A 144,179-nucleotide genomic window follows, 5' to 3' on the forward strand; every position below is an offset into this window, starting at 1 on the left:
AGAAGCGTACTTGACATTTCAATAGTGTGCTGATTTTTTATTTGAGGGGAGACCTATTAAAATTCCATCTGGGAAGGTGTTGATACCACACTGTGATCTGGCACTCATTTTCTCATTGGGACGGGTCATCTGTTCCCAATATAAGAGAGCTCACGATACACTCGGTCCCAAGCAACAGTCTGGCATCCAGATTTTGTCGAATCATGATTCAACCTCTGCATTCTCTTAAAGACTGCTCTGCAACCAAGCTCAGTGCTTATGGGAGAGAGGGTGGGACAGGGGGCGGAGAGCTGGAGCATCATTGATAACAAGGGCAGCCCATGTGACTCTCTTAGCTGGCAAAAAAGCCTGAAATAATTTCACACAACGAAGATGAAACATCATCCCAAAAGGACACAGCATACTTCAGGATGGCTCTTAGGTTATTAATTAATGCCTGACTGCAGAAAATGCCAAGAGGCTGTTTAATGCATTGGGATTTGGATGATATGAGATGTCAAGGCATTAGGTAATGAACACAATCCTTTTTTGTTAATCTACTTAGTCCATTGTAATGCATTTAAGATGTCAATCGCAGTGGGACTGAGAGAGTAACCCCCTCCATGGAATAAAGATAGCCATCAGCTGAAACTCTGGACTCAATGAACTCTCCCTGGGGCTCCTCAATGCCAAGAAAGTAGTGGTCTCCTCCCATCCGCAGTGTGTTCAGAACCGGGCATTGAATCTATTTTACTGCCGGACTGTGAAGAACACGGCCAATTCCCGCTTTATGGTGGAGGGGGTGGGTAGGGGGGTGCATTCCATATTACAATTTCCCTCAATGTGAAGCTGCATCAACAGAGCCTCAGGATTGTGCAAATTGAAAAAAAAATCTATTTTGTGTTTACTTATTTATCTCGTTTTTTTTGTGTACATTGTGTAAGGATGAATTTTATTCAGTATTTAAAATTTTTGGGCCGTGGTTTGTGAATCTATAAGGGTGAATTTCCGTTACCCAATCAGCCATAATTGGCATGAAAAGGCTGAGTTACTCTTTATCTAACCGAAACCTTCCATAGGTGATATGATTGTTGTAGCCATGCTTCCCTGGCAACTAAACCAGACCAGTTGGACCTGGGGATGAGATTTGGGCCCCGCTCTGATTAGCACTACCTAGTTCCATCGCTAAAGGAGTTTCTGCCTTCACATCCTCACCTTACCTCCAACCGCTCTTCCTGCCAAAAGCCTCCTCCATTGTGTCCTTGACGTCCATTCTTAAGGGCCTGTCCCACCACATGCAGCATGCGATTGCAGTGGTTGCGTCTAGTGCGACTAAAACCTGGAAGTGGAGTTCGCGCTGACTCCGTTCGTGCTAAGTTCGCGGTAAGTAATAACTACACGCGCAAAAAAAATTAGTTCTCAAAATAACATCTGAAACGTAAACTACATATGTTACGAAAATCCTAAAAAATAAAAATCAAACCTCCTCAGTCGTGTTCAATTGCCCCCCGATCAAATTGCCCCCCTGGGGGGCACGTTGGGAGGCTAGTGGGAAGCGAGTTCGAATATGGACGTTCGCGGTACGCACGCGCAAAGTCGGCGCGTGCGGTGACGTCATCGCGCACGTCGCACGGCGTCGGGCGGTGACGTCATCGCGCAACGGAACTCCGGGTGGTGATGTCATCGCGCCACGCCACGCGCTAGGCATACGCCGTCAAGATGCTGCATACGACATCAAGACGCTTCGTACGGCGTCGAGACGCTGCGTACAACGTTGAGACGTGGCGTACAACCTCAATGCGGCTGCGGGCCGACAGGCCATTGACGCGCGGAATTTTCTAACAGTGCGAGATTTTTGGAGTCCGATGTCGGGACCAGCCCCGCACAAGTCCATACGCCTCTGCCGATCGAAGTGGGACTGGCCCCACGAGGATGGACGCCACAAGCGTCCATGTTTGTTCACGCTAGATGCATGCAATCGCATGCTGGTGGGACAGGTCCTTTATGTTTGTTGTTTGCAACAACAACTGGCATTCATATGGTGCCTTTAACATAATGGAGCAAACCAAGGAACTTCACAGGAGCAATAGCAAACATCACAGGTACCAATCTACAGAAGGGGTCACAATACCATAAACCACAGCAATGCCACATTGACCATCATGCAATCATTTACACTAATCCTGCATTCCCATCACCTCCTTCCCAATATGGAGTAATTTACAGAGCCGATTAACCTACCAACTAGCACTTCTTTGGGATGTGAAAGGAAACCAGGGCACCTGGAGGAAACCTAGATGGTGACAGGGAGAATATGCAAACTCTATTCAGTGAGCACCCGAGATCAGGATTAAACTTGGGGTACTGGATATGTGAGGAAGCAGCGTGTAAAACATTGCTATTCAAGCCCTTTGTTCAGCTCTGTACTCACTGTCCATACTGGCTCCTGGTAAATTAGACTTAAACATTCTCAGCATTCCCTGCATGACATTTTGGTAACTCCGGCAATTCTGACCATCCTGTAGTTAACTGATGGCCATGACTTCAGCTGCGGCCCCTAAGCTCCATGATTCCTGCCCTAAGCCTCTCTGCCTCCCTTTAAAGTATTTCTTAGAAACAGGCTTTTTGGTCATCAGTTCTCACACCTTCCTCTGCAGCTCAGTGCTAGCTGTTGTTTGGTAATGCTCCTGTGAGGTAAATAGGGCCACTCAAGGCACATATTAAATCAAATTATTATTGTAATCTGTGACACAAGAAGATAAAGCAGGAGTCAGCCCATTGACTCAAAGTTGTTGGCAAATTTGAGAAATTGACAGAACAAAGATTGTTTATGGGGATTGAAGGATTATCATTCGGCTTGCTAAATAGCTGCCTTGGTCAGACAGATAATTCTGGATCCAATCTCTAGTCATGATTCAGACACTTTGTTTAGTCTGATCTGGGGAATAGATGGACATGTTAAACTTATTGAACAGGCCTCGTATCAACTGATCCGCTGCTTTTTGGAAGGATTACTGGAGAGATGAAGCAAGAAAAAGCAAGACATTGGCGGAGGGAGGGGTTTGGATGTGAGTGAGAGTGGGCTGGGTTGGGGAGAGGGTAGGATGTCACATGGGGAAGGACATCAAGTGTGGGACATCAAGGGAGAGAGGAATGGGAAAGAAGGGGTAGTATATGGAGGGAGGAGGATGGAGCTGAAATATTGGGGAATTACACAGGAACTGGGGAAAAACATGGGATATCAGGAGAGGGACACATTAGGGAAGATGGGAGGTGGGATATCAAGAAAGGGAGAGAATGGTGAAGAAAGGAGATGGGGAATAATGAGAATGGAACCTGAGAAGGGATGGGGAAGAGAGGGAGAAGTATGAGAAAGGATTGGTAGCAGAGGGGTGATACATGGGGTGCAGTGGAAGGGGAAGGTAAGATCTGAGCCATCAGGGGAAAGAAGGGTGGATAATGCAGGAGATGGAAAGTGGACAGAGATGGGATAGCAAAGAAAAAGACTAGAATGTTGTGGGAGAGGACAGAAGTACTTTTGTTGTGTAGTCACTGAACCAGTATACAGTAAGATGCCACAAACTGCAATGTGATAATGACAGATAACCTATTGTGTGTTGATTGCGGGATGGACAGTGCTCAGAACATAGGGTGGAGCTCACATGAATAGACTTAAGTGACATCTTTTCCCAAATATAGCTTCCCTCTTAGTGCAGCACTGCTTCATTGCTGCAGTAAGCTTTCAGCCTCTTGTATTATCTGCAAAGGTAGTGGGGATCACTGTCAATGCCTGATCTCATTGCTCATCCCTATTTCCATTGAAGCAAGTCTCACACCCATAATCTAATTAAGGGGTCTTGATTCATATATGGAGACTGGTGGGGTCAGGATAGCAGATACATCTCCATACAAGAAATAATGAACCAGTTGTTTTTGCAACTATCCAGTAGCCTCTTGGTCTCTGATGCTGATGTCAGGTTTCTCATTCAGATTTATTTAGGCAATTGGATTTAAATTACCAGCCGCCACAGAGGAATTTGAACACAGTCACTGGGGAATAGATGTGCAGGCTTTTCCAGATTACCAGTCCAGTTACATAATCACATTCACATATTACATTCACCATCCCACTTCTGCTCTGATCTCTGTCTGTGGACTGCTACACTGTTAAGGCAGCTTAAGCAACAGCACCTCATCTTCCGTTCGACCACTTTACAAGCTGCAGGACCCAACATTGAATTCTTCTTCAGATGCACTGTGGAAAGTATCCTGACTTGTTGCATCATGTCCTGGTACAGCAGTTCAAATGCACAGGAACACAAGGCATTGCGGAAAGTTGTAGACTCACCCCAGAATATCATGACACAGCCTTCCCCACTATCAAAAGCATCTACATGAGGTGTTGCCTCAACAAGACGGCATCTATCTTCAACGATCCTTACCATCTAGGTCATGCCCTCTTCCCGCTGCTACCAGTGAGGCGGAGGTAGAAAACTCCTAAGTTCCACAACTCCAGGTTCAGGAACAACTACATGCTGACAACCAACATGTTCTTGAACATAGATCACAGAAAAGTACAGCACAGTTTTAGTTGTTTAGTTTCAGTTTTGGAGATACAGCATGGAAATAGGCATTTCGGCCCACCGAGTCCGCACCGACCAGCGATCCTGCACATTAACACTATCCTACAAATACTAAGGATAATTTTACACTTATACCAAGCCAATTAACCTACAAACCTGTACATCTTTGGAGTGTGGGAGGAAACCGAAGATCTCGGAGAAAACCCACGCAGTCACGGGGAGAACATACAAATTCCATACAGCCAGCATCCCATAGTCAGGATCAAACCCGGGTCTCTGGCGCTGCAAGAGCTGTAAGGCAGCAACTCTACCACTGCACCAACGTGCCACCCACGAACATTTCCTACAATGTGCCAAATATGATGGCAATCTTCTCGGCCTAAATGTGATCCATATTCCTCCATTCCCCTTAAATGGCTCTATCATATCTGTTTCTAACACTACTGTGGGGCGGCACAGTGGCGCAGCGGTGGAATCGCTGCCTTGCACTGCCAGAGACCTGGGTTTGAACCTGACTAAGGGCGCTTATCAAAACGGAGTTGATACATTCTCCCTGTGACAGCGAAGGTTTCCTTCAATATTGGTGAATTCTTTCAATAGATGGCAGTTCTATGAAGAGGTATTCCAAGTCAGTCAAGCTAAGAATATCACATCAATGCACCACAAAGCAATGGCCAAAAAGAAGACCCACTGTCTTTCACTGTCACAGAATCTTGCCTTTTGGATTCTTTGCAGTCCATATAACAAATGGAGGGATTGTACAGCAGGGACAACTGGTTTAGGGGTGAACCATGTTTCAGTGCCACAAAGAATGCAGCAGGCATTTTGAAACAGCAGCTTTGCTCTCAGCTCTTCAAGTTTGTTCCTGAGTGATTGAAAGTTAGCTGGAGGCTTGCTGGGGAAGTTGGGAGGGAGGGATAGTTTCAGCTGTACCTGAGCCCCTCCTGAAGGCCACACTTCCATGTTTTGCATGCAGGTTTAATAAAGAATAGTTCATTCTGAGAATTCCCTCCTTAAACCGTTTTACCTCACTATTGTTTTTTCTTCCCTGAGTCCTACCACTTTGACACACTTGTCTATTTCACCTCCCCTCTAATTCTCCTGTCACCAACCAATGGCCATTTAATCTAACATTCACATAACCAGAGCACCCGTGAGTGCTCAAGGGCCAGTATACCATGTGGTTACAGAAGGAACGTGCAAACTTCACAAAGACAATATTTGAGGCCAGGATTGAACCTGGGTTTGCTGGCCCTATGTGTCGGTGACACAGATTGTTGCACCACGATGTCACTCATTTGCCCGGATATCTCCTTGTGTCCATTGTTGATGAAGAGTATTTTGGGATATCTTCCTAGATTAAAGATTTTACACAAGTGTAAGTTACTGTTTGGGCTTGGTAAAAATGCTAGCATTGGTGAGTTTAAAGTATTTAGACTTTAAAAAAAAATCAACTGTCAAATTCCTTAACTTATTCATCAGAGCAAGCAGTAATATTTTGCACGATTGCAGCATTTTTGCCTTAATCCCACATTCTGGCGGATTATTGCAAATATTTGCATTCTTTGATGAAAGGGATGCTTCCTGATATCTGTTTTAAGTTTCCTTCTCATTGATTTCCAATCACATCGCCCTGGTCTGACTGTCAGCTGACTTGTTGATTTAGGCTCAGTGGGCTGAGGCAGATTGACGGATGGAGAAAGCAGCCTTTGATCACCAGTACTAAACACATGCACAGCCATCGGCCACTGCTTGCTCTTGCCTTCCAACATGCACTTCCATTGAAGTCAGTGCCCAATACTCACACTGCTCTGGTGTTTTAAAAGATGAATTTCTCCTATGGGAGTACAAACCTCACACATGAGTTTAAGCACATAATCTAGATCAAAACTACAGCGCAGTCCTGAGGGAGTGTAGCATCGTCGGACAGACATTGTTCAGATGAGATGAGAAACAGATCCCCTTTAAGATTCATAGCAAAGTTTAATGAGTGCAGAAATCTCCAAGAATCCCGCCTAATGGACTTTCCTCAAATACCTTTTTTCCCTGGTGTTAAGGAGACTGAAGAATGTGCCGCATATAGAAGGATTTATAAAATCATGAAAGGTATGAATAAGGTGGATATTCACAGCGTTTTTCCCCACAGTAGGAAGTCAAAAATGAGTCGGCATAGGGTTAAAGCGGGAGGGGAAAGATTTAAAGGAAATTTAAGGGCAACTATTTCACACTTGTCCCTAGTGTGTTGGATAGAACTAGTGTAAGGGTGGTTGCATTTCGGCATGGACTCGGTGGGCTGAAGGGTCTGTATCTCTCTAAACACCCGGGAGAAAACGATGCGATCACAAGGAGATGGGTGTACGAAACAAGTTGCCAGAGGAAGTGGGAGAGGCGAGTGAAATTACACTGTTTAAAAGTCATTTGGACCTTTTCAGTATTTGGACAAGATTTAGAGGGATCTGTATCAAATGCAGACAAATAGGACTAGTTCAGGAAGGCATCGTGGTTGGGATGGACGGGTTGGATTGAAGGCCATGCTATATATATATATATATAACTCTGTATAACTCTATGAATCTATGGCAATGGTCAGTATTCACACCTCACTGTTGGCACAATACTCCAAGCAGTTTGGCTTCACATACTGCTTATGTAAGGGATGGATTAAAATTGCTCCTGGGGAATAATAAACTGCCTGATTTTGTGGTGATAAAATATAAACTATTATTGTACTTTTGCGCTCCAGAAACAAAAGAGAATATTATCCCATATGGTCACATCTCCAAAGCAATTCACCGAATGGTAAGTTACCAAGAGGTTAGCATTAGTTCATATGTTAAAGGAGCAGAATTTGACCATTTAGTCTATCTCGTCCCCTCCGCCATGCAGCTGTCTTTTACCTTCCTGTTCATCGCGGGGGTGAGTTTCAGACAGTGCTCCCCCGCTTTCCCTTTGCGATGTTGTGTGTGTGTGTGTGTGTGTGTGCGGTCGGTCGATCCAGCTCGCGTTTCATCGCTGATGATCGATCCAGCTCGAGGTTTTTCAGGCGAGTGCCCTCGAGCTTGAAGGTCGAAGCCTGTTGTTGAAAAGTCGTGTTAGTGGGACAGGCCCTTTAGCCGCCACAGCCTTCTGTGGCGATGAATACCACAGATTCACCACCCTCTGACTAAAGAAATTCTTCCTCACCTCCTTTCTAAAGGTTCATCCTATTATTCTGAGCCTATGGCCTCTGTTCCCAGACTCTTCCACTAGTGGAAACATCCTCTCCACATCCATTTTATCCAGGCCGGGCAGGTATCCTGGAAATAGTGATGGAAAATAGTTTTCAAGAGAGTGTTAGATCTAGTTCTTAGGGCTAAAGGAATCAAGGGATTATGGGGAAAAAGCAGGAGCGGGGTACTGATTTTAGATGATAAGCCATGATCATATTGAATGGTGGTGCTGGCTCGAAGGGCCGAATGGCCTACTCCTGCATCTATTTTTCTATGTTGCTATGTTTCTAAAAGTGAGAGAGGGATAGCACAGTGGCCCCTGGTGACTCAAGTACAGTCCTGACATACAGCTAAATTTCTAGCAACTGTGTAAGGGCTGCAAAGCAGTGCCGCGGATACAGTAGATATAGCTTCAGTGACCCAGATTCAATCTTGACCTATGGTTCTGTCTGTGTGGATTTTGCACAATCTCCTTGTGATCGCATGGGTTTTCCCTGGGAGTTTAGAGATATACAGCGTGGAAACGGACACTTCGGCCCACCAAGTCCACGCCGGCCAGTACTCACCTGCACACCAATTCTATCCTACACTCTATGAACAATTTACAGAAGCCAATTAACCTAAAAACCTGCATGTCCCCGGCACTGTAAGGCAGCAACTCTACTGCTGCACCACCATGCTGCCACCAGTGGATTGGTTTTCTTCCAAAGACAAATGGGTTGGCTGGTTAGTTGGCATCTATACATTGCCTCTAGTGTGTAGGTAAATGGTGGGATCAGTGGGAATTGATGAGAACATGCAGAAAATGAGATCAATAGTCAATAGTCTATTTAATTGTCATTTGGACCCCTGGAGGTCCAAATGAAATGCCGTTTCTGCAGCCATACATTACACACAATTAGACCCCAGACACAACATAATTACATTTTACATAAACATCCATCACATAGCTATGATGGAAGGCCAAAAAAAACTTATCTCTCCACTGCACTCTCTCCCCCCCGATGTCAGAGTCAAAGTCAAAGCCCCCGGCTGGCGATGGCGATTGTCCCGCGGCCATCAAAGCCACGCCGGGTGGTGCGAGGTCGCACACCGGGTCTTGGTGTTAAAGACCCCGGTGTGCGCTCGCAGAGTCCCGCGGCCGTTCCAAGCCGCGCGGGGCAGTGGTGCTAGGCCCCGCTCCAGGAGCTCTTCGACCCCGCAACTCGGGCGGGAGAAGTCGCCGTTGCAGGAGCCCCGAAAAGCGGTCTCCCTCCAGGGATCCGCGGGCTCCCGGTGCCGCCGTCCACAGACCCGCAGCAGCAGCCTCCGACTCAGCAGCAGCAGCAGCAGCAGCAGCGGCAGCGCTCCTCCACCGCTCCACCCGCTCCGGTCTCGGCCAGCTCCGCGACGGTGAGGTGAGTCGGCACCTGAGTCCCCGGCTTCTTCCTGTTGGAGGCCGCTCCTCGTTGCGGCCCCAACGACAACTGAGACCCGACGAGGAAAAGGTCGGGTCTCCAGTGCAGGGAGAAATTCAAAAGTTTACCCCCCACCCCACCCCACCCCCCCACACACACACCCCAACATAAAATAACAAAAACTACATAAAAACACAGACAAAAAATAATAAAAACGCGGACAGGCTGCAGAGGCCGCTGCTGACCAGAGTCGCGCCGCCTACCGAATGAGATTACTGTGGAATGTTTATAAATAGGTGCTTGTTTGTTGGTGTAGACGCAGTGTGCAAAAGATTAGATTAGATTAGATTCCTTTATTGTCATTCAGACCTTTCAGTCTGAACGAAATTATGTTGCCTGCAGTCATACACAGAACAAATAAAAACAAAACATACAATAAACACAAATTAAACATCCACCACAGTGAGTTCACCAAGCACATCCTCACTGTGATGGAGGCAAAGTCTTTAGTTTCCGTCTCTTCCCTCCTTGTTCTCCCTCTGCGCTGAGGCGATCGATCCAGGCCGGAGATGCCGCCCTCCAGTCCAGTGGACCTCCGTGGTGATATCGCCGCCGCCGAAAGCCGGAACGCCGTCTCTGCTCCGAGACGGCCCACCACAGCATCAGCTCCGGGCTGCCGCCCCAGCTCCAGGTCCCGCCGCCCCAGCTCCAGGTCCCGCAGTCTCCGCACCGGGCCGCTGCCCCAGCTCCAGGCCGATGCCCCAGCTCCAGGTCGATGCCCCAGCTCCAGGCCGATGCCCCAGCTCCAGGCCGATGCCCCAGCTCCAGGTCGCCGCCCCAGCTCCAGGTCGCCGCCCCAGCTCCGGGTCCTGCAGTCTCCGCTCTGGGCTGCTGCCCCAGCTCCAGGTCCCGCAGTCTCCGCTCCGGGCCGCCGTCCCAGCTCCAGGCTGCTGCTGCTGCTGCTGCCCCAGCCCCGCAGTCTCCGCTCCGAGCCCCGCTGCATCAGCTCCAGGCCACCGCCGAAAGCCAGAACGCCACACCAGCAAGTCGGGCCACCGTTGCCTTAGCCCCGAAGACGGCCAGCCTCTCGTTGGTGAGTCCTGGCTGGCTCTGCCTCCGGAGCCTCGGGGTCAGTCGCAGGCTGGAGGCCGCCAGCTCTGCCAGCTCCGCCAGCCCGCCATTAGGCCTCAGCACAGACGGAGGCAGAGAAGGGGGATACGACACGAAAAAATCGCATTCCCCTGAAGGAAGAGACAGAGAACATGTTTCACCCCCCCCCTCTAACACAACCCAACAAACTAAAACTTATTCAAAACAAGACAAAACAAACAACAGAAAAAAGTGAAGACAGACGGATTGCAGGTGAGCCGCAGCTGTTAACAGCGCCGCCACTTCCGGAATGAAAAGGGCCTGTTTCTGTGCTGTGTGGCCATGAGGGATTTGTAAACGAGAGTGAAACTATTAAAATGTTGATGGTTCTCAACCTGAAACGTCACCTATCCATGCTCTCCCAAGATGCTGCTTGACCTAATTAGTTACTCCCGCACTTTGTGTTCTTGGAAAACTGAGATGTCCTTTAAACAGGAGTCAATGAAGGTCAGCAAAAGCAATGCAGGTAATGCAAGCAACCCCCCTCTACCCTCATGCTCTGTGCTGAACAATTGGCACCGGTCTACAGAGATATTTTCAATCAGTCCCTGCAAACCTGCACCATCCCTGCCTGCTTCAAAGTCTCCACTATTGCCCCCGTACCCAAAAAGCCAATGATTACTGGTCTTAATGACAGCAGGCCTGTCGCACTGACCTGCGTAGTCATGAAGACCCTTGAAAGACTTGTGCTGGCCCTCCTGAAAAATATCCCAACCTCCTGCTGGACCCTCTACAGTTTGCATACCGAGCAAGTAGATCAGTGGATGACGCAGTCAACCTAGGCCTGCACTTCATCCTCCAGCACCTAGACCGCCAGGGGACCTATGCAAGGATTTTGATTGTGGATTTTAGCTCTGCATTCAACACTATTGTGCCAGAGCTACTACACCCCAAACTCTCCCAGTTGACAGTGCCTGAACCCCTCTGTCAGTGGATCACCAACTTCCTGACAGACAGGAAGCAGCATGTGAGGCTGGTAAAGCTCATCTCGGACCCGCAAACCCCCAGCATAGGGGCACAACAAGGGTGTGTATTCTCCCCTCCTTTACTCACTCTACACCAACGACTGCACCTCCACAGACTCCTCTGTCAAGCTTCTCAAGTTTGCGGATGACACAACCCTGATTGGACTGATCCAGGATGGGGAGTGTAATGTCTGCTGTATGATCCTGTTGTGACTAGCACAATGAATACACGTCCGACACCCCTGACATCGTGTAAGAAGAGAGTTTATTTTCAACAATTAACTGAAACTTCTAGAAGGTCATTTGACCTCAGTCACGAGGCACGGACATTTGCCAGCTTCTGCTCTTGACCTCAAGGGGCCTTGGCCCTGGCATTTACATTACATCTCCCCCTTCAACGTTGGGGTCACAAAGTTTTCAACACTAATTGTTGTGTATGAAATATGATTAGCATATTTAATGTCTTGCGTAATGGTACGCATGCGCAGGGGAGACTCAGGTGGCGTTCAGAATACAAGAAGCTTGTTAAATTACTCTTGTGTCCGAATCTTATTTAAAGTCTGTTCCAAGCGCGAAAACACAACAATTGGCGATGAGGTTGGGATTCCATTAGCAGGAAAAGAACAGAAAAAAAAGAGCAGGTCTTTCCAAGAAAAATAAAAAAAATTAAAAAAGAGTTTGTATTTGGCACAACAAATTGGAACGACACCAAGCAAAACGGCTAGAAAAGTCGGAACGGGAATGCAAGATCACAAGGCAACAAGTGGGGCAGCACGTTTCATCGAATAGCGCAGCTGGAAGCTGGAAGCCTAACCAGCAGAACAGCGTAGGTGTCTTCTTACCTGAAACGCTGTGCAGTGCCGTTGAGCCCACAGCCCGGTCCAGCAACCACCACCGACAATGAAGGAGAGTCTCCAAGAGCCAGCACCGGTGAAAACAAAAGGACACTTCTGTCCTGCAGTCTTTGCCATCACCCTGAGTCGTACAGCCAGCCTCCGGAACACAGGCAGCCCCCGGCCGTGAAGCCACAAACCTGCAAGCCCAATGGCCTCTGCTCAAGTAGCAAGATGGCATATTATACTGTCTGCCTACAGTTATACGATTGTCCATCAGGAAGGCAAGAAACACCAGAATGCTGATGCGTTGTCGCGTTTGCCAACCCACGAAGAGGACTCTTCATGGAATCACCCTGAGCTCGCAGAGCTCGATGAAGCACCAAAGGCACGCATCAACTTGCTCTCCGATCTGGACACATGCCCTGTTGATGCACAGGAAGTGAATAGAGCTACCAAGAAGGACAGAGTTCTCTCATAGGTGAAGAACCACATTATGGAAGGATGGCCAAGTGCAAGGAATCTTCCAGAGGAAGTGAAGCCCTTTGTCAGCAAGAAAGAAGAGCTGTCAGTGGAGGATGGCATAATCCTGTGGGGACCACGAGTGGTCATACCAGATAATATGGAGATGAGGACTAGAATCCTTAAAGAACTTCATAGCACGCACTCTGGCATTGTGAAAATGAAGGCATTGGCCAGGTCATTCATCTGGTGGCCAAGAATCAACAACAAAGAGTTGTAACAACAAGTGAGAAGTTGTCCAAGCTGTCAGCAGTCAACATAGTCCTGTTAAAGCCCAAATCCACCCGTGGGAGTTTCCTGAGAGACCGTGGAGTAGGATTCACTGTGACTATGCCAGCCTCGACAATGATAATTTGCTGATTGTGGTCGATGCTCACAGCAAATGGATTGAAGCCATTCAGGTGAGACACACAACAGCAGCAGCAACAGTGAGGGCCCTGAGGCGGTTGTATGCAACTCATGGGTTACCAGAAACGGTGGTAACAGACAACGGTACGCAGTTTGTGTCGGAGCAATTTGCCACGTTCCTCAGCAGCAACAACATCTGCCACATTCAAACATCACCCAAACACCCGTCCAGCAAATACACAACATTAATAATTTTAATCTTTAATCAATTTAATGTCGATACCAAACTATTTTCAATACTAATATTGATGACAAATACAAACTTTACATCTCCCTCTTCAACTTTGGGGTTTCATTTACATGCATGTCCACAGCATATAAATGAAAATACAGTATTATTAAAGCCATTTAGATTTGCCTTCATTTAATTCAGCACAACGTTTGTACATTTCCCATATAGTTTCCTACAATACTCTTTTGCAGTCGATTTAAATTCTGCTTATGAACTTTAATATCCACATAAAGATTTACAATAGAATCAATTAAGATTGCTGCTGTTTTCCACTTTAACCTCAAAACCTACAAACTCTAGGGTTCAGTCTCGTTGCCTCTCGCTGCGTCTGGGAGACGGGCTACTGTGCCTCACTGAGTCTCGGCGCATCGTGTCGTCTCGGGGACTGGCTCTTACTGGGAGACTATTTCTTGCTTCCGTGAAACTGACTCCTCCATCTAAGTTTCTCACATCTGGGAGACTGGCTCCTCTGTCTAGTTTTCTCGCCGCGTCTGGGCTTATGGCTGCAGGTAGCCTATCCCTGGCTACAGGAGTCTATTCCCAGCTACAGGTCTCTATCCTGGGCTACAGGTCTCTATCCTGGGCTCCATGTCTTTACCTGGACTTACTCTCCGCCTCGTCTCGGAGACTTGCTCCATCTGGGAGGCGGACTCCCCCTTCAAAAAAAAACTTTTTCGCTCTTTCGATTTCTGTTGCTGGCATGTACTTCAACTTCACTTTCAAAGCAATGTTTTTACTCTTTTGTTTCCTGCATAATAACTCAGCTCCTGGAGAAATTTCGGCAAATTAACCATACTTCTTGGCTTCTTAACTTTTACTTCTTTGCATTTGTCACTTAGTGTCTTTAAACAATTGCTCAGGTCGTGCTGTGTGCTCCGCAGGGCTCCTTTAATTTCTCGAACATGGCAGCAGCAGCGGCTGTTTTTGCCTCGCGGACGCGGGCTCTGCTCTTTGATCTTTGGGCGCGGGTGAGGGTTCAGGGCAGCGCGGTGGTGGCCATTACTCCCTCTGGGAGAGGCCGTCTATGAAGACTTGCAATTCCTCCGTCAATCCATCTCCCCCGCGTGACCGTCTGTCATGCGGGTGGATGGGCTTCTCCTCACGGAAGCCACGATCGGCCGGCCCTCTAAATGGGGCTTTTAGACCTGTTGGGTGAGTGTGAGGAGCTGTGGAATGTGGTGGAGGCTCGTGAGGCTGATCGGCTTTGGGCCCTCCTCTGCCTGCAAGGCGAGTCGAGGCCGTGTGCTTAAGACCCTGTCCCACTTAGGAGACCTAAACAGCAACCTCTGGTGACCTTGCCCGCCACCCAAAAAAAAATTAAGGTTGAGATGACCTGTAACCTCCTACCACTTCCCACGCATATGTTGAAAACCTTCCTTGACTATGAAGAAAACCGGCTTCGACTAGACCTGTGACTAAAAAATTATCAAATTTTAAAACGGCAACCTATTTTTAAATCGAGGCCGGTTTTAATCATGATGAAAAAATAGCAGCAACCTAGATGAAGCCTCGACCCGGAAACCACTTTCGACCATTAGGGAGAGTGACCAAAAGCTCCGATGATCTCATGGAAACCGTGGGCGGCGGGCAAGGTCACCAGAGGTTGCTGTTTAGGTCCCCTAAGTGGGACAGGGGCTTTACTCTTTGGGCTGCGAAGGAGATTGCCTACGGCTGCCCTCGACTGCCTGTAACTACATAGCGACCCCATTCCACTGAACTACGGTTTCAAAAGAACCATGCCGACCATTTTTTACTCGCGGAAAATTTTTAAACAAACTGAGCCCGCGAGTATGCGGGAACTTCCCTCGAGCATGAAGGAGAATTCCAGTGACCTCATAGGACCTCTTCGGACCACGTGTCAACCATGCTGCGAGTTTGAGTCGAGGGCATACTCTTCTAAACTCGCAGATTAGGTCGCCGCAGTGGGAGAGCCCCTTAACCATCAAATCCCCACACACTGATCCAAAGGGCTTGTCCCTCTGCGGGGACCTAATTGGCGATTTTAGAAGAGTCTGTCCTCGACGCGTCCTCGCAGCATGGTCAACACGAGGTCCTATGAGGTTGCTGGAACTCTCCTTCATGCTGGAGGGAAGTTCCCGAATACTCGTGGCCTCAGCTAGGTCGCGGAAAATCTTTCAGCATGTTGAAAAAGTTTCTGCAAATAAAACTTGGTCGGCATGGTTCTTTTGAACTCGTAGTGCAGTGGAGTGGGATCGCTATTTATTTACAGGCAGTCGAGGGCAGCAATAGGCAATCTCCTTCGCTGACAGGGCATTTTTATTTGCTCATTGGAGTTTTCAGGGCCAAGAAAAACCTGGTAGGTAAAATGCCCGCTAAGCTTTATTATACTTCTTAAAATTGTCTCCACTCCCCTCTCCCCCCCTTCTACCCCACCCCCCCTCTCTCCCCCTCTCTCTCTCCCCCTCTCTCCCCCCTCTCCCCCTCTCTCTCTCCCCCTCTCTCTCTCCCCCCCCCCCCCACCCCTCCGCACTCTCTAAAGGACTTACCGTTACTGTGCAGCCGTTTTACCTTCCTCTTCATCGCCGGTGTAAATTTCAGGCTCCCCTGCTTTCCCTGGCCCCCGCCTTTGCGATGTATTTGTGTGTGTGTGCAGTCGGTCGATCCAGCTCGCGGTTTCAACGCGGACGGTCGATCCTGCTCGAGGCTTTCCAGGTGAGTGCCCTCGAGCTTGAAGGTCGAAGACACTCTTCTTAACCCACGGATTAAGTCGCCCAAGTGGGACAGCCCCTTAACTCTCCTACATGCTCGAGAGAAGTCCCTGCGTACTCGAGGCCTCAGTTAAGGGGCTGTCCCAACTCGGCGACCTAATTGGCGAGTTTAGAAGAGTTTTTAGGGGCTGTCCCACTTGGGCGACCTGATCTGTGAGTTTAGAAGAGTGTCTTCGACATTCAAACTCGCAGCATGGTCAATATGTGATCCTATAAGGTCCTATGAGGTTGTTGGAATTCTCCTTCATGCTCGAGAGAAGTTCCCAAATACTCGTGGCCTCAGCTAGGTCGCAGAAACATTTTCAGCATGTTGAAAAATTTTCCGCGAGTAAAATTTGGTGGGCATGGTTCTTTTGAGTGGGGTCGCTATTGAGTTACAGGCAGTTGAGGGCAGCCGTAGACAATCTCCTTCGCTGACCGGTCATTTTGATTGTCTCATTGGAGTTTTCAGGACCAAGGAAAATCTACCAGTAGGTAAAATGCCAGCTAAACTTTATTATATTTCTTAAACTTTACTTCTCCCCCCCCTTCTCCCCCCCCCTTCCTTCTCTCCTTCTCTTCCTTCTCTCTCCCCCTCTCTCTCCCCCCCCCCCTCTCTCCCCCCCCCCCCCCCCCCCCCCCCCCCGCGCTCTCTAAAGGACTTACCATCACTTTGAGCCGTTTTACCTTCCTCTTCATCGCGGGTGTGAATTTCAGACAGCGCTACCCTGCTTTCCCTGGCCCCCGACTTTGCGATGTGTTTGTGTGTGTGTTTGTGTGCAGTCGGTCGATCCAGCTCGCGGTTTCAACGTGGACGGTCGATCCAGCTCGACTTTCCAGGCTACTGCCCTTTGAGCTTGAAGGTCGAAGAACCTCTTCTTAACTCGCAGATTAGGTCGCCCAAGTGGAACAGCCCCTTTTACCCTCGACTCATACTTGCAGCATAGTCGACATGAGGTCCTAGGAGGTCTTTGTAACTCTCCTTAATGCTTGAGAGTAGTCCCCGCGTGCTCGAGGCCTCAACTAGGTCGCGGCGTATTTTTCAACATGCTGAAAAATGCCTGCGAGTAAAAAAAGGTCGCCATGGAAAAAATCAATATTTTTTTTACTCGTAGGTTTAGGCGAAGTAGGTGGTCGTAGGTCGTAGGTAATCAAAGGTAGTCAAAGGTAATTGAAGGTAGTCGAAGGTAGTCGTCGATAGACTTCAACATAGTCGAAGGGAGGTCGAAGGAGATCAAAGGAGGTTGTCTTCACTCTCCACTATTCCGTGTCCAATTTTCCCGAAGCTAGTCGAAGCTGGTCTTCTACATAAACGAAGGAGGTCCTTAACATGACACTTTTTCAAACTCTCATAAACTCTTCTAAACTCATCAATCAGGTCGCCACAGTGGGACAGACCCTTAAGGTTGCGGTATTTTTTCAGCATGCTGAAAAATGCCCGCGAGTAAAAAAAGGTCGCCATGGATCTTTATATTATTTAAATCTATATGTTTTTTATTTGTAGGTTTAGTCAAAGTAGGTCGTAGTAGGTCGGCATGTTATTCATAGGTAAACAAAGGCAATCGAGGGTAATCGAAGGTAGTCGTAGATATTCTTCAACATAGTCGAAGGAGGTCGAAGGAGAGCGAAGAAGGTCATCTTCACTCTCCACTATTTGGTGTCCAATTTTCCCAAAGCTAGTCGAAGCTAGTCTTATACATAGTTGAAGGAAGTCGAAGGAGGTCTTCTACATAGTCGAAGGAGGTCTTCAACATGACACTTTTTCATGCTCTCCTAAATTCTTCTACACTCGCAAATTAGGTCCCCGCAGTGGGACAGGCCCTTTATTTTAATCCCATTTCCTATTCTTTCCACATTCCCATCAATGCTCTTGGAATCTACCACCCACCCGCACACTAGGGGGAACTTACAACAGCCAATGAACCTACCAAACTGTACAATTTGGAAGTGTGAATAGAAACCAGAGCACTTGGAGGAAACCCACGCAGTCATAGGTAGAACACGCAAACTCCCCACAAATCGAATGCAGGTCACTGATGCTGTGAGGCAGTAGTTTGATCTGCCGTGCCAATACTGTCTTAAATCTTAAACTATTTCACAAGAGGCAGGATAATTGAACCCTAGCCAGGTCACCATAGCTCTCAGCTTCAGTTAGAACCTTTCACCTCTGGCTCAGCAATGCAGTCATTTTTAATGGGAACATTTTGGTTTTATAGTGCATGAGTTTTCCAGTAACTGTGCCCGTGTGACAAGCTGGAGATGCCGAACAGCTCTGCTGCTTGTTAAGTTGACTCTCAACAAATAAAATCCCTGGTTCCCTTCCAAATTTCTCAACAAACCATAACTATACTAATCCAACGGGTTATTGCTTGTTAGGAGTGCTGAGTAAATGGGGCTCCCACAATAAGTAAGTAATGTCTCACGGATAATTATGGAATCTGTGTACGTGGCACCATCCATATCACAGGAAAAATTATCATTGATTTTTATGTCATTAAAGTTACTTCTTTTAGGAAAGCAATGTATTTTTGATTATATATGAAACTTTTGTGAGGTTGTGATTGGAATTCCCAAACCATAAAATTGAAGAACAGTTAGTTTCTCTCACTGGATAGCATACAACAAAAGCTTTTCACTGTACCTCGGTACACGTGACAATAAACTAAACTGAACTAACACTTACCAATCAGGTTCTGCATTCTACAGATATGATGACATTTTTGCTATATTCGCTAACTTCTGATAAAGGAAGGGCTACCAATAGCCATATGAGGCTGGGGCTCAAGGTAAAAATTGGCTCGTTTAAGGCAAGGATGGGGAGGAATTTTTTTCAGGTGAAATGTTTGTAATTCTCTACATCCGGAAAGCTCAGTTGTTTAGCTGGAGGGAATCAGGAAATATGTGTCAGGCAGGAAAGTACAGATGTAGAAAGGAATGGTGGACAGGTATGAAGAACACAAGGGTTTTCTCCGGCTCCTATTTCCAATGCTACTATAGCCATGAGCACAATGCAGAAGCAGGGATTTGCAAAACATTGTTGGCTGAGTTTGATCTGCATTGTGCAGGCTCAACTAGGAGCCAATTGAACATTTTGATGTACTGTCTGAAATCTAATTAGAGGGCCACAGGTCAGTAAGATGACTGGTACAATAAAATTGAACTCGTTAACAGGAAATGGAAACAGAATTAATCTTTGATGTTTGGGGAAATGATTTAACTTCTGAAACTGACTGCAGTTCAGTGAAGTTCTAATTCACTGCTTCCTACACTTTGTTCTTTGTTCTTTGTTCTTTTCCCAGTTCCTGACATCACATTTTCTTCCAAGGCTTATCTCCCAGGAGCAGCTCCCCGACAGTTTAAACTAGGCAATCCTTCTCAAATGCGAATCCCAGAGCAGTCTGTTTCACCAACTGACTTAAGTGATAACATTTCAAGGCAAATTGGCAACTATTTTGGGAAACCTTTTGAGAAGTCAACCCAGGGTAGGACTTTCAGAGTGAATGGCAGGGTCCTGGTGTGTGCTGTCAAACAAAGGAATCTAGGATCACAAGTACATGAAAGGGGCGTCACAGGTAGGCAGAATGGTGAAAAAGGCTTTAGGATAGATATATACTGTAGATAGGAGGGGTTTTGAGGGTAATGGGCCAAGTGAAGGCAAATGGGATCAGCCCAGTATGCCACCATGGTTGTTTTGGACAAGGTGGGCCGAGGGCCTGTTTCCATGAAATGCGACGGGAAGATATTTATCCGGTCGGTGGAAATATGTGAGTAGCATGTGCGAAAATGGGAAGGCTGTGGCCTAGCATTTGGAAGAAAATACAAATTAAGGAGATTAAAAGAAAGTCAACACAACCCTGGTACACACAGATATGAGAGCAAAGGGAAGAGTTTAAGTATATGCACCACTTTTAGCCATGGGTGAGATGACAGATAACTGGGTGGTGGCTAATGCTGTGCCTTAATATAAGAAAGGTTGCAATGTAAAGCCTGGGAACCAGAGACAGGTAGGCCCAACATCGAAAGTACAAGGAACGGTTCATTAGTTTGCAGATGATTCCAAAATATTGTCGACATTGAAGAACGTCAAGAATTACAGCAGAATCTTTATCAGCTGGGTAAGTGGGCCTAGGAATGGCAAATGGAGTTCAGTTCAGATAAGTGCAAAGTGGGTGTTCTGGGCTAAATGGCCTTCTCTTGTGCTAACCGTAAAATCCTGAGTTATTGGTGCTCTTGCACCTGTAAGTTGGAACAGTTGGCAAGGCCGAGGGCACACTGTAAATGCAAGTTAATGTTGTGAAGTTCAACGTATGAACCTGCACTGTTGTGGATTGAAGGCCAAAGCAGTACAACCAAAAAAGCAAAAGAGAAATAATGTCTTGCCTTTTTTAATTGTTAAGAAAAGCTGCTTTCAACGTGCAGAAGTATAAGTGCACTTCAATCGATCTCAAGGTTTAGGGGCAATTAACTGTAGATAAAAAGGCTGGAGAAACTCAGAGACTGAAGAAGGGTCTCGACCCGAAACATCAACCATTCCTTCGCTCCATAGATGCTGCCTCACCCGCTGAGTTTCTCCAGCTTTTTGTCTACCTTTGACTTTTCCAGCATCTGCAGTTCTTTCTTAAACAGGAGCAATTAACTCATCTTTAATCAAGCTCCAACAGTAATTCAGACTGCTAAAGCAGGCAGGCAAGGCTAGACATGTCCTATCAGCATATAGAGCGCACATCCACTGTTGCAATACTTAAGTGGAGAGATGAATGATGGTTCAGGAGCTCTGGCAATACTGTGTCCACTTGTGTATCTGACCTTTAGATACTGAATCCAGCCTTAAATTGAACAAACTTGTTGATGCAACTGAAACTAGAAGTTTAATTTTGCAGCCACACCTATTGTACGAACAACTCTAGCCAAGAAGTGAAGTGTACCCCAGAAAAGGCAAAAGTCAAGTTCGTGGGCAAAAGTCCAGCACTTACACACAAGCTGTCTTTGAAGTTCTACTTGATCAGTAACAGGTGGATGAATACTGATTTAATACTGATATTTTTGTGAACCAGCATCTGCAGTTCCTTGAATTTCTTAAATTAGTGACCCATTATTTCTGAGTCGAGGGTACAAGGCTCACAGTAGGGGTTGAAGATAGAATGTAGCTTAATATTTCAGAGGATACTAAAGGAACCCTATATTGTTTGAGGATGTCGTCTTTCAGCTGTCGCTCTGTTTTGGGTACAAGGTCACATCGCTCTAGTTGCGAAATGTAAGCAATATTTATATCAACATCACCAAGTTTTTGTTTAAATTCATTATTTCATGGAATGTAGGGGCTGGCAAATCCAGCATTTATTGACCACCCCCTTGGGGGACTAGGTCACTTCAGAGAGCAGTGGCGGGTCTACTATGTTACCATTGGACTAGAGCCACATAAAAGGTAGGGTACAGCTGGCATTCTCTGTCACCTTTCAATGAAGCAGCTGGGGTTATATCAGTCTAGTAGTTTTAATGTTACCTTTAAATATGCTAGTTTTTTTTAAATTCTAGATTTATTTAAATAGTTAAACTTAAATGTCTATGGTGGGCTGTGAACTTGTATTGCTAGATCACTAGACCAGGCTATTGGGTCACTAGTCCAGAAAATTAGCCATGACATTACCATGCCAATATATTCAGATGGAACTTGCCATGAAACTATTCATGCATAATATCAATATAAAATACAAATAGTACCACAATAACAATGAGCATATTGCATGGGAGTCATTAAGGATATTGAAACAAAGGTTCATTATATAAATTAGATATCTGCTAATCTGCTTCTACCACCACAGCTGGCAGTGCATACCAGGCACTCACCACTCTCTGTGTAAAAAACCTGTCCTGCACATTTTCTTTATACTTTGCCCCTGTGATCTGAAAACTATGCCCATTAGTCTTTGACACCTTCACCCAGGGAAAAAGGTTCTGACTGTCTACCCTATCTATGCATCTCATAATTGTATATACTTTTATCAGGTCGACCCTCTCCCTCCAATGCCTCAGAGAAACTAATCCAAGTTTGTCCAACATCTCCTTATAGCTAAAACCCTCTAATCCACGCAGTATTCTGGTAAACCTCATGCATTAACTGCACAACGTGCATTAATTGATTCAATTTATTAAATACTTTTTGTCAATTTGTGTTAATTGAATAGTGTCAGGTGAAATCAATATTTACTGACACTGGGCAATAAAAACAAAGTCTGTCAACCCTACTTAAAACAATGTGTTGAATAGAAATCTCTTTTGTCTGCTTTCCATTTTGTTTTACCGTAAAGAAACAAGATTGTCCACTTTTTAAAAATAGTCCTCACTTTTTTTTCCACAGTTGAAATTCTGGCACAGGACCTTTGAAGGAGGAGAATAAATCTTTCAGGAAAAGAATGTTTTCTAGTCCGAGGCATCCTTCTAGAGCCCCCTCGGGTACAGTTAATCGTTTCTGAAATAGATTTGTGGAGATTTAGTAGTGATGGATCAGTGACCAAATCCCAAATAATTCACTGAACAAGGCAGGAGACCCCCACAGTGCACCACGGGATGTATGCTATTGAAGAAGCAGTCACTTTTTCCATTGAGGTTCATTGACTATAAACAGCCACACGTATCTGCACAAACAAGTCAAGGTTGCCATCAAATACACTCCATGAATGTTATATGTACTGAATTTCCACTCAAAATGGAGGCGTGGAAGGAAATGCATTGAAACTACAGAGGGAGTCTACTCGCAAGAGTGAGAAGAGGAAGCTGGCATAGGTTGTTGTTGGCGATGATGTTCTCCGGGTCTCTGCCTTGAAGAGCGGACTCTCTGAAGGCACTGGAGCTGTTGGTAGACCAGTGGAGACAATTGGAAGGGTCAACCGTGTTCACTGGCACCACACATGGAGCCATAAATGCATACAGCATAGAAACAGGCCTTATAGCCCACTGGGTCCATCCAACCATTATGAAACCATCTTTACATTAATAACCCAACCCATTTTATTCTCCTCACATTTCCATCAACTCCTCATAGACTCTACCACTCATTTACCCACTCATGCAATTTACATACACCGTTTACCCTACCAAACTGCACATTTTTGGAATGTGAGGGGAAACTGGCACAACAGGAGGAAACCCACACTGTTACAGTGAGAACGTGTAAACTCCATCCCGACAGCACCTTACGTCAGGATCAAACCTGGTTTGTTGAACCTTTGAGCACTACTAACTTGCAATTGTGCATAGTTGCAAGAGATTTGGGGTACTCCAAACCTGATTATCATCAAGGAACCAAAACTCAAGGGAAGCACAATGTCAGTTGATGTTCCCTGATCTACAGTGTCTTTGGTTGCAGGGCTTATAACTAGTCAAACCTCCACCCCAAAGTCTTCGGAAAGGAAGGGGAAAATTTGGATGATCACATTTACCAGTGGGTTTGGAGAATAATCACCATGGCAGGCCCAATGACTGATCTTCACTCCATCTTGCTGCTGTGCTCTTTCATCTAATGTATTGGAAGAACGCTACAACCTTTAAAAGACATTTGAACAGGTATTGAACAGAATAGGATAGATTTTAGAAGGATATAGCCCAAACATAGATAAGCGGCGGTAGGTTTCCTTGGAATAGAGAGGGCTGAGGAGAAATGTAATTGAGGTTATACAATGATAAGTGAGCAAAATAAAGAGCAAACCATTACCCTTAGCAGAAGATCCCTAGTGTGAAGGCTGACGGGTGATCTGATAACGATTTATAAAATCTCATGGGGCACAGTGAAGGTGGATGGTCACACGCTTTTTTCCCCAAGGAAGAAGGGTGTAAAACCTTAGTGCATAGGTTTAAGTGAGAGGGGAAAGATTTAAAGAGGTAGGTATTTCACACAGTGGGTGGTGGGTATATGGAAAGTGGTCGAGGCAAGTTTAATTACATCATTTAAAAGGCTTTTGGATAGGTTTAGACAGATAGGGGCCAAATGCAGGAAAATGGGTCTAACTCAGGAAAGTACCTTGGTTGGCATGGAGGAGCTTGGCCCCAAGGGCCTACTGTATTTCTGTGCTGTATGATTCCATTACTCTACAGACCTTGACTGTGCATTCCAGATCCTAGCCACTCATTGAGCAATTGTGCAGTGGTTTGGAAGTATGTGCGCTGGAAAGATGCAAAAGAGACTTAAAAATATATAACTTTACAACTGAGCTTATGCCAAATCTAGAAATATTAAGCTGACTGCAGCTCTTTTTTTAGTTAAGTTTAGTTTAGAAATACAGTGCGGAATTTTGGCCCACCGGATGAGATTAGTGGTGGTGTTATGGTAACGATGTTTGGAAGAGCATCACTACTAAATCTAGGGTGAAATTATTTACCCCTAGAGGGATTAAAATCATCAAAGAATCATAGAAAATGTACAACGCAGAATGAAGTCATTCAGCCCATCAAACTTTGTTGGTCTCAAAATTGGCATCACTCCTGAACACACACCTAGCATGAAGTCCCCGGTGCTACATGTCATGGATCAAGTAAACATCTGAGTATTACTTAAATGTAATGAGGGTTCCTACTTCTTTCACTCTACCTTTTCATGCAGTAAAACCTGACCGTCCCACCTTCCTGTGTGTAGATAATGCTATTCTCCACAGCTGTACTTTAAATAAAAGCCCCCTGTTTGTTTGACCACTCTGCTAAAGAAAGCATCCTCCTTGTACCAAGGACCCTCATTAACTTATAACAAAATAACATCACACAGCACAGAAAGCGGTCTTCCGGCCCAAATCGTCCACGCCAACCAAGATGTCTCATTTACACGAGTCACGTTTCCCCATATTTGGCCCATTTCCCTTTAGACCTTTGGTATCCCTGTAACAGTCTAAATGTCCTTTAAATGTTGTCATTGTACCTGTCGCAACTACTTCTTCTGGCTGCTCATTCCTTATAAATACCATCCTCTGAGTGAAAAAGTTGCCAAGGAATAATGTTCAAGCCTGCCCATCCTCCCCCAATAGCTCAGGCACTTGGTCTAGGCAACATCCTCGTAAATCTTCTCTGCAGTCTTCCGAGTTTAATGGCATCTTTCCTGCAACAGGGTGACCAAAACTGAACACTGTGTGTGGCCTCACCAAAATCTTGTACAACTGTAACATAATGTCCAAACCTGACTGATGAAGACCAGATTGCCAAAAGTTTTGTTCACCACCATATCTATCTGTGACGCCACTTTCAGGGAACTTTGTACCTGTACTCCTTGATCCCTCTGCTCTACCAAGAGCCCTACCATTCACCGTTAAATTTCTTACCTGGTTCAACTTTCCAAAAGGCAATACCTCATATTTACCCAAATTAAACACTACTTGTTATTCCTTGGCCTGCATGCCCAGCTTAGTTTAGCTTAGAGATATAGCGAGAGAACAGGCCCTTTGGCCTACCGAATTCGGGTGACCAGCAATCACCCTGTAAACTAGCACTATCCTACACACTAGGGTCAATTTACTTTTTTTTGAACCAAAGCCAATTAACCTACAAACCTGCAAGTCGTTGGAGTGTGGGAGGAAATCAGCGCACCTGGAGAAAACCCACGCGGTCACGGGGAGAATGTATAAATTCCGTTCAGATAGCACCCGTGGTCAGGATCTAATGCAGGCCTCTGGTGCTATAAGGCAGCAAATCCGCCGCCCTCATCTTCACTTTCTACGATACCATCCATTTTAGTGTCATCTGTAAGCTTACCAGTGGTTTTATCCAAGTTGTTGATATAGAGTCCAGCCTACCATGAAGCCAAGTCTGTATCTAGTTACCTAGCTCTCCCTGGATCCCTGTGATCTAACCTTCCAGAACAGCCTAGCATGCGGAACCTTATCCAAGACCTTGCCGGTCTATAGAGACTATATCTATGGCACAGCCTTCATCAACGTTCTTGGTCACATTTTATAAAACTCATGAGACATGATTTCCCACACACAAATCACACTGACTATCCCTAATCGACTCTAGTCTTTCCAAATACATGTAAATCTAAGATCAGACATGCTAGTCTGTAGGCTTTTCTTAAGTAGAGGTATTACATTGGCCACCCTCCAGTCTGCTAGCACCTCATCCGTGGCTAACTATAATTCAGATGTCTCAGCCAGGATTCTTGCAATTTCTTCTTTTTTTTCCCAGTGTTCATAGAAAAACCTGATAAGGCCCTGGAGATGTATCTACTGTCATTCATTTTAGGACATCTAGTATGTGTCCTCAAGATATTACAATTAACTTTCCAAAGTTTTCTAATCTTCATATTTTTCTCCATGATAAAAGCAGAGGAACCATTTTCATTGAAGACCTCTCCCATTATCTGCGGCTGCACTTTGGTTTCTGACGGGTTCTATTCTCACTTAACTTTTCTTTTACTTTTAATATGCATAAAATCTCCTTGGATTTTCCTTAATGTTACCTGCCAGGGCTACCTCATGCCCTCTTTTTGCTCTCCTGATTTTCTTCTTAAATATGCTCCTCAATCCCTCCAGAGATACTCTTCATCCCAACTGCCTATTCCTGGCCCATACCATCCTTTTTCCAGACCAGAATCTCAATTTCTTTCACCATCCAGGGTTCCTTATTAATACCTGCCTTGCCATTTACTCTTCTCGAACAAGCATACCTCGAGCTCTCAATATCACAGTTTCAAAAGGCTTCCACTTTCTGGATATCCGTTTGCCCGCAAACAGCCTGCTCTAATCAAATTTTTGCAAGTTCCTGTCTAATACCATCAAATTTGACCTTGCCCAAATTTAAACATCATAGCTCTTTTAAAACTAATAGAACTATGGCCACTGGTTCCAAAGTGCTAACCTACTGACACCTCAGTCACTTGCCCTGTCTTATTTCCTAAGAGTAGGTAAAGCTCTCAAGTATATCAGAGAGTACTCTCTTAAACTTCTACAGGTGCACCACAGAGAGCATATTACATCACGGCCTGGTTCTGCAAATTGAATGCCCAGGAACCCCTGTCCATCATGGATACTGACCTCTCCACCATCGAAGGGATGCACAGGAGTTGCTGCATCAAGAGGGCAGCCAGCATCATCACTTCACCTCTGCCATCGGGAAGAAGACAAAGGAGCCGCAAAACATTAATGTCCAGGTTCAGGAATAGCTTCTTCCCTTTAGCCATCAGGCTATTAAAAACTACAACCTCCAAATAAGCTCTGAACTACATAGACTGAGGGGGATTGGTTTTGTCTTTTTGCACTAGTATTTTTTGTTTGATTGTTTTTATGTGCATGTATGTATGTAAGGATGCATGGAATGAATGTGTGTGTGTAAATAAAAAATATATATACACACACACATACATATAAATACACACACACACACACACACACACACACATATATATACATATACACACACACACACATACATATTGATATAGATATATAGAGATAGATATATGCTGAACTTTTTTTCGCTTATGATATTCTTTACAGAGTACTATATTTACATATTCTGTTAAGGCCCTGTCCCACTTATGTGTCCTTGGCGCGCAAATTATGCGACCTCGCCGTCGCGTTGAGGTGCACGGGCATCGTGTGGCCGTGTGGGGCTGGTCCCACTGAGAAGTGCGGAGGGGTATGGAGTTGTGCGCGGTATCGCGCGGCGCTCCGGGATTTTGTAGCGAACAAAAACTTTGTGCGCCACCGGCCTGCCCAATAACTGACGCAACGTCTCACCTCCAACAGCAGCAGAAGCAGGCAAGCAATCGGCGAACTCGGCCTGGGGCTCACCGCAGTTGCGGATCCGCCCCCACTTCTTTCAGACTGAAGAAGCGTCTCGACCCGAAACATCACCCATTACTTCTCTCCAGAGACGCTGCCGGTCCCGCTGAGTTACTCCTGCATTTTGTGTCCATCTTCAAATGACGTCACGTGCTCCAGAAGTAGCGTGCGCCCTTCACGGGACCGTCGCGCCTCAACGCGACCACGAGGTCGTGTAATTAGCGTGCCAAGGACACGTAAGTGGGACAGGGGCTTTAGTTTGTTGCAAGTAAGAATTTCAATTTTCTGTTTGGGACATATGACAATAAAATATTCTTGACTCTTGAGCTTTTCCCTCACCTTCTAAGAACTGCTTTATCAATCAATCAATCAATCAATCAATCAATCAATCAATCAATCAATCAATCAATCAATCAATCAATCAATCAATCAATCAATCAATCAATCAATCAATCAGTTTTATTGGATTGATAAAGTGCAAGTGAAATGAATTTGCCAGCAGCGGTACAATAAAAAGAACACACAAAAACACACCAAAAATTCAACACAAACATCCACCACAGCATTCATCATTGTGTTGGAAGGCACAAAACTTGGCCAGTCCTCCTCCATCTTCCCCCGTGGTCAGGACCTCAACCCTCCACAACCATCACTGGCATCCAGATGTGCAGACAAAAAGTCCAGGTAAATCCTGAATCGGTGCCTCCCGACCAGAGACCGCGGCTTCAGGTTTGTGTAGGCCGCAGACTGGCGGTCGGGGATCTAAAGTTCCTGTTGCGCCGCAGCCAGAAGCACCACAGACTGCAGGGCCGGCGGTTGAAGCTCCCCTCCAGGGATCTCCGGCGAGGGACCCCGCTCCTGATGGCAAGTCCACGCCGCGCCCGTGCTAGAAGTTGGCCGCGGGCCGGCAGTCGGAGCTTCTTCTCCTCCCGGGTCCCCCACGAGGAATCCCAGGCTGCAGATGCTGCACCTGCCGCGGGCCAGCGAATGGAGTGCTCCCCTCCGACGAGCCCCGGCGAGGGCTCGCCCGCTCCACACCGAGAGTCCACGCTGCCCCCCGCCACTGAAGCCCCGGGCACGTCCCCGGAAAAGGCCGCACTGATCCTTGCTGTTAGGCCACGGGGGAGGCAACATGAAAAAAGTCGCCTTTCTGTGGAGGAGACAACCAAAGCGGTTTCCCCCTTACCCCCCACACACACCACCCACCCCACACACACCACCCCCCACACAAGACACACAGAGGAACATTAAAAACCCACAATATGACAGACTAAAAAAACAAAAAAAGAATAAAGAACTGACACGCTGCTGGCAGGGCTGCCGGCTTGCAGCGCCCCCACCGACCACACACATTTGACAAATTCCACCCCATCTATGGGCTCCATGGAGTGCCTGCCTATATTCAGAAAGTTAAAATCCCCTATTAGAACAACGCTTTTATTCTTGTAGCAGTCTGCAATCTCCTGACATGCTTGTTCCTCTGATTCCCATTGACTCTTTGGTGGTCTGTCGTTCACTTCCAACAAGGTGACCACTCTCTTTTTATTTCTCAGCTCCACCATATAGTTTCACTGGACAATCCCTCGGGAATGCCATCTTGGACTACTGCCATGATGTTCTCCTTCATCACCAAAGCATGTACACCTCATGTTGCTTCGGCAAGGCCACCAGCATAATCAAGGACCAGTCGAATTCGGGCCACTACCTCTTCACCCCTCTCCCATCGCGCAAAAAGTGTAGAAGTGTGAAAACGCACACCTCCAAATTCAGGGACAGTTTCTTCCTAGCTATCATCAGGCAATTGAACCATCCTACCAACACCTAGAGAGCAGTCCTGAACTACTATCTACCTCATTGGAGACCCTCAGAATACCTTTGATCGGACTTTACAGGCTTTATCTTGCACTGAACACATTAACTTTATCTGTACACTATGGATGGCTCGATTGTAATCATGTTTTGTCTTTCCATTGACTGGTTAGCATGCAACAAAAGCTGTGCCTCGGTACACATGACTATAAACTAAACTCAAACTCAACGTATCTCTGCACCCTTCCCCAGTCTACCACCCACTCTGGCTATTGATGGACCTCTCACTTCTTTTGCCCTGCCCATGGTACCCGTGACAGCTGCCCCCCATGTCATAGAATACCCTTATGCCCCTGTCCCACTTAGGAAACCTGAACAGAAACCTCTGTAGACTTTGCGCCCCACCCAAGGTTTCCATGCGGTTCCCGCAGGTGGTTGCCGGATGTTGCAGGTAGTGGAAGCAGGTAGGGAGACTGACAAAAACCTCCGGGAACTGCATGGAAGACAAAGTCTCCAGAGGTTTCCGTTCAAGTTTCCTAAGTGGGACAGGGGCATAACTAAACCTCACCTTCTTGTGAAACCTTCAGTAAGTGAAAACCACTGCTTGCATCTTCCCCAACCAGTAGTTATCGATAGATTTCTGATGCCCTCCTGTATAGTGGATTGGTGATATCCCTGTTTCAATGTGATGTGGCCACATATGGAAGGGGATGTTCTTCAAAAATTGGAAAGTACTTGCAGGGTTCAACACACTAGATGTTTCATCCGACTGAGGAGTGCAGGACCAAGGGTCTTGGAATCTAAATAAGGAGGAGGCCAGTTGACATTGAGATGCAGAGAATATTTTTTTCATTCAGAGGATGGTTAATCTTTCGAATACTCAATCCCAGAAGGTTGTGGAGGCTTAGCCACTGAGATACAAATCACAGATTCCTGGATATTATGGGAATCAAGGGATATGGGAACAGTTCAAAAACTAGAGCAGAGGTAAAGGATCAGCCATGATAATGATGGTGGGACAGCTCTAGGCTTTGCATGTCCTACTCCGGCTCCTAATTGTGTACCTATTCCGGGCACCCCCAATAGCCATGTAACCAAATTAATGTACCATTGCTTTCCCCTCTTTGTCCAACAACTCAAGAAGAAATGCAAGAACACATGTTTTCTGGAGCAGGGTATTTTTTCCTCTTGCCATAAAAAGTGACTACAGGGTACAAAATTAAAATCATAAAAATGCTGAAAAACTGGAAAGGTGAAATAAAAGCTTAAAATGTGGACCAGAAATATTAGCTCTTGTTCTCTCTCCACAGATGCTGCCCCAAGTTCCAAGTCTTTATCTGCTTTTATATCAGGCTGAATGACAATAGACAATAGTGGCAGGAGTAGGCCATTCGGCCCTTCGAGCCAGCACCGCCATTCAATGTGATCATGGCTGATCATCCCCAATCAGTACCCCGTTCCTGCCTTCTCCCCATATCCCCTGACTCTGCTATTTTTAAGAGCCCTTTTAAGGACACCACAGCTTCAGGTTACCCACAAAATGCTGCAGGGTGCATTAGACATGTAAAGTTGTATTTCAAACAGGTAAAGGAGGTATCAATATATTAACTTGCACTGGGTCTAAGTGCGTCAACGGGTTCCCAATTACAGTATGTTCAAAAAGCTTGTCAGAAGAGTCTCAATCTAAAATCTAACAAGGTTCAAAAGCCTCAATCTAAACTTGTTTGGGACAGGACATGCAATCTTTTGGGGATGGGGTGGGCAAGAAAATATCATGGTAACAGGAGTCTCAAGCTCCCAAGTGAAGGGGAGATATTTGCTTTCCGAGTTGTGTGCTATTCAGTGAAATTTATACTTTATTATCATAGGCACAATTAAATGAAAAGTAGGATTGTTAGGCTAATTCAGTCTAATTCAGCAGTACGAACTGGTGGCATTCCTCCTCAACCTCTACAAGTGCAATCTCTACTAATGCCAGGTCCTGGGGCAGCTACAGGCTGTTTTTTTCTTTGCCCTATGATGGAGTTACTGCCGACCTTACCCAATGCCGAATGTTCCTTTCATTCTGCATCTTCTGATCAGAATCAGCACGGCCACTCTGAGTTCAGATCCAAGGAGGAATTTCCCCACTTTGATTGAGACTGTCTGAAATTAGTCCTTGGACTTTGCATGTGGTGGTTTTTTGAATACCCTCTCTTTCAAACCAACTTAAATTTTCGTAAATGCACAAATATTGCCTTCCTTTCGCCATTGTAGAAATGCTCCCTCTGAGTTTCCTTCCAGGGACTTTATACTGTAGGATTAATTTTGTAGAATCATTAAATCAGCCCATTTTGCCCACCTTTTCTGTGATGGCTCTTTGGAAGAATTAGCGAATTAGTCGCAATCTCTCCGCTCTCTTGCGCCAGCCATGAAATATTTGTTTTCCAACTACTTATCCCATTGTTTCCATCATATTTGTTTCCACCGCTCTTCCACATCACAACTATTTGGTGTATTAACAAAACATTCTCAGTTCCCCCTATTGAATGTGTTGCCTACAGAATGTGACTCAATTTCATAGCACAGCATGCACTTTTTATGCATTTAGATACTGGTATCTCCCACAGGATGTAATTATTTTACATGGGTTTCAAAATTCCTGCCCATGGTGAATTTTCTGAAGTAAAGCAATTATTGCAATCGACTATTAATATGGTCATTCACTGTGCATTTGTGATGGTTGATATTATTAATAGGATGTATGGCTCAGAAAGGGTTTTCTCCCGACCCCTCTTCATTCAATACAATCAGGAGTCAAGTAATCAGAGAATAAGACACTGAATAAGGACTCTACACATTGCAGCGGAAGCTTTATTTCTTTAAAAGCAGCAAGATTGTGGAGAGAATTAGCACAGAAGTGGACATGATTTCAAGAAACAACAGGAGATGGATTACTGGATAGAGAAAGGATTAAGGGAGAGTGTGAGTTTGTTCTCTGAAGAAAATGCCTTTTGAGCTTCAAAGTCAAATCTTTTTCCAATTAAAAAAGTTTAGAGTTAGAATCAGTTTTGTTATTGTCATGTGTACTGAGGTGGAGTGAAAAGTTTTGTTTTGCATGCTATTCAACCAGATCAGATAATACTACACATACTGTGAATACAATCAAGTCAAATTCAAGTACAATAGATAGAGCAAAGGAGAAGATACAAAGTGCAGAATATAGTTCTCAGCATTGTAACACATAGACCAAGTCCAATGTCCGCAATGGGGTAGAAGAGAATCGGACAGAACTCCAGCTTATGGAAATTCTGAAGCCTGATAACAAAGGGGTAGAAGCTGTTCCTGAGTCTGGTGGTGCGCACTTTCAAGCTTCTGTACCTTCTGCCCAATTGGAGCAGGGAGAAGAAGGAATGTCCAGTGTGGAACAATAAGTAACCAAGGATAGAAGACATTGCACTCAGCAGTTTTTCTTTGTCTTTTACTTGTGTAGAAGCATCTTGTGTCTTCTTATTGTGCCTTTCACAGCCTCAGGACATAGATTAATACAGCACAGGAAAAGATCTACCATGTCCGTGCTGATGTACTGTACCTATCTGTACTAATTCCTTTCACCAGCACTTGGTCTGTACCCTCCTATGCCATGTCCAAATGGTTCTTGTGAGAATACCTGCCTCCGGCACCTCCTCAGTCAGTGCGTTCCATATTGCAACCACCTAAAATAACTCAAGGCATGTTACAAACTATGAATTGGCTGGCATGTAGTTGTCCTTGTAACGTGGCAAATAATTCTGTCCACTGTGGTGATGGAAGAGTGTTGATTAGGATACCAGAAAGAAGTCACTTAAGATACATCCAGGGAATCTATAACTGACTTGCTAGAGAGTGGGTAGAGCATTGGTTTAATGTTTCCTTGAAAAGACCGTGCCTTTGGTTACAGAGCTCTCTGCAACAGGACTTGAATACACAAGTCGTGGGCTCAAGAGCAAGGCATAGCGAGCACACTGAGTCACGACAAGGACAACATTTAAACGAAATGAGCACGTTGCTGGCTTTGCTGGAAAGGAATGTCATGCTCAACAGAAATGGAAAACAAATAAAGCCGCAGATGCTGGAATCTGAAACAAAAATAGAAAGGCTGGAAGAATTCAGCAGTCAGTCATCGAAAGAGAAACCAGTTAATGTTTTGGGTTAAGGAGTCTTTCCTCAGAACTGGTTCTGAGGAAGTGTCCTTGATCTGAAAACTTTGCTGGCTTCTCTTTTCACTAATGCTTCTTGACTAGCTGAATTCTTTCAGCATTTCCATGTTTGCTTTCACGCCACACTCAGTCATGCCACAGTAAGAGAAGGAGGCAACATCATTGAAGGGATCTGCTGCAACTCAGAGGGAAAGCTTGTAGTTCTGAGTCAGCTGACTTTGAGGTTAAGTGCTTCTCATGTTGAACACTCAAATGCAATACTCAGAAATTGGAACATCCACTTAAGTCATAAGATTTTAGGGTGCTGGAATAATGGGATGTGAGGTTATCCATTTTGGTGGCAAAAACAGGAAAGTAGACTATTATCTGAATGGTGGCCGATTAGGAAAAGGGGAGATGCAACGAGACCTGGGTGTCATGGTACACCAGTCATTGAAAGTAGGAATGCAGGTGCAGCAGGCAGTGAAGAAAGCATAAATTCATAGCAAAAGGATTTGAATATAAGAGCAGGGAGGTTCTACTGCAGTTGTACAGGGTCTTGGTGAGACCACACCTGGAGTATTGCGTACAGTTTTGGTCTCCTAATCTGAGGAAATACATTCTTGCCATAGAGGGAGTACAGAGAAGGTTCACCAGACTGATTCCTGGGAAGGCAGGACTTTCATATGAAGAAAGACTGGATAGACTCGGCTTGTACATGCTAGAATTTAGAAGATTGAGGGGGGATCTTATAGAAACTTACAAAATTCTTAAGGGGTTGGACAGGCTAGGTGCAGGAAGATTATTCCCGATGTTGGGGAAGTCCAGAAATAGGGAGTCACAGTTTAAGGATAAGAGGGATGTCTTTTAGGACCGAGATAAGAAAATCATTTTTTACACTGAGAGTGGTGAATGTGTGGAATTCTCTGCCACATAAGGTAGTTGAGGCCAGTTCATTGGCTATATTTAAGAGGTAGTTAGATGTGGCCCTTGTGGCTAAAGGGATCAGGGGGTATGGAGAGAAGACAGGGATGGGATACTGAGTTGGATGATCAGCCATGATCATATCGAATGGCGGTGCAGGCTCAAAGGGCCGAATGGCCCACTCCTGCACCTATTTTCTATGTTTCTACTGATATCCTGCTAATCAACCTCGCCAATGGATCTGTTTGTTGTTATCACATTGCCGGCCGTGGGATTATTCTGTGAATGAGCCGATTACCAACATTTGAGAAGCCCTGTACTATACTCCCAATGGCTGCCATGAGGTTATTGGGAATGCAAGCTCATTCTTTACTCTTAGCATCACTACTGGCCACTGGTGGCTCAGAGTGGTCCACAGATCTTTGCACACTGTATCCTTGAACAGAGTAACAGTGCGTATGCAAAGGTGTTGGTCAGAAGAAGAGAACAATGTCAAATGGTCACTTATCAAAAGCACTACTACATAGCAGAAGGCCTTGGAAAATCATTTCTGGTAGACGGGAGCTCCAACTCCAATACAAGAATACTTTATTATATGCTTCGTTACAATCTGCACCCTTTGGCTATATACAGTTAATAACTTTATGAGCGCGATATATATCAAAGAGAAACCAAAAACTTGACAAGTTTTAATAACCTGATGCAAGGAACCAAATTATCCTGGAACAATACAAAGTGAATACATGCACTGATATAAGCAGAATGCCAAGAGAGAGAGGCAATGGAAAACATGAGAGTTGGCGGTCAGTGGCAGGGATTTGGTGGGATAGTGGGTTGTCGAGGGGAACGTTCTCCAAACCACAACCTCCAGATTGCAGGCTGCCAGGGAAAGTTATCTGATCTAATTAAGTTCCTTCTAGTTACTGGCTGAAGCCAAAAGAGACTGCAGATGCTGGAATCCGGGATATAAAAACAGAAGCAAGAAACAAACTGCCAGAGGAACTCAAACTGAAGAAGGTCCAGACGCAAAATGTCATCTGCCCAATTTCCTCCACAAATACTACATGACCTGTTGAGTTTCTCCAGCAGTTTGTTTTTCACTCAAGATTCCAGCATTTGTAGACATATGTGTCTCCATATAAAGACAGAACACTGGAAGATCCAGGCAGGTCAATTGGAATCTGCAGACGCAAAAGATGTTTCAGGTCAAGATTATGCCTCAGGAGTCTTAATGCAGGCTCCTAACCCGAAATGTTGACTTGCGTTTTTTGCGTCCTCAGATTGTGATTAACCTGCAGAGTTCTACCATTGTTCTGCTTTTATTTACAGGCTAATTTGTTTAGCAAAGGGGATAGGGAGCTGCTTCTAAGACTGGATAAGATTTGTTCTGATATTGAATCGGAGATGCCAAAACTCTAGTGTCAACCTCTTGAGCAGATTAATGGGGATGTCAATAAACTGCTAGATGTGGCTTGCGCAACCTCCATAAAAGGGTCACCTAACCAACAAATAGAAGTTTGCTTTACACTACACCACTGCTATTTACAGCCTACAGCAAACAAAATTCGGCAAATGTATTTACCTAAGGAAGATGAACACAGATTGGTTGAACTCACAGAACACTGTTTGAGCCTTTTTGATAGTTTATTTGCCTAACATTAAACAAAAAAATAAAGACTAGGGTTTGTTCGGCCAAGTTTCGCATTCAAATTTCGATATTACTTCAGTGTAAACAAATAAATAAATTATTTACAGTCTTTGGCAAAATTCACTGCTTCCCACAAACATTTTTTAAAGAGAGAGAGAGAGAGAGAGAGAGAGAGAGAGAGAGAGAGAGAGAGAGAGAGAGAGAGAGAGAGAGAGAGAGAGAGAGAGAGAGAGAGAGAGAGAGAGAGAGAGAGATAGAGAGAGAGAGAGAGACACAGAGAGAGAGGGAGAGAGAGAGGGAGAGAGAGAGAGACAGAAAGAGAGGCAGAGAGAGAGAAAGAGGTAAAACCATAAATAAATTAAATAGGAAAATATGTTACAATCTAAATATTCACATCTTTTCCCCTCCCCAACTGCAAATGCCATTTATTTTATCCTCGAACAACATTCGCTCTAAGTTGACCTGTTGAACTGTTGGGACTATCTTCATCCAGAATTAGGTGGTGGGGGAAAGGAATGTATCAGGAGAGAGGGAGAGGGGCAGATGACAGGAATTAATCAGTTGATTCTTGTCTGACAGTTACTCAACAGACATTGGTAAATACTGACAGAGCCCGCAATGTGTGCAATATCCAGAACAGTAATTTTCAAAAATGATATGCAATATGTAGAATATATCTCTCTGTGTGCATATATTCAGAATAAGCAGATACATTATTAGTTGTTGCTTGCTTTGCCCCTATCCCCTTAATACCAGTCATACCTTTTACTCAGTTAGTGCTGGCCACATGAAGAAGCAACTAACATGCCAGTGAAGGATTAAATGGTAAAGAGAGAGCACCTGCTGAATACCATCACTTGCAATAGTTGTAATGCCAAAATACCTGGAAGCTTCTATGTACAGACAGTGAAATGTGATAGAAAAAGTTATAAACAAAGTGGTTTTAAAACTTTTTTTTTGTAATTCATTCTTGTTTCCCAAAGAAAATGTCATTTTAAACATCGTTCAATCAGATTCTTTTCTTTAAAATAGAAACAGTCTGCTAATTGATTTCAATGACATCAGAAAACAAATGGGGCAGACTCATATCTTAGCAGTATAAGTTTGTTAAATGTTCACTAATCCCGCTATCTAGGTATAGTGATGGTGTGAGATTCATTGAGATCCAGTCAGCTTCCAGCCGGTGTGGTCTCAGTTGCTGCATTTGGTGGGGCCATCCATAGAGGCAATGTGCACGGAGCGAGGTGGTGTCACCACAGTCAACTGAAGGGGTGGTGGAGTGGAGGTGAGGGGCCATCAGGGAGAGAGAGAGCAGTGAAAGAGTGGGCGGGAGTCGAGACGGCAGTCTTATTCGGGTGACGAGGCTGTGCAGCATGTTCGAGGATCCATGATGTGTGTTGCAGGCACTTCTCAGTTATCTGTGGACACAGAACATCACATCACTTACACACTGCACTTCCTGCAACAGAAGAGGCCATTCAGCCTCATTAAGTATTGAACATTCCCACCTGTCCCATTCTTCCACTTGCTTCCTAATAACATTTTCTTTCACTAGACCATTACCTTCCTACACCCCCTCTCCCCCTACATTCTCATACCACCCACCAACACTAGGGGCAATTTAAGATGGCCGATTAGCCTACCATCTGTAATGTCTTTGGAATGTGGGATAGACTGGAGCACGCAGAGGATCCTTAAATTCTACACACACAGCACCGGAGGTCAGGATGCACCTGGTTTGCTGGAGCTGTGAGATTGCAGCACTACCTGCTGCACTCTGAAATATTACCCTGTCCGCAGACATTATCTGACCTGTTGAATATTTCCAGTGTTCCCTGCTTGGTGACAAGGAACACATTTGGCCTTGGTCACTAATGCCAGAAGCATGAAGCATAAGAGGGCTTTCTTAAATTTAGCTGCTTGACTTCAGTGGAATCAAGTTGAAAAGCAGGGAACAATGTCTGATCTCTACCTAATGCAAGAAACCTGGACAGAACTCCTAACACGCTTGCTTTCGTTTCTCAGGGGGCATCAGCCCATTTTAGTTTAGTTTAGTTTACAGATACAGAATGGAAGCAGTCTCTTCGGCCCACCAAGTCCGCATCGATCAGCGGACATTAACACTACCCTACACACTCTAGGGACAAATTACACTTATACCAAGCCAATTAACCTACAAACCAGTACATCTTGGGAGTGTGGGAGGAAACTGAAGATAGAAACATAGAAACATAGAAAATAGGTGCATGAGTAGGCCATTCGGCCCTTCGAGCCTGCACTGCCATTCGATATGATCATGGCTGATCATCCAACTCAGTATCCCAATCCCTGCCTTCTCTGCATACCCCTGATCCCTTTAGCCACAAGGGCCACATCTAATTCCCTCTTAAATATAGCCAATGAACTGGCTTCAACTACCTTCTGTGGCAGAGAATTCCACAGATTCACCACTCTCTGTGTAAAAAATGATTTTCTCATCTCGGTCCTAAAAGACTTCCCTCTGATCCTTAAACTGTGACCCCTAATTCTGGACTTCCACAACATCGGGAATAATCTTCCTGTATCCAGCCTGTCCAACCCCTTAAGACTTTTGTAAGTTTCTATAAGATCCCCCCTCAATCTTCTGAATTCCAGCGTGTACAAGCTGAGTCTATCCAGTCTTTCTTCATATGAAAGTCCTGCCATCCCAGGAATCAGTCTGGTGAACCTTCTCTGTACTCCCTCTATGGCAAGAATGTGTTTCCTCAGATTAGGAGACCAAAACTGTATGCAATACTCCAGGTGTGGTCTCACCAAGACCCTGTACAACTGCAGTAGCACCTCCCTGCTCTTATACTCAAATCCTTTTGCTATGAATCTCCGGTGAAGCCTGCAAACAATTGGACATGTTTCCAGAGAGCAGAAGTGGAAATGGGACTGAAAAATATTACAGCTCCTGCATTTGTTCAAGGCTAATGGGCTCCTAGGACTTTCCCATCTTATAGAATATATACAGTATAATGACAGCCCAGAGGGCATTCAACTCAAGGTACCCATGCTGTCAACATTATTGTAGTACCCTAGTTCCACTTTGTCGGGTTTTGTTGTGGTAATTAATGTGATGAGGGTTTCTGCTTCACCTACTCTTTCAAACACTTGAGTTCTGGACCCTTGGCATCCTCTGAGTGAATATATTTACCAACTTTAGAATAATAATAAGGTGGGTTTAACTGCTGGGATGAATAATGGAAGTGAGAGAGAGTCAGGTATGGAACCTAAAGTGAACGCTAAGAGAGTTGCAGTGATTTGTGAACCACGGAATCACTGGGACCATAAAGCTTGTGTTCATACAAGGTCTGTCTAGGGTAGACTTACCTCTACACTCATATTTGAGATCAGAGAAGTAAAGGGCCTCTTGGGAGAAGACAAAAAGACCTAGTCGTCCACCAGCCAATGTCTTATCATAGATGGGACCAGAGTCGGACATGAGTTGTTTCCCTTCATGGACCACCACCCTGTGGAAGCAGAGACATCTTTATATGGCAAATGACAGAGGTATAATTACTGATAAAACATTATATACAGTTACTCTCAACTCGCAGCAGTGACTGGTACAGCAATGTTTTAAAGGTCACAGCTTATAGCACATTCAATTCTTAACAATACATTTACACCCTTAAATCAGATCCCTCTTAATATATCCGCACTGACCTTACTTAAAGTATTCACAAGGCGGATATCAGATATTAACTCCAGATATTGACAGTATTAGAACAGACATAGGTCAGAACTTCTTTCGTGTAGAACTGTGCGACACGGAACTGTTATGTGAAATTCAATATTGATTTTAAAGAACTCAACGAATAACTCAAAGAATACATAGAATAATATAAAAAATGTGCTGTGTGTGTGTTTATTTCCCAAAATATACAGGCGGAATACATGCACATCTAACTTTTTGTATAAATATAACGTGCACAAATTTAATGTGTGTGTATTTGTGTGTCTGTGTGAGTGAGTGAACAGTCAGGGGAGTTTGGTGTGATTGGTTCACCTCATTATATCTTGTTAATAATCATCATGTTCAATTAATTTTTCCTCTTGCACACGGTTGATCTGTGTGTTCTGAATTGATTTGTTGGGCTCATTTGCAATGGTAGTAGAACCACAGCACAGCAGGAGGCTATTTGGCCCACAAAGCCTGTTCCAATGCTCTGAAAATGCTGTTGGCGAATCCCATTCCCCACACTTTTGTCCACTATGCATTTCTGTACATAATGCCTGGTCTTATTTCTTTTTCATGTGTTCTGTTCGAAATATTAATCCTGACTAAGGGGATTTTTGGACCATTGTGACTCATCGGATCAGTCATAGAAGGAGGCCCTTCGGCCCAACTCATCCATGCTGACCAACATGCCCATCTAAGCTAGTCCCATTTGCATGTGTTTGACCCATATCCCTTTAAATCTTTCCTATCCATATCCCAGTTGAAGTGTCTTGTAAATGTTATTATTGCACCTGCCTCAACCATGTCCTCTGGCACCTTGTCCGCTGTCTGAGTGGATCCTGTTCCCTTTTGTTCTAATGAGAGAGAACAAGATCGGACTGTTCTTTGCTATTCCCAGGCCAGAATAGCATAACTTTACAATCTGGAATTCTCACCCTTCACTGCTGAGTGATTCCCTCAAAGAACAACATCATCAGATTGTGGATGGACATTAGTCTTAACTGCTGGCTGCGGTGAGCAGCTTCTCCCCTGCACCCAGGCCCAGTTACCTGATGAAGCCTGTTTTGGGTCGATGGATCAGGTGCCACCTGTAGGCGGTGTAATCTTTCCAGCCGATATTCTTGGGGTCGTGCCATAAAGTTCGCACCTAAAACAGATGCAGATCCACATTCACCTTTGGGGATTCTATGAGGTATACACTAGCAGCAAACAATGTGAGAGTGTTAGGTAGATACAGGAACCCATTCAGCCCTTCGAACCTAATCCACCCTTCAATTACACCATGGCTAAGGTCTGGACCTTCATTTACACATGTTTTTTTCATATCCCAAATGCTCTCCAAACTGATCTCCAGCCTCCAGCCTTATTTAAGTTATTAAGTTATTTGTAAGACTTGATTACCCGGTAATTGAACTGTTAGGAAACCAAACTTCATTTGTACTTGGCTGTAGCCACAGAGCAGGCCAAGGGGTAGGCCATTTAGGACTGAGATGAGGAATAATCTTTTCACTCAGAGAGTTGTGAATCAGTGGAATTCGCTGCCACAGAAGAGAGTGGAGGCCAATTCACTGAATGTTTTCAAGGTGTGTTAGATTTAGCTCTTAGGGCTCACGGAATCAAGGGATATGGGGAAAAAGCAGGAACGGGGTACTGATTTTGGATGATCAGCCATGATTGGATTGAATGGCGGTGCTGATTCGAAAGGCCGAATAGCCTACTCCTGCACCTATTGTCTATGTTTCTCAACAAATTATGTCAGAGGGATTTCTCGGTTAGTTCCATGAAGAGAATGAATTGCAGACTAAAGGCAATGGACTAAACCTGTATAAATCTATGCCCAGCCCTTAGAATTGCATCCAGATCTAGGTATCCCCCTTTAGGTACAAGACCAAACTCTTGATATGGTTGTAGGGCAGAGGCTGTGGGTGACGGACAGTAAATATCCGGGACTGTGTAGAGAGCAGAGGTAGGATTTGACAGAGATGCTCTAAATGATGATAGTGTGCTCTGACAGGTAGAACGTGGTTTTAGTGGCAGACGGGATGGGAAGCAGAGGTCCCAGCTCTGTTCTCTTCCCCCAACAAGTTATTTCCAGTGTAGGAAGGAAATGCAGATGCTGGTTTACACCGAAGATAGACACAAAATGCTGGAGTAACTCAGGAGGACAGGCAGCAACTCTGCATAGAAGGAATGGGTGACGTTTCGGGTCAAGACCTTTCTTCAGACTGAGTCAGGGGAGAGAGAAACTAGAGATATAGAAGAGTACAAAGTGAATTTAACGTGAAAATTTACCTTACCCTCAGCCAACAATGAGCCATTCTACATTTCCTGATCAGCACCAACTTTGATCTGGCCTTCCCACACATTAAATTCACTTAGTATTTATTTTTTATTTATTTAAGTTAAAGTTACTTTTAAGACTTGAGTCATTGAACTGTTTGGAAACCAAACTTTGCTTGTACTTAGCTGTAACCACTGAGCAGGCCAAGGATCTTTCCTCATGAAAAACATATGGCTGACGACCTCCATGCAGCTGCAGATAGTTAGATGGAGAAAATAGGCCTCTACCTCTGAGGAAGTTAAGTATGAGAGCTACATCGAATACAAAGTGGTCAGGAGAATATTCTAGCCAGGGAGAAAACATGGTTTAGTTGGGGTGATCTACAGGTATGGATTACGGGGGATGGGAATCGAAAGGAACGGCAATGGAGACAAATGAACCCATGTGTGAGCAAAATTGTGTGCAGTTTGAACACAGCGATGTTAATTTTGCCCGAGGGTGGAATTAATGCCATGAGACGTTTGGACTGAATAGAACATAAGGATTTACATCCTCTGGTAGAGGAGGTTAAAGAGGCAAAGTCAAGGTAATCGGTGGAAAGATCAGAGAGGAACTTCTTTTCACATGAAGAGCAGTAGAGCTGGAACTCAGTTTGACATGGTGGCGCAAGAGGAAACAGCTCAAGTCCTTAAAGAGCACCTAGATGAACACTGGGAGCTGAAATCTTTAAGACCATGGACCAAGAGTAGGGAAGTGGGATTACCCTAAGTTTTTGGTTATCATTCATAGGATGCGTGAACTGCTGACAAACCCAGGTGCATAGTAATTTATTCCCACAGAGTATAATGAACCTCTGGAGTTCTTTACTCTGAAGCATTGTGGATGCTGGATCAATAGAAGTATTTAAAGAGGTAGTGAGTACATTTTTGAGAGAAGGGGAATTGGAGGCTATATGAAACTGGTGGAGAAAGGAGACGAGGTTTTGGGCAAATCAGCCATAATTATGCTCAATAACAGGGCAGGCTTTAGGAGTTGAATGGCCTTCTCCTGTTCTTGATTTCTTGTGTTCTTGTGGCAATGGCAGCATGTATTTTCCCTCTTGAACTATGGCTTGCTGAACCCTTTCAGATACATCATCCACACCGGTCTGCTCAGTCACATATACGCAGACATTTCCTGAAGGACAACACCTTTCTTTGTGGCCAATGCAGACACAATGGGCTAACTGGCCTTCTTCCCTCCACCGATTTCTATAGTGTCTCAACCAGTTGGGCCGAGAGGTCTATTTCCTTCGTGGTCATCCATTTGTACAGCAGACTAGGTTGGGGTGATGGGGGGTTAGGTGACAGATAGGGTTCGGGGTTGTACCTGATTACCATAGCTCAGTCCTACCTGTCCGGGGGTGTTGCCAGTGTGCCAGAGAGCGTTACGCAGGTGCTCCCCCCGGCCCGTGGTTGAGTTCACCACCTTGAGCGAGACGCCGGCATATCCATGGGCTTTGGACGGCTTCTCCTCCCAGTAGGTTTGGGTGACCTGCTTCCACATCACCACGTAGAAGCGGCTGCTGGACTGGAAGCCAAAAACAAAGCCGGCATAGTCGTCATCGCGGTCTGTGTTGACGTAGAAGGTGCCACTGAAGTCGATGGCGTTGAACTCATCGAAACCTGTGGATTAACAACACAATACTTTTCCTCTCAGGGAAGTCTCACCATATCGTGATGTCAATTTCAGGAAAGGTGAAGCATCGTTATCGATGAAGATAATGCCCACCTTTGATGCCTAGGCAATTTCAGAGCAGACCATGTAGCCAAACATTCTAGACCAGGTAAGGATGTCAGATCTCCCTTTCCACCACAGAACACAAACAATACAGATGGGCTTTTACAATTCAGCACATTTTTGTGCCTCCATCTCTCTGAATTAAATACATCAAATTTCCCAATTGCTATGTGGGATTTGGGCCAAAAGCTCCAGATCAATAGGCCAAACCTTTTGATTGCTAGAGCAGTGACATACCCATTATGCTACTCCATCCAGTGATCTATCTCCATCAACTATATGGTGAAGATGCTCATCACAGTGTAGTGATGTGAGATTGGTAATGGTGTACAGGCAAGGGGATGTTGGTGGGACTTCATCCTATCCATAAAGAACTGGCACTATGACTAACAATCCGGTGTCCAGTAGGCCAGGTGCCCACTAACACGGGGAAAGGGCCTCTCACATACCCTATTGTGTCCCCGTTATTACCTACCGACAGCAAGGCCAGGGTCAGAGTTGGCGGTCTGCAGCAACTCCCTGCCCTGGTTGCGCACTACCCAGTTAGGATCGATTTGCGTCGTCCCCTGTGGATCCAGGTGGACCATTTGGAACTTCCTCAGGTCGGTCTCGCTGATGGCACTGTTCTCGGGACACACGTCATAGATGTCTGGGATGCTGTCATTGTCAAAGTCGTCCTTGCAGATGTCTCCTCTGCCGTCACCTGCATGGCAAAATCCAACATGGTTAAATCCCCCCACATCCTCAGCGTCAGGCGTTGGGGTGGAAGATTCAACACAGGAACAACAATTGTAATACAATATAACATATCACTGATAATCCAGTCATTTCAGAATAAAAATACACATGCCAGGGGTTTATCACACCATCAATATTCATATTGTTGGTTATGAATGTAGGAGGTAAATTAATAAGTCTGCAGAGGACAGGAAAGTTAGCAGGTCAGGTAGTATCTGTGGAGGAAATGGGTAGGCGATGTTTTGGGCTGAGCCACTTCTGATTGTGTTAGGGGGGAGAGAGTAGGAAAAGATGTGGGGGAGAGACAACGTGGCAAGTGATAGGTAGCTAGAAGTGGGGGTTCCATTGACAGATGGGTGGACCAAGGCTAGAGATAAAAAGGAGAAAAAAGGCTGTCAGATAAGATTGATCGTAGTAGAGTGGGGAGAAGGGGAAGGAGAGTCCAGACTATTTTTCGCAAACAACTTGATCATTTTGCAAACTCTCAATATTCAGCAATAAACGATTATCTTTAAACACAAAGTATTTAGCAGGTGAGTGCAGGCCTAATGCTTGGATTCATCTCCAGGGCTTTTCTGAAACTGCAGCAGGATCCTGGTGAATTGTTCACCAAATGTTGCTCACCATCGGCATCGATCTGGTCAGGGTTGGGGACAAGACGGCAATTGTCCTTCTCATCAGGAACGCCATCATTGTCATCATCGGGGTCGCAAGCATCTCCCCTCCCATCCTTGTCGTGGTCAGCCTGGTTGGAGTTGGCAATGTAAGGGCAGTTGTCCAGGTTGTTCTGGTGGCCATCCTCATCAATGTCCTGATTGTCATCACACTGATCACCCACCAGGTCTGAGTCATTGTCTTCCTGCAGGATGAGAGAACACCATGAGCTGAATCTTTATTGCCCAAAGACATGTTGCAATATGCGGCAAAACAATGCGCTTTCATTTTCATTGAATAATTTTGCATTTGGTCACTGTTAGAAACTGGAAGTTGATTGGCAATTCCCTCAAACCGCATGTGATAAAAAAGCAGATTACTCTTTCTTTAGTGATGCCACCAGAGGAATGGATACTGGCCAAGACTTTGGGAAAAACTCACCCTGATACAGTGTCACACAGTCTTTCTCTTTCACATCCATCTGAACAGTACAACGGAGAGAGCTGCCGCCTGACATGTCCAGGGACCCAGTTCAATCCTGACTTCAGGTGCCGTGCGTGTGCAGATTGTTTTCTCCCTGTGATTGCGTGCGTTTCCCCTGGATGTTTGGGCCTCAAATCCCAAAGACATGCATACTGGCCACTGTAAATCACCCTTAACTTAACCGGGATGTATTATCTGGCAGAAGCTGTGAGAACGCAGGATTCATGTAGCATTACTGTAAATAGGCAGTTGATGGGTGATGTGCACTCAATGGACTGAAGAGCCTGTGTCTGTATCTATTACTTTGACTCTGAAAGGAAGGTAGGCTTTTTTGACCTTTCATCTGTGATCGACCCCATCAAAAGAGCAGCACTCCTTTAAGGTGTCGGGCAACCAGTGCTGGTTTGATGAAGTCCACTGCACTAGTTGGAACTTCTCTTCAGGAAAACACAAACTGCAGGAGGAACTCAGGGGGCCAGTTATCATCTGTGGAGGCATACAGACATATGTGGGAAGTATGGACCAATCTGACTAATCAGAGTTGGAAATACACCTGAGATGAGAGGAACTGCCAATGTGATACAGGAAGTCATTTTGGGTAAAGACCTTACATTCAGTCCTGAGTTCCTCCGACAAATTTTTTTTTGCTCAAATTTACAACATCTGCAATCTCTTCAGTCTATAGAACCTTCCACGAGCTCAACTCACAGCCAGGCAGAGTGTTTAAGGAAATGGAGTTCCTGTTGTAATCTAGGGAAATACAGGCAACTGTTTCAACACAGCAATGTCTGAACCTGGACATATATCTCCATGGAGAAAAGCAGAACCTGGAATGGTGAGGAGAGACAGGTTTTTGGGCCTTGCGCACAACTTTGGCAGTTTTTGGTTCATTCGTTTGTGTATTAGGGGCAATTATGGGAAAGGTCAACATTTATTGCTTGGGCCCAACTGACCCTTGAGAAGGTGGTGTTGTGCTGCCTTGTTGAAGTGCTGCATCTTTCTTGCCGTGCACCAGTAAAGCAGCAGAAAAGCATTTCCAATGTTGGGATGGTTTGTGTTTGGGTGGTCCCATCAGACTGGTTGAACCATTCTTGGTCGAGTAGCAGCAGATGTTGTCCTTACCTGGTCAGGGTTATGCATAAGTGGACAGTTATCACACATGTCTCCAACTCCATCTTGGTCAGTGTCCCTCTGGTCAGTGTTATACACATAAGGACAGTTGTCAGCCTCATTCAGGATGTCTATTTGACATGGGAATAAGATTGTTACAATAACATTGGTATTAAGATTAAACCAAGAAGCTTTATTTTAACTTTAGACCAGATCAAGAAACCATATCAACATCTCTACTTCCTCATAAAACTAAGGAAATGCAACATGTCTCCATTATAGCAATGTCCACAGATACACCATAGAAAGCATCCTATTGAGATGCATCACAGCTTGATGTGGCAACTGCCCAAGACCACATGAATTTGTAGAGGGTTGCAGACGCAGCCCTGTCCATCATACAAACTCCATCTATACTTCACATTACCTCAAGAAAGAAGCCAATATAATGAAGGACCACTCACACCCTGGTCATTCTCTCTTCTCCCCACTCCCATCAGGCAGAAGTTACAAAAGTGTGAAAGCACGAGTTAAGAACAGTTTCTTCCCTCCTGTTATCAGACTACAGGACTTCTCATCTGCTGAGTATGGATTCCCATTCTTGTAAACGACTTTGTTGCCACATTTACACTTTTTAAAATCTGCACTCTCTATAGCTGCAGCACTATACTGCAACACTCTGATTCCTTTCTTTTTTTGCACTACGTTGTACTCGTGTATGTTATCATTTTCGTGGAAGGCATGCAAAACAAAAAAAATCATGGTGGAGTCTGAAGTAGGGTCTCGACCCAAAACGTCACCCATTCTTCCTTCTTTCCAAAGACGCTGCCTGACCCACTGAGTTACTCCAGTAGTTTGTGTCTACCAAAGATTTTCATGGTACACGTGACAATAATAACTGAATACCAATATGATTGAGGAGAGATGAGACCATGGCCCTTGCTGCCACATCCATTCCCACCACACCCTCCTATGCTATGCAAATGTACATGAAAGAAGTTGCCACCTGCTCTACTCCCTCTGGCTGTCCAGTCCAGTGGGGATTGCTCCCAACAAGGTGAGGAATTAGTCTAGTAGTGATGCAGATGGAGGAACTTTACACAGTAGGGAACGCAGAACACTAATGGAGGTGGTGAGAACATTTGTACGCATGCCGTCTCAGAGCCAGACACCAGTGAACTGAACCAGACACCAGTGGCAATGTGCCCCATTCCCTATCCTTTCTTGTATGGAGCACCACATATAGATACAGTGTTCAACTGCTCCTGACCTTATCCAATCACTGTGTCCTATCCTTCCCATACGCCAGCCATGCTTCCCCTGAAGTGCTCTTCACTCCGACAGCTCTTTGTCTCCACTTTCTAACCTTTGTCGGAATGTCAAACTCTCTTGAATTTTTTGTTGGATGAAAATTATTTTGTGGCTTAAAATGAAAAAGAATAGGAAATGCAGGACATGCTCAGCACTTTTTGAAGAGAAACATAATTAAAGCTTCAGGTCAACCTTCCATCAGAATGCAGGGTTGAGGACTGAACCCTTAACTCTGCAGCCTACTGGATCTCCCGGCTGCCATCCTCCCCCTCCCATTCCCATGCTGACCTTTCTGTTTTTGGGCCACCTCCATTGCCGGAGTGAGGCCACATGCCCTCTAGAGGAACAGCACCTCATATTCCACTTGGGTAGCTTAAAACCTATGGTATGTACATCAGGTTTTATTTTAGGTAACACCTCACCCCATTATATTTCTCCTTCCCCCCCATTTCTATCCTGACCCCAGTGTGCACGCATTCTCCCACTGTCTCACTACCATCCAGGCAAAGGCTGCAGACCACCTGGGCTTGAGCTTAAGGGGGGGGGGGGGGGGGGGTCCCTGTCATGCTCACCATCCCCATCAATGTCAACTGAGCAGTCGTCGCCTTCACCGTTCCCGTCCGTGTCAATCTGCGCAGGATTGTGGTCATATGGGCAGTTGTCGCATCGGTCGCCCACGCCGTCCTTGTCATAGTCAAACTGCTGGGGATTGTAGAGCAGAGGGCAGTTGTCCTGGAAGAGAAAGACATGCCCTGTATTACTCCTGTCCATGGGGTGCATTGGGTGCAACATGCAGCAAAGCTTCTGGAATCCTGATGGTTCAGCATCTGGTTCTCCAGGCCTCATTTCCCACACCTCTTTCAAAGCCACCGGTACTCCGCTTCCCATTCGCCCTTTAAACTCACTAGAACGCCATTTCCCACACTCTTTAAACTTGCTGGGGACCCATTCCCACTCTCCCTTAAATTCACTGGGTTCCCACCTCACTCTCCCTTGGATCTCACTGGAGCCCCATTCCCAACTCTCTAGGATCCCATTCCTAAACTAATTTTAAACTCATTAGGGGCCCAAACCTTTAACGTTACTGGGGCCCCATTTCCCACATTCTCATTAAATTAATTCTCCAAATTCTCTGCAAACTCACCAGGGTTCTATTTCTTGCAGTCTCTTTCAACTCCTAGTCCCCATTTCCTGCATTCTCTTGAATTTCACTAGTCCCCTGTACTATCTTCAATATCAACCAGATCCTAGTTCCCCACACTCCCTTCAAACCCACTGTGTTTACAGGAACTCATAACAAGTGAATTTGGGTGTGTGAGGGTAATAGTTAGAAAATCTACTAGTCCAGCACCACTAAAGGGTTGCAGAATATCGAGTTTCACCGTGCTTTTTATTGTCTGAGGGAAAAATCCCAGAGGAAGGTTCCAGAACTCACTTGGTCGTCATTCCTCCCATCGTTGTCATCGTCCTTGTCGCAGGCGTCTCCCACTCCATCCCGGTCAAAGTCCTCTTGTCCGGAATTGGGCAGATGTGGGCAGTTATCCTAATGGAAGAGCAATGGAATTGTTGCGGGACAGAACGATATGCGCACCTCACCCACCCTGCCTGCTCTGGGCACATTGACATTCCACTATCCCATCACCTCCCACATTTGACCTTCCCACTGTTGCACCAATTCCCCAGATCCTATTTCCTTTCCCTGTAATAACCACAGTGGGAGGCAGATTATGGCCTTTAGCTGTGAGCGTTGGAAAGTATCAACAGGAGCAGTTGGCCCCAAGAACAAATCGCAGCCTCGGTCAGTTCATTATGGATTACGCTGAAGCAGGTCTCCCACGCGCACAAATGAAGTGGCTTGCAAGCAAACCCTACACACTGAAGAAAGGCACAAAATGCTGGAGTAACTCAGCGGGTCAGGCACCATCTCTGGAGATAAGGAATAGGTGATATTTCGGGTCGAGACTCTTCTACACACCACTGGGTACCACTGTGCCTGTCTCAATAGCTCAGCATGCCTACATGCCACACATAGGATGCAATTCTGCAAAGTTCAAAATTGGAACAGCTCAAGCCCAAATTCTGACACAAGTCTATCGCGCAGTTACGCCACGTAATAGAAATTCTGGACCATAATCATTAACAGGAGTTTAAAACAAAGTGGGGAGGATTTTGAAAAATCGTGCCAGTTACAGCCTTTTGCTTTCCCTGATGCAAGTAGTGGGTGTCTGATTACTGCCTGGAGGAGGACTTCGAGTTCATAGAGATTATGAATGAGGTCAAAGCTCTGCATTCAAATTAGGAACATATTTAAAACCCATTCCTGCCTCCTGAAATAACAAAATGGTTAACGACTCTCCTATCATTTTTCAAGCAGTGAAGTAAACATTTTTTATTAGTATCAAACCAGTTATGTGTTATTTTAGTTTTATTAACGACCTTCTTTGGAATTCCATCAATTGCTTTACGGTCAGGGTTACGCTGTGTGTGAGTATGTGTGTGTGAATGGGTGTGCAAGCGAAAATGTGAGTGTGTGTGCTTCAGTGTGCCTTGTGTGCGGGTGATATTATGTTGGAAAGTGTGTGTGGCTGCAAATGAGTGTGTGAGAGAGAGTCTATTTGCACCAGCGTATAAATATGTGCATGAGAATGAAAGTATGTCATAGGAGCAGAAGTAGGCCATTCGGTCCATCAAGTCTACTCCACCATTCAATCATGGCTGATCTATCTTTCCCTTCAACAATAGTTTCCTGCCTTCTCCCCTTAACCCTTGATGCCTCTACCAATTAAGTATCTGTCAATTCTGACCTTAAAATTACCCAATCACGGTATCCACAGCGGTCTCCCCACCACCCTCTGACTAAAAACATTATAAAATCTAACCAAAGTAACAATATATGTGTGTGTGCAGAAATAAGTGAATGCATGACTACATTTTGGGTGTATGAGTGTGAATGTGGAGTGTGGGTGTGCGGGTGTATGTGGGAGATGGTGTGGGTTTGTGTGATGCCTGTGTGACAAAGAGTGAATGTGTTTGTGTGTGAATATATATGTACGTGTGTGTGTGTGTGTGTGTGTGTGTGTGAGCATGCGCGTGCAAGCGTGTGTCTGAGTAACAAAGGGAATGTATGTAGGAGGGGTGTTAGTGTACTGTGAACAGTAGGAGTGGGCTGGATCAGGTGGTTAGGTCATATGGTTGTGGCCCCAAAAGTAATGTAGATGTAATTCAAACGTTGCACCTTGCGACATGAAAGTATGTGTGTGTGCACAAATAAGTGTAAGTGCAGGTCTTTGTACAAGGTGCAGTGCTCATATGGCACAGCACCTTGCCATCCAGTTCACCTGGCTTGCTTGAAATAAATCCTCCACCCTGCGCTCCCCACTGTGGGACCCTCTTTTAGCGTCCTGCATTACCAACCCCTCCCCCTTACCTTCTTGCAGTGGTAGGTGGCGTTGGCTGTGCAGGCCAGCTGCTCGTTAGGCCAGCCATCCAGGTCGGAATCCTCTCCACAGATGACACCGTCACCGGCATATCCGATCCGGCAGTCACACTTGTACATGGGCTCGCTGAAGACGCCCAGGTAGATGCACCTGGCATACCTATGGCAGTTGTGGGAGCCGTCTTTGCATGGGTTGTGGGGCTCACACACCTGCAGGGTGGAAAGGATGGAGGGTCAAAACACAAGCACAAGCCGTAGCATGTAAACATTCGACAGGAGAACGGGAAATACTGGGACATATGATGAAAGGTTCAGTCCAAAGGAAGCCGCCTGGCATGTTCAAGGAACAGAATTAGGCCATTCGGCCCATCATATCTACCCTGCCATTCAATCATGGCTGTTCTATCTTTTCCTCTCAACCCCATTCTCCTGCCTTTAACCCATATCTCAACACCCTGACTAATCAAGAATCTATCAATCTCTGCCTTAAAAATATCCATTGACTTGGCTTCCACAGATTCACCACCCTCTGACAAAATAAATTCCTCCTCATCTCCGGAACTCTCTCGCTAGTGGCAATTGATTCTTAGAGGAACAGGGCGAGAATTACTGAGGGAATTTGAGGCTTTTAGCCCTGGACAAGTGAAGGCACAGCTGGATCAATGGGAGGCTCTGGAGCTGCACAAGATTCGAGAGACAGGGGAGAGGCACCAACACAAGTCAATGACTGAGCAGTCTGGAGGGGCTGAGTGGCCTACACTCATCTTGCTTTTAATCTATTTGTGTTGTAGATGCAGGCACCACTGTTGCAATGTGATGGGACACATGCTTTGTAGGCTGCCCCCCACAATATAACCACATGAACCCCCCACAGTATAACATTGAGGATCTCTCAAGCTTAAGCATCCCAAGTTAAGTGCTCCTTACTTGCTTGTCTGTCTTGGCGGCTTGGACTCCAAGACCAAAGGGTTGGTTGCCCCTGTAGCGTGGAGGGCAAGGAAGGCAGTGGAATCCTGGCTCAGTGTTCTCACATCTCTGAACACCATTCACCTGGTAGCAGACATCAGGGACCTCCGCACACTGCAAGAAAATCAAAGAGGTCAGCAAGTGGCCACGATGTGTAGAATCTGAACTGCGGCGCAGTGCTCGGGTTGCAAATCCCATACCTCGTTGATGTCCTTGCAGAAGGTGCCGTTGCCCCGATAGCCAGCAGGACATGGGCCACACTCCCAGGACCCATCAGAAGAGCTGCTGCACTCCACCCCAGCGAAGCAGGGGCTGGACAGACATCCATCTGGCAAAGTGTGGAGGAAGAGGTGTTAAACACAGCATCAAGGGTAAACGAATATGATTTGGACAGAGCATCAAGGGTAGAGTGTTAGAGTGTGAGACTTCAAACACAGCTTCAAGGAAATGGGAGAGGCACCAAGCAGAACATCACAGGTAGAGGAAGTATTTTATTCAAAACATCAAGGGTAGACGGTGAGACTTCAGACACAGCTTCAAGGATAGAGGGAGAGGCATTAACCAGAGCATCACGGATCGAGGAAGACATTTTAGAAGCATCAAGGATAGAACGAGAGACTTAAGACACAGCACTGTGATGAGAATAAACCGAGAAGGAGCCAGGTGTACAAATCTCATCAAAGGCCACTATTCCATTTCTCCTCATCTACCCAAGTTGGTGGACATTTCATGAGGACCCAAGCAGTGGTGACCTGGCCTATTTGTGACCCCAGTCTCACACCAGAGTATTTGGCTCAGGTGCAACAGTGAGGAGATTGCAATGAAGGCTATGCAAAGGATGATCTTGAATGCACCATAAACAATGGCTAAAGACGGCATATACAGAAGTGCAGGCTTGAAGTAAATTGTGTAGATTTTAAACATAATTAGACATTAAACTGTTCTACAATTACTGTTTTTGTTTCAAATGAAACTACTGGCAAAAGGTGCAATTAGATTGCAGGTTTATCTTGCATAAACACTGGATATAAAATTGTCATAATCACAAACATTTTGTGACACAGAGTGCATGGTGATATGCTGCAACCTACCTATAGGACAGGGCTCTTTGTTGCACAGTTTACTGTCCCTGGTGTCACCCAGGCACTTCTTGCCACCGTACTTGGGCACGGGGTTGTTGCAGTTCCTCTTGCGTTCGTGCAGTCCGCCGCCACACGTGGCCGTACAGGGTGACCAGGGCGACCAGGGGCTCCAGCTGCCGTCAACTGAGGAGGAGCAGAGAGTGGGTCAGGTAGCGGGAAGGAGGACTTGCCCTTGGTGGTAGTAGTGTACGGGGGGGGGCTAGTGAGGACAAACTGGTGCCAACACTTGGTCTGTAGCCTTCTAAGCCTAGATGATTCAAGAGCTTGTCAAGATACTTCTTAAATATTGTGAGAGTGTCTTCCTTCATCATCTTTGCATCCCAGAGGTTAACCATCCTCTGGGTGAAAAGTTCCTCCACGGATCCCAGTAAATTTCTTACCCCTTCTGCTAAACCTATGTGTTTGTACTTCCACGTTTGTACTTTTGCCCAGTTGCCTGGTTTTTGAGCCACCCATTAACTGGAACAGCTTCCCCTGTCAAACCCACCAAACCCAGTTGTGATCTGTACATCCATCATAGAAGCCTGAAAACATAGAAAATAGGTGCAGGAGTAGGCCATTCTGCCCTTCAAGCCAGCACCGCCATTTAATATGATCATGGCTGATCATCCAAAATCAGTACTCCATTCCGGCCTTTTCCCCATATCCCTTGATTCCCATAGCCCTAAGAGCTAAATCTAACTCTCTCTTAAACACATCCAATGAATTGGCCTCCACTGTTTGCTGTGACAGAGAATTTCACAGATTCACAACTATCTGGGTGAAAACGTTATTACTTATCCCAGCCCTCCTGCTCAGATCTCCTCTCAGCTTTCTTTAACACTCTAGTTTAACTTTGCAGTCCATCAATCCTTAGAAAAACGTGCCTCAACTAGCTCCCCTCCCATTCCTTCTCTCCAATGAGTATGGAACAATCTACTCAGCCTCCCCTTTTTGGAAAGCCCTCGTTCCACACATCCCTCGTGCATGGAAAGATCTATGGCCTGTTATTTGAACTCTTGTCCACTCCATTTTTATGCATGAGGATTAATTGCAGGCCATGGCACAAACCAGACTGAAGGTGCAAACAGAGTAGTGCCAGTCACAGTGTGGAGTCACGAGTTGTGACAAGTCCTGGGGCAAGGAGACTTACTGGCACATGGGGCCTTCGTGCATTGCTTTGTCTCCCGACCGTTCCCCTGGCAGTCTTCGCCATCCAGCTGTGGCACAGGTGAGTTGCAGAGACGGATGCGGGTGGTTATGCCATCTCCACAGTTAACCGAGCAGGGTGACCATGGTGACCAATGGCTCCATCCACCATCCTGACGAACTGAAGGTACAGGAAGATCAGAGGAACATCAGTGCACCAGTGGAAAGAGATCCAACACAGGACAGCAGGCACAATCAACAACTTCCATTTCTTTAGCACCTTTGACAGTGCAAAACATTGCAAGGTACTCAACAATAAAAATTAGTTAAACAGAAAGTCAATGTCAGGAGACACCCAGACAAATAATCAACCAGCTGTTAAAGGGGTAGGGACATTAAGGTAGAGAGTTATAAAGCATTAAGTTTAGAGGTGATCGTTTTTGCAACCGAGGGCACAGCACCATTGGAGAAAGTCAATTCAAGTATGAGCAAGGGCATATATAGAGGACTGCAGGGATTTCAGTGGTTTATACAATGGTGAAATTGCAGAGGTAGATGTGGCACTGATTGGAACATAAATGGGAATTTTAAACTTGAGGATTTCAATCCAGACCACAACAGAACAGAGAAAGGTGGGCTTAGGATGGAGAGCAGGTGCTGCCTGACCCGTTCAGTTACTCCAGCCATTCATGTCTTTTTTTTTGGATGCCTTCACTATTCATTGTTGCAATTCAAAAAGGTGATCGATCCACTATCACTTCCTCAAGGGAAATCAGTGATGGACAATTGATTACAACAGGTACATTCCAAGAATTATTACATTTCAAAGGAAGCAGATTTAAATATTCCTTGTGCCATGTTCTCTGGGAAAAGTCCTTTGTGTAAAAATGAAATTGAATCTGACAGCCTTCACCCAGGTTTTAGTGTGAGAGGTGGACTCACTGCAATGTCCAAACCTTTTCGGATTATAACCATATAACATATAACAATTACAGCACGGAAACAGGCCATCTCGACCCTTCTAGTCCGTGCCGAACACGTATTCTCCCCTAGTCCCATAAACCTGCGCTAAGACCATAACCCTCCATTCCTTTCCCGTCCATATAACTATCCAATTTATTTTTAAATGATAAAAACGAACCTGCCTCCACCACATATCACTGGAAGCTCATTCCACACAGCCACCACTCTCTGAATAAAGAAGTTCCCCCTCATGTTACCCCTAAACTTCTGTCCCTTAATTCTCAAGTCACGTCCCCTTGTTTGAATCTTCCCTACTCTCAGTGGGAAAAGCTTATCCACGTCAACTCTGTCTATCCCTCTCATCATTTTAAAGACCTCTATCAAGTCCCCCCTTAACCTTCTGCGCTCCAAAGAATAAAGCCCTAACTTGTTCAACCTTTCTCTGTAACTTAGTTGCTGAAACCCAGGCAACATTCTCGTAAATCTCCTCTGTACTCTCTCTATTTTGTTTACATCCTTCCTATAGTTAGGCGACCAAAATTGTACACCATACTCCAGAATTGGCCTCACCAATGCCGTACAATTTTAACATTACATCCCAACTTCTTTACTCAATGCTCTGATTTATAAAGGCCAGCACACCAAAAGCTTTCTTTACCACCCTATCTACATGAGATTCCACTTTGAGGGAACTGTGCACAGTTATTCCCAGATCCCTCTGTTCACCTGCATTCTTCAATTCCCTACCATTTACCATGTACGTCCTATTTTGATTTGTCCTGCCAAGATGTAGCACCTCACACTTATCAGCATTAAACTCCATCTGCCATCTTTCAGCCCACTCTTCCAACTAGCATAAATCTCTCTGTAGACTTTGAAAATCTACTTCATTATCCACAACCCCACCTATCTTAGTATCATCTGCATACTTACTAATCCAATTTACCACACCATCATCCAGATCATTGATGTACATGACAAACAACAGTGGACCCAACGCAGATCCCTGTGGCACCCCACTAGTCTCTGGCCTCCAACCTGACAAACAACCATCCACCATTACTCTCTGGCATCTCCCATTCAGCCACTGTTGAATCCATCTTGCTACTCCACCATTAATACCCAACAATTGAACCTTCTTAACCAACCTTCCGTGAGGAACCTTGTCAAAGGCCTCACTGAAGTCCATATATACAACATCCACTGCTTTACCCTCATCAATTTCCTGAGTAACCTCTTCAAAGAATTCAAGAAGATTAGTCAAACATGACCTTCCAGGCACAAATCCATGTTGACTGTTCCTAATCAGACCCTGTTTATCCAGATGCTTATATATATTATCTCTAAGTATCCTTTCCATTAATTTGCCCACCACTGACGTCAAACTAACAGGTCTATAATTGCTAGGTTTACTCTTAGACCCCTTTTTAAACAATGGAACAACGTGCGCAGTATGCCAATCCTCCGGTACTATTCCCGTTTCTAATGACATTTGAAATATTTCTGTCATAGCCCCTGCTATTTCTACACTAACTTCCCTCAATGTCCTAGGGAATATCCTATCCGGACCTGGAGACTTATCCACTTTTATATTTCTCAAAAGTGTCAGTGCTTCCTCTTCTTTGAATCTCATAGTTTCCATAGCTACTCTACTTGTTTCACTTACCTCACATAATTCAATATCCTTCTCCTTGGTAAATACCGAAGAAAATAAATTGTTCAATATCTCCCCCATCTCTTTTGGCTCTGCAGATAGCTGTCCACTCTGACTCTCTAATGGACCAATTTTATCCCTCGTTATCCTTTTGCTATTAATATAGCTGTAGAAACCCTTTGGATTTACTTCCACCTTACTTGCCAAAGCAACCTCATATCTTCTTTTAGCTTTTCTAATTTCTTTCTTAAGATCCTTTTTACATTCTTTATACTCCTTAAGCATCTCATTTACTCCATGCTGCCTATAATTATTGTAGATCTCTCTCTTTTTCCGAACCAAGTGTCCAATTTCCCTTGAAAACCATGGCTCTTTCCAATTTTTACTATTTCCTTTCAACCGAACAGGGACATAAAGATTCTGTACCTTTTAAAATTTCACCTTTAAATGTCCTCCATTTCTCTTCCACATCTTTCCCATAAAACAAACTGTCCCTATTTACTCCATTTAAATCCTTTCGCATCTCCTCAAAGTTAGCCTTTCTCCAATCAAAAATCTCAACCCTAGGTCCAGTTCTGACCCTCTCCATAATTATATTGAAACTAATGGTACGGTGATGGAATTAGTTGGAAACTAATGGGATTGTCAGGTCAGTGGTTTGTTTGGAACCAGGGGATCCTCGCAAGGTAAGCAGTCAGCTGTTGAGGCCTGATGAGGAGAAATTTCTTCATTCACTTAATCCCTGGAATTCTCTCCTCCAGATGGGTGTGGGATGTACCATGGAGTATAAACATTGAAGGGACCAGTAGATCTTTGGAAACTATTAGAATCAAGGGATATGGTGATCTGGTGAGAAAGTGGATGAGACTTGGCCTTATTGAATAGTAGGGCTGGGAATGGGGCTAGCAATTGGCCTGCTTTTTATTTTTGGCTGTAAGCAGGGTCTAGTGGGTTGGAGATTATTGTCCACCATAAATTGCAATGATGGTCCAAATGGCCTTTTTCTATGTCGTGAGGAAATATGGAAATCTGAGCTGTCCTCTGCACCACTCCCACAGGAGAATGGACTGGAACATCAGGGTGCAGATCTAATTTCTTGTTTGTGCCCAAATGATTATTTGCCCCCATTCCTCACCTTGGGTTACATCCTGGTAACATTCAAGTGATGGAAAGAAGCAGGTTCAAAGAGTAAATTCATGGCTCCTGCCCTTTTTGCAACTTCCAGGGAAAATTTGCTGCACTTTTTTTAATGGGCATGGTTAAACAGGCGGCTTCCAATACAAATATATTAGGGTTAGAGCAACCGTACAGACATGCATTACAGAGAGACATCAATGAAGGAGAGAGGAGCTCGAGGAGGGGTTGGACGTGTTCCAGGTCAGGGTTTTCTCACGAATTCTGCTCAGCAGCAGCTGTTTAGCCAGACAGTGGCTTCAGGCTCCCCATACATATCGCAAAGTCAGGGCTACACTGCTTGTCAGATTCCCTGATTAAATTTGACAGGGAATTACAGGAGACAGGGAGGGTCCTGGACTCTGCAAGTAGAAGGAAAGCAGGCAATACTGGGTCAGCAGCTTCACTTGTGAGGCAAAGTTTGACAGAATCTTGATTAGTACGGGTGTCTGGGATTATGGGGGAAAGGCAAGAGAATGGGGTTGAGAGGGAATGATAGATCAGCCATGATTGAATGGCGGAGTAGACGATGGGCCTAATGGCCTAATTCTGCTCCTATAACTTATGAACATAAACGTTTACATGAATAGAAACAGGAATTGTGAGAGAGAGGCACAGAACAATGCCTGGCTCACCATAGCCTGCTCTATACTGTCAGACCCTAATTGCATGGTGTATTCCCTCTTAGTTTTTTAGTTCATCCTTTGGATGTTAACATCAACGACAAAGCCTGGTATTTATTGCCCAGACCTAATTGCTCCCGAGTGAGTGAACTAGATGGGTTTATGGACAATTCAGTGATATCAAGGCCACTGCCACTGAGACAGCTGAGATCTTTCACCCTCAGCGAGACTTACTCCGCTTGTCGCATTCCGCTGGCTGGCAGGACTTTGTTTGGATCGAGGGGCCCTCACACCGGCTGCTGGTGGGATCACATGATCTTCCCCGCTGTTGCGTTCCGATGCCGCATGAGACGGAGCATTCGGTCCATTCCGACCACGGCGACCAACCATCTTCACTGTCTTTAACTGGAGGCAAAAAAACAAAATCACTGAGTGCTGGACAACACGTGTCCTCCCTCCATCGATAGCAGAGTTTAAAGGTCAAAGGTCACCACCCCAGCTAAATAGAATCAACGAGTAGGCACAAATAGGGGGTTAAGCCTGTTCACTGGGAATATTCTGCCCTTTCTCTGAATCTCTGTAAATTATATTCCCTGTACCCATCTAATTATTTCTGAAAGCCGATTTCCAAGCAATGAGTTCCAGTTTGGTCACCCCACTCTCGTTAATTAGACTTTCCACATGTCACCCCACCCACAATATATTTTACAATTCACGAACGGGAACAGTGTCTCCCTATTTACAATCCATGATCTTATCCATCTCTATCACATCTCCCCTTGACCTTGTGTGCTCCAGTGAGAACATTCTCACCCATCTCCAATCTGAACTTGAAGCTAAAATCCCTCTTCTCTGGAACCATTCCACAACCATTCCCCCTGCCAACCCTCATGGTCCCTCAGATCCACATCAGCTGGTCTCCTCTCCGTCCACAAGTCCAACCTCCGCAGTTTTGGGGACAGAGCCTTCTCCAGGGCAGCTCCCAGGCTCTGGAACTCCTTCCCCCAACTGATCCGCAATTCCGTGTCCCTCACCGTCTTCCAGTCCCGCCTCAAGACCCATCTCTTCACCTCTGCCTATCCTTAGCCCCAAGTGCCGTCCCTTTTCATCTGTGCATTAATTGCCTCATACTGCGTTTTGTATTGAATTCTGTATTTACTTTGTGTACTAGTCATGTCTCTACTATTTATTTCATTCCCCTTACATGTTTTTCCTCTACCTGCTAAATTTTTGTAAGGTGTCCTTGAGACTCTTGAAAGGCGCCCATAAATAAAATGTATTATTATTATTATTATTATCTCCCTCATTCACTTTCAGAAGTGTGGTGACAAGGCTTGGATACGGTATTGTAGCTGAGATCAGAAATGGTGGAAGAGGGTGACGGGAAGAAACAGTAAGTTCAACAACACAGAGTAAAGTGAAAGAAGTGGCCAGATAATTTCACATTCGGTAACTTTTTCAAAGATTTGGTCTTGAGCTGTTTTCTTGAACACAGCATTTGGCCAACTCACAACCCCTCAGCAACACATTGCCAAGGCATAAAGGCCTAAGGACTCCTTGTGGGTAAATGTGATTAGTGTAGATTGATGCAATTGAGGCGTGGACATGGTGGGCTGAAGGATGGTTTCCTATGCTGTACGATTCCATTGCACTCTGTACGAAACTCACATGCACTAATGGGGATTTGAGGAGTAGCTAAACTGACGGTGGATATTGGACCCAAATCATAAATTACGAGCAATCCAGTTTGAATCGGGACCATTTACAGTTATGAAGACTTATCACAGTGGTCAACGGTCCCAGAGTTAGGATCTGCAATTATAACACTCATAGGTCGGGCTTGCACTTGGACACACAGTATAGAATATAAGCTCTATATACAGCATACCAACAGGCTTTTTGGCCCAATACGTCCATGCCAAACACAGTACGAAGTTAAACAAATCTCCTCTGCTCAATCGCTCATCTCCTGTTGATAATTTGGAATTTGGATGAACCCTCATAAGCTTTTCAGATTTTTTTGGCTTCTCTTTCAAGTCAGCTCCTCATAGTATTGGGCAGCTCATAGTATAGTTTCCTCTCCAAGTTTCTCAGACAGTAATTAATGACTCCCTTCCAATAGGTCATGTGTTGAAGTAGGAGGCAGTTCACACACTAATCAGCATGATTCTATAATCACAGATTTATTCCTGGAATAGACAATAGGTGCAGGAGTAGGCCATTTGGCCCTTCGAGCCAGCACCGCCATTCAAAGTGACCATGGCTGATCATCCCCAATCAGTACCCCGTTCCTGCCTTCTCCCCATATCCCCTGACTCTGCTATTTTTAAGAGCCCTATCCAGCTCTCTCTTGAAAGCACCCAGAGAACCTGCCTCCACCGCCCTCTGAGGCAGAGAATTCCACAGACTCACCACTCTATGTGAGAAAAAGTGTTTCCTCGTCTCCGTTCTAAATAGCTTACTCCTTATTCTTAAACTGTGGCCCCTGGTTCTGGACACCCCCAACATCGGGAACATGTTTCCTGCCTCTAGCATGTCCAAACCCTTAACAACCTTATATGTTTCAATGAGATGCCCTCTCATCCTTCTAAACTCCAGAGTATACAAGCCCAGCTGCTCCATTCTCTCAGCATATGACAGTCACGCCATCCCGGGAATTAACTTTGTAAACCTACCCTGCACTCCCTCAATAGCAAGAATGTCCTTCCTCAAATTAGGGGACCAAAACTGCACACAATACTCCAGGTGTGGTCTCACTAGGGCTCTGGGCAGAAGGACCTCTTTGCTCCTATATTCGATTCCTCTGGTTATAAAGGCCAACATGCCATTCGCTTTCTTCACTGCCTGCTGTACCTGCATGCTTACTTTCATAGACTGATGTACAAGGACCCCCAGATCCCGCTGTACTTCCCCTTTTCCCAACTTGATGCCATTTAGATAGTAATCTGCCTTCCTGTTTTTGCCACCAAAATGGATAACCTCACATTTATCCGCATTAAACTTCATCTGCCATGCATCTGCCCACTCCTCCAACCTGTCCAAGTCACCCTGCATTCTCATAGCATCGTCCTCCCAGTCCACACTGCCACCCAGCTTTGTGTCATCTGCAAATTTGCTAATGTTACTTTGAATCCCTTCATCCAAATCATTGATGTATATTGTAAATAGCTGCGGTCCCAGCACCAAGCCTTGCGGTACTCCACTAGTCACTGCCTGCCATTCTGAAAGCGACCCGTTAATCCCTACTCTTTGTTTCCTGTCTGCCAACCACTTCTCTATCCATGTCAGCACTCTACCCCCAATACCATGTGCCCTAATTTTACCCACTAATCTCCTATGTTGGAACTTATCAAATGCTTTCTGAATGCTTGCTCCCTGCTCCAGCCCCTCAGCCACACATTCAGATTCCCCATCTCCCTGTTCCTTTCCTCACTAGCACAAGGTACGGGAAGCAATCCAGAGATAACCACCCTAGAAGTCCGGCCTTTCAGTCTTTTTCCCAACTCTCTGAACTCATGTTGGAGAACCTCCTTCCTCTTCTTCCCGATGTCGTTTGTGCCTACGTGCACAACTACTGCCGGCTGTTCGCCTTTCTCTCTCTCTCTCTCTCGAGGATGTTCAGAATTCGGCTTGTGACATCCTGAACCTTGGCACCAAGGAGGCAACAGACCATCCTCGTATCTCGTCTGCCGCCACAGAATCTCCTGTCCGCTCCTCGGCAATGGAGTCACCCACCACTAGGGCTCTGCCCGACGTCGGTCTCGCCGGTCGAGTCCCATCTCCAGGATTGGAGCCACCGACGTGTCTGCCGCTCGGACTGGGAATATTGTCTCCCTGGACAGTTCCCAAGAGGGCATACCTGTTTTCATTAGACACAAGCCACCTGAGTCTTCTGCACTCCACGATTTCCGCCCTTTCTCTCCGTCACACACTTTGGTTCTTCCCGTATTCTCGGCGTGACTACCTCATTGTAGATCCTGTCCAGGAAACTCTCGTTTTCCCGGATGGCCCTGAGGTCATCCAGCTGCTTCTCCAGTGCCTCAACACGGTCCTTTAGGAGCGGAAGCTGGACGCACTTGCCACAGTTGTAGCAGCCAGAGGCTCCATCCATGTCCCTGGGCTCCCACATTCTGCAAGCCTCACACTGTCTCATCTGCCCCGACATGTGTTCACCGCGTTCTGTCCTCTCGCACCTTATGTGTAGCCTCCTCTCCTCAGCCTCCTCGCTGAAGACTCTCGAGCCAAAGACTCACACTTCCCTCAGGCCGCTATCATTGCTTATATTGACTGATAAATTGCCTAATTTACCAATTTACCATGACTCTATTACCCAACTCTATGATCTCACTGAAACACATTTAGTTTTGAAGGGGTTAAATAGGATATGTGCAGAGATCATATTTCCCCCAATGAGTGGGTCTAAAGTCAGGGGGCAGTCTCAGAATAAGGGATCAGATATTTGGGACTGAAATCCAATGGAAGGCCTCTTCCATCCTCTGAGATAAAGACATCCCATTCAACTAAGCATTTATGCTAATCCCGTTTTATTCAACCCCGCATTTGGGTCAACTCTCCCCCAGATTGTATTTACATTGCAGAGGCAAATCACAGCGGAAAGCAAACTATCAATCAACGCACATTTGGGATGCGGGAGACGACAGTAGGAAAGCCACACAGTCGGGGGGGGGGGGGGGGGGGGGGGGGGGGGGGGGGGTGCAAACTCCACACAGAAATCACATGAGGTCAGGATTGAACCCGGGTCTCTCGGCACTACTAACAGCACCACTTAGACTGCCATTAATGGATATTTGGATTTGAGGATTAATTATGGGATTTGAGGTGGAACACCAATAGGAATTGCAATGAATGGTGGAACAGGGGCTCTAAGCTCACCACCTTTTGCATTCTTTGTTTTCCGGCTCCTGTAGATGATGCCTGAACCAGTTGAGCTCTTCCACTGATTCCAATCTTTATGTCAGATTAGTAACATCTGCAGGATTCATCCATTCTATTTTGCTCTCCCTGTGCTTTTATGTCCAGCTTGAACTCTTGGTCTCTGCTGAACTATTTACCGAGTTATGGCACTTACTGCCTTTCACTGATTACATACACATTCCCTCCCAGCCTTCCCTTGGATTCCTCTTTTCCTTCTCCAATCCGACCTCCTTTCTTCAGCTTCCCTCTTGGCCCAAGTCTATCATGAGCTAATAGAGGGAATGGTTCCAGCACAACCTCGACTACCCCCTCAAAGATTTCACCTCCAAACATAAACTTCTCAGCGGTCCTGCAACATTCCCCATGGAATAACAGCACTCGCACCGCTTCACCTCCCCACGATCCATTATTAACACAGTGAAAATAAATCCCAGAGAAAACTCTGCTTCGGTGGCCAGAATCTAATCGAAAAAAGGAGTGAACAGCATTTCTCAAATTGTAACTGTGTTCCAATTTGGAACAAGTTTCTGTGAAGGAATACAAACTCATTGCCAAAATACTCAGGAATATCTCACAGTCTGGAGCATATGGGAATTTCAGAGAGCAGAGAGGATAGAAATCTCAGGGCAGAGAATATATGGCTTTTGGAATGTCGAGGGCAAGGTAATCTCGGGGAGAATAGTCGGAATCTCAGTGGGCCAAAGTTCCGAAATCTTAAATGGGGGAGGACATTGGAATCTCAGCAAGAATGGGTATCGGATTCTCAGGGAAAGGGTACGGGAATATTGGTGAGGTTTCAGGAATCTTAGGAGAAGATGATACGGGTATATTAGTGAGATGGTACAGGTATCTTAGGGATAGGGAACACAAATCTTATGAGAGGGAACAGGAATCTCAGGGTGGAGTGGGTTTAGGAATCTCAGGGTGGAGAGGATCTGGGAATCAGGGGAGAGTAGCGGAATTTCAGGGAGGAGAGGGTTTGGGAATTTGAGGGGGAGTGTACAGGAATCTCAGGCTGATAACCTGAGGTCACCCTGTAGGTACAGGACATATGGCACAATGGATATTACTTTCAAGCTATGGTTTTGGCACTGCAACCAAAAGGGCTTTTTGTTTCTGATCCCCACCGGAAACTGGTCACACACCGGGAGCAAGTCACTCCACCTGAGGCAGGTCGCCCCGAGATAGGTCACTCCACCCGAGCAGGTCACTCCACCCGAGGCAGGTCACTCTACCCGAGGCAGGTCACTCCACCCGAGGCAGGTCACTCCACCCGAGGCAGGTCACTCCACCCGAGGCAGGTCACTCCACCCGAGGCAGGTCACTCTACCCGAGGCAGCTTACACGGCACCATGGACATTACTGCCGTTTCATCCCTGCCACCGTAAGGGGTTATTGCTTCTGATCCCCACTGGGAAACCCCGCAAACACACTTTATCATTGCGAAATTCGGCCTGGAAACACGGTGTGTACTCACGAAGACAGGAGGGGCAGCACTCGCCCTCGGTGAAGGAGGGGTTCGCACATGACACGGGGGGGCAGGTGATCCGGCGGCAGATGATGCTGAAATCCTGCACAGAGTAATTAAGAAGATTATTGAGAAGTAATTAAAAAGAGTAGTTCCCTTCCAGGGAAGGAATTTCCAGGAAATGCCTGCGAACTGCACGGAGACGTTATCCTAACCGGTCACACAATAAGCCTGTCCCTCTCTGGATGGATCCCAGTCTTGCATTCAGTCCTCACATTGCAGGGAAATGGGGAACGGAATCTCAGAGGAAGAAGGAACCTCAGGTGAATAGGGAATCGGTAGGAGGGGAATCTCGGGAGATGAGGGATCCTCAGGGGAAGAGGGGATTTCAGGGGTGAAGGAGTGTTGGATGAATAGGGAATCTCAGAGGGAAGAGGACACGCTCTGTTCTGCTACTTGGATGATCATATCCTAACTCACACGGTGTCTCATTTTCTTTCTGACTGCCTGTGAATTTAAACATTTTTACACCGCTATCCATTAACTAACTCACCCCCATCCCTGAAAACCAAACCTACCCTCCCCCATCTTTGCATTCCGTTAATTCGGCTCCCTTAATGGCTAGTCCGCCATTCGTGCCAATGCCATCCATTCTGGAGCATACATCTCTCTGCTTCTCCTTAAGATTCTACCTAACATCAATATCTCTGAGTAAGGTCTTGGTGTGTTATTCTGATATGACCTTGGGTAACATATCTGCAAAAAAAAACCTGCTCCATTTTGTTGGGTTAAAAGCTACAAGTAACCAGATAAAACAGAATATCCTTCAAATACTCAGCAGGTCAGGCAATGATCTTTCATCAGAACTGTAATGGAAAGTTGTTGACCTGAAATCAATCAATCAATCAATCAATCAATCTCTCTCTCTCTCTGTCTCTCTCTCTCTCCCCCCCCCCCCCCCCTGCACACACACACAGACTCTTTCAGATTGGAATATAAAATATGTGATGTTAAGTTACAGCTTTAAAGAACACTGGAGTAATGTGTCACCACATTATATCACGGATGTGATTGTGCAGAGCAGATTCATCAGGATGTTGCCTAGTTTGGAGGACTTCAGTTGTAGGAAGAGATTGGATGGGCTGAATTTGTTTATCCTGGAGTGTAGGAGGTTCAGGGGTGGTTTGATAAAAGTATATAAAATTATTAGACGAATACATAGGGTAGCTAGTCAGAATCTATTTCCCAGGATAAGGTATATCAATCACAAGAGAACATGCTTAGGTTGAGAGGAAATCGTTTCAAAGGGGATCTGAAGAAAGGGGATTTTTAACAAAAAATGGTTGATATGTGGCGGTTGCTGCCAGAGGAGGTATTTGAGATATATACTCATATGAGGCAATTAAATAGGCAATGCACAGGAAGATACAGAGCTAATGCAGGCAAATTGAACTACTATTGCTGAGCAATGTGGACTTGGTGGGCTGAAGAGCCCATTTCTGTGCTGTGCGACTCTACGATGTTACTTTGTTGAATATTTAGCTCCTTCAACACTGAAATCATTACAATCTCTGAAATGAGTCATGGGGAGTTCATTTTGTCGACGTGCACGTCCTTTGTATTGCCAATGAAATCAACTATATATGCACAGCTGCCCTGACTTAGTGTCTGAAGAAGGGTCTCGACCTGAAACATCACCCATTCCTTCTCTCCAGAGATGCTGCCTGTCCGAGAGTTACTCCAGTATTTTGTGTTGATCTTTAGTTACAACTGCGGCAGATCACGGGCCACTAATGCGTACATTCAATGAGGCAAACATCTCCTTAACCTCCTATGACATCTCTCACTCCCTCCACCCAAAAAAGTATCCCCGCCCAAAAGAATACTGGCTCCATCCTCAAACTGTAGACTTCCCTGTACGTTTCCCGTGACTGTGTCAGCTCAAAGGCTCCCTTCAAAGCCATTGACAGAATCCCAGGCTATGCAGCTAGGATTGTTTTACAGCAACTGTTTGTTTTTTCCTTAAACTTAGTCTGCTGCCAATTATCTGTTTCTCTGAATGAAATTTTATGGCATCAATCTGAATCACATTAAACATTGAAGAGCTTCCCTAATTCTTAACATGTGGAGTTGAATAATTATGAGCAATAGTTAAAGGAATAAAACTAATGTGCATACTTAAAGAAAAAAATAATTTGAGTTTGGGACGTTCATTACTTACACCTATTTGCACCCAATTTTATGCGTGGGTGTACGCTGATTGGATCGATAATGTGCTCAGGAAATGGAAATTAAGGGTGGGAATGGATGCAATTTCAAACTAACTTCTGAAATGAATTAAAAGCTTGCTCTGTCGATCTCTAGGGTAGTTGATGTACAATTATCACCCCATGCTAAGAGGATTCATACTCGCCGTCAAGCCGGTGAACCGTGGCTAGGGTAGTTGATGTAAGAAAATAATTTCACTGTGCGTTTGCATTTCGTACCTGTGACAATAAAGTACCATTGAACCATTAAACTCTAGCATCTTCCACTCTGCATTATGGTTTAAGGAAGTCATTGTCAATCCCAATGGACTAAATAGAAGACCTCAGAGTGGTGCATTGAAGCTGGAACTGATTGCTGGAAAAACTGGGATCTCTGTTGCTCTCCCTACCATGGAGATCAGGGGTGAGAATCCCACATGGAGGTGCAAAGGTGCCTTATTAGTTAATTGAGAGTCTCCCAGTTTTCTCCGCAAAAGATGCACTAACACTCAACTCAGAGGTGGATACGAGTGCAATGCAAGTCATGTTTACATGGTATACTTGGGCACTGATTTAGGTCAGGCAGAAGGAGCAAGGGTCATGGGTTATACCTCAGGGTGAGTCCTCACCTCCGGAATATTGGACAGGGAACAGGAACCTGAAGTTGGAGAGTCTGAATGTGATAAGGGTTCTGAATAAGGGTCAGGCCAGTCACTTACCATTTTACTCCCCTTTCCATTCCCACAGCAACCTTTCAGTCCCAGGCCTCCTGCATTGCCAGAGTGAGGCATGCACAAACTGAAGGAACAACACCTCATATTCCACTTGCGTAGCTAACCCAACGGTATGTACATTGAATTTTCCAATTTTAGGTAACTAACCAACAACATCTCCCCTCTTCTTTTTCCCCATCCCACCTTGCTTCCCTGTGCCTCACCTGGATGCACACCCATTTCTCCCACTATCCCACTATTTCCCCATCCCCAATTCCATTTCACCTATATCCCTTTCTCTGTACTCACAATTCATGCCCCCCCCCCCCCCCCCCCCCCCAATTCTTCTCTCCCTAATTAATAATCTTTTGACTCCTTTAATTCCCTGGACTTTTTCCAGTCCATCTGCCAAACAACCCCCCTTACCTATATCCACCTATCACTTGCCTTTGTTTTGTTCCGACTTACATCTCTTCCACCTTTCTCTCCCGACTACAATCAGTCTAAGAAGGGTCGCAACCAGGGATGCAGCCTGACCCGCTGAGTTACTCCAGCACTTTGTTTTTTAGGCCAAATGCAATTATGGCTTCCTACTCACGCAGAGGTCAAACACCAAACAGGTTAGTTGGGCTGAAGGGCTTGTTTTATGCGCTATTCCTTCAGTGCATTTCTATATATAAATGCACAGAGATCAGCCCAATGGGAGAGTTTAAGCTGGGGACGGTCCCATTCACAAGGAAGCAGCACATAGAGAAGGGTGCTTACAGCCTGCCATGTTCTGCCTGAAAGGATAATTCATTAGTAATTTTCAGAAGGGAATGGGATAAGTATTTTACTAAGAGACATTTGCAGAAGAGGGGTGGTAGGAGTGGAAGAACTCTTTCAAAGATGTGTGACAGGAGAAAATGGAAGAAGGATCACCCATTTGGTTGGGTTCTATAAACCCTGATAGCAGGGTGGGCTTCTACAGCTTTTGAAGATTATTTCAGTGGTGAAGTCTTACAAGGACCTAGGAAATATTCCATGTGGAGCAACGGCAGAGAACAGGTGGTCACTTTGGCTTCTCTACAGAACCCTCCAGAGGTGCGAATGTAGGGTGAGAGGCTTGATCTACAGGGGGTGTAATGAGGTAAACCCTGTCATTCATGACCCTTCTTGATTTTGGAACGTCTGAAAGTGCCTTTACAGCCCAACGGGTGCAATAGTTGGAAACTTGGCGGGTGATCTGTGTGCTCCAAACTCCCATAAACATTAGTAAGGTAAATGACCAGATTATCAGGCTGTTTCAGCGATGTCAGCTGAGAGATAAATACTGGCCTGGGAATTCGGGATCAGAAGAGTTTAATGCATTCAGAGTTCCACCCCAGTAATAATAAAAAACACGTTCAAGTGGTTCCTGCCTCTGCCAGACGCGTGGAAATGCTTTCACTGATTGGTACCATTGAGGAGCAAAGCATTTCACAGATGACGATTACATCTGTAACAAATCTGATTTTAAAAGCCATTATTCACTCTTTGCTGCGGTTTTTCTGCAGCCTGGGAGCAGGGCTGTGTATGCATTACACCGCCTCTCCACTGTGCCTTCCAGCTTCAGGTTCCCAAGCTCCATGGAGTCGAGCTCGCACTCAGACTAAAGCAATTACTGCCTATTCATTGAGCTCATAACTGGGCATGGGGACCAGTGGATTAAAGATTATTGGGCAGGGGGGTGAAGTGAAAGGGTCTGGGAAGCAAGGAGGATGGATGCAGAATGTCCCACTGAACAAAAAACAGGCCAGCCTGCTCATGATGTTGAAACTGGTCCACAAGAACCTCGCACTGCTCCTCACCTCCCGCGTTGATCCAGTTTCATCTAAAGTCTATCTGTATTTTACAGTCTAGCTGAAGAATTTCCTCCTGAATTCATAACAAGAAACCCAAGTTGAAGAAGGCATTCAGTCCCTCAGGTCTGTTCCACCATTAAATAAGATCAACCCTGTGTCCTCTAATTCCCAGAATTTCCAAAAATCTATTGTTTCTGTGATGAATATACTCAGCCACTGAGGTTTTATAACCTTCTTGAGTAAAGAATTCCTGGATTGTTGACCCCCTATTCTGAGAATCTCATCCCTGCTTCTAGACGCCCCTGTCTTTGGAAACCTTGGCCTAAAGTATACCCTACCCATCCCAGAAGGATTGTGTACATTTTAATGCCATCGTCTCTCATCCTTATCTGTCCTCTTCTATGTATAAACAGCTGTCATTTCTACATGGTGAAACCAAAATGTATAAAAATACCCTTTAACAAAATCTGACAATGTGCAATTTAACCACATGTGATTTTTTCTATTACAAATCTCAAAATGTGGAGTACAGAGGCAAATAAATAGATGAGAGGTCTTTGTCCCAAACATTATGGAGGGCACTGCATATGAATTATGTGTGTTAAGTGTACAATGCTGTGGTGTGGTTTGGTTTCATTGGAGCACATTGGAGCCAGTGGAATGGACATTGATGATGCACTGTGTGCAAGTTCAAATCCCACCACAGCATGTGGGGAATTCAATTTCCAATTTTTACATTAAAACTGGGAATACAAGAAACATATCTGAGCTAATCATAGTAATGTTGATCATGAAACTATTGTTGTTGTTTATAAACCCTTTTCACTCACCAATACCCCTCTGGGGAAAAAACTTACCATCCTTACCATAACGAGCATATATGTGACTCTAGACCAACCATTAGGGTTGTCTATTAATTATATCATGGTATGGACAACTACTATCATGGAAGGTATAGAAACATAGAAACATAGAAATTAGGTGCAGGAGTAGGCCATTCGGCCCTTCGAGCCTGCACCGCCATTCAATATGATCATGGCTGATCATCCAACTCAGTATCCCGTACCTGCCTTCTCTCCATACCCCCTGATCCCCTTAGCCACAAGGGCCACATCTAACTCCCTCTTAAATATAGCCAATGAACTGGCCTCAACTACCCTCTGTGGCAGAGAGTTCCAGAGATTCACCACTCTCTGTGTGAAAAAGGTTCTTCTCATCTCGGTTTTAAAGGATTTCCCCCTTATCCTTAAGCTGTGACCCCTTGTCCTGGACTTCCCTAACATCGGGAACAATCTTCCTGCATGAGAGTAGTATGGACAACTACTCTCTGTAACATCTGCATTCTGTGAAGAACTAAATATTAAAGCCGTCCCCATGCTGTGCTTGAAGTAATCGCTCAAGGTTGAATGTTTACATCATAAGTTTGTTGTTGAGGCTAACATCCAAAGGATGAACTAAAAAATTGAGAGGGAATACACCATGCAATTGAGGTTCTACAGTATGGAGCAGCTTATGGGGAACCAGGGATTGTTCTGTGCCTCTCACAATTCCTGTTTCTATTGAGGTCAAAGTTCATAAGTTATAGGAGTAGATTTAGGCCAATCGGGCCATCAAGTCTACTCCACTATTTAATCATGGCTGACCCATCTTTCCCTCTCAACACCATTCTCCTGCCTTCTCCCCATTACCCCTGACACCCATACTGATCAATTTATCTTTGTTTCAATGACTACATGGTTGTTGTGTTCTGAGAGGAATAAATCGGGTAGATGCACAGAATCTCTTGCCCAGAGTAGGATAGGTTCAAGGTGAAGGGGAAAAGATTTAATAGGAATCTGGGGGGTAACTTTTTCATACAAAGGGTGGTGGGTGTGTGGAACAAGCTGCCAGAGGAGGTAGTTGAGACAGGAACTATCCCAACGTTTAAGAAACAGTTAGACATGGATAGGACAAGTTTGGGCGGATATGGACTAAATGCAGGCAGGTGGGACTATTGTAGCTGGGACATGTTGGCCGGTGTGGGCAAGTTGGGCCGAAGGGTCTGTTTCAACACTGTATCACTCTATGACTCTATGATGATCCAAAGTGTGTGGAAAATGAAAGATTCAGATGATGTTGGTTTCCACTCAAATGGAAATGAATCTCAGGTGCAGTGGAGAAAGAACAAGCACGACCACTCTGCAAAGAGGCACCAGGTGACTAAGGGGGGTATTTCATTTCCCACATTTCTAAATAGCAGAGGAGCAGAGGGAAATGGCGAGTGGTTAGACTCACCAGTAAAAGTAGCCAACATGGGCTGATAATGTTATAAAACAGCAAGCAAAACTCTTTTATTTCTGAAGGGATAGAATTATAAGGCAACACATTTAATTTGTTTAAATTTAACCTTGGTTGGACTGTACTAAAAGTTTTAACGTACTTCTGGTTGCTATATTATTACAAGGATATTGAGACACTAGAGAAGGTGCAAGAATGATTTACTGGAGTGAAGCCAAAAGTGAAATAGTACTTAAATCAAGAAAGAGTGGACAGGCTGTCTTGAGAAGAAGTGTAATTATGAGAAGAGGCGCTGTTCCTTCCCATTCTTTCTGGCTGGCTGGCTGCAAAACCCAAAGATTTCTCATGTTATTTCTAAACACATACAGCGGCATAAAGAAATACAGCATGGAAACAGGCCCTTTGGCCCAACTCGTTCATGCCTGCCAAGATGTCTGAAGAAGGGTCTTGACCCGAAATGGCACCCATTCCTTCTCTCCAGAGATGCTGCCTGTCCCGCTGAGTTACTCCAGCATTTTGTGACTACCTTTGAATTAAACCATCATCTGAGGTTCTTTCCTACACAAGATATCTATCCAAGCTAGGCACAAAATGTAGTAGTAACTCAGCGGAAATGTCTATCCAAGCTAATCCACTTTACTTTCTTTTAGCCCTTATCCCTCTCAATCTTTTCTATCCATGAAGCTGTCCAAATGTCTTTTAAACATTGTAATTGAACCTGCCCCTACCATTTCCTCTGGCAACTTGTTCCATTTATCCACCATTTATCCATTTGGAAAAGTTGCCCTTGGGTCCGTGGGCTGAAGGGCTTGTTTCTGTGCTATATCTCTAAACTAAATTAACCTAAAGTTATCATCTGGGCATTGAGCGAGGCACCAGCTGCTCCCACTGCTGTGCATGGATGGTGTTTGAGGCCCAGATTTGAGCCCAGCTCACCTGGCAGGTACACTTGGTGCAGCTGTCCACAGTCCACTCCTCCTTGTTGTCGAAGAGCCGCCCGCTGTGCCAGCATTGGCCCGGACGCACCTTCTTCAACGAATCCTCCAGGATGTCACGAATTATTACGTTTTCTTCTGTCTGCAAAAGATTTTCCATGTGCAACAGGAGTTACTCTTGCATCTGCATTTTGGAACACATGCTGAGATACATCCCCGTGTTTATTTTCTCCTTTCCTGCTTACCTGTTTTCTCCCATATATACAATCTACCCATGTGTACCCTGCGTACACAATGTAAGGTACATTTATGCATTACCCCATGTACACAATGAAATGTTCATACCAGTGGATCTGTGCTTCCTTATGTACTCCATACGGTATATTCCTGTCTGCCTGTGTGCCCCCATGCATATATTCCTCCATACCAGTATTTCCCTGTGTACACAATATGAGGTATATTCCTCTGTATCTGTGCTTCCCCATGTACGGAGGGTCATTGTATTTGATAAAGGGGTGTCCCTATGATATGAAACATATGGTACCTACCACTTTAACCAGTCCATCAGCCAGATTGCTGACAAGAACCCTTAGTCCATGAAGTTCCTTAAACATGTTCCCAATGTCAGAGCAGGAATGGTCACAGAAATCCACGACTTTGTTGGTTTTGTGGCCAATTAAATCGTTCTTGATAGCAGGGACGACACCTGAATACTCTTGGCTCTCATGGCTGCTTGTGGCTTCAGCTGTGCGGTGGGAATGAAAGAACAGGAGCTGTAATTCAAGTGTTGGGAAGATGGAGAGTGTCGAGATTTCAAAATGGCTGCCGCATCAAGTGCTGCCAACATTCGAACTAGGCAATCGCTTTGACGGAAAACATCCAAAAACTGAATCAGCAGAAATCTATCCACTTAATGTGATGAAACTGTTTCGACAGTCTTGCTGGTGATCCAAACCTCTAACTTTGCACATAAAATTCTCGCATTAGAAGCAGTACAATGAGGGAACGGATTCCAGGATCAACATGTGGCCAAGATAATCATTGCTGAGGACTGGGGAGCGTAATAATGACGGAAAATCGTTGGCAAAAGCTTTTTCAGAAGCACGGCCCAGATGTGAATGCTGCTGTCTTGCCAACCACTGGAAACCCAACACACACCATCCTTTCGACACCTCAGATCACTTATAAAATAATACTGCTGACATAGTGATATTGAATTGCAGCTGAATCCCCTCAGAGAGTTCGAGAAAGTTCTACCACCTATCGTAGAATTTTGCTAAAACAATAATTTTTTTCGGACAATTTCCATTGCTTTCATTCTGTATTTCTGCTAAGTGTGTAACGATGGGCTTCCTAATTTCATCCACGAACAGGTCGGTTCTAATGCTGTGCCCTATGAACCAGGGAAAGTGCAGCCCCACAACTCCCTCAATAAATCCTCAATTAAATGACTTGTTAATCTTCAATGCAGTACCGAGCCAGGATTGGGTTGCAAGATCAACCTCATGCTCACACAAGCAAAGCAGTGAAAATGCTAGTGACACTGTACCTGCGGCAAGAGGAACAGCCGTCAAAGTACAAAAGTGGATCCCAAAGGGGATTCTATTCATTTCAACAAGAAAGGTACATGATCCTCCCTTTATTGTGTTCAGTTCTCTCCCATAACATTTCTCAGTCCATGTACAAGTCACTGTTTATCCTTTAGTGGCTAGCTTTTATCCCGTTTATTTCATTGTCTGGGCCTGTGTACCTTTGTTGGATCATCCACACTTTCCTCTGCCTCGCCTGTTAATAATCACATCAACCTTTTTAGGCATAAAATGCTGGTGTAACTCAGTGATTAAGGCAGCATCTTTGGAGAAAAGGGATAGGTGACGTTTCGGGTCCAGACCCTTCTTCCCGAAGAGTTTCGACCCGAAACGTCATCTGTTCCATTTCTCAAGAGATGTTACCTTACCCGCTGAGTTGCTCCGGTATAAACCAGCAACTGCAATTCCTTCCTATCCATACCAACCTTTTTGTTCTCTGCTAGTTTCAAGATCACTTTCTTCCATCGGTGATCATCAGCCCTTCATCAGTGAATTCTCTGCTGCCTTCTACTGAACCACAGACCACTCTCCCTGTCGCCATCCAGCCCTCACCTCAACGGCAGGAGGCCCTTTATGGTGGTCATGCCACACTGAGGTTACTCCCCTGTTCTCTGACCAGAGTTTTCTTATTTTCACAATTCCAGTATTTATCCAATGTCCCATTTGAAGGTAAAGGAAGGAGATGCAAGTCTCGAGAGAAGATGCAAAAGAGATTCACAAGAGTGGTTGTAGGGATAAGGGCCAGTTTCAGCTGTAGTTTGACAAGGCAAGTTTTTTTCCCATTCGTGGAGACATCCAACACCAGAGGGCATAGGTTGAAGAGTAAAAGGCTTAGATCTGAGGAAAACACAGTGGATACAAACTGGAAAGCACTGTCTGTGAAGGTAGAAAGAGTTACTCTCACAAGTGTGTAAAATGTATCTGGATAAGCACGAATTGTGAAGGCATATACACTCATAGACTATTTACTAGTAAATGGGACTAGATAGGATGGTACTTAATGGTCGGCATGGACATGGTGGCCTATAGGACCCATTTCAGTGCTGTATAACACTATGACTCAAAGCTGGAGTTATTCTCCTCAGAAGAATGAGTTTGGTGGATATGTACAAAAACATGACTGGTTTCAACTGAGTTGGCAGTTAAAGCACCAGGAGCATAGATTTTGGCAAAATATACAAGGATGATCTGAGAAAAAGCATTTTAATGCAGTTAGTTGCAACCCACTGGCAGAAGAAGAAATGGAAACAATGTCCTCTCAAGGGAACAACCACATGAGAGAGAACAATTCATGGGATTATGGGGGAAGATCAGGTGAAATGGGATTGAGGTGATTGATCTACTAGCAGACATCAAGAAATCAACCGAAACGTCACCTGTCCATGTTCTCCAGAGATGGTGCTTGATGTGCTGAGGTACTTCAGCACTGTGTCCTTTTACTGATTATAAGAGCACTGAGTTGACTTTATAAATCAGCTCACACAACATAAAGTAGCAATGATACAAAATTTTGAGATTTAAAAAATCAAGTCTGCAATTTATCCCATCAGATAAAGCATAAAAATAAGTTTAATTTGGCACCTAATTCACTTTTATACCTTCAGTATTAAAAAAGTTACGACCATTGTCATACTCGGAAATTAGCATCTTGTTGCCTATTGCTTTTCCATTGACAACACAAGCTGTGATCGAGGACGGTCAAAAGCCCATAAAAAGTTCTTAAAAATCAAGAGAACTGAATGAAATTTTCAGTTATTATAGATTGAAGCATTCTGAAACAAATATAAAACATCTTACTTGGATGAGCTGAAATTAAAGCATATAATTAGTTAATTACTTAATTGTAGTTAATAACAAATTGACCGTTGTGACGGAAATAGTAATAAACACCCAGACTGCCGTGAAAATTCAAAAATGTGATATTCTCAAGATCAGAACTTTAATATTATTGTATTATATGCTGTAAATCCGTAACAGGTAGGTAAATAGATTACAATTTCTAGCAATAGACCAAGTCTTTATGGAAAAGATCAGTTGCTAGCTGGTACATTGGCATATCATAATCAGTAGCATCATCATACTCCTCAGATTGTAACCAATAAGCAACTCTAAACCTTGTTTTTCCTCAACTTTTTAACTTTGGCATTGTAAACTACATGTTTTTGCTCTTCAAACCACACATGACATACCTTTCTGCCCACTACTTTCCCATTAAGAATGTCCTGTAGATTCCATTTCTTAAGAAAATGATTTTTTTTTTAAATAGCCTAAGTATCCAAATAACAAATTAATCCCATTCACACAAGAATTTACAATATAACATGATTTTTAAATCTCACTGTCATGAATTTATATGCCAGATGGAAGGAATTTAATGTTTAATTCCCATAAATTAATCTAGAAACATCCACTCAATATAATTAAAATTATTGGTACACACAAATGCTGGAGAAACTCAGAGGGTGCAGCAGCATCTATGGATCGAAGGAAATAGACAACGTTTTGGGCCAAAACCCTTCTTCAGACGTTTCGGCCTGAAACGTTGCCTATTTCCTTTGCTCCATAGATGCTCCTGCACCCGCTGAGTTTCTCCAGCATTTTTGTGTACCTTCCATTTTCCAGCATCTGCAGTTCCTTCTTAAATAATTAAAATTATTTTTTTTTGCACAATACATGGGACTAAAACTGATATTTAGTCTAAAAATATTGACTATGGATAGACAATAACACAAAATATAGATGATTTAGATGTCCAAAATTTAGATTTGGATTTAGATGTCCAAAAAAAAGAGCATTAAAATCATCTTGCGAGTGGGTTTTTCTGGAACGCGATTGATTGGAACGTTGCAATTGCGATTAATTTGAACCCCATATCGACAGGAAAAACACTGCTGGTTTGTATGGGGCCCAAATCACATTTTCGCAAATGAAAATTAGATTAAAGCCATCCCGAGAAACAAGTTAAATGTTAAATACACGACTTACATTATGTTTTGTCCCCTTCATGTGATCCGTCCCGTTGTAGGCATTGAGGGCATTAGAAGTCGCTTTTTATTTTATTGAATTATTGAATTGTCTCGCGCTTAAATAAATTAAAAAATCGGGAACGGAAGTCCGATTGATTGTTCTTCAGCTCAGCAGCCCGAGGAAAGATGCCTCCGATAAGCAGGAGAAAACGGCATTTTAATCCCGCCTCCCCCCCCCAAAGGCGCCAAAGTCGTGCACACGGCCAGTGGCAGAACTGCATCTAGCCTTTCCAACCCCTCTCGTTTCCCTTTCCCACTGACTCTAGGTCTACGTTTCCTGTTCTTTTTCTCCAGAGAGGATGCTTGACCCGCTGAGTTACTCCAGCTTTTTGTGTCTACAGTATCTACAGGGTTTTCTGTGATGATGTGCTGAACATTGCTGATCTTACGGAATTGTTGAAGATTACTGAAGGATTTAATGAGGGAGAAGGTGAGACTCCATTTCTCCTCATGAACATCCATAAAACAGAAGCCAAAGCTTTCACATTAGAACCAGGCCAGAAAACAAATAACATTGCAGATGATGCAACCTGAAATTAAAACAAAAAATGCTGGAAGAACTCAGCCAGTCAAGCAGCATCTGCGGAAAGAGATACCAGTTAATGGGTCAGTAACCGTTGCTTTTAACTGGGGGAATAATGAAATAATCAGTTTCCGAAACTGACCTGGGGCCAGGAATAAGGTGTAAGAAAAAAGACTAAATAGAGATTGGTTTGAAGCCAAGGCATTCAGAAGTAATCTCAGGAAGCCCTTCTTCACCCAATAGCGGAAATATGAATTCTTGTTGCAAAATGTAATGCTGAGACTAAGGGGCCAAGTTAAAATGACAAACTTTAAGATGGATTGATTTTGTGCCTACATGAAGGGTTACGATGATCAAGTTAAAATACAAACATCATGATCTAAGGAAATAATGGAATACACTTGAATATTCTCCTCCTATTCATGTCCCTAACTGAACTTGAAAGAAAAATGATGTGTAATGCAGTGTACTGACTGTTGGAGTTCCCAATACAAACCTCCACTTGAATCTTTCAGCTGCAGGCCATTCCTAATATTCCTATCAGAAGCATTCCTTCACTGGCTCAAAAACACTTAAGTTGTAGACGATTCTCCTAAATTACTGTCTCTTATAATTTGTTAGCGATGAGACAGCTTGTTGCTTCTTAATAGACTGCGATCCTCATCTCTGATTAAACTGTGAACTTAACAGGCTAAATGGAATAAACATGCAGTCAAAGTTGGTGCGTTATCATCCATGAGCGAATTCCACCAATCTCATGTGAGCAGACAGCTTGGCAAGCCTATAGAACTAGACAAATGATCAAGCTGCGACTGTGAATGTAAACCTCACTGGTGCCCCTCAATAACTGTTGTAAGGCAGCAAATCACCCGGTTTATCAACAGTAAAAAATAATTTGACAAAGGGAAAAACCGTGCATAAACAAAACCATGACATGCCAATCATCATGAATGCATTTTCATTGCTTATGCTTGTGTTTCATAGTTATATCCTGTAAAAATTATAATAACAGTATCCCGTATTTAAAGTATATTCTAATCTAGCAAGTTTCCTCAACAACACCTTCTAAATCTGTGACCTCTACTGTCGTGAAAGGCATGGGAGCAACCCACGGGAATACAACCATCTACAGGGTCCTCTCCAAGTCATACACCATACTGACTTGGAAATGTGTTGCAGGTCCTTTAGTGCAACTGTATGCAAATCTTGGAACACCTTTCCCATCAGCACCGTGGGAGGACCACAGCAGTTCATGATGGCAGCCCACCACCATCTTCTCAAGGGCAGTTAAGGATTGCCAGTTAATGCTGGCCCTGGCAGCAATATGCACATGAGTGAACAAGTAAACCAATATAACTGGGAGGCAAAATAAAATCTTGCAGATGCTGGAAATCTGAAGTAAAAACAGACAATGTAGGGAAGCTCAGGCAGTATTTGTGGGACAAGCAAACAAGTTAATATTTCACAGGTGAATGACCTTTTAAGAAAATGTTTCATCAGATCTTCTTTGATGCTTTGTTATCATGCTTTGATGTTTAAATCCACCTCTGCATCGAGTTCTGATGAAATGCCACCAACTTTAACTCTATTTCCCAGATGCTCCACAGATGCTTCCTGACCTGCTGCATATCTTCGGCACTTTTTATGTTTTTATTCCAGACTCTGGGGGATGTTCCTGTCCAAGTAATACTCTGGGGAATAACGAATGCCTCAATGGCAGCCTAGAGTCATACAGCATGGAAACATCTTCAGCCTTGCAGACAAAGGTGCCCATTGTATTGGATGATGAAATCATAACGGTGCCCCAGGAAATATTAATACATGATAATGTTGTTGGGACTTGATCTGGGCTTTAATAACATGAAAGCAAAGCAGGGAATATTGGTCATAATATTCTATGTACATGATCGCAACACAATGATCATCTGCATTTTAATATTACCATGATGGGAAGTTGTTAATACAGATGCTACACCTCATAATGTCCTATTTCCAACAGTAATTGCTGTTATCTAATGAAAATAATATCCATTGCAAAATTGACAGAACAGTGTCTTCTAAAGTCCATGACAGTCAGATACAGTTGTGCTTTCTTATTAACATGCACCTTGTTCCTATTTCATTTGTTAAATCCGTCCCTGCTTCCACCCCTCATCTGATGCACTTTGTGGAGTGTTGCACATGTTGTTCTCTGACCTACAAGACCCATGGATTTTCCTAAAGCATTTATTCTGCTGAGTTAGACAAAAATGCTGGAGTAAATCAGTGGGTCAGGCAGCATCTCCAGAGAAAAGGAATAGGTTTCGGGTCGGGACCCTTCTTCAGACTGGGATGCTGGCTTTAAATAGGTCTGTTTAATAATTCCATTGCCGGAATGGAATGATTGCAATTGAAAACTGGAGACCCCTGCAGTGAGACAATATATAAAGTTTATTTTTTCTCAGTCTCAAAGTTCAGTGCCAGATGTAGATCCCCCATTTCCAGACGCTGCAATGGGAGATCAAATATCAGCAAACAGCTTCTGTGTGCGTGACGATGAACAGTGAAGCAGAAAGATCAACTTTATATGAAGTGATACTCCAGGAAATTCGATAATGATGCAAAGATACTAAGGGAACTGAAACTAAAAAAAAACTATTAAATGTTACTGGGGCAATTGGTATTAACACAATGACACAGGGCCATATTATATTTGCATATTGATACTGGGGGAATTGGTATTAACATAAATATACTGGGGCAATTGATACTAATACAGTGATAATGGGAAATCGATACTAACACAATGACTACTGGTAACCCCATAATCTATTCTGCCTATGCATTCCTCAGAAAACGCTTAATAAATTTATGAAGTAATTTCCATTTTATGAATTCATGCAGAAAGCATACATATTGATGGTTCCTAAGTGCCTTGTTATCAATTCCATAACAACAGATCCCCACTGCCTACCTGCCCTGCTGCACCACACTACCCACTGACATTAAACGTTCACCGCAAAGCACTTGAAGCCTTGGACCACCTTCCAGTCTCGGGATGCAGCTGGACGTAGATCAGCTGGAGTTGGGCGGATAGAATTTAATCCAGATAAGTATGAGGTAATGCTCTTTGGGAGGTCAGATTCTGGTAGTACATACAAAATAAATGGCAGAAGCCTTAAAAGCATTGATATAGAGACGGCATACACGAGTTGATCAAGCTCCCCATGTTAATAATATTAGCTGTTACATGCACTTTATATTCCATTCCTTTTTGGAGGCCCATTGACAACTCTCCCCAATGTGCTCAGCCCCCTTGTTATTTCCATGTTCCACCAGACTGATTCTAGTCCTGATTACAGATATTTTTATCTCGTTCTTTATTATCAGGGCTGTCCCTCCCCCTTTTTTATCATCACATTTCTGTCATTAGATTGTATTGATTTATTTTGTGCCGTTAATTTATCTTTATTGTATCATGCATTCAGATAGCGCCTGTAATGTTGCCTTTTTCAGTTGCATTCTGCTCTGAATCTACTTGGAAGTAAATTCTTATGTTTTACATTTATTCCCTTCCTGACTGAATGGCCTCCTCCTGCACCTATTTTTCTATGTTTCTGACAAAACTTTGATTCCCATTATCATTTTAATTAAAGTATGCTCACATCTTGTACTTTAGCTTTAACTTTTCAAATTTTTTCCCATTAAACTCGCTTATTCCACTCCCTGTCCCCCACCTCTGAAAAAGTTTAAATCTTTATCTACAGAGCTATCGCAGTTGCTGCCTCAAAAAGGCTAGGAGTATCATCAAGGTCCCACACCATCCTGGCCACACATTCATCTCCCTGCTACCTTCAGGTAGAAGGTACAGGAGCCTAAAGACTGCAACAACCAGGTTCAGCAAATAGCTACTTCCCCACAGCCATCAGGCCAACAAACTTGGCTCGGACAAAACTCTGAACATTAATAGCCCAATATCTGTTATTTACACTGCTATGATACTCCAAAGCATGAATTTTCATACCTGCAAATTAGGAATTAGCAAGAACAAAATAAAGAGACAAATGTAACACAATGAAAATGGAGATAACACATTGATAGGGGAGTAATTGATACGAAAACAATAATATTGGCAGAAATGTCAATCACAATGTGGCACTGATGATAATTCATAATTCAGTGGCACAGCTGGTAGAGCTGCTGTATCAAAGCACCATAGACCCAAGTTTGATCCTGACCTCGGGTGCTGTCTGCGTGGAGTTTGCATGGGAGACAGCATGGATTTCTCAGGGTGCTCTGGTTTCCTCCTACATCCCAAAGAAGTGTATGTTCATAGGTAAATTGGCCTCTATAATTTGCCACTGGTGTGTAGACAATGAATGAGAAAGTGGGATAACATAGAACTGGTGTGAACAGGTTGACATGGACTTGGTGGGAAGAAGGATCTGTTTCCATGCTGTATTTCTAAACTAAACTAAATTAATAATAACCCATCCTGAGGTCCCACCCACTGCACCAACCTGTCGAGTATTTATAATTTAATTATATTTTAATGTCTCACAATTAAATTTTAATGTCTCACATAAGTGGCATTATTTTTTAAAAGTTTAGATTAATTTTAATAAATTTAAATTAGTATAATTTAAACATGATGCATTTGACATTAAATTAACGTTAATTAATAACATAAATATAAAGAAAGGAAAACAAAAAATATTTCACCTAACATATCTTTCTATCTATCCTATATATACTATTAAATTATATATGTGTGTGTGTGTGTGTGTGTGTGTGTGTGTGTGTGTGTGTGTGTGTGTGTGTGTGTGTGTGTGTGTGTGTGTGTGTGTGTGTTTCTGTGTGTGTGTGTGTTGAAGTGTGTGTCTCCCCCCCCCCCCCCCCCCCCCCCACCCACCCCAAAGTATTTCAAAAAAAACAGGCTTCCAGTGTGTGTGTGTGTGTGTGTGTGTGTGTGTGTGTGCCAGATTTGGCCTTTGATTCCTTGGTCTGCCAGCACCACACACTGAATCTCCGTATTTTTTTCCATTTCGCTAGCTAATTCACTTTTACATTCACTTATGCACTCCTCAAAACATTTGGACATTTTTATGTACACGTTTTTTAATAAAATCCTCCCCCCCCCCACTAACTCAATTTGTCGTCTCCTGCTGGCCAGCGACCATAACGGCTGCTGACGCCTGGCTCTGCTCGAAAAACGTCGACATTTTTCCCTACCGCTGGTGCCCGGCCCAGCTCTGTCACGCTGCCTCAAGCCAAACATCGGATGTTCAACTGCTGCTTTTCCAGCGCGACGGAGCCGGCGTCTCAGAAGTGTCGAGGAAGCGAGGCCTCACAGTCTCTAATCGCGCCGCTTTCACTGACTTTTCATTCCACAGTGAGTTCAGTTCGGTAACAACAGCCACCCCCCCCCCCCCCCCCCCCCCCCCCCCCCCCCCCCCCCCCCCCCCCCCCCCCACCCCCCCTGTGTCCCCGTTGGGTCTGAAGCACGTTCGGGGACCAGACCCAACGGGTCTGCACTTGGTCTGGTATACTTTTAAAACTCTGTGTGTGTGTGTGTGTGTGTGGTGTGTGTGTGTGTGTGTGTGTGTGTGTGTGTGTGTGTGTGTGTGTGTGTGTGTGTGTGTGTGTGTGTGTGTGTGTGTGTGTGTGTGTGTGTGTGTGTGTGTGTGTGTGTGTGCATTTTGCCTTTTTTTTTTGCCCTTTGATTCGTTACTCCGCCAAAACCCACACGCAAAAACGCCGAGATTTTTCCCATTTCGCTAGCGATTTCAATTTTACATACGCTCATCCACTCCTCATCAAATTTCATCATTTTTCTGTACACATTTTTAATAAAAATCCCCCCCCCCCCCCCCCCCCCCCCCCCCCCCACTTGGTCTAGTATCACTCATGTCTTTTTTTTTGCCTCATGCTGGCCAGCAAAACCCATAACTGCTGCTACCATTTCCTAGCGATTTCAATTTTACATACGCTCATCCACTCATCATCAAATTTCGTAATTTTTCTGTACACATTTTAAGCTCTAAATAAAATCCTTCCCCCAGCTCTCCTCCAAAAACACCGACATTTTTCCCATTTCGCTAGTGATTTCCCTTCCTCCACCCCCCCCGGCCCGGCTCTGTCACGCTGGCTGAAGCCAAAGATCGCCTGCTCCCCCCGCTGCTTTTCGCCGTCCTCGCTGGCTTGCACTCTCCGAAAATCCCGCGCGTCAAAGGCCTGTCAGCCCACAGGCGCATTGAGGGCGTACACTGCGACTCGACAGGCGTATGCAGCGTCTCGACGTTGTACGCGTCTCAGCGTCATACGCAGCGTCTCAACGTCGTACGCAGCGTCTCGACGGCGTACGCAGCTTCTTGACAGCATATGTCTAGCGAGTGGTGTTGCGCCATGATGTCAGGCCACCTTGCAACCCCGTGTTGCGGGAACAGACCCAACGGGTCTGCACTTGATCTAGTATTCATTGAAATCACCATTCAAATGGGTGTTACTGTGTTCAATGCCTCAGTGATATAAACGAGGACACATATATCATCTACCTCAACCCCTTAGCTCCATCAGTTAAGAAACAACCCTAAATTTAATGAAAAAATAGCCCATTTCCAACATGTATTGTTACCTATTGTTCGAGATAAATTATTTTGTTTTTCACTGAGCAATATCTTCCCCACCACCTCTCACCTCCACAGTGGCTGAGTTGATAAACACTGTAGACTTGGCCATAGCAGATTTATTGCTGAAGGTTACCGATGTCGGCAAGCCATGCAAATCAGCAAGGCTATGGAAATTCCATCTTCTGAATCCTAGTTCTGTTCTCTTCCTCTAAATTAATTAACATGCTAATTTCTAAATCATCCCTTTATGAAAAGCTTTAGTTAAATGTACATGGATTGATTTCTGGGACAAAGGGATCACAAACACTAGTGGGTAAAATAAAATGTTTATAACCCGTACTTGGTAGCGAATCAGAGGCAGAGTGGGAGGTCAGGTGCATTGCAACCAGCAGAAGGTTCTCTCTGATAGTTGGGTAACTACAGTTTTAAGGGCCTGTCCCACTTTGGCGATTTTTTGGGCGACCACAGGCAACTGCCACAAAATTTTCAACATGTTGAAAATTTTTTGCCGACAGTGGCACCATTTTTTGCTGTCGTAGGTGCTGTCATAGGTTGTCGCCAGGTGAATTCCATTAAAACCAGTCCCTGGCAGTCGCCAAGTGGGACAGGCCTTTTAGAGTGCAGCCCGAATAATCCACTAATATCCTGGATAGCTCATATAAATTAATAGTATTCTAGGAAATTATTATATCGGTATGACTCTGGGAACAATTTGTAACAACATAATGACACTTCTAGGAATTGTTTATGGCAGAGTAGACATTAGCAATGGGAGTGAATTATAACAAGTCTATGATATTCCTGGGTGATGATCATGGTACAATAATTTCCTGACGGAATAAAATTACCACAATATCATTCTGTTCAAAGAGTTCAGACAACACACTGCAAATATTTATGACAACAGATAACTCAGTGGTAACGCTGCAACCACAAACCACAATGCAACAATACGCAGAGGTTTGGCAATCTTGATCTATGATCTAATACCCAGAGTTACTCCAGCATTTTGTGTCTAATACTTCAGAACCTTATCTCTTGTCTTGTTTAAAATTAAATCAGTTTGTAACGGACTTATTTTATGGAAACCGCTTTCTCAATCACAAATAATCCTAACCTGATTTTAGAACCAGCCTTCATTTGAAGTTCAATTTGAGATAACTGCAGTGTTCTGAATGTGCTCCAAGTAAAAAACAACTTGCATTTACATAGCAGTTCACCCAAGTCCACTTTACAATGGAAGAGAATTGCAGAGATGCGTTCACTCATGTGATGGAAAATGCAATAGCCAATTTATATGTGATATATTCCCACAAACAGCAGTGATTAAGACAGGTAATCTGACCTTAGATGAGGAATATAAATGACACAGGACACTAATGATAGCTCAACTGGCCTTCTTTGAAGGAATTTGATTTACTTCTGGCAGAGAGAGTTGACAGCTCCTTGGTTTCATCTCCCATCCAAAAGATAAGGGCACCTCCAACAAAGCAGTACTGCACTTGACCCCAAGTCTCCTGGGTGGCACTCAAACCTCCTGGGCCAGTGTTGTGCTATTACCAACACTTGGCTTTGGACTATGAATAGGGTTCTCTCAAAGCCATTGAGCCACTCTCAAATGCTCCCACACACACATTTCCACTCCACCATGGAGGCTCACAAAGCTGCCTGATGCTCATACTTAACTGGTAGAATAGTTTGTCAGAACCTCTCCATGGAAAAGCAGCAATGAAGCAAGTTATTTTCAAATTAATTAAAGGAAATAGGACTACTCATTGTAATGCAACATATTAATTGGTTGCATAATGGCCTGGTTCAGTAACCCATATGCCTAAGAACAAAGGAGGCTACAGAAAGAAAAGGACATTGCCCAGTATTGACCTCCCCACCATCGAATGGATCTACAGGAAGCACTGCGTCAATAAGGCAACTAATATCATCAAAGTCCCACACTACCCTGGCTATATTCTCATCTCGCTGCTACCATCAGGAAGAAGGTAGAGGAATCTGGGAACTCTGGTCTCCAGGTTCAAGAACAACTTCTTCCCGTCAACCATCAGGCTCTTGACATATACGTGGCTAGTTAGGATCCCTGAAGGTTTCCTCAGACTACACATAATTTATGAAATGAGGACAGATAGTGTGAATAATAAGAGCCTTTTCACAATAGCACAGGTTTAACACAAGGGATAAGATGTTTAGATCTAAGGAAAAGAACTTTAACCCAAAGGGTGGTTGGAATCTGGAAAGCATTGCCAGAGAGAATGGTACGGAGACTCTCACAATATCAAGATGAATATTTAAATCATTAGGGCATAGAAGGCTACAGGCCAAATGCAGGTAAATGGGAATTGTACAGATGGGTGTGCTTTGTTGCAAGCCATGGAACCTGTCTCTGCACTGTCCAAGTCTATAATTCTTCACATTAAGAAAGATGCAAACATCGGGTACATGGATCTGAAGGTTTTAGAAGGGTGCGGATCAGCGCAGGCAAATGGAACTAGCTTAGGTAGGTACATTCTGTGTTGAATGACTCTTTTCACCCGGGAAAGAAAGTGTTGATTATATACGAGGACATCATCCTACATTCACAAAACATTGCAATGGGTTCAAACCCAGGGTGTTAACGAGTTCAGAGACGAGTCAGGCCACTTCACAAGATGATATGACAAGTGTAAAACCAACCAGACAATGTACACATTGCCACCATCAGGACCAAATGGCGCATGAATGAAAATCATCTCCTAATAATCCACTTATCACCATATTAGTCAGCATTTGAGGTGATGCTCTTCTTGACATCAAAATTAAATTTCCTCTAATCTGTTTTTAAATCCAGATTACCAGCACTACAACATCATTCAGTTGATTTAAAGACTGAGTCCAATATTCTGATATCTCAAAACTTGATTTGGGCTGATGTGTACACTACTTAGCTGCAATAAAATCAAAGAAGTGGATGTGGAGAGCCAGGCATTGGCATCACGGTACTGTACGCTCAGCATGGCTGAAAGATAAGTTTCCAGACGTACTTTCTTCATCATTCAGAGAGTTCTTGCAGGGAAGTTGCCAGAATCTAGTCAAGAGTTGCTGTGTATTGTACAAGTATGAGTCATCACATGGATCTGTAAAAGGTACTTGGTGTTTTGCTAAGCCCAATCTTGCACTGGTCTACTCACACTCCAAAGACGTAAAGGCTGGGAGTTAACTGGCCACTAAAAATTGATGCTACTGTGGGGGTGAGTGGTAGAACCTGGGAGGAGTCAATGAGAATAAAAAGGGATTTTTGCAGAATTAATGAAAATGGATGCTTGATGGTCAGCCTGAATCAGTGGGCCGAAGGGCCCATTCCCATGCTGGGTATCTCTTATGATGTTTTGCTGGATAGTAGTTTAGTTTAGTTTAGAGATACAGGGCAGAAACAGACCCTTCTACCCACTGAGTCTGCACCGACTAGCGATCCCGGCATATTAGAAACTTCGAAACATAGAAAATAGGTGCAGGAGTAGGCCATTCGGCCCTTCGAGCCTGCAACACCATTCAATATGATCATGGCTGATCATCCAACTCAGTATCCCATCCCTGCCTTCTCTCCATACCCCCTGATCCCTTTAGCCACAAGGGCCACATCTAACTCACTCTTAAATATAGCCAATGAACTGGCCTCAACTGCCTTCCTGTGGCAGAGAATTCCACAGATTCACCACTCTCGGTGTAAAAAATGATTTTCTCATCTCGGTCCTAAAAGACCTTCCTCTTATCCTTAAACTGTGACCCCTTGTTCTGGACTTCCCCAACATCGGGAATCTTCCTGCATCTAGCCTGTCCAACCCCTTAAGAATTTTGTAAGTTTCTATAAGATCCCCCCTCAATCTTTTAAATTCTAACGTGTACAAGCCGAGTCTATCCAGTACAAGCCGAGTCTATCCAGAACGCTATCCTACACACTGGGGACAATTTACACTTATACCAAGCCCATTAACCTGCAAACTTGTATGTCTTTGGTGTGTGGGAGGAAACCGAAGATCAGAGAGAAAACCCACGTAGTCACGGGGAGAACGTACAAACTCCGAACAGACAGCACCCATAGTTGGGATCGAACTCGGGTCTCCAGCGATGCAATGCTGTAAGGCAGCAACTCCACTGCTGCGCCACCGTGCCCTATAGATGGTTTCCATAAGAGATAACTATCATAAACAAAGGCGCTGGGAATTAATTGGTGTGAATTTCAGAGTAGAGCCAGGAACCATTTCATAGACATGACGTTTATAAAAGGACTGGACAAGCTAGATGCAGGAAATCTTTTCCCAATGTTTGGGGAGCCCAGAAACAGGGGCCCCAGTCTAAGAATAAAAGGGAGGCCATTTAAAACTGAGATGAGAAAAAGCTTTTTCACCCAGAGAATTGTGAATTAGTGGAATTTTCTGCCACAGAAGGCAGTAGAGGCCACTGTATGAATTTAAAAGAGAGTTAGATAGAGCTCTATGGGGCTAGCGGAATCAAGGGATATGGGGAGAAGGCAGGCACGGGTTACTGATTGTGGATGATCTGCCATGACCACAATGAATGGCGGTGTTTCTATGTTTTATTCAACACCTTCCCTTAATAAGACCGATTTCAATTTAATAACCTTTAAAGAAGAATGGATCATGTTCAGCCCGTAGGGGGGGGGGGGGGGGGGGGGGGGGGGGGGGGGGGGGGGGGGGGGGGAGGAGAGGGCGAGAGAGAGGGAGGAGGAGGGAGGGAGAGGGAGAGAGAGGGAGAGAGACAGACAGAGAGAGACAGTGAGAGAGACAGAGAGAGACAGATAGACATGAGATTCAGATTCAATTTTAATTGTCATTGTCAGTGTACAGTACAGAGACAACGAAATGAGAGGACATTGGACAGGCACTACTGTAAAATGATAGCCGCCATGGTCTCATGCTGGCATGAATTCCTTCACGGGATCTTGGATCTTGTCCTATTCCCCCACACTCGCAAAATAGTTCATAGAATAGTTCAGATTAGTTCAAGTTCCACATAGCTCATGGTCCAATTTGTAGAGTCTATTGTGCCCGGGATACCGCAGCTGGGACACAAACTGAAAACAAACTACTGCTAACATCCAAAGAGAACAACACTGAGTAATTGTTGGCAACACATGGTGTCTGCTCCTCTTGCTCGTGTGCCTGATGAAATTCTGGCAATAACACTCAGGCAGAACACGGGTGATGGCCAGGAGTCTGCTTCCCAAAGTCCTGTCCTCTGTCACCTACATAATAAGGGCAGCGTGGAGGCGCTGGCACCAGCAACATCAGCATGAGTCACGGATATTCATTACTTAAAAATGTGTCATTATTTTCATCATTGCTGCTTAATAGCACCTTGGGAGAAAATGCAAGATGATTGTGGTGGTTCAGGAAAGTAGCTCAACACCAGCCTCTCAAAGGTAATTCCAGGTAGATGTTCAACATTGGCCAGAGGAGAGATGGCCACAGCTTATGAATGTTTTTTTTTTGTTTTTGGCACATTCTAACAGTTTTAGCAATTGTTCCTCATTTAAAAACAAATGGAAACCTACAGACTACAAAGTCCCCTGTTTCGACCTACAGGAAATCACTGATCTCAGGTAAGTTAGAGCCTACCAGGTTAAGTGATACAGTGTCCTAATAGCTGGTGCTCTACTTCAAAGTACCTAGAGTCAATTTTGACCTTGGTTGCTGTTTATGCAGAGTTTGCATGTTTTCAGTGTCGATGTAGGTTCCGCCCCCTGTGCTCCAATCTCCTCCCACATCATAAAAACTTGCTAGTAGGTTAATTAGGCATGCAAATGACCCCTACCAGGTGTAATTCCATGCGATTATGGGGAACATGCAAACTCCACACAGACATGATCGGTCAGGATTGAACCTGGATCTCTGGTGCTGTGAGGCAACACCGTGCCACAGTCTGAAAGGCAGCACCTTTGAAAGAACAGCAGTCCACCTCCTCCCTGTGGTAGTTACATCCCTGCAGTGTGATCCGTGGTAGGAAAGATCCCAAATTCACTGAGGTTGGCTTGTGATGCCCATGCTGCTCGACATCAACATGGACAGAGAAACACCACTGCCCAACGCAAAATATATCTTAAAGAACAGAGTGAAAATAAACTCTAATAAATGTCACCGTCTTCCAAAGGGAGAGAAAGAGCAACTATAAATGAGTATGAACTGCAGACAGACACACTTGTGAAGTCGCTGTGAACAAAATCCCAAAAGATAGAGGAGTGAGATTCCACATAAAGAGGGCAACATCCAATCTGCTCAACACCCGACCACTGCACACAAGAGCGCAGGAGGAAGAGGTGCAGTCATCACCAAAGGAGATTGTAACCTGCTGTAAGGTGGACAGTGAAGTTCTTATCAGTCGGGAGAGGCTGGGCGCACCGCTTTGGCGCACCTCATCCATGCTCACCATGATTGCGAGGAACTTCAGTCCTGTTTGCCCGTATTTAAACCAGATCCCTCTAGAACTTTCCTCTCCATGTACCTGTCCAAATGTCCCTTAAGTATTGTTATTGCGCCTGCTCAACCACTTTCTCTGGCAACAATTGTATCATCCTTGGCACCACAATGAAGTGCATGTCCATCAGATCTACAATGATTCAACAGAACAATCTTCTCCACTTGTTCAATTCTCCTGACACTTGGCAAAAGTTGACAGAGATTGGGTTGGCTAACTTGGGGAAACACAGAGAGCCAATGAGCTTACAAATTCCAAGGTGCCTGACATTTCCGATGTGGTTTCAGATCACGCGCCCTCAGAACAAGGAGAGTCTCAGTGAATTGTGAATGACTCAATGGCCTTCTGTAGAAGCTATGTGAGAAACAGTTCAGTTCCACATAATAGAGCCTGGTGTGATCTAGGGTCGGGCTTGCTCTTGGACATGAAGGGAATTGGTTCAGGACTTCGTGGAGACTCATGGAAAGGATTTGAAGCAAAGATATGGCCCAGAATGTCCTCGAAAGTTATTTTCTCTCTGCAGTCTGGACGACATCAGAAACCTGTGAGGATATTTTATTCGGGCAGAGTTACACAATGTAACACAAAGAGAACATTCAGAGCCTCAATGCTCCTCTGGATGGGATGCAGCCGGGCCACTAGATGGGATGCACCCAGGTTCACTGAATCAGGTGTAGCAGAGCTGGGGATGGGGTGCAGCCATTTCTCTGTATGGATCCTGGTCAAAGCTCTGGATGGATTGTAGTCAAAGCTTTACATAGGGTGCAGGCAATCTCTGGATGGGAGTATATGGGAGTTTCAATGGGTTGTAGCTGGTGCTCTGGGTGGAGTTTGTCCAGTGCTCTGGATGAGGAGTGACCAATGTCTGGACGGGTACCTAGCAATTTTGATGGCTATAGCCAGCTGTCTGATTCGCTGTAGCCCGCGTTCTATTCAAGTTGTTATGGAGAATAGGTGACGGAAAGAGGTTATCCAAAGCTTGTTGTGCATTTAGTGGATTCAGCTGTGATTCTAGAGATTAGTATACAAACTTAAAGCACAAGGCATTGGGGGTTCAGTATTGACGTGGATAGAGAACTGGCTGGCAAACAGGAAGCAAAGAGTAGGAGTAAACGGGTCCTTTTCACAATGGCAGGCAGTGACTAGTGGGGTACCCCAAGGCTCAGTACTGGGACCCCAGCTATTTACAATATATATTAATGATCTGGATGAGGGAATTGAAGGCAATATCTCCAAGTTTGCGGATGACACTAAGCTGGGGGGCAGTGTTAGCTGTGAGGAGGATGCTAGGAGACTGCAGGGTGACTTGGATAGGCTGGGTGAGTGGGCAAATGTTTGGCAGATGCAGTATAATGTGGATAAATGTGAGGTTATCCATTTTGGTGGCAAAAACAGGAAAGCAGACTATTATCTAAATGGGGGCCGATTGGGAAAGGGGGAGATGCAGCGAGACCTGGGTGTCATGGTACACCAGTCATTGAAGGTAGGCATGCAGGTGCAGCAGGCAGTAAAGAAAGCGAATGGTATGTTAGCTTTCATTGCAAAAGGATTTGAGTATAGGAGCAGAGAGGTTCTACTGCAGTTGTACAGGGTCTTGGTGAGACCACACCTGGAGTATTGCGTACAGTTTTGGTCTCCAAATCTGTGGAAGGACATTATTGCCATAGAGGGAGTGCAGAGACGGTTCACCAGACTGATTCCTGGGATGTCAGGACTGTCTTATGAAGAAAGACTGGATAGACTTGGTTTATACTCTCTAGAATTTAGGAGATTGAGAGGGGATCTTATAGAAACTTACAAAATTCTTAAGGGGGTGGACAGGCTAGATGCAGGAAGATTGTTCCCGATGTTAGGGAAGTCCAGGACAAGGGGTCACAGCTTAAGGATAAAGGGGAAATCCTTTAAAACCGAGATGAGAAGAACTTTTTTCACGCAGAGAGTGGTGAATCTCTGGAACTCTCTGCCACAGAGGGTAGTTGAGGCCACTTCATTGGCTATATTTAAGAGGGAGTTAGATGTGGCCCTTGTGGCTAAGGGGATCAGGGGGGTATGGAGAGAAGGCAGGTACGGGATACTGAGTTGGATGATCAGCCATGATCATATTGAATGGTGGTGCAGGCTCGAAGGGCCGAATGGCCTACTCCTGCACCTAATTTCTATGTTTCTATGTTTCTATATCTTTGAAACCTCTTCTAGGTTTCCTGTTCTCCTGGTAGACCCTTGAAATCCATCCATGAATATTAAGAGCACTTTACACCAGTCAAGGACTTTGAATGTTTCTGTTTGTTCCATACTGCATGTGACATTTCAGTCGTTAGTTTAAGTCTGCAATTATAACGTATCCTTAAGTGTATGAAAAGAAGACCATCCTTAATGCCAAGACCAGAGGATAAATGAATATAATTAAAATCATAGAATTGTTACAGCACAGAAGGCACGCATTTGGCCCGCCGTGTCCTTGAGGTTTGCTCTCATCATAGCCATTTCCTGACCTTACACTGCAGTTGCCCAAATTATTCTCTCTCAAATGTCTATCTAATACCCTGTTGAAAGTACTCATTGTTCCTGTTTGCTCCAAACTTTACAGCAAACAGAACCAATGAGTGCCTGTAAAAGACTAGAACAGTTCTTGGTGGGGGGACCCTCAACAAAAGTTTAGTTCCTTCAAAATAAATTTTTGAGTTGTGGATGAAGAGCAGAGGAGTGGTGTAAATTGCAGAGTACAACTGGCTGATTGGCCTTCTGTGTACATCATTCCAGGAAAACATGGACGTAACACAACATTGAAAGAAGGAAATCCCTGACAGGAAACACGATCAAAGCTTGTGAAAAGATAATCATGCAGCTAAGCAACAGGACTTCATTGGGATGAGAGAACTAACTGTTCCTAAGATTAAGTCTATCCACTTTACATTAGGATTTGTTATTGGGGAAGGTGGGACCTGTCCAGAAAGGATGGGTTGCACTTGAACCCGAGGGGGACCAATATCCTGGCGGGGAAATTTGCAAAGGCTACTGGGGAGACTTTAAACTAGAATGGTTGGGGCGGGGGACTCAAATAGAGAAAGCTAGTAGACAGAATGGGAGGCAGGAAGCATAAAAGGGAAGCACTCGGACACAAGAGGAGAAAGACAAAAAAGGAAATAAACAGAGAATAAGAGACGGGGGGTTTCTTAAATGTGCATATTTTAATGCTAGGAGCATTGTAAGAAAGGTAGATGAGCTTAGAGTCTGGATAGACACCTGGAAGTATGATGTTGTGGCGATCAGTGAAACATGGTTGCAGGAGGGCTGTGATTGGAAACTAAATATTCCAGGATTTCGTTGCGTCAGGCGTGATAGAATTGGAGGGGCAAGAGGTGGAGGTGTTGCATTGCTTATCAGTGAAGATATTACAGCAGTGCTTTGGCAGGATAGATTAGAGGGCTCGTCTAGGGAGGCTATTTGGGTGGAACTGAGAAGTGGGAAAGGGTGTAGCAACACTTATAGGGGTGTATTATAGACCGCCAAATGGGGAACGAGAATTGGAAGAGCAAATATGTAAGGAGATAGCAGATATTAGTAGTAAGCACAAGGTAGTGATTGTGGGAGATTTCAACTTTCCACACATAGACTGGAAAACGCATTCTGTAAAATGGGCTGGATGGTTTGGAGTTTGTAAAATGTGTGCAGGATAGTTTTTTGCAGCAATACATAGAGGTACCTACTAGAGGAGGGGCAGTGCTGGACCTCCTGTTAGGAAATGAGACGGGACAGGTGGCGGAGGTATGCGTTGGGGAGCACTTCGGGTCCAGTGATCACAATACCATTAGTTTCAATATAATTATGGAGATGGTCAGAACTGGACCTAGGGTTGAGATTTTTTGATTGGAGAAAGGCTAACTTTGATGAGATGCGAGATGATTTAAAAGGAGTGAACTGGGACATTTTGTTTTATGGGAAAGATGTAGAAGAGAAATTGAGGACATTTAAAGGGGAAATTTTAAGAGTACAGAATCTTTATGTTCCTGTTCGGTTGAAAGGAAACAGTAAAAATTGGAAAGAGCCCTGGTTTTCAAGGGAAATTGGACATCTTGTTCGGAAAAAGAGGGAGATCTACAATAATTATAGGCAGCATGAAGTAAATGAGGTGCTTGAGGAGTATAAGGAATGTAAAAAGAATCTTAAGAAAGAAATTAGAAAAGCTAAAAGAAGATATGAGGTTGCTTTGGCAAGTAATGTGAAAGTAAATCCAAAGGGTTTCTACAGCTGTATTAATAGCCAAAGGATAACGAGGGATGAAATTGGTCCATTGGAGAGACAGAGTGGACAGCTATCTGCAGAGCCAAAAGAGATGGGGGAGATATTGTACAATTTTTTTTTCTTCGGTATTCACCAAGGAGAAGGATATTGAATTATGTGAGGTAAGGGAAACTAGTAGAGTAGCTATGGATACTATGAGGTTCAAAGTAAAAGAAGTACTGACACTTTTGAAAAATATAAAAGTGGATAAGTCTCCAGTTCCTGACAGGATATTCCCTAGGATATTGAGGGAAGTTAGTGTAGAAATAGCCGGGGCTATGACAGAAATATTTCAAATGTCATTAGAAACGGGAATAGTCCCCGAGGATTGGCATACTGCGCATGTTGTTCCATTGTTTAAAAAGGGTTCTAAGAATAAACCTAGCAATTATAGACCTGTTAGTTTGACTTCAGTGGTGGGCAAATTAATGGAAAAGATACTTAGAGATAATATATATAAGCATCTGGATAAACAGGGTCTGATTAGGAACAGTCAACATGGATTTATGCCTGGAAGGTCATGTTTGACTAATCTTCTTGAATTTTTTGAAGAGGTTACTAGGGAAATTGACGAGGGTAAAGCAGTGGATGTTGTCTATATGGACTTTAGTAAGGCCGTTGACAAGATTCTTCATGGAAGGTTGATTAAGAAGGTTCAACTGTTGGGTATAAATGCAGGAATAGCAAGATGGATTCAACAGTGGCTGAATGGGAGAAGCCAGAGGGTAATGGTGGATGGCTGTTTATCGGGTTGGAGGCAGGTGACTAGTGGAGTGCCTCAGGGATCTGTGTTGGGTCCTTTGTTGTTTGTCATGTACATCAATGATCTGGATGAAGGTGTGGTAAATTGGATTAGTAAGTATGCAGATGATACCAAGATGGGGGGGTGTTGTGGACAATGAAGAGGATTTCCAAAGTCTACAGAGTGATTTAGGCCATTTGGAAAAATGGGCTGAAAGATGGCAGATGGAGTTTAATGCTGATAAATGTGAGGTGCTACACCTTGGCAGGACAAATCAAAATAGGACGTACATGGTAAATGGTAGGGAATTGAAGAATACAGTTGAACAGAGGGATCTGGGAATAACTGTGCATAGTTCCTTGAAGGTGGAATCTCATATAGATAGGGTGGTAAAGAAAGCTTTTGGTATGCTAGCCTTTATAAATCAGAGCATTGAGTATAGAAGCTGGGATGTAATGTTAAAATTGTACAAGGCATTGGTGAGACCAAATCTGGAGTATGGTGTACAATTTTGGTTGCCCAATTATAGGAAGAATGTCAACAAAATAGAGAGAGTACAGAGGAGATTTACTAGAATGTTGCCTGGGTTTCAACAACTAAGTTACAAATTGAATAATGATTGAGGTTGAATAAGTTAGGTCTTTATTCTCAGGAGCGCAGAAGGTTAAGGGGGGACTTGATAGAGGTCTTTAAAATTATGAGAGGGATAGACAGAGTTGATGTGGTCAAGCTTTTCCCTTTGAGAATAGGGAAGATTCAAACAAGATGACATGACTTCAGAATTAAGGGACAGAAGTTTAGGGGGAACTTCTTTACTCAGAGAGTGGTAGCGGTGTGGAATGAGCTTCCAGTGGAAGTGGTGGAGGCAGGTTCGTTGGTATCATTTAAAAATAAATTGGATAGGCATATGGATGAGAAGGGAATGGAGGGTTATGGTATGAGTGCAAGCAGGTGGGACTAAGGGAACAAAAGTTGTTCGGCACGGACTTGTAGGGCCGAGATGGCCTGTTTCCGTGCTGTAATTGTTATATGGTTATTGGAATAAAGACAGTAAAAACTGGAAACATTCGGAAGTGCATCAGACAGTATTGGTGGAGAGAGAAAAACAGAGGAAAAGGCAGGAAAGATTAACCTTTCCTCAGGCTCCCCGCAGATGTTGCCTGCATCTTATTCCAGACTTCCAGCATCTGAACATGTTGCTGAGCCCACGGAGTCATCTGCCCCCTAGTGCACCGAATCATTAAATCAGCTGAAAAATGACTAAGGCACAAGTTATGTCGATGCTAATAATCCACAGCAAAACCCAAAGGTACTCAGCAGTTTGAGCAGCATTTATGGACAGATAGGCAGGTTCTGCAGAAAATGTTTATGACTGAAACATTAGCTCTGGATCTCCAGCTGGTGATGGCAAGTGGTCTTATGAGCAAGTTGACCGTTTTTTGCTCTCATTCCAATAAATACTTCAATTCATAAGCCCATGGAAATACTGAACTCCTCGCCATTTGTCAGACACAGACAAAATAAATCTGGGTTGGATGCAGCTCTGTGCGAGCTGAGTGAATCAAATGCCAATTTATCTCTTATCTTCCCCTCTAGGAATAATCATCCTGCCATACTTGACTTCAAATATTTTCCAAATGGATTCATTGTCTGGCCATGGTGCCTATAGAAATTGTTTCTGAAGTTGTACGGCAGTTGTAACAGCTGCAGTTCTCCACAACATATGCATTATATTTTGCTGACAGCTACTGCTCTTTAGACTGCCCTAATATTATGACGTACCTTTCACAACTTCTGATATAAATGGCAACCATATTTTATAACAATCAGCATGTTTTATTTTTGAAGCAACCAGCCCATGACAGGTCTCTTAAATGCAAGTCTTTTGCATTAAGGTAACAACTCTGAAATCAATCAATTTCCTCTTACAATTGGACTCTCTTCTCAAGCAACTTAATCCTGTCAATGGCATCCATCCTTCCCAACCTTAACACTGCAGTTTCCCTTCCTTTGGTCTTGCAATACTTTGTAAAATAACCCACAACAAAAGTATTCTCCAAATCCCCTTCTTTGTGAATTAGGAAAAAATCTTTGCATTTAAGTAACATCATTCACAATGCCTTAATGCTCTTTACAAGAAATGAAGTACTTGTTTAAGTATTTCTGCATCAAAGAACAGTAGCAGCTAGTACATGCAGTGAGTACCAGCATACAGCAATGTGATAATGACCAGACAAGCCATTCGTTTTAAATGGTGTTGGCGCTAACAGATTGATATTGGCAAGGACTCCGGGAGAACTCCCCTGCACTTTTCACAACAATTTCTTGGGATCACATGAGAGCAGACAGGGGAGGGGGTTCATAACATCTCATCCAAGCCTCCACACCAGAGCTTCAGCACAGACTTTAATACTCAAGTGCCCATTATAGGATGTTGACCCACAACATTCTGCTTCAAGTCACAAGAGTGCAACTTGTTGAGCCACGACTGAGACTTAATATTGTTGTTACATAATACGAGTGCTTAACTCTGTGGGTGTGACCAAGCCAGGAAGCTCCACTCAACATGACAACAGTCTATGCAGCCTTTAACACATAGAGAAAAGCTCATTAAGGACACCAAAGATAAATATGTGACATGTAATTCTGTGATTATCTGTTCTTTCTGGTGTTATTTCATAACAGAACAAAACGGAACCACAAATCAACTAAAAGCATCTCACCAAACACAGCCGGTCTGAGAATTAAACCTTACCTGGCTGGAGGCAGCCTTTACTCTGGAGAATATCCACCATGGGACTGCCAAAAATAAACTGGACGTTCTGCAGGAAACCCTATGGGCAAGACAGCAACACCATTAATTCCTCACAGTCAGCACTGGGCAAACACTCACAAAATCAGCATGTCATCTTAACAAAGTCAGGTTTATGGGATTATTGAAGAATAGAGGCATTTAGTCTGGAAGGCAATTAGAATTTCTGGATGGTTGTGAATTCCAAGAGTCTGATTGCTGGATGCAACAGATCCCAATACATACCTTGAAGTTCTTGCCTGGTGTGAGTCCTTTGGCCACGTACAGCTTGCTGTTGGCTGAGGTCAGCTGTTCATAAAAAGGGTCATCGAGGATGAAGCTATCAGCAAGCTCACAGCCCACATACAGGTATGCATTCTCTCCATTCACGTGGATGGTGATATTCTTCCACTGGGAATCAGCAATGTCCACATCCTGGAAGGAGACCAGGTTCTGGGACCTCTCCGCGGAGTACTGGAAATCCAGGGTGTTTGCCAGTCCATTGGAGATGATCTCCAGCTGGCGTTTGTAACCTGGGCCCTCGATAGCCAGCAGCGTCCCTTGGCTCTTCCTGTCCTGCCTCAGACTGGCCACCAAGATGAAGCCCTCCTGATACTGCATCAGCCTCACGATCTCCTGGAGCTTCTCGCTGGAAGCTGCTGGGATCTGGTCGAATCTGCTGAACCTGAAGGCAGGAGTGTTGCGGTCCGGACCTCGAAACAACTTCACTCCAGCAGTTTGCCGATTCACATTGCTGATCGCAAACAGATCGAAGGTGACCTCCTCTTCGGGAGGAACATCTGAGGAGCAAATTAGAAAAGAAATAGAGTGACCCAACAGCGGCCATTTCAAACCCAATCCAAACGCTTGAGATGGATTGTGTGTAACAATGCAAAGACTGGAACTTGTTAACTTACCGACAGACTGACTCCTGGTCCCTAACACCAGCATCAGAGGCAGGAGCCATCGTAGATCTTCGTTCCGCACCATCAGCCCTACAACAGAGGACAGCAGATTTTGAAAGAGCGTCCCAAACTCGACACCAAAACCCTGTCCACCCACTTTCCCATCCCACACTCCAGCTCTTTGCCCGTCAAACACGGTGACTTACAAAGTCTGTGAACAATTTACCCAAAGAGTCCCAACAAAGGAAACTCGTTTTTTTTTAACTTAGCAATGGTAAATGGGAATGTTCAAGTCATATCAACAGACTTTGCAAATACTGCATGTTATTTTTTTATGCATTAAAATTATAAGGATTTTGTTTTTTAAAAAAAGGTCTCACCCGGTGTTTGGTGTCTGTACTCGATGTGGCAAAGTGATCTTGTAAGTCTGTAGCCGGGGAGTGTGTGCGCGTGTGTGTTTTGTAGGGGCTCACCGGCTTGTCTGACACACTGGGTCTGTGCCCAGCAGCTGAAAGTAGCCGGGATTCACTCGGCTCCGCTCTTTATATACCCTCCCGTCAGCGCCGTCAATCAGCCGAGGGGAAGTGGTGTACATTCATGCCTCCAGAGAAGTTAGATCATTCTCCGACCCGCCTCGTCCCGCAAACTGCTTTCGCTTGCAAGTCCGGTGGTGGGACCTGACCCTCTCTCGCGTCGCCCCGGGACAGGAGGAGCCCGTCTCCGGCCCCCGCGGGTGAAGGGGTCGGGCAGCAATCTGACCATTGCAAATTCATAACTAAACGCAACGGCTTGCGCGGAATTCATAGACTCTCACCACGTGGAGAAAGTACAGAGGACCAAAGGGTGAAGGGAAAACCCGCCCATTCACCCAGCTAATGTCAACATTTCATGGACATATTACATTAGAACGAAGGTAGACACAAAATGCGGGAGTGACTCAGCGGGACAAGCAGCATCTCTGGAGAGGAGGAACGGGTGACGTTTCGGGTCGAGACCCTTCGCCCTCCGACCACGTCTTAACCCCTTTATATTAGAACAGGCTGCATTTGTAGGGATTCGTGGCAGTTTTCATGCAGAAATCACCCCCAACCAGAAGGATTTCCAAGTTTACTCTTGTGCAAGGTTACAGTTGTTGCGAGTTTAAAGCGCACCCGTGGCTTATCAACAAATATTAAATCAGAATTGTGCATCAAAATTACACCCATCAGACAGCCGCCCGCCAGTCTACAGGCTTTAGATGTGAGGAGGAGTACAGGGGAAAGTTTTCCCCGAGTGCGTCCTGGAGAAGGTACGCGACGGAAGGCGCCGTCTAACCTTGCACGGGATCTCCAATCTCTGCAGTGTTTTAACCTATCTTTTCAAACCCTGCCATTAGCAACGTGTCCGGTGTGCAGTTCAAGTGCAGCGAGTGTTAAAATGGGAGGTAGCTGGTAGAGGTGATAAATAGTTCATCCTTCATCAGTGTTCCTCCTCCGTCCCGACTACCGTCCGCTCCCCTCTGATGCTGGTGAGTCTAACATCGCTGCCCAATGAACTCCTGGCCTGGACCGGGTTAATATACACTGGTGTAGGAAGGAACTGCAGATGCTGGTTTAAACCGAACCCCGTTACTGGAATAATACGTGTGGAGTTAGCCATTGAATTAACAGAATGGATTAATATCTCTGCAGGGTATTTAAAACTATTTTTAGACTAAAACCTACTGTGTTAACATCCACCAGATTAACACATATCAGTTAATTTTGCTGCTGAATTAATTTCCACTGGATTATCATAAGTGATAGGGGTAGAATTAGGCCATTCGGCCCATCAAGTATACCCAGCCATTCAATCATGGGTTGATTCATCCACTGGATTAATAACTCCACTGGACCAACAGTACAACTGGATCCCCATCACTGCATTAATCCACCAGATGAACCACTACTCTAGATGAACATCACAATTGTTCACCGTCAGCACTAGACTAGCATCCACTGATTTAGTATCTCCACCACATTGACCTCTCCACTGAATTAACCATCACTGAATTCACACATACCTGTATATTGGAATAATGTCCACTGGAGTAATTAATACACTGGTTTTATGCATTAACTGGATTAACATCTCTAATGTGTAAACATCTTTACTGGGAGGGATAACACTATATTGTTACCTCCAGTAGATTGATTCATGTGTTGGATCAGGATCTCCACTGGGTTCACGCCTTCAGTGGATTAACACCTACTGGACTGGCATCTTCATAGACACACAAAGAACCGTTACACTTTCCCACATCCTTTTCTCATTGTCTCACTCTCTGCCCTGGAGTAACTCAGTGGGTCAGGCAGCATCTCTGGAGAAAAGGAATAGGTGACGCTTTGGGTCAAAACCCTTCATCAGATTCTCACAATCAAGCTCCCTGTCGCACTCCACCTGCCATCTTTCAGGTAACTTTAATCATTTGGCTTCATAAACAAACTATGAGGAATAATTTTAATTGGAACATCCCGATGATACTTGCTGTGCAATGAGCAATCTATAAAATAGGAAAATGGGAACAATTCCATTTGCAGATCCCATTCTTGCCTTAGTTCTCTGTTTTCCGATCAACTCAAAGATGATTTATTCTGGGTTGTCTGAAATATGTTGCAACAAAATAACTTATCTGTTCCAGCCAATTGTGGCTGCTTTTAAGAACATTCTTCAGGAAACCTCATGAGTCACACTATCTGAGATGTATTCATAATTCTTAAAGCCTCTTGTTCACATTCTCAATCACTAACATCTATGTGTGTACCGTAAAGCTGTCCGTGTAGCTATTTGGCTGTGAAGACCAGGACCATTAATCTTTCTTGCAATATCGATAAATTAAGAATACTGTGTGCAAATATTTGTAGCAAAAAAAACTTCAAAAACCAGCGTAGAAATTAATCTGCACATAAGGTTTGGAACTGACAGCCGTCTAGTCCCCTATTTCCTTGAAAAACAGGAGCAATTCTGTCCAGCAAGTCAATGCCGAAGGGCCTGTTTCTGTGCTGTATAGCTCTATGACACTATGACAATAACTTCATATTTCTATGAGAAATAGAGTGGGAGGAAACTCATGGAACACATTCACTGGCATAGACTGACAAATGGCCTATCATGAAATGCTCTGTAATTCCAAGTGTTATAGGTGAAATTAACTGCAGCCTGAACAGCTTCTCTAAGGCATCTGTACAGTTTTAGGACTTCCCAGCATGGCCTGTACATTTCTTCCCTCTAAACATGAACACTTTAACGCTTCCTCACTTCAAATTATCCTCAGGATCCATTTTCCAGATTGGTTGCAGCTGCTGCATAGGTGTACCATGTTACTCAATGAGTATTCACGGGCCTGGATCAGTTCTGGAGTTCAAGCCTTTTACAACGGCTAAGAATTCTAGTAACTGTGAAAGTTTTAAATTAAATGCTACTATCAATAAAGATGAGCACGCAACAATTGGAACAAAGCCCAGCTACTTCAGTATAGTTCACGGTAAGAAATATCTCTTGCCTTTAGACAACCATCCCATATGTGACTCAAACACTATTTCTGAAACTACCATCTTATTTACAAAGATCCAAAGGACATTTATTATCACATGCACCAATTGGTGTAGTGAAATTTGACTTGCCATTGCAGCACACAAATAACGATAAGACACAACCTTAAAGAATTTAACAATAAACATAAAAACATCCCCCCACAATGGTTCCCACTGTGGGGGAAGGCATCAAAAGTCCAGTCCCGTCCCTGATCACCCATAGTCAGGCCTATTGATGCCTCCGCAATCGCCACTACAGCAGCCCGATGCTTCAGGCCCTCTCGCCGGATGATGAAGCTCTGGCATCAGGTGAACACTCTCAGAGGCTCGGAGTGTCTGGAGCGGCCGCTTCCTCCCCGGAGACCGCGGCTCCCGAAGTCCATGGGCCGCGCTGGTCGGAACACCGCACTGGCGACCTCGGCGTGAGATCCCAGGCTCCGAGGTATTTAAAGCTCAGCGCCGCCCGCGGCTGGAAGCTCCACAGACCGCAGCTCCGCGATGTTGGAGTCGGCGGTCACAGCACTGTGGAGCTTACCACACAGCGACCCAGGTAAGGCATCGCCCTCTCCACAATGGTGCCTCAGCGCTGTGCCACCAACGAAGCTGAAGTCCTGGCCAGTCCCGGCAGGAAACGCCGCTCCAGACTGTTGGTAGGCCGTGAGGAAGGGGCGAAAACACGGCTCGGAGAAAAGCCGCATCTCCGACCAGGTAGGGACTGAGAAAAATAGTTTCCCCCTCCTCCCCCCACATAAAAAGACTAGAAGACCTCCAAAACAAAAACTTTTAACTCACTAAAAATAAAAAAAAGGGTGAAAGGACTAACAGCTGCTGGCAGGGCAGCGATACTTGACGGCTTTGAGGGGCAATGGAGAATGGTGAATAAATGCGAGCCTTGCCAGTAATGCCCACATGTTATATGCAACACTTTAAAGATAAAGATGCTCCTTCTGTCTCTTCCTCATTGTTGTCTGTCATTCCTTGAGTTCTTGGGTAAGTGCATGATATCCAGTCTACAGTATTGAGATGCATATGGAGATGGCGGATTAAATTATTCTGGGACTCGAAGCTTCCTTTCACAGGTGACAGAGGTGTAGAGATGTTTTAGCATCCATCCTTCTTAATTTTTTGAGATTCTCTTTTCCTCTGGCTTCCTCACATAAACAAACAACACTTTTAACGCCAGATAGGACAATCCAATGCTGTTGTTCCTAGGGGTGTGTGCCATTTCTGAAACTCTAAGAGAGTTTTTGGATTTATTTTCGTGTTTTCGTTTGCCCTCATAATATCAAAGAAGCTCTCCCTAAAGTGGTTGCTTTGATATGTGTAAGAAGGAACTGCAGATGCTGGTTTAGACCGAAGATAGACACAAAAGTCTTGAATAACTGAGCGGCATCTCTAGAGAGAAGGAATGGGTGAGGTTTCGGGTTGAGACCTTTCTTCAGACTCTGCTTTCATATTATGTCATGTGCACTGATGTGTCCTGCCTGGAACTGTCTCAACCTAGACTTGCTAAAGTCATTATATCTTCTGAGTCTAATTCTGAGACTCCCTCCACATTATAATAGCTTTCAAAGGAACATGTGCAGTCGTTATCCTTATATTTTCTGCTTTCATAGGTTGCTGCATAAAGTCCAACACAACTTAGGATGTGATTTCTGATAAACTACAGAGGTGAAATCATCTTGTACCAATTAAATGCAACATTGCATTCAAAAAGTTCCCAAGTGGTCTACCAGTACCTCTTGGAAAGTGTTAAATATGATTAAGGACGTGCTACTCATGGCACGCATGGGGTAAGGAATGAAAGCCCTTGTTATATCAAGCAGCCTTCTCTAAAATGGACAACTCGGATTCCTATTCATATCACTTCAGCTATCTATTTCAAAGCTTAGGTTATGGATGTGTCCCTCCATTCCTCAGTGGGCAGAATTTGTGTTATAAATAACACAATATTGAAAACATCTTTCTTAGTTAGTGTAATGAGCCGACTCGAACACACATCAAGATATAACACATGTTTATTAAATCTACTTACGGCAAGGATCTGCAGTCATTACATCTCCGAGCTGCTACTCATAATAACTAACGTAGGTAAGCTTTTGATAATATAAAGCACATAATAGGCGGAGTCACTACTAACAAGCACTATAATTGGCTAGTATGAAATAGCCAATCTACATCTTTCCTTGTAGAAACAAAAGAAGCATCAGTGGCTAAGCAAAATAGGTGGAATGTTAATAATACATTTGCAAAATTACACAAAATCGCCATATTTAACGGGTGGCCTGCAAACCCGTCCGGCCTGAGTGCGGTACGAGTCCGCCTCACCTCCTTTCTCTGGAGAAGATACTGGGGAGGGAAATGGGGAAACAACTGGAAGGGTGACGAGATAGGTGAGCTAGTTGCCAAATGCCGTGGGGAGACCGCGGTGGAAACGTTAAGTGGCAGTGGGGACGTGGGACCGAATGTGGGAGGGTATATGAAACGCGAGACATCAGGATATGGAGTCACAGGACGCGGTTCCTTCACTGGTAGGATATGTTGACAGTTGCATCTGTAGATGACTCCGTCCGCTTCTCTTGGGCAGGGCCGTGGATGTGTCACAGACGTGCATAGCCGTTGTTTGTCTGGAGACGGACCACTTGTCCACGTGCGAGAGGTGGCTTGCTGGATATGTCGAAGAAGCGTTTCTGCGTGTCACGTTTGAATTGTCGTTGCTTCTGAACTGCAGACAGGGAACGAACTTATGGCTGCAAAAGCTGCTGGGGCACAGGCAGAGGAGCACGGGTTTGGCGAGGCATCAGTCGTTGGGCTGGAGAACCCAGTATGGGATCCTGTGCAATATTCCTTAGGTTGAGTAAGTCCAGGCACACGTCTCATTTGGCAAGGTATAACCGCTCCATGAATTGTTTTGCACTCCGGACAGCGCAAGTCCGTTGGACTGTGGGAACTCAGGGCTGCTGGTAATATGTTGAAAGTCACATCATTTTGCAAAGTTTTTAAAAGCTTGGCTGGTGAACTGTCTGCCGTTGTCAGACTGGATACGTGCAGGGAGCCGTGCACGGAGAGGTGATGCCGCAACTTCTCGATAACTGCTTCAGAAGTAGTGGTTTGAAGTAAATCAATTTTGAACCAGCCCGAGTAAGAGTCAACAAGAACCAGATAGTGTTTCCCACGCCAGTCGAAGATGTCGGTGGCTAACGTGGACCATAGGAGAGGAGGGACTGGGTACAGCAGTAAAGACTGCTTTTGCTGATGTGGCGTTAGGCTTTTGCAGATGGAGCAAACTTCTTGTTTTTCTCATATGTATTTGGTCATTCCGGGCCAATAAAACATGCTTTGTGGTCTTTGGAGGGTTGCCTCCACGCCGGGGTGGCCCCTGTGGATGTCGTCAAAGTATTTGTCCCGAAGTGCAGCTGGGACCACTGCCTTGTGGCCCTTGACTATAATTCCATCCTGCAGTACTAGTTTGTCGTGAACCAGGAAGTATGGGCGGATTTCGAGCGAGGTGTTGTGTTGTTTATCTGGCCAGTCACGCAGAATGACTGCAGACAGCAATTGTAAAGTCTCATCAGCAGCCGTGTGTTCTGCTAGGCTGCTCAAACGATCAGTGGCCACAAACAAAACCTTCATTACTGAGAATTGGTCCTGTTCAGAGAGTTGTTGTTCGTTAGTTTTACGCGGGGCTCTGGATAGCGTGTCTGCTATGTGCATGTATTTGCCTTTCTTATAGACGATGTTGAAATCAAATCGCTGCAGTTGCATCATCATTCGCTGTAGTCGTGCTGGGGCAGTGTGGATGGGTTTGTTCAAAATAGTGACCAGTGGCTGGTGGTCAGTCTCGATAATCACAGACTTACCAAAGATAAAGTCCTTGAATTTAGTACAGATGAAAACCACTGCAAGCAGTTCCTTTTCTATCTGGGCGTAACGCTGTTCAGTGTCAGTTAGCGTATGGAAGGCATACGAAACGGGCTTGAAATCGCCGTCATTAGCGGTCTGCAGGTACGCAGCGCCTAGTCTGTACTGGGACGCATCGCAGGTGAGTGTTACTGGTAACTCCAAAGCAAAGTAGGCAAGAGTTGGTGCGCTAGCCAGCTGCAATTTGAGAGTGCCAAAAGCTCTTTGGTGCTGCGGATACCAGGACCATGCAGAATCCTTGTGTGTCAGTTCTCGCACGGGGGCAGATATGTCGCTGAGGTTGGGAATAAATTTTCCCAGGTAGTTGACCATTCCGAGGAACCTTTGTAAACTCACGATATCAGTAGGATAGCTGCAGCTTTCGACCGGTCTGGTAGGAGACCATCACTTGTGAAAACATGTCCAATGTAAGTAACCTCTGGAACTCGAAACCTGCACTTCAGGGAATTGAGTTTGAACTAAGTGTCTTTGACACGGTCAAGTACTTTCTTCAGATTGGCGTCATGTTCAGCCAGATTGCGTCTGTAGACGAGAATATCATCAACAATGATGGCGCATAGGTACTCTGCACACAATTGTTCCATAGTGTGCTGGAAAACTTCGCTGGCGGAGTTGATGCCAAAGGGCATTCTCAGAAATTTGTATCGGCCAAAAGGGGTGCCGAACGTAGTGAGGTTGGACGAGTTTGGGTCCAGTGGAATCTGCCACTGAAAGCGGAGCAGGGGATGGCAAGTCAGGCTCTTGGAAGTCAGTATCAGTAAGCTCATGTTGAAGCAGGTGCAGGCTCGTCCTTGAAGCTACAGGAGTCACACGGGAACAGCAGCACCGGTTTAAGTGGTTTAATTTCTTGCAGAAATTTCAGGCTTTCCCATAGGCAACAGAATTGACGATCCGTACCATGGAAATAGTTACAATTTTGCCAACGAACAGCAGACCTGGTGTGAGGGTTGCGAGAGGAGAAGTCTGTAAGATTTAGACTATGCTGCGAACAGTGACCGAAGTGCACAGAGTCAGTGGGGGGGAGACGTTATCTCAGAAATCCGACAGGCATGCTCTGCTTGTTCAAGGGTTAAGTCAGTATTATGACGAAGCTCACCTCACAGCTTACTATGAAGCATTCCTCCAACAAGTTTGTCTCGGGTGAGCTCATCGCATAAATCACAAAATTGACAGCGTGCAGTCATGTGCTTCAAAACACTGATAAAATGTTCAATTTGTTCATCGATCTGTTATAAACGAGCATAAAACTTGGTCCTCTCAATAATGTCATTTGAGGACAGGTCACACAGCTCTCTGAAGTTTCTGAGCAAAACCACAGGGTCGTCGATTGGTTCAGCAGGCACTTGGACATGACAGTTATCATTCAAAATAGCAGGTGCAAAAGTGAAATTTGCGGCACGATTCATTGCTTCAGGTCCCGCCAAATCAAGCAATACAGAGGCACACACATGGGGAGGGGGGGGGGGGGTCATTGCGATGAACGATGCGAGCATAATGAGTGTAGTCATGCTCAAAAAGACGCCAACATTCAGCAATGTCAGAACCAAAGATCAGAGGATTTGGATGGCAACATGAATATTATCTCCATGATGGAGATAATAAACACATAAAATAATCAAAAGAAAATATAAATCGATAAACATGAGCGGACACACATCAAGATACAACATGTCTCCAGAGGTCGTACAACACAAGATACAACACATGTTTATTAAATCTACTTACAGCAAGGATCTGCAGACATTACATCTCCGAGCTGCTACCCATACTAACTAGCGTAGGCAAGCTCTTGATAATATAAAGCACATAATAGGTGGAGTCACTACTAACAAGCACTATAATTGGCTAGTATGAAATAACCAATCTACGGTTAGGTTACCAAAACCCACCAAGAATGGAAGTGTGAAGATCTCATCATCAAATTTGCAAAAATATAAAGTTGGACTCATCATTAAAATGGACTCAAGGGTACCAAAATCTAATATTTTTGTTTCCTTGTGTTCCTCTGAATGCTTTATCAATCTAAGAAGGAATCATGTGATCTCACAGGGGAGCCAGGGTGATCAGGAGCCTGGGTTGAAGGTTATCGTATTGTAGTACCGGTACTGGGGAAGAGTGGCCTCACTTCTGGATATGTTTGCCATTCAATCAGCACTGGCACCTAGTGGTTGAGCATCAATACTACAGAAATCTTTATTTTGATAATGTCGCAGAGCATCCACAAGTATGACCAACCGGGAAGATAAATCTGAATCTGACACATGAAACATAGAAACATAGAAACATAGAAGGCTTTAGGTGCAGGAGTAGGCCATTCGGCCCTTCGGGGCCTGCACCGCCCTCATCAATATGGATCATGGCTGATCATCCAACTCAGTATCCCGTACCTGCCTTCTCTCCATACCCCCTGATCCCCTTAGCCACAAGGGCCACATCTAACTCCCTCTTAAATAGCATCCCAAATGAACTGGCCGGGAACTAAACCCTGAATCTTTCCTCATGAAAGCTGGTAACAACCTGGTCCTATCTAAGAGTCCATGTTATGTTCCAGGTGAAGCCTTCTTTGCCTCTAGAGGATTCACTACACTCACCCAAATAATACGTTTTCTATTATTTTCTGCTTCAGTGCGCTTGCATTGTGATAATAATGGATGACTAGAAAGGTAAAGTGCCCTTAACATTTTAACAGCTGTAACTAAGTGTCCCACTTGGCATTTTGGCTCCTTTCTGAAGAGTTTAAATAGGAACACAAGCTGTCATTTTGAATTGGGTTATAATGAACACATGGTCACATTTAATTGCAAAAAGTTAATGCCATCCAATAGATTCAAGATACACATGCTTATTATGCCTATTACTCTAATCACGATGCCGCAGGGATCTTGCAAGTCCACATTTAAAGAAAGACTGTTTCCAATTGCAAAGTATTATGCAGTTAAACCATTAGATTTCTCGAGTTGTTAAAATTAGGAATTCAAAGAAACTCTTTTTATTGCAGATATTGTCCTTGTGAAACTTTGGTGTATCTTGAAAGTTACAAAAAATATTTTAGGTATCCAAGAATGACTTAATAAACCTTTTTTAAATGTTCCAGGATGCAAAGTCTGACTGGTAAATTATTTCTCAATATTTGTGGTAAGTTTATTGCCAAGATGAAATACATGCTTCACTCTGATGACCACAAGCCGATTCAGCATGCCAACCTTATATCCAAAAGACCTTTTTGCTTTTCTCACATTCCATAGTAAGAGGACTTAAAGGGAACACAATAAGGTCATGGAGACCTCATCAGAGAGCTTCTGACAGTGTCCCATTATGTGTGGCAAAACTGACTCATTCTTTGCATTAAGTAAATATCATTTGAATTTATGTGGGTTAGTGGTTAACCAGGCCAGACCGTGTGCTGGTAAATGGAATTGCTGTGGTGGTCTATACTAGTTGGCATGAATGTGAAAGGCCAAAGGGCTGTGTAATTTCATAACTGTGTTTAGTTTTGGTCATCATAGAAACATAGAAACATAGAAAATAGCAGGAGGAGGCCATTCGGCCCTTCGAGCCAGCACCGCCATTCATGGTGATCATGGCTGATCGTCCCCTATCAATAACCCGTGCCTGCCTTCTCCCCATATCCCTGGACTCCACTAGCCCCTAGAGCTCCATCTAACTCTCTCTTAAATCCATCCAGTGATTTGGCCTCCACTGCCCTCTGCGGCAGGGAATTCCATAAATTCACAACTCTCTGGGTGAAAAAGTTTGTTCTCACCTCAGTCTTAAATGACCTCCCCTTTATTCTGTGACTGTGGCCCTTGGTTCTGGACTCGCCCAACATTGGGAACATTTTTCCTGCATCTAGCTTGTCGAGTTATTTTATAATTTTATATGTTTCTATAAGATTCCCCCTCATCCTTCTAAACTCCAGTGAACACAAGCCTAGTCTTTTCAATCTTTCCTCATATGACAGTCCCGCCATCCCAGGGATCAATCTCGTCCTGCTATAAGAAAGATGCCAATAAGCTGGAAAGAGTGCAGTAAAGATTCACAAGGAATATTTGTCAAGACTCGAGTGACAGATGCAGGCAATTGAGTTTGGAGGAAACAGAGCTTAGAATGGGCATCTTGGTTGGCATGAAGGGACTATTTCCGTGCTGTATGCCTCTATGACTGAGTTATAGGAAGAGGTTGGGTAGGCTATGACTCTATTTCTTGGAGCATAGAGGACAGAAGGGTGCTCTTACAGGGGTGTATAAATCATGAGTGCCATAGACAGCATGAATGCACTTAGTCTTTTCCCCAGGGTAGGGGGATGAAGAACTTGAGGGCTTAGGGTTAAGGTGAGAGGAGATAGGAGATAGATATAATAGGAACCCGAGGGGCAACTTTTTCACATAGGATGACGCATATATGGAACAAGCTGCCAGAGAAAGTAGTTGAGCAGGTACAATAACAACATTTCAAAGACGTTTGAACAATTACCTGGATGAGGAAGGTTCAGATAGATATGGGTCAAATGCAGGCAAGTGGGCTAAGCATTGGTGGGTATCTTGGTTAGCATGGACAAGATGGGCCAAAGGCCATGTTTCCCTGCTATACTCCATGATTATCTGATTCTGTAATTGAATTGAATATTGAATTGAATACTTATGACATGTCATTTGAACCTCAGTGAGGCTCAAACGAAACTTAGTTTCCACAGCCATACAAACAGAGACAATTCCTAACAAGACACACACACAATTCAAGTTACACAAACATCCATCACAGTGAATCTCCTCCTCACTGTGATGGAAGGCAAAGTCTTTCTCTCCCCTGCACCATTTCTCTCCCGATGTTGAAGCACCAGGCGGGCGTTGGTAAGTTCCACGGCCATTTTAGGCCGCGCCGGGCGATGTACGGCGCCGCTCCAGGCCCAAAAGTCACAAGTTGGAGCCCCCGGCGGGCGCTGGAATGTCCCGCAGCCATTAAAGCCTCGCCGGGCGCTGTACGGTCCCACTCCATAAAGAAGTCTAAATATGAACCTTTAGAACCGTATTAAATTTACCAAAAAAACAAAAAAGATGGTGAATGTTGCACCATCGTTGACTTAACCACATTGAATACTTTCGCCAGATATATATGCTTTAATGGGAAACATTTGTAACTGCCAAATATGGATTCCTAAGGATACTTTATGGTAGGCATCGACTTAAAAGATGCATACTATTCAGTACCCATTCATAAGATCATCGGAGATACCTAAAATTTACCTGGATGGGGTATAACTATGGCAGTATAAATTATTGACTGATGATCTAAATATGAGCCAAAACTGTTTTTCCAAGATATTCAAACCAGCCCTGACACTATTAAGGAAACATATTGTCATGGCATATCTCGATGATATTTAACAACAGACAAAACCATGGAATTAGCTAAATCAGCAGCATTAGCTACTAAAAACTTATTTAGCCTGGCTTTGTCATACAATCCAGATAAATCTACATTGACACCATCCACAACTATGGACTTCCTGGTATTCAATTAACTCAGTCCACATGTCTATAACGTTGCCAAAAGGAAAATCAGCAAAATTGGCACAAACCTGTAACAAATTAATGGTTAACAATCAACCAACCATTCGACAAAGTGGCAAGAGTAATTGGGAAATTAGTAGCAGCATTAGCTACTTAACTTGGACCTTTCCATTTAAGGTGCTAGCGTTTAAACAAAATAAATACCCAGAACAAATGGGACTAACCTAGAGTCATCACCACTACAGACACTGGACATAAAACCTAGTTGGAAATGTTGGGTGCGTTCTATGGGTTAAAAGCATATTGTTCAATAGTGCACCATTTTACATGTTCGTTTACAATTTGACAGTATCACAATGGTGGCGTATACTAAACCACATGGGCGGAATAAAATCGATATCATGTGACAATTTGATTAACACAATTTGGTAATGGTATGTCGTCAAACATATTTGGCTATCAGCAACTTACCTACCAGGGGAGCTAAATACTGTGGCAGACATGTTAAATATTTGATGAAATTACAAAGCAATATGGAACACCAGATTTCGATTTCTTTGCATTCCGACTGAATCACCATGTACCGATGTATGTCGCTTCGGAACCAGACCTTGAAGCAGCGGCGATGGATCCGTTCTCGCTGAACTGGGGGTAATCTCTATGTTTTCTCCCCTTTTCTGCCTCATCAGTCAGGTACTACGCAAAATACAGATGAACTTTGCTTCGGACTTTTGGTAGTATCCGACTGGCCTACACAGCCATGGTTCCCAGTGATCATTGAGGTCATTGAAACCCATGACCATTCCCCATGGACCAGATCTACTGATCCACCCTGTATCAGGCGAAAGTCACCCATGCCATGACAAAATAAGCCTACTGGGTTTCAGATTCCAAAAAGACCTTTTGATGGACCTGGGATTGTCAAATAGGACCATGAACATGATGACAGCATCTCACCGACTCCACAAAGAAACAATATATCTCCAGTAGAAGAAAATGGGAAAAATACTGTTCGAGAACACAGGCAACCTACTAATCAACCACCATACCTATGTACCGGAGTCCTGGCCAGCCTTCGCCACGATGAAGGTCTGAACTATAGCACTATCAAATGTGCTAGAAGTGCACTGTCAGCCTATCTAAGACAGGCACCAAGGGAAACAGGCCATGGTCTCGTCCACTGGTGGCCTAATTAATGAGAGGTACCTTCTATTCAAAATCCCTAGACCTAGATATACCAAGGTCTGGGATGTCAGCGTTGTCCTGACATACCTAAGCGATGGCCACCAGCCAGATTCCTTACTCTGAAATCAGCTACCCTGTATAGGGCCATGCTGATGGCCTAGTCTCAGCATAAGGGTCCAGTCTTTTTACCTACTCAGACTGGACAATATGGTCATAACATCAGACCAAATAACATTCACCATTCAGGAGCTGGTAAAACAGAGCAGACCAGGAACTTCAGGACTCATTATGGAATTCCGGGCATACCCACATGACTCACCTACTACAATGTATCAACACAACCTAAATTTCCCGAGGGAGACAAAATGGGTCAGCCACAAAAAAGCCACTGGGTCAGGGTACCGAGTCAAACCATCGGTATCCACTCCAGCAGCTCCCAATACCTGTTTGAGCCATCTAGAGTGGATACCGATATTTACACATCTCACTCCACCAGAGCAGCATCCACGTCGGCGGCTAACAGTATGGATGTGCCACTGGACCTAACCTGGTAACAGCGGGGTGGTCCATGGGAAGAACTTTCAAACATTCTACAACAAGCCATTAAAACCCATTTCACTTGCAGAGAGAATTTTAGACGCTGCAAAAAATATATAATTTAGCCCGGGGGAGCATTAATTTCTTTGTTATTATTTTCAAATGATACCATTGTTGTTTTACAAACAGATTCAGGTTTGATTACGATAACGTACTTCCTCCCTTGGATGACTTCGGCAGCGAGTGAAGTATGGACTGTTACACGGTTTGAAATCACAGAGCTTTAAAATCTTCACGTAGTCACTAACGTGACTCCGAAGTAAAATAGTAAGATTAAACGAGAACTTACCAGTTTGAAGTTTGATCTGTATTTTATGAGGAGTTACGATGAGGGATTACGTGCCCTTCGCTCCTACCCTCAATTATAGAGATCAACTGTTATCTTAGTTCTCCTTATCCTTGCTATGTTTATTTCAATTATTGTGTTTTCTGTGATTCCACACCGCTGCTTTGAAGTATGTCGTGCATGCGTGCTGGACGGGGTCTTCACATAATCCCTCATCGTAACTCCTTATAAAATACAGATCAAACTTCAAACTGGTAAGTTCTTGTTTAATCTTACTATTAAATTTGGCATTGAGAGAAGGAATGTCATCAAATACTTTGATTACAAAGTATTTGTTGGAGAGTCTTTAAGGGGTGTGAGACAGGTACCAGGCAGAAAAATGTGCTTCCTGCGATAAGTATATGTGCTATCTCCAGAGCAGCTTTGTATTTTTCAGCCTTTTTAATCTTTACTGCCCTAACTAAAATCGTCCCCCCTTTGTGCTTCCCCATCTCCAATGGCTTCCAAACTTGCAACACAAGAAATGGAAATTCTTCATCTCAAAAGCCAGTCAACAAAGTCGTACCCTGTGCCAGCTACCATTTGTAACATTGTAACCATGACTTATGGTGACCACTGTGCATGGCGTTGCAATTCTTCAATTCTCTATAAAATGGTGCCGTGCAAGGCTGCTTTCTCAGCCTCCTACTATAGAAACTTAGAAAATTAGAAAATAGGTGCAGGAGTAGGCCATTCGGCCCATCAAGCCAAGCACGGTCATTCAATATGATCAAGTTCAAGTTCAAATGAGTTTATTGTCATGTGTCCCTGTATAGGACAATGAAATTTTTGCTTTGCTTCAGCACACAGAACATAGTAAGCATTTACTACGAAACAGATAATTGTGTCCATATACCATAATATAAATATATACACACATGAATAAATAAACTGATAAAGTGCAAATAACAGAAAATGGTTTATTAATAATCAGAGTTTTGTCCGAGCCAGGTTTAATAGCCTGATGGCTGTGGGGAAGTAGCTATTCCTGAACCTGGTTGTTGCAGTCTTCAGGCTCCTGTACCTTCTACCTGAAGGTAGCAGGGAGATGAGTGTGTGGCCAGGATGGTGTGGGTCTCTGATGATGCTGCCAGCCTTTTTGAGGCAGCGATTGCAATAAATCCCCTCGATGGAAGGAAGGTCAGAGCCGATGATGGACTGGGCAGTGTTTACTACTTTTTGTAGTCTTTTCCTCTCCAGGGCGCTCAAATTGCTGAACCAAACCATGATGCAACCGGTCAGCATGCTCTCTACTGTGCACCTGTAGAAGTTAGAGAGAGTCTTCCTTGACAAACCGACTCTCCGTAATCTTCTCAGGAAGTAGAGGCGCTGATGAGCTTTCTTGATAATTGCATTAGTGTTCTTGGACCAGGAGAGATCTTCAGAGATGTGCACGCCCAGGAATTTGAAGCTCTTGACCCTTTCAACCATCGACCCGTTGATATAGATGGGGCTGTGGGTCCCCCTCCTACTCCTCCACAATCAGTTCCTTGGTTTTGCTGGTGTTGAGGGCCAGGTTATTGCGCTGGCACCATATGGACAGTTGCTCGATCTCTCTTCTGTACTCTGACATCCCCATCAGTGATACGTCCCACAACAGCGGTGTCGTCAGCGAACTTGATGATGGCGTTCGCACTGTGACTAGCTACGCAGTCATGAGTGTAGAGTGAGTACAGCAGGGGGCTGAGCACGCAGCCTTGAGGTGCTCCCGTGCTGATTGTTATCGAGGCTGACACATTTCCACCAATACGAACAGACTGTGGTCTGTGAATGAGGAAGTCGAGGATCCAATTGCAGATGGATGCGCAGAGACCCAGTCCTGCGAGTTTGGTAACCAGCTTGGAGGGGATGATTGTGCATGGATGATCATCCAAAATCAGTACCCTGTTCCTGCTTTTTCCCCATATCCCTTGATTCTGTTAACCTTAAGAGTTAAATCTAACTCTTTCTATACTATACTCTATACTATACTCCCTCTACACTCATGACTGTGCAGCCAATTACCAATCCAACTCAGTTTGCAAGTTCATAGATTATACCATCGTTATGGGCCACATATCAAATAATGACAAGACAGAATGAAGAAGGAAATTCAGAACCTTGTAACCTGGTGCTAAGACTACAACAACTCAATGTCAGTAAGACAAAGGAGATTGTGATGAAACAGTACACACACAGTATACACTGTTGGTGCCAAAGTAAAGATGATCAAAAGCTTCAAGTTCCTATGAATAAATATCACCGGCAATTTGTTCTGGACCAGCCACATTGAAGCTCTGGCCAAGAAAGCACACTAACACCTCTACTTCCTTTGAAAGCTTAAGAATTTTGGCATGCCCCCAACAATCCTCACCAACGTCTACGGATGCAGTGTAGAAAGCATTTTCTTGGGATGCATCGAAGCATGTTTGGCCATCCAGGGCCGCAAGAAATTGCAGAGAGTTGTGGACGTAGCCCAGACCATTACGCAAACTAAGCTCCCTTCCATTAACTCCATCTGCACTTCACGTCCCATTGTCAAAGCCACCAAAATAATCAAAGACCAGTCTCACCTGATCACTCCCTCTTCTTCTCTCTCACATTGGGCCAGAGATACAGAAGTACGAAAATGTATACCTCCAGATTTAGGGACAATTTCTTACAAGCTATTATCAAGCAGGTAAATGGTCCTGCCATCAGCTAGAGTGTGGTCCTGACTTCCCATCTTCCCATCATGGTGAACTATCTTTAATCGGACCTTATAAGATTTTATCTTGCACTGAATGTTGTATTCTTTATCCTTTACCTGTGCACTGTGAATGGCTTGATTGTAATAATGTATAGTCTATTCTTTCACTGCATAGCTTGCAAACAAAAGCTTTTCCCTGTACCTCAGTACACATGACAATAATAAATTTAACAAAATAAACTAAACTAGACTCCTTGTGCTGGCAACCATTGTGCTTTACAAACACTTCAGATCAAACCCAAGGTATGGCCAAGTATATGTATGCAGGTGAAAGCAAACCATGGCAAAACTCCTTCAACCTTTAAGGTGCTTTCTTCTGCTACAAGCACATAGAGTCATTCAGCATGGAAACAGGTCCATCCCCCACGATGTCCATGCCAGCCAGCAAGTACCTATCTGTGCTAATCTTATTCTCCAGAACTCTGCCCTGAGCCTGCTTTGCCAAGGCATTTGAAGTGCTTATCTAAATACGTCTGAAATATTGTAAAGAGTCCCTGGCTCCTCCATTCCCTCAGGCAGTTCATTCCAGATTTTAAAGTGCGATGGCAGCATCTGTGGAGGGAATAGATGGTGGATGTTTCCAGTTGGGACTCTTCTTCTGATTGATAGAGGGTCCTGACCCAAAACATCGTCTGTCTATTCCCTCCACAGATGCTGCCTGAGCTGCTGAGTCCCCCCAGACCTTTAGTTTTTACTCAAGGTTCCGGCATATGCAGTTTCATATATCTCATTCCAGATTTTACGCCATCTCCAGGTATAAAGAATTCTTCCATAAATTCCCTCAAAGCCTCGAACTCCTTTATCCTGTGACACCCATGGTGAAATACGACACAGAAATGCCCTTTGTGCCACCAAATTCATGGCAACCATCAACCCTCCCATTTACACTAGTGATACATTAGTTTCCACTTTATATAATTCTCCTCACATTCTCATCACCTCCTCACAGATTCCACCACTCACTCCTAAACACCTGGAGTAATCTGCAATGGTCAAATCATTTACCAATCTGCTCGTCTGTGGGATATGGGAGGAAACCAGAGCACCCAGAGGAATCACACGCAGTCACAGGGAGAAAGTGCAAACATCACACTATCAACACCGGAGGTCTGGATTGAAACCAGGTCCTCACACTGCACCACTGTGCTGCCCTATTTGATCCATGCATAAATTATCTGCTTAAGAATACATGTGCAAATTCATTACAGATGTAACACTCCAGGATTGGAGAGGTTTTTTTTTAAAGGGTAGTGAACAGGGCAATAGCACACTGAAAATAAGATCCCATGATCTTGGAAATTCTCAGCAGGCACGTAGTGTCTGTGGAGTTCTTTTTTCAAAAACTACCAGACCTTTCATCAGAACTGTGGCAAAGGGTGGCATGGTGGCACAGCGGTAGAGTTGTTGCCTTACAGCAGTTGCAGCACCAGAGACCCCGGTTTGATCCCGACTATGGGTGCTGTCTGTACGGAGTTTGTATGTTCTCCCCGTGTCCTGCATGGGTTTTCTCCGGGATCTCCAGTTTCCTCCCACACCCCAAAGGACAGGTTTGTCGGTTAATTGGCTTAGTATTATTGCAAATTGTCCCTTGAATGTATAGGATAATGTTAGTGTGCAGGGATCGCTGGTTGGTGCGGATGGGCCTGTTTCCATGCTGTATCTCCAAAACTAAATATTGATAGCGGTGTGGCGCCAACCGGTGGTTAGGCCACTTACTATGTGAACCCTCGGCATTTGGGGGTAGGGTCACATGACTGGGTAATGGCGGGAAGGAGTGGTCACGAGGTATAGGGGTGTGCCCTAGTATATATAAGGAACCCCAGGGCAACCTTTCCCCATTTGCGTGTGTGTTGTTCTCTTTGTTTTGACAATAAAGATCTCTTTGATTCACCACTCGTGCCTTGCTTTTTCGCCCGCCATAGCGGACCCATTGCCTGAAAGTGGAGATGGGGAATAGAAGAGTCAACAATGGACCAGGGGAAAGTGAGCACAGAATGGATGTCAGCATCAACCCTTAGAGGAGTTAGGGTGGCACGGTGGCACAGCAGTAGGGGTACTGCCTTACAGCGGCAGAGACCCGGTTTGAACCTGACTCCAGGTGCTGTCTGTATGGAGTTTGTACGTTCTTCCCATGACCAAGTGGGTTTTCTCACAGTGCTCCGGTTTCCTCCCACACTCAAAGACTACAGGTTGGTAGGTTAATTGGCTTCAGTAAAAATTGTAACGTCCCTAGTGTGTAGGATAGTGCTGGGGACCGCTGGTCGGCGCAGACTTGGTAGGGCAAAGGGCCTGTTTCCATGCTGTATCTCTAAACTAAATTCTCTAAACTAATGGTGTGGGGAGGAGGAAGTGTGCAGTATCGAGTGTTGCTGGTTCACAGCTCCTGGACCTGGGAGAGACCCTGACATTTTGTCTGTTGTCTGTGTGGACTTTGCATTTTCTCACTGTAAACCCATGGGGAGGGGTTAGAGTAACCATTGTAACCCCATGGGGAGGTGCTCAGAGGAGGGCTGGTTGGTTAAGTGACTGTTGTAAGATACCCTTCAATGTAGATAAATGGCAAGAGAATCAAATGAGAGTTTATTATGTTGCAAGAGAAAATAAGTTGTGGAGGGAACTGGCATTGACCTAATGGGCTGGATGGTCTCCTTCATTGAAGCAATGTATTCCCTCCACAGTTTAGAAAAATAAGAGATCTCTATAAAACATACTAAATTGACAGATAAAATAAAAAGTAAAGACAATTTGCAGATGCAAGAAATCTGAAGTAAAAACAGAAAATGCTGGAAATACTCAGCAGGTCAGGCGTCGTCTGCAGAAAGAGAAACAGGGTTACCATTTTGGGTCAGAGACTTTTTGTTAGAACTGGGAAACAAGACAAAACGTTTTAAGTTGCAGAGAAGGTGATGGGAGTAGTGGCTAGGTCAATAGGACCAGTTCTAATAGGTTAATGGGGCACTGAGAAGATGATTGTGCTTTTTTTGTTAGAGTTATATGTTGCAAAACTTGACAGGCAAGATGCAGAGATGAGGATCAAGCCTCCAACTAAGAGGTAGACCATTAAAGACAGAGATGAGAAATTTCTTCACCAAGAGGGTGATGAATTTTAAGAATTTTCTGCCTAAGGGAACTTTTTAAGCTCTGTTACTATCTAAATTGAAGACAATGAATTATAGATTTTTGGATATTTATGGAGGAGTGGGGTTAATGTAAAAGGTGGGGCTAAGGAGAAAGATAGGCTGTGATCTTACTGAATGGAGAAGCAAATACAAACGACTTTTGCTCCAACTCCAGAGGAATCCGCTCCCCGATGGGTCGCTACGGTGACAAGTTGCAGTTCGCTCACAGCCCGAGCTGCGCCCCCTCATCCACCACCCCAAGAACAAGACGTACCTTGCACACCATCAGCTTCTGCCCCTATGAGGAGCGTGTTCCTCTGAAGTTGGAGCTGGGCTGGGCTGGAGTTGCTGCTGGCTGTGGGTCTCTGGGATCTCCGTGCTTGCAGTGGGACTGGTGGGCCTGGGGGTCGGTGTCCCGTTGGTCCTGATGTCTCCGGCCACCCCCCTGGACAGGAGCTTTGACTGGGAACTGTATAGCCCTTGCCCCCTCCCTCTGCACGAAACTACAAACAAAACCCACTCTCCTGCTCACCTACTGTTGAAGGTCTCCCCCCTTTCTCCACTCATTGTTGGCCCCCCACCCCCACTTACACCCTCTGCTTCCACATGTGTGTGATCCCTTCCCTCCCCCTCTCCAGCTCCCCGCCCATTGCACTGGCGCGGGGGCTCCAGTCGCCCCTTCCCGACCCCCTGGGAAATTGAAGGGAGCGACTTCCCCGGGGCGACTGGCATCGACCTGTTGGCATCGCCGACCCGTGAAGATAGTGCTCCAGAGGAATCCGCCCCCGATGGGCCGCTACGGCGACAAGTGGCAGTTCGCTCACAGCCCGAGCTGCGCCCCCTCATCCGCCACCCCAAGAACAAGACGTATCTTGCACACCATCAGCATCTGCCCCTACGGGGAGCGTGTTCCTGTGGAGTTGGAGCGGGGATGGGCTGGAGTTGTTGCTGGCTGTGGGTCTCTGAGGGAAGGGGTCACACACATGGCCGGGAAGCAGAGGGGTGTAGGTGGGGGTGGTGACAGATAGGGCCAACAATGAGTGGAGAAAAACAGAAACACCGACGTGCAAAGGAGACCTACAACAGTGCATGATTTCTCTCGCGTTATGGCAGGTGATTGGCGCTGGGAAACTGAAGGGATCCACAATCTGCTGCTGCCTGCCTGCTGAGTTAAAGAGTTCCCACGGTAGACTCACGATACACTAAGGTAAACGCACGGGCCACTACGTTATTACAACGAGTTAAAATGTTTCAATTCTTAACCACAAGAGTAACATTGACTGGTTGAAAATTTCAAACATGTTTGATTTTTTGCAAGTCGACAAGTTACACGAGTACCTGCCTTAGCGCCTCGAATCTCTAAGTTGCGTCCACGAGTTCCGTACATTAATCGTACGTTATTACCACGGGTTTTAACTCGGGTTACCTCTTGTGTCAACTCGCAACGTGGGAATCAGCTATTACAATCTGGAATGTGTTGCCTGAAAAGTGGTGGAAACAGCTTTGATAACAAATCTCAATAGGAAATTGGACACATATTTAAACAGGAACAACTAGCAAGGGAGACAGCAGAAGATTTGCATTAGCAACAATGAATTAAGCTATTCAAAGATCAAAATATTCATGTTTGGAAAATATTTGATTCTTCAGAATATTGAGAAACCTTAAGAAGCAGCAGAATGTGCTGAAGCTTAATCATCGTTGGAGTTCCCTCAACCACAAGTCATCAGAGTAAATATGGACCAGGTTTTAGAACATCAAGCTGTCAGTCCAAACAATTTCTCCCCTTCTGTGTTAAACTGAGTTTTGATGGTGTTGCTGAGATTTGCTGTGGTTTATTTCAGTAGGGTGGATTGGGATGGTGGAGTGGATTTGAAACAGTAACTGAAATACTGATTTAAAATAACAGTAAGATATTAAGGGGAATATTAAGTGAATTCATTCCACACCCTGAGTGGTTATGATCAGTCGTTCCCTTTGAACAGGAGCTGGAGCTAGATGTTGTCCTGAAGGGGGGAAAATTGCTGGGATTTGGGAAAAAACCATGATTGGCAAAGACAAAATAAAATCTCCTGCTTTGCTGCATGAATCTGCATGAATCCCAGTATTTGCTGATTTAAGGCATAAGCTGGATTGTTTTTTCAAACTGAGGAAAATAAATGTCAATGTTCCTTCACTGACCGCTGCACTTTTGCAGATTTGCTTGGACTCATTCGCATCCTATTAGTTGTAATATAATCAGCGCATCTATATCCCTCCTTCTGTCTTTATATATCAATCCTCTTTTCTCTTTATCTGACACCCTTTTGTTTCCTTTTCATCTTCAAGCTACCTGCTAATCATACTCCCTTATCTCTATCCACCTATCATTAGCTAGGTGTTGCCCTTTTCCTACCACTTTTCCAGTTTTCTAACCCCCCCCCCACCTCACTACAATCTGTCTAAAAAGGTCCTGACCTGAAATGTCATCTGTCCATTCCCTCCACAGATACTGCTTAACCCATTTAGTTACTCCAGCAGTTTCATTTTTGCCCAAGTTTCCAGCCTCTACCGGTCATTATGTCAGCATGTCATCTTTCTCTACTTCATTGGCGAGACCTCAGAATCAAGGATGGCCGATGAGGCTAAGATGTGAGCTGTTGACATCCATGGGATGTGCCATGGGATGTGCCTGGGCGGTAGGCGGCGCGACTCGTCAGCAGCGGCCTCTGCAGCCCATCCGCGTTTTTATTATTTTTGTCTATGTTTCTATGTAGTTTTTGTTATTTTTTGTTGGGTGTGTGTGTGTGTGGGGGAGTGGGGGTGGGGTAGGAGGGAGGGGGTAACTTTTAAATCTCTCCCTGCACGGGAGACCCGACCTTTCTTGTCGGGTCTCCGTTGTCGTTGGGGCTGCAACGAGGAGCGGCCTCCAACAGGAGAAGACCGGGGACTCTGGTGCCGACGACTCACCTCACCGTCGCGGAGCTGGCCGAGTCCAGAGCAGGTGGAGCGGTGGTGGAGCGCTGCTGCTGCTGCGGCCCGACCTCCGGAGATTCGGAGGCTGCAACTGCGGGTCTGGCGGACGGCGGCACCGGGAGCCCGCGGGTCCCTGGAGGGAGACCGTTTTTTCAGGGCTCCTGCAACGGCGACTTCTCCCGCCCGAGTTGCGGGGTCGAAGAGCTCCTGGAGCGGGGCCTTACAGCATTGCCCGGCGTGGCTTTAATGGCCGCGGGACAATTGCCATCACCAGCCGGGGGCTTTGACAAGACCCGGTGTGCAACCTTGACTCTTTAATGACATGGGGGGGGGGGGGGGGGGGGGGGGGGGGGGGGGGAGAAAGTGCAGTGGAGAGATAAGGTTTTTTTGGCCTTCCATCACAGCGATGTGATGGATGTTTATGTAAATTATGTTGCGTCTTGGGTCTATTTGTTTGTAATGTATGGCTGCAGAAATGGCATTTCGTTTGGACCTCAAGGGGTCCAAATGACAATTAAATTGAATCTTGAATCTTGAATCTTGAATTTTGAATCTTGAAGTGGGGGGGGGGGGAGGGGGATGTGGTGAAATGTTGCACTCCTTCTGCCACTTAGGGTGGGGTTTTGTTTTCTTACGAATGTATGGTCTCAAGGTTCTCAATGCCATCTCGGATGCTCTTTCTCTACTTTGAACAGTCATGCCCCAGAGGTTCCCACAAATCAGTGGGAATGCTGCACTTCTTTAAGGAGGCTTTGAGCACATCCTTGTGTCTCTTCCCATGACACTGCTCAAAACAGAGTCCTTGCTGCACAATGTGTGCATGTGTTGTTAATATGCCCAGTATTAAGCCTGGGATTCCTGAAAAGGATGTTTCATCGCACGCAACCGCAAGATTGTTGAGGATCAAACAATGCATTAGAAATACGTTGTGAAATATTTCAGAAAATAATAATAAATATATCTGGCAGGGGGTCTAGTCACAATAAACTGTGTTCTCTTTCTAGAACCAACATTACACCCACCACACACTGTGCATTTGAAGTTATTCTTTCTAGATGCCAGTGTCGCATTGGCTTTATAGTAAAACAAGGCACAAGATAATTAAAAGCAGTTCGTGTTTGGGAAGTCTTTGTTTCCACAGAATGCCAAGTAATCTTAAATAACAGAGAATGTGGTGAAACTCAAACATCATTGGAATTCTGTCATCCAAATGTCATTGGAATGGCAGCAAAGTAATGTGAGCTCCATGTCAGAAAAATGAGATATGGCACACGGTTTCTCTGGACTGTGCATATGTCAAACTGAACAACATCCTGATAAGATTAGTAATAGGAACAGAGCACGACTTTGAATGCAATGGATATTCCCCTGAAAACGCGGAAATACAGCCACGTCCAGCATCTCCTCAAACTGCAACTCGATAAAATCCACCGCTGGCATTGAGAAGTACCGTTCTAGACATTTGTACAAATGCTAGTTCAAAATCAGTCCAAACAGAAAAGTCCAGGAAATTTATTTTCTGTCATTTAAATGGATTGTTCATCCTGTCTGTTCCAGCACAATCCAGGAAGGAAATAGCTCAAGTCACAAATATTTAATTTTATTTTCTCCAACTCAATAGTTATATAAAGTCATTCACCATACATTTTACCAATCTACTCTAATCCTATTAGGACCACATCCTTGCATGCCTTGCCTACTTAAGTGCCTGGCTAGATGTCTCATAAACATAATAATTGTATCTGATTCCATCTCCTGTGGCTGCGGGTTCCAGATATCAATCATTCTCGGAGCAACTTACCCCTCAAATCCTCTTTAAAGCTTATTTGCTCATCTTAAATGTACCTGTATGCTCAAGACGTTTTTATCCCCCTATCATGGGAAATAGATTCTGACCATCAGTCTGGCCTGTGTCATCTCCTAGCCTCCTTAATTCCAGAGAAAATAAATGCAGTCCATTTAACCAAAGTCCTCCAATCAAGTGAATCTCCTCTGCACCCTTCTCAGCAATAGGACCCTCCCCATCCTCTCCTCCCCTTTGCATCGGGTGGTGATCAGAACTGCACATAATGCTTCAAGTGCAGTCTAACCAGTGTTTTGTAAAATTCAAATATAACATTCCAACTTTGATATTTTATCTCCCGACCTATGATGGGAGAGCAGGCCACATGCCTTCTTCACCACCCTATCTACCTGTGTTCCCACTTTGAGAGAACAATGAACTTGAACCTCAAGGTCCCTCTGTTCATCAACATCCCTTGGTGCCTACCATTTATTGTTTGTATCCTATCCCCATTTAACTTCTCAAAATGGATCCTCAGACCTGCCAGGATTAGATTCCATCTGCCAATGCTCTGCCCAACTTTCCAACTGATCTATATCCTGCATTAGCCTTGGACAAAGTTCATTGCCCTTCAAATGATGCCATCTGCAACTACACTAATTTTACTTTGGAGTCACGTGAGTGATTCCGTGTAGAACCCGCTCAGCACGCATGCGCGGCATTACGTTTCAGCAGGCAACAGCGGCAGGCGGGAGTTAGGCACTCCCACTACAACCCTGAAAGGAAGCTTTAGGTAAGTCTTACCTTCAGGTTAACAGCGACTCGCGTCTGTTTGTTGCTCCAGGTGGAGCAAAGCAGCAGACGAAAGCGTTGGACTCCGGGGAAGGAGTGTTCCGTTCGCGGAAGGGGGAAAGACGCCACCAGGACCGCCACCAGGACACATGCTGCGGTCCACAGACAGGGAGCTGTGCCGGGTTCCAGTCCAGAGATCAGCGGGAGTCAGGCGCTCCCGCTACAGTTTCAAAAAGGGACCATTAGGTAAGTCTACTCTGAGGTCGGTTTTACTGGCAAAGGAGAGTTCTTTGCTTGTTCCAACAGCCAAGAAAAAAGAACAGAACAAGACTCTCCAAGAAACCTGTCCCCAGCTCGGCTCCAGCAGACAGGCGTCTCATCAGAGGGGGACAGAGGGCGGTAGGACCGCCAACCCGGCGCTCCGCCATCCCCGACACTGAGCCGAGCCCAGTTCCGCTAGCGCCTGAGCAGCGGACTGGATGTCAAGACATCCGGCCGGTGGAATCCCATTCGCCGGACGGGGACGTCTCACCGCCCGCTTAGGGCAGAAACAACTGCCTGAGCCGCGTGGAGAGGTTCGTGGAGCATAAGCTCCAGCGAGACTTGCTTTATGGGGAGCAGTTTCGCAGAGGGAGTTCAGGCACTCCCTCCACAGTGCCTCATGCACTGGCCATTGCTTCCTCCTCATCCGAGGACAGCTTTGGCGACCAGGGCTGGGCTGGTCAAGAAGAAGGGGCACTGGCTGAACAACATCGGGAGTATATTTTGAGGTACAGGAACAGGAAGAACTGCTGGGTGTGGCCGCTACGTGGTTTCACCACGAGCGAGATGGCTTCAGTCTTAACTGATGGCCAGCCTACTACCTGTCTTTTCCAAAAAACCTCTCCAAGACAGGTAGCCATGAGGCATTGGTTTTATCACGTCTCCCCTAAATTGCATTTACTCAAAGTGCCCGCCATTATTGGGGGATACATTGAGCAGCGCATTTAACCTAAATATTAAAAAAATGCATTTGATACCCTGACGTCGGCTATCATGTCCACCTGCTCATTCCAGAAGGGCAGGGTAATATGGCAAAACACCTGACCCTACTGTTCAACGGTATACCCCATAACTTCTCAAGTGAAGTCACAAACCTGCCCTCAATCTATGAAATTAACAGGACTATGAGAACGCCGTCCTCACAAGCACAGATCCTGCTACCTGGCACTTACCAAACCAGTCCTAAAAAACTGGACGAAGTGTTCAAACTATTCGGCACAAGAGAGCAGAGTCTGGAATGAGCACCACACAGAAGACCAGACAGCAGTACCTCTCTGCGTCCACCAGGGGCGTCTACCTCATGGTACTGGTGAAAGCTCGGGGCCTGCATGCCAAACCCGTAGCATTTTTAGGCCACGGCCCAGAGCAGGCCCCATGGAAAATGTGCCACCCCCCAACAAACATCGTCCCTACAAGAACAAGGAACCAGAAACCGAAGAAAACAACAATGAAGACAGATAAGTATGGTTCCTACCATCACATAAAGGTGAAGGGTTGTACTAACAAGGGGTGGGTGAATCACGCCTGGTTAGGAAGCTATCACTCTTGGTAGTTATATACCAAAAAATAAATACAAGGGGAATAGAATAATATCTTGCCACCAATTCAGCAAGCACCCCAAGGGGTCTACCCTCCCACGACGGTGAATGTCGCACCATCATTGATAAACCACTTGAGTATTTCACCAGGTATACCCATTCATGGGATTTGTAACTACTACCATGGAACCAAGGATACTTTATGGTAGACATCGACCTTGAAGATGCATACTATTCAGTACCTTCTCATATAAGTTTCGGATATACCGCAATTACCTGGATGGAGTAACCATGATGAGCATTGCGGCATTTAAGTCAAAGCTATCCAGAATCAACCAGCCCTGACACTTAAGAAACATTCCGTCATGGCATGTCTATATATTAACGACACACTATCCTTGGATACAGCTTTAGCTGCATTAGCTACTAACTTATTTAGCGGGCACTGCCATATATCCAGATATTTACGTTGACCATCCACAACTTTGTCATCTGGTATTCATTAAGACTATCAGTTATGGTAACATTAACCACCAATCAACTACGTGGCAAAGTAATTGGGATAGTAGCAGCATTACCAGCTACTGAACATTGTACCTTTCCTATGAGCTGAGATACCAGTGTTCAAAACTATCTCCATACCTGTAATATGGGGGCAAATGGATTAATCTGGAGTGTTATCATGGAATTTATCGGCAGGAAGGATTATGGTTGTACACTTCCACCTGTTTTGAGTAACATCTTATGTGTCCTGATGTGTTACTGAGCTTGTAATACTTAGTGCCAATGTGAATTGACTTAAACGTGTTATATATTAACTTACTTAATTCTAGTGAAGCATTTGCTCAGTAATCCACCAAATTTGCATGTTCGTTTATAAGTTAACAACATCACAGTGGTGGCATATACCAAACCACTTGGGCGGAGAACATCGATATTAGGTGACAATTTATTAACAATTGGTAACCGTATGTCGTCAAACATGTTTTGACCATCAGTAACTCACCTATCAGGTGAGCTAAATACTGTAAACATACATTTAAACCAAAATATTTGCTGAAATTACTAAGCAATATGGACACCAGATATCGATTCCTTATATCCAATTAAATCACCACGTACTAACTTACGTCACATGAAACCAATTTCAAGGCAGCGGCAATGGAGACATTCCCGCGTATTGAGGGGTGGGGGGAATCTAATCTCTATGTTCTCCTTTCCTTCTACCTCTTCAATAGGCACTACGGCTTCATCAGTCGGGCACTACGCAAATTACAGTGGACCAAGTCCACAGGCATGGTTCCCAGTGATCCTCGATATGGTCATTAAAAGAATTGCAGAATTGGGAAGACCACTGCTGTGCTTGGATCAGCAGCACTATCAACCTGATGACAGCATTCTGTCGCATATCCTAGGGAACATACCTGAGGAGCATCAAGAAATGGGACACTGTTTTCCAAAACAGGAATTACACATTCAACTACAACAAAAAACTGTACTGGAGCTCCTGGCAGGTCTTCACCACAATGAAGGAAATGTTCTGTCAGCCTACTCAACTTGGGTACCACAACAACAGGGTAAAGGGTACCACTCACTGGTGATCAGATACAGGAGAGGTATATTCAATCCATTCCCCAGAAATAGGTACACCCAAATTGGGATGTCAGTGAAATCCTGACATACCTTAGGGGATGATCACCAGCCAGGTCACTCACCCTGGAACAGCCTACCCTGAAGATGGACATGCTGGTGGCCTTACCTCAACACAAAGAGCCAGTTCTCCCATCTACTGCGATTGGACAACATGGTTATAACACCAGATAGTGTCACATGCCCATTCAAGGGTTGGCCAAACAGAACAGACCAGGAACATCAGGTCCAGTCATGAAATTCCGGGCATACCCACCTGAACCACGTTTTATGTGTCATGACCCACTTAGAGATCTACATCGACACAATAAGGAATACCGAGGGAGAGGAAAAAGCCTTATGGGTCAGCCACAATAAACCTCTTGGTCGGGTGACGAGCTAAACTATCTCTAGTGGCTCAAGCAGGTACTGGGAGTTGCTGGAGTAAATACTAACGTGTATAAATCTTATTCCACCAGGACAGCTTCCACGTCAGTAACCAAGAGGATGGACGAGCCTATGGACCACATCCTGGCTACTGCAGGGTGGTCTAGGGAGTATACGTTCCAAACTTTTATAACAAACCACTGACAGAACCTGTATCGTTTGCAGAAAAAGAATCTGCAAAAAATATATAAATTAAGCCCGGGGGAGCAATTGGTCTTGTTGTTGTTAATAACACCATTATTGTTTTTACAAACAGATTCTATGTTTCTATGTTACTATGTTTATTTCAATAACTGTGCCTATCTGTGATTCCACACCGCTGCTTTGAAGTATGCCGCGCATGCGTGCTGAGCGGGTTCTTCACGTAATCCCCCATCGTAACTCCTCATAAAATACAGATCAAACTTCAAACTGGTAAGTTCTCGTTTAATCTTACTATTATACCTCATACATTCTTATCCAATTTGTTAATATATATCTCAAGCAACAAAGGTCTCAACACAGATCCCGGTCACAGACACCCAACTAGAAAAGTATCCTTCCACCACTACCATATGCATCCCATGACCAAGCTCATTTTGGATCCACATTGGTGTTTTAACCTTCGGGACAAGTCAACCATGCAGAAACTTGTCAAATGCCTCACTGAACTCCATAGAGAAAGCATTTACAGCCCTGCCTTCATCAATCTTCTTCGTTACGCCCTGAAGTTACCTCACTGCCTATAATCTTGATTATATTTGCAACATTATGACTGATCAGATATCCAGGGGCCACCAAGGCAATGTACAACTAGGAACAGAGCCCAGAACATTTTGGATAAAGTCCACCAAGGCTTTCTTGGTGGAAGAATTCTAACATGTAAAAATGCAGGAATGTAATTGCCCTGGCTAGATGTCTGAACCCCGCGAAGGACGTAATGTATTCATTCCCAAAACAGAGTCAACAAAAAGTATCTGTGGAGACAGTGGGGTGGTCAACATTTTGAGTCTACTCCTTGCATCAGGAATGAGAGTGCAAAGGAGAGATAGCCAGTATACAGAGATGAGGGGTAAGAGTGAGGAATGAGGTTTGGGCTGGCACTTTCTCTTTACCTGACCCACTGAATTCCCCCAGCAGCTTTTTTTTTGCCCCACATTCTAGCATCCACAGTCTTTTTTGCATCCATCAAAAGATGTATAATAATTTGACCTGAGCTGTCAAGGAAACAAACTCAAAACACAAAACAAACAAGGACACTTCCTTCCAGAACATGGGCAAATATTTATCCCCCAATCAACAGATTATCAGGTAATTATCCCAGATTTGTTTGTGGTAACTGACTGCATCCCTATCTATGCTCCTCATGATTTTATACATCTCTATAAGATCACCCTTCGGCCTCCTGCAATCAAAGGAATAAAGTCCAAGTAATGCGGTGGTGCTGAGCTGCCTTCTTGATCTGCTGCAGTCCTAGTGAATATGCTCCTACATTGCCTCTGGGCGGGGAATTAGAGGATTTGGATCCAGTGATGATGAAGGACTGGCGATATGTTTCCCAAGTCAGGATGGTGTGAGACTTGGATAGGAACTGCAGAATGTTATAGATGTACAAAAAGGGAAGTCCTGCATTTCTGGAATACCTTTCACAAACTCAGGAGGTAATGAAGGAAGAAGCCTACAAAGTTATTTTTTTGAAATGCAGTTACAGCTTTAATGTTGGAAACACAGCGGCTATTGAGAACAGAGTCAGTTACCACAAGCAGCTCTGTGATAATTACCTGATAATCTTTTGATTAGGGGATAAATACTGGCCCAAGCGCTGGAGGGAAATTTCCTGCCCCTCTTTTACAATACCACACAATAACTCATCTGATCTGAATGTGGGTCTGGTAAAATGGTGGTTAGCTTCCACCGGCCAACACACTAGTGATCCAGAGACAGGAATTCAAATCCCACCACAGTATCAGGGGATTCAAATTCAAGTGGTTAAATAAATTTGAAATAATGGTCTGGTAATGGTAAGGTCTGAAGAAGGGTTTCGACCTGAAACGTGGCCTATTTCCATCGCTCCATAGATGCTGCCTCACCTGCTGAGTTTCTCCAGCATTTTTGTCTACCTCTGGTAATGGTAATGATGGCCATGAAACTGCCAGATTGCTGTAAAAATCCATTTGGTTCATTAATGTTCTCCATAAAGGTAACTTGCTATTCTTATTTGGCCGAGCCTGCATATGTCTTGCGTCCTACCAATGTAATTGACACTGTAAATGGCTCGGTTGTAAGCATGTATTGTCTTTCCACTGACTGGATAGCACACAACAAAAAGCTTTTCACTGTACACGTGACAATAAACTAAACTGTAATCATGTATCTTGGTCAGCACATAATTCCCTCAGCATTGCACTGGCGAAGTGTTCATATTCTAGCAGTGCCATTTTAACTGACTGAGAGGCATGAATTCCACCAACTGATTGCCATTAGACAGGCTTGGTGGAAGGATGGGGGGGGGGGGGGGGGGGGGGGGGGGGGGGGGGGGGGGGGGGGGGGTTGTGGCCGGAGGCACTCTTAACCTGAGTGTAACATGTATGCATGAAAAGGAGAGGTTTGGTACCCAGGGAAAGGGACTCAAAAACATTAGGACATATATTTAAGGTGAAAGGGGCAAGATTTAATACAAACCCGAGGGGTGATTTTATAACTCAGAGGGTGGTAAGTACATAGAATGAGCTGACAGAGGAGGTTGTTGAGGCATGTTCTATAAAATAATTTAAAAGACACTCAGACAGGTTTAGACGGATGTGGACCAAGCGCAGGCAAATGGAACTAGCTGGCTTTGCCTCAATCCCGAAAGTAGAAGTCATTTAAAAAGATCCAGTGTTTTGGCTTAATTGGAGTAAAGTAGCCGTTAGGCAAAGGACTTGCCTCCCTCATTTTCCCTTCTGAGATGTTGTGCGGAGGAAGACCTCCACTCCCAGAAGACAGCAGGTCCTGCCAACAGCTCCAATGAATTTAACTCAGCCACATAATAACAGTACCATCCATTGGAGGTTGCACCATGCGGTTCTGTGTTACGATTAAGATCTTAGGGTTTGTGGAACACATGCCCCTCCCTTCTTCCAGACTTGGCACAGCAGGGATAGGATTAAATGCATCAATGGACTTCATGCCCATATTACTGCTTCTTCCTAGTTTAGGCCATACTAATGAAAGTAAACGATTTTCCCTATTTCTATATTACATAAAAGGAGACCGTTGAGCCCATCAGGTTCATGCCCGCTCACAATTCCATATTTCTTTATGACAGAGGAGGCCATTGAGCAAAATGAGTCTTTGCTGGCTCAAATTTCATCTCCTTTTTACCCTGCAATCTATTTGAAATGCAATTCCTAAAACTTAAGATCTGTTATCTCAAGACTCAGCTTGTACTCGCTAGAATTTAGAAGATTGAGGGGGGATCTTATAGAAACTTACAAAATTCTTAAGAGGTTGGACATGCTAGATGCAGGAAGATTATTCCCGATGTTGGGGAAGTCCTGAACAAGGGGTCACAGTTTAAGGATAAGAGGGAAGTCTTTTAGGACCAAGATGAGAAAATCATTTTTTACACAGAGAGTGGTGAATCTGTGGAATTCTCTCCCACAGAAGGTAGTTGAGGCCAGTTCATTGGCTATATTTAAGAGGGAGTTATATGTGGCCCTTGTGGCTAAAGGGATCAGGGGGTATGGAGAGAAGGCAGGTACAGGATACTGAGTTGGATGATCAGCCATGATCATATTGAATGGCGGTGCAGGCTCGAAGGGCCGATGGCCTACTCCTGCACCTATATTCTATATTTCTATGTTTCTATTGTCATTAAAGAAGAACCTGACATTCCTTTATGAAAAGTATTTCACCCTTTAGCAATTGCCCCTGTCAATTCTGTTCCTCGGATTGTCAATCATTGCACAAGAGGAAGATGCAGCACCCTATGGGCGCCAAACGTAAGGATATATGAGGAGCATTAACAGGTTTGATAGTCAGAAACTAGTGAAGAATTACCCAGAAGGAGGATGCCATCTATAGTGCACCACTTGGGTGTAAAGAGGATATTTCAAAACACTTAGGAAGTATCTAGATGAATATTTGAATCACCAAGGCATGGATATGGCCCAACTAGGAATGAGATCTGTCTAATTGAGGGCCAACATGGACATAGTGGGCAAAAGGACCTGTTTATGTGTCTGTATCACTGACTTCATGCTGGCACCATACACTGCGTGGGATAGCTTCAATTTTCTAATTGACTGATGTGGTGTGTTCTTCTGTTCACCATTCCTCACACAAATACACGCTAGTCTTCCCTTGCTTACGGGATGGGTATTGCTATTGGTTTATTATTGTCGTGTGTTCCGAGAAAGTGAAAACATACATTACGTAGAGACAGTTCAGATAAAAAAAGCGAAATAAGGTGCAGATTGGCGGATCAACAATTCATCAGCATGTTAGAGGTCTGTTCAGGAGCCTGATAATGGACAAGAACAAGCTGTTCTTGCTCAGCATAGAAGTTAGGAGGTCATGTTGCAGTTGTATAAGATGTTGGTGGGGGCTTGCAAGTCGGCTGCCCTGCCAGCAGCGTGTCTGTAATTTCGCCTTTTTTTTAGTGTGTCCAAATGTCTGTTTTAGTGTCTCTCTGTATGTCTTGTATGGGGGGTGGTGGGGAAGGGAAATGGGGGAACCACTTTCGGTCGCCTCTTCGAAGGAGAGGCAAATGTTTCCATGTCGCCTCCCTTGTGGCCTGACACCATGGATTGGAGTGGCCTTTCCCGGAGTCGGGGCGGAGCTTCAGCAGCGGGCGCAGCGTGCCACATTTCCATCGCAAAGTGGGCGAACCCTTGCCGGGTGTCACCAGAGAGGAGTGCTCCGATCGCTGGCCCATGGACTGTTACATCCTGAAGCCGCGGTCTGCGGAGCTTCTAGCTGCGGGCGCAGCGTGAACTTATCATCCGGAGCCTGGGATCCCTCGTCAGGGATCGCCAGAGAAGAGCTCCGACCGCTGGCCTGCGGCTTATAACATCCTGAAGCCGTGGCCTACGGAGCTTCTAGCCGCGGAAGCGGCATGGACTTACCATCCGGCACCTGGGACCCCTCGCCGGGGATCACCGGAGAAGAGCTCCGACCGCCGGCCTGTGGCCTATAACATCCTGAAGCCGAGGTCTCTGTAAGAAAGCGCTGATTCGGTACCTCCAAGCCGCGGAGTGTGTTTGACCGTCCCGACTTCCGAGTTTCAACCATCCCGACGAGAGAGCCTGTACATCGGGCCGCCCGTAGCGGCGACTATGGTGGGTTTATGGCCCTGACCACGGGTGAACAAGGAGGACTGGCTGAACTTTGTGAAGAATGCTGTGGTCGATGTTTGTGTTAAATCTTATTGTGTATTGTGTGTCCTTTTTAATTGTATCGCTGTTGGCAAATTCATTTCACTGCACCTTTGGGTGCATGTGACGAATAAAATTGACTTTGACAACTTTGACTTTGACTTTGGTGAGACCTCATTTATATTGTGTTCAGTTCTGGGCAACATGGTATAGGAAAGATATTGTCAAGCTTGAAAGGGTTCAGAAAAGATTTATGAGGATGTTGCCAGACTAGAGGATGTGAGCTATAGGGAGAGGTTGAGTAGGTTGATTCTCTATTCCATGGAGCGCAGGAGGATGAGGGTGATCTTATAGAGGTGTACAAAATCATGAGGAATAGATTGGGTACAGTCTCTTGTCCAGAGTAGAGGAATTGAGGACCAAAGGCCATAGGTTCTAGGTGAAGGGGAAAAGAATTAATAGGAATCCGAGGGGTTTCTTTTTCACACAAAGGGTGGTGGGTGTATGGAACAAGCTGTGGACTATTCCATCATTTGAGGCTGGGACTATTCCATCGTTTAAGAAACAGTTAGACAGGTACATGGATAGGACAGGTTTGGAGGGATATGGACCAAGCGCAGGTAGGTGGACTAGTGTAGCTGGGTCATGTTGGCCGGTGTGGGCAAGTTGGGCCGAAGGGCCTGTTTCCACTCTGTATTACTCTGTGACTCCATGAATGCCATGGTGCATTCTTACAAGCTTTTGCATCTAGTGCCTGACGGAAGAGGGGAGAAGGGGAAATGATTGGGATGTGAGTGGTTCTTGATTATGTTGGTTGCTTGCTGTATAAATGGAGTCAATAAGGGGGGAAGTTGGGCTGCACGATGTCTTGGGCAGCATTCATGACTTTCTTACATTCATGCAATTTCCTACCGTCTTGGGCAGAGCAAGTGGCATACCAAGCTGTGTTGCATCTGGGTACGATGCTTTCCATGGTGCATCAGTGGAGATTGGTAAGATTCATTGGTAGCGATGAATTTCCTTAGAGCTTTCTGAGGATTAGTGGAATTAGTGTGTTTTCTTGGTTCTAGTATGAATGTGGTTCGACAAGGACAAATTGTTGATGTTATTTACACCTACGAACATGAAGCTCCTAACCATCTCCACTTCAGCATGATTGATACAGACCGGGCAGTGAGCTCCAACCCGCGTCCTGAAGATGATGACTGGCTCTTTCATTTTACTGACATTAAGGGAGAAGTTATCGTTTTGACACCATCTTACTAGGTTTGCTTTCTTCTTCTGTTTGAAATCGGACTCTACTACAGTGGTATTAGCTGCATACTTGTAAGTGGAGTTAGGGCAGAATTTGGCCACACATTCATAATTGTTTAGTAGTAGATGAGGAAACTGAGATGGTCAAGAGTCAAGTCAAGAGTGTTTTATTGTCATGTGTCCCAGATAGAACAATGAAATTCTTACTTGCACAACAGAATATGTGAACATAGTACACTGTAAACAATATAATAAACGGGAGACACACACACACACACACACACACACACACACACACACACACACACACACACACACACACACACACACACACACACACACACACACACACACACACACACACACACACACACACACACACACACACACACACACACACACACACACACACACACACGTAGTGCAATAATAACAATAATAGGCCATCATAGTTCAGAACTTACTTGAGGTTGTAATAGTCTGACGGCTGTCAGGAAGAAGCTGTTCCTGAACCGCGACGTTTTCAGGCTCCTGTACCTTCTTCCGTGGCAGGAGTGAAATGAGTGTGTGGCCAGGGTGGTGTGGTTCTCTGATGATGCTGGCTGCCTTTTTGAGGCAGCGATTCCGGTAAATCCCTTTGATGGTGGGGAGATCAGAGCCGGTGATGAACTGGGCAGTGTTCACAACTTTTTGCAGTCTTTTTCAATACAGGGCATTTGGAAGAGTTAATTCGGATGATATTAAAACCCATCCTAAAGACTAATGATAAGAAACAGATTTACATTTCTCTCATACCATTTACACCTCTGGGCATTGTACACCAGCAGAGTAAATAAATAAAGCATTGTAAAGACAAAATACACAGCTACCAATTTGTGCACAGCAAAATCTTTCATGTATTAATTTTCCAGGATCTGGGCATTGCTGGCAACACCAGCATTTATTGCCCATCCCTAATTGTCCCTTGAAAAGTTGGTAGTGGAAAATGAGTGGCCTGTGAGGCCAATTTGAAGTAAATTATGCAGCATTAGGGTATTTAAAGTTACACATGGTTCACATCAGCAGACCAGGTAAGGACAATAGGTTTCCCACAGCTGCCATGGTAGGATTTGAACTCAGACCTCTTGATTGTAAATTACTGCTGTACCATCACCATACCATACCATGTTTTGGACAGTGTTGGTCAGTGATAAATGTTGGCCAGGGTTGTGAAAATATTCTTTGCTATTCTTTGAAATATTGCCATGTGATACTTTACCTGAGGGTGAAACAGGGCCTGAATTCAATATCATACTCTAAAGGCAGCCCCTCGGATAGTGTAGGAAGGAACTGCAGATGCTGGTTTAAACCAAAGATAGACATAAAATGCTGGAGCAACTCAGCAGGACAGGCAGCATATCTGGTTAGAAGGAATGGATGGTGGAAGAAAGGTTGCGACCCAAAACGCCACCCATTCCTTCCCCTCAGATAGTGTGTCACCTTCAGCTCTAGAATAGGCACATCAGCTTGGATTTGGTGCTGAAGCATCAGTAACGGGGCTCGAACACCCAACCTGATGACTCAGAGGTGAGCAAGCTACCCACAAAACCACATGTGAAGGACGGAGTTACCTCACTATGACGTCTATGGTTCAACATATGTTTCAGTGTCTGGGAATGAGCCTTTGCGCAAGAGGATCCAATCCTGGATAATTCACAGTAAATTCCTCGCTCTCACACAAAAGCACAGTCCTTTTGATGAGTGGAGTCAGGCCTGAGTGTAAAAATATACGTACTGGCAGACCACCAGGGATACTTTCTCAGCAGGGAAATCACATGAAGCATTGCTCAATCGTATCAACAAAATGAAGATGTGGAACTTAAAAGCACATACCACGAGATTGAACAACAGCTTCTTCCCCACTGCTACCAGACTGTTAAATGGACCTCTCACATGCATGGGATGAATTCCTCAATCTTTCAATCAACGTTGTTGTAACGATTGGAATATTTTTAAAACTACACTTTCTCCTTAGCTGTAACACTGTATTGCACACTCTGTTCATTTCTCTTTTGGATTACCTAATGTACTCATGCCCGGATAGCAAACTAAGCAAGGTTTTCCCTGAATCTTAGTACATGTGACAATAATACACCAACACCAATATCAATATGCCCCATGCAACTTTACTCCAGTGTGGAGAATACCCGATACTTTCATTTCGAATGGTGCGCCTGCAATTACATTAATGGACTAGGTCTTTACAGAGCCTCAGAATTTTACAGCATTTTACAGAATCTCAGCATTTTACAGAAAGGCAGTCAACAATGTAAGACTCATAATAGCCAAAATGCATACGATAAACTCTCACTAAACACAACCAAAATGTAATGACACAAACAAGATTTTTTATTATGTTAGTTGAGAAATGCATATTGGCTCACAGACCAGCTTTCAATCCCACAAATGTCCACCAAATGAAGAAAAAAAGAGAATGGTCAAACAATCATGCAAAAGAACACCTCTTTCCACAGTGGCTCCTGCACCCATACTCATTTGAAGATTCAGGGGGGATCTTATAGAAACTTACAAAATTCTTAAGGGGTTGGACAGGCTAGATGCAGGAAGATTGTTCCCGATGTTGGGGAAGTCCAGAACAAGGGGTCATAGTTTAAGGATAAGGGGGAAATCTTTTAGGACCGAGATGAGGAAAACCTTTTTCACACAGAGAGTGGTGAATCTCTGGAATTCTCTGCTGCAGAAGGTAGTTGAGGCCAGTTCATTGGCTATATTTAAGAGGGAGTTAGATGTGGACCTTGTGGCTAAAGGGATCAGGGGGTATGGAGAGAAGGCAGGAACAGGATACTGAGTTGGATGATCAGCCATGATCATATTGAATGGCGAATGGTGCAGGCTCGAAGGGCCGAATGGCCTACTCCTGCACCTATTTTCTATGTTTCTATGATCCTTTACACTTAACTTTTAACTGCCAGCAAACATACCATTTTTAAGAAATAGAAAGAATCAAGGTATCAGGTTAAGAATCAAGGTTAAGAATCAAGGTATCAGGTTAAGAATCAAGGTATCAGGTTATTGCCTATGTAGTTTTGTATGTATATTAAAAGAGTGAAAAGGATAGCTCCTTAAAATTAAATTGTTATAAAATTAGGTTTGTGAGACGAACTGTTACTGAGGAAAGGACATTGTTAATTGAGTACATATGTATCCCATCTCATAGTGGAAAGTGACATTAGAAGTGAAGGTATAGGGCATTTTCCACCAGAACTTGCAAGGGAACTTGGAAAGCTTTGAGGACAAAACTTCACATCAAGAAATAGATCTTAATATCAAGGGAATATAAAATTTAAGATAGCCAAATCTCCAAAAGATAGGTGAGAGATTTGCAGATTCCCTTGCCTTGTATTTTCCAAAATCCTCTATTGTGCAATTGGGGATGGAAATGCAATTTCAAGAGGAAAGGAGAGGGAAAACAACAAATTGCTAATTTAACATCTATTGTGATGAAAGCTATTGGGATCAATTGCCAGAGTCCATATGACGAAACCAAAATCACGGGAGGTTTATTTTATTAGGCACAGGTGTCAAAGACTATTGAATGGTTATTGCACATAGTTAAGGTACAGGTGAGACATGATGTAACTGAATGGGATTGAGTGTTAATATATTCCAATGTGTGCTATACAATGAATTAATCCTTTTATTAAATGGAAAACCTGTGAATCGAGAGGGGGGAAATTGCAAACGTTTAGGTTCCAGCTGTTAAAAACATTATGTTCATGTTATTCAGAAACATTCAATAGCTATTAGAAATAATTCAAATGATTCAAAGTTTTTCAAAGAATAAAAAACACATAAACACTTAAGAACAAAAGAAATGTAAAACATACTAAAAATACTAATCATCATCTCGGACCCTCACGGTTATTCTCCAAAGAAATTAATGCAGACCCAATTATATGCCAGGTGGAGGTGGAATGGATTCCCCACAGTAGGCGGAATTTGCTGGACTACATGTTCCCTTCTAGACTTCAAAATTGGCAGAGTTGTGGATAGCAAGGAAGGTCGCCAAAGGATATAACAGAATATAGATCAGTTGGAAATATGGGTGGAGAAGTGACAGATGAAGTTTAATCCAGACAAGTGTGAGGTGTTGTACTTTATGAGGCCAAATGTCTGAGTAAACAGTAAATAATGGACTCTGAGGAGTATTGATATATAGAGTAATCTGGTGGTGCAGGTCCATATCTTGCTGAAAGTGGCAACATGTGGATTGGGTGTAAAGACGATGCCTGTCATACTTGCTTTTATTACTTGAGGCATTGACTAGAAAGATAGGTAAGTCATGTTGTGGGTATTAAACTTTGGTTAGGCCACAGTTAGAGAGTTGTGTGTGGTTCTGGTTGCCCCATTACAGGAAGGACGTAGAGGCTATGGAAAGGTTGCAGAAGAGGTTCATGAGAATGGTGCCTGTATTAGATGGTTTTAGCTATAAGGAGAGGTTTAGACAAACTTTGATTTTTTTTCTCTGGAGTGTATGTGGCTGAGGGGAGACCCTATAGAAGCTTATATGATTATGAGAGGCATAGACATGGTAGATAGGCAGAATATTTGTTACAAAGTGGAAATATCAATGACGTGAGGGTATAGGTTTAAGGTGAGGTGGGGAACGTTTAAAGGAGATGTGTGAGTCAAATTATTTTGCACAGACAGTGGTAGTCACCTGAGGTGGTGTCGAAACAGATATGATAGTAGCCATTAAGAGACATTTAGACATGCACCTGAACAGGCAGGGAATAGAAGGATATAGACAATGTGCAGGTAGATGCGATTAGTTTAATTTGGTATTTGGTTAGCACACACATTGTGGGGCAAACAGCCAGTTCCTGTGCTGTACTATTCTATGTTCTCTGTTCTAAATGTTGACATCTCTCCACAAAATCCAGCCCTATACCTCATATTTAGTAGAATCTTAACATTGAATCTTAGCATTTCCTAAGAGCGGAAAATGCTGGAAATACTCAGCTGGTGTGGCAGCTTCATTGGGAAGAGAAACAGAGTTAGTGATTCATGTCAGGGAATCTTCGTCAAAACAAGAAAGGATTTTCATGACATTTCTACACAGTTTCCATATGTGGCTACGATACAAATGCAGTTGGTTTCTTTTACTACGTAAGTGAATAAAAATAAACTAGGTCAATTTTACCAGAGGATATATACCACACCTTTTTAATCAGTTGTTAGAGTCTTTTCTGGAATGCATAAACATAAGATGACCATAAACAACTTAGAGCTATAATTATGTGAAATGTAATTAAATCATGCAATCTGTCTCTTTTATTTTCCATTTATTGTCCCTACTAGTTTATAGCTTTTTAGTGACACAATGGAGGTAAACAGGGGAAATAGAAAATACTGCCTGATATTTCCAACAAGGCTACACAGTGGTGCAGCTAGTAGAGTCAGTGTTTCAAACCACCAGTGACCCGAGTTTAATCCTGACTTTGGGTGGAGTTTGCAGCATCTCCACATGATAGCATGGGTTTCTTCTGGATCCTCCAATTTCCTCACAGAATGCAAACAAGTGGGGGCTGGTAGGTTCAATGGCCACTATAACTTGCCCCGAGTATGTAGGTGAGAGGTAAAATGTGGGGAGAGATTAGTTACAGAGAAAACCAGTGGGTGAATAGGATTGCTGTGAGGCCACATAGACACAGTGGGGCAAATGGTCTTCTTCTATGGCAAATGGAAATATGAACCAGGCGTGTGGTCTGTGGCACCCCATCTTAAATTCCAGGATGTTCAGATATGAAAACTGGAAGTCGACAAGCAAATTAAAACCTCATGCAATGAATTTGAGATGAGGTTGACAGATTGGACCAGTTTGATGGTCTTTGTGTTATACCCTGCCATTAACACTCCTGATTATATTCAGGTGTGCCTCTGTTCCACTGGGAATTAAGTGGTGATTTTATCAACTGTACCCTTTTTACAAACATAACCGGGCATCAGTATGAAGGTGTTGCAACACATGTGTTCCACGCTAGAATTGCTCCCAAACATTGCCGGTGAAGGATTGGTAGAGCCTTTTTCAGATTGAGATTAATTTATTGTCATATATGCTTGGGTACAATGAAATTCCTTGTTCACACGAAGCTCACAGTGTAAACAGTAAACATACAATAATACATTCAGTAATGATAAATACAACAAAAAAAATACGAGTTTCAAAACAGCAGAACAGTACAAATTGTATTGCAAAATCGAGTACTGCAAAAGAATGTTAAACGAAAAATGATGGAATAACCAAATGAGACAGAAAAACAAAGTTCTGGAGGATCTCCGTGTGTCAGGCAGCATCTGTGAAGAGAAATGGACAGACAATATTTCAGAATGATCTTCAGACTGACCATCGGTGTTCCTCATGGGCCTGTCCCACTTTGGCGATTTTTCAGCGGACTGCCAGCGACTGTCAAGTCGCCTGAAAAACCGGCAACTGGAACGCGACTGTCAGAGTGGAACACACACATACACATCGCTTCCTTCACCAGCCCATTATGCAGGCGGGGGACAGGGCAAGCGGGGGGAGCGCTGTCTAAAAAATTCACAGGGTGCAAAGCCAAGGTGATACAGACACATGCTGCGATGAACAGGAAGGTTGACACTGTAAAAAGACAGCTAAAGCACAGTGTA

At 44.5% G+C, this 144,179-nt stretch overlaps 1 protein-coding gene across 1 annotated transcript; it reads right to left on the bottom strand.

The window, feature by feature from the left end:
- Window positions 1-35,208: 35,208 nt before the first annotated feature.
- Window positions 35,209-101,663, bottom strand: LOC129699441 (thrombospondin-2-like). The gene is made up of 22 exons (XM_055639234.1): window positions 101,158-101,663; window positions 100,790-100,867; window positions 100,119-100,672; window positions 99,837-99,915; window positions 74,378-74,574; window positions 73,831-73,971; window positions 65,845-65,938; window positions 59,667-59,837; window positions 55,024-55,200; window positions 53,841-54,014; window positions 52,950-53,077; window positions 52,711-52,863; window positions 51,775-51,993; window positions 49,783-49,890; window positions 48,920-49,079; window positions 47,049-47,167; window positions 45,414-45,648; window positions 44,527-44,754; window positions 43,665-43,936; window positions 41,041-41,138; window positions 39,640-39,779; window positions 35,209-37,703 (listed from the first exon to the last, which is right to left on the bottom strand). Exons 2-22 carry the CDS (start codon window positions 100,860-100,862, stop codon window positions 37,696-37,698), a joined length of 3,528 nt encoding a protein of 1,175 aa, XP_055495209.1. The 5' UTR covers window positions 100,863-100,867; window positions 101,158-101,663; the 3' UTR covers window positions 35,209-37,695.
- Window positions 101,664-144,179: the final 42,516 nt, after the last annotated feature.

Source organism: Leucoraja erinacea, chromosome 8, assembly GCF_028641065.1.
Source record: "Leucoraja erinacea ecotype New England chromosome 8, Leri_hhj_1, whole genome shotgun sequence".
Classification (NCBI taxonomy): Eukaryota; Metazoa; Chordata; class Chondrichthyes; order Rajiformes; family Rajidae; genus Leucoraja; species Leucoraja erinaceus.

Coding starts and splice junctions, on each gene's coding strand:
- LOC129699441 (XM_055639234.1), bottom strand. CDS start 100,862: ATGGTGCGGAACGAAGATCTACGATGGCTCCTGCCTCTGATGCTGGTG. Junction 54,015..55,023: donor CACGAAGGCCCCATGTGCCA/GTAAGTCTCCTT, acceptor GCTCCTCCTCAG/TTGACGGCAGCTGGAGCCCC. Junction 44,755..45,413: donor TGACCAGATCGATGCCGATG/GTGAGCAACATT, acceptor TTTGCCATGCAG/GTGACGGCAGAGGAGACATC.